Source organism: Bos taurus, chromosome 15 (assembly GCF_002263795.3).
Source record: "Bos taurus isolate L1 Dominette 01449 registration number 42190680 breed Hereford chromosome 15, ARS-UCD2.0, whole genome shotgun sequence".
Lineage (NCBI taxonomy): Eukaryota > Metazoa > Chordata > Mammalia > Artiodactyla > Bovidae > Bos > Bos taurus.
In genome coordinates, this window is record NC_037342.1 from 15,809,300 (window position 1) to 15,953,478 (window position 144,179).

Here is a 144,179-nt window from a genome sequence, read left to right on the forward strand (position 1 = left end):
AGATTCTTTTACCTCTGAGACATTAGGCAAGCCCATGTATATGTTTACCCCCTCTTTTTTTGGATTTCCCTCCTATTTAGGTCACCACAGAGCACTGAGTAGAGTTTCCTGTGCTATGCAGTAGATCCCTATTAGTTATCTTTTATATATGTTCCCATTGCTTTTTGAAAGCAAAAGCCTTCAACCAGTATTTAGGCACTTTGTGGTCTGGCCCCTGCCCACCTCCCCATCCTCATCTTACCCAACTCTTTCCTATTTCTGCCTTGCAGCCTCATTAGCATAATTTATGCTTTTATGAAGAAGCCAGACTATTCCCTCTGTCAGGAATCCTGTCCCCAGGGCCAATCTTCTCCTGGATAACATTTGCTGACTCTTGGATCTCAGCTTAAATATTATTACCTCCTGAGAAACCTTCCCAGATCTGCAAACTAGGCTAGGGAGCCCCCTAATAACCCTCACAGAACCTTATACATCTCCTCTGTGATCACATTTTAACTAATCATTTCCGTGGTTGTTTATTTGATGGCTCAGGACCACGCCTGTCCTTTTACAGATGACTTGAGCTTCCCAGGTGGCGCTAGTGGTAAAGAACCTGTTTGCCGATGCAGGAGATATAAGAAATGTGGGTTCCATCCCTGGGTCAGGAAGATCCCCTGGAGGAGGGTATGGCAACCCACTCCAGTACTCATGCCTGGAGAATCCCATAGATAGGGGAGCCTGGCGGGCTAGGGTCCATAGGGTCCATAGGGTCACAAAGAGTCTAACACAACTGAAATGACTCAGCACGCACTCACGCACAGTTGGGCTGGTTTCTAGAGGTTTCAACAGCCCCCAAACCAAATCTCAAACCTCTTAGGCTTCATGGTTTCTGGAAGTTCTGTATGGCCAGGATCCTGCTGGTGCCCATAACTTCTGAATTCAGACCAATGGGGTATAAAGAGGTGGGCAATGAACCATGGTTCTTCCTGAGAAAGCAGAATCTCTGCCCAGTTTCCCCAGAGAACTCTATGTCACAAAGAAACGAGGGAAAGCTCATCAGTAAGCCTCGGGGCTGAGTTTTGTGTCAGCGGAGCACCATGTTCTGTGGGTTTTTGTCCAGGGACCAGGCATTTCTAAAAATCTCCATCTCCTACTCTCTTCATTACTGCCAGGGGCAGAGCTGTTCTGTATGACAAGCCATCAGTTCTGGGGCAGCCAGAGCCAAGTAAGATCTTCATAAGATTTTGTTGAAGTAGAAGGCTTAAAAAAAAAAAAATTAGGAGCTAGGAATATAGCTAATCTGACCTTTTAGGGCCCATCTAGACAATTACAGGTCAGATATGAAATATAGTGCTGGTCATTATTTAAAAGAGAAAGTTGGGAGGAAAAGGAGACAAATATGAAAAAAAAAAAATAAACACAGCTGTTCATTCCCATTCTGTATTAGTTTTCTATTTCTGTGTGACAAATTATCACAAACCAACAGCTTAAAACTTAAAATACTTTCCCCAGTTTAGAAGTCCAGGCATGATGTAACTGGGTCCTCTGCCCAAGGTCTCACAAGCCTGGGGTCTCAACCAGACCTGGGGTCTCAGCTGAGGCTTGAGGTTCTCTTCCAAGCTCATGTGGTTGTGGTTGGTAGTTTCAGGGAGGAAAAAACTTTCCTCTATCTTTCTAGGCTTTTGTGGCTGGTTGAAGAATTAAAAAAATGAGGCACTCACCAAAATGGCTGAAAGCCTCACCTTAAATACTACTTTCAGTTAAAGACCAAAGAGAATCTTGAAGGTGGTGTTTTGGGACTTCACAGGGCAGGAAAGAGACTCACATGAAGATGGAAAAGCAAATGTTTGGCAAATAAATGTTTGCTGGATAGGCAGAGGCAATGGGACACAGAATGGACTCTGATCTCTACACCCTGCCTAGAATTTCCCCCGCTAGCACAGAGTCGGACACGACTGAAGCGACTTAGCAGCAGCAGCAGCAGCCCTGACCCATATTCTTTGCGGATATCTGTGGTGATAACTCTATTCTGGGAGCAAACCCTCTAAATCCTTTAGGCAGTTAAGGGGGAAGGTCAAAGTTTCTTTCTGAGTCTTTTAGGCTTTGATTGTTTTCAATTCAAAATAACCCACGTGCCAAAGAGACATTGGAGGGTGGCCAGTTTTGTTTCCCTAAAGTTGAATTCAGTTTTTTTGTAGCTATAGAACTCATTCATTTTTTTAAGGCCAGCAAGGAACAGTGAGTCTCTGATTTGTAGACCCGCTTTCATGGACATGGGGAGAGGAGAGGAGAGGGTGAGACATATGGAAAGAGTAACGTGGAAACTTACATTACCATATGTAAAATAGATAGCCAACGGGAATTTGCTGTATGTCTCAGGGAACCCAAACAGGGGCTCTGTATCAACCTAGAGGGGTGGGATGGGGAGGAAGATGGGAGGGAGGTTCAAAAGGGAGGGGACATATGTCTACCTATGGCTGATTCATGTTGAGGTTTGACAGAAAACAAAATTCTGTAAAGCAATTATCCTTCAATAAAGAAATTAATTAAAAAGAAAAGAATCCACCTGCCAATGCAGGGACATGGGTTCAATCCCAGGAGATTCCCACATGCCAAGAGGTAACTAAGCTGCTGCACCCCACTTACTGAGTTCATGCCCTAGAGCCCACGCTTCACAACCACAGAAACCACTGCAAGAAGAAGCGCATGCACCCCAGCTAGAGGGTAGCCCCTACTCGCTGGAACCAGAGAAAGCCCATGCGCATTAGTGAAGACCCAGCACAGCCAAAAATAAATAAATGAAAGTGTGAAAACGTTAAAAAAAAAAAAAAGAAAAGAATTTACCTGGTTAGGTCAGACCCACCCAGAATAAGCTCTTATTTGATTAACTTAAAATCAGCTTATTAGGGACTGCAAAATTCCCTCATTCTGTGGTTTATGGGTTAGAACCAAGTTACAGCTTCCTGCTTCCCACAACTCAAGGGGAGGGGATTACGCAGACGTGTAGATACCAAGGACAGACATCAAAGGAGGTCATATTAAAGTTCTACCAAGCACATCTTTCATTCACTGAGCTTCTGTGGTGTGTGTGTGCACACACACGCATGCACACAGAAATCAACTTGCTCCAACTCACTTCAACAAACTCAGGGAAATTTGTCTTAAGGAAATGAGGATGCCTTGTGGACCAAGGGAAGTAACGCAGCTTGGCCTGGACAAAAACAGGGATTAGGCTGTGGAATGCTGTAAGGAAGGTTGTGTTTCTCTGTGCATTTGCTTCATCACTGTCATTCTCTGTGAACCAACTTTATCTGATCCCCACTTGACTCTGCAGTTCCAAGCCCATGCTGTCTCCGGTATCCGGTGGAATCCATCTCTCTCTCTCCCCCTCTCTCCCTGCTGCCCTCTAGTTCTAACGTCTGCTCACCTTTAGAGCAGTCATCTCTGACCACAGTGGGGACGTCACAATCATAGCCGCCACCCATGGTGACCATGTAGCGGGAGAAGAAGGGGTTAGTTTTCAAAGAGGCTGAGGCCCCACTGCATGGTGTAAGGAATTGTCAGTGGCCAGTCTGCATATTCCCCCATCTTCCTGTACATGATTTAGTAGCAAGGCTCCTCAGGTAGCAGTGGAGGAGGCAGGAGAGGTTATGTTTAATTGCTAATGTGTTTAAAACGATGCTCCCAAGACCACAGCACTTAGAGGAAAAGTCATCCCACTAGAAGAACACGGCAGCAGCAGAGGATGTAGGTGCAGGCTCGGAGGGCCCAAGTTAGGGACAGAGCCACAGTCATGTCTGACAAAACCTTTCCTAGAATGGCTGAGAAAGCGCATGCTTTGAGTAAGTGCACAGAGCAAAAAAGATCTGAGCAACAAAAGCCCTGGAGGAGGAAGGGGATGTTCCAGCACAGACTGTACAGCTCAAGTTCTTCTAAGAACAAAGTGAGACTCAGAGAGGGTAATCCAGATGGGGCCCATCGTTTAAACCCAGCCGTGCTGCTTGAGAGCTCGCGTCAACTCTTACTTGTGAGGAATCAGTATCAGAATCTCTGTGTGTCTTGCAGCTGGCTTATACTCAGGTACACAGTGATGTGTAAACTGGGGGTGGTCCTTATCTTCGGTGTGGGTGCATTACCATCGAATCCTCTGTGATCTTCCTATAGTTCCAAGTTAAAGGATCATTTCCAATGTTGTCATACTTGTGTAAATGAGCATTTGATGATCACAGTTGATGATCACAATCAAGATTCTGAGGCTCAGAGTGGGCCCAACAATTAAATATTCTCCAGTCCCATGCTATTGAAGACCTTAGTTTCACTGAGGTTTATTTATATCCGAGTGTTCTTCCCAGGTGGTACTAGTAGTAAAGAACCCACTTGCCAATGCAAGAAGACGTAAGAGAAGTGGGTCCAATCTCTGGGTCAGGAAGATCCCCTGCAGAAGGGCACGGCAACCCACTCCAGTATTCTTGCCTGGAGAATCCCTTGGATAGAGGAGCCTGGCAGGCTACAGTCCATAGGGTCGCGAAGAGTTGGACATGACTGAGGCGACTTAGCATGCACACACTGTTCTACATGTTACAAAAAGATTCCCAAAGTCAGAGACTGAACCTGGCTAGTATTTAAGTTCTACGAGGTGACAGAGGCCAAAACCAAATTATCTGTCTTGTGGTGCCAGCACAAATCAATCACATCCTCAAGAAATGTTGGGTTTAAAAAAAAAATTATTGTAGTTGATTGACAATATTGTGTTAATTTTTCATGTACAACAAAGTGACTCAGTTATACATATGTATCTCTATATATTCTTGTTCATATTCTTTTCCATTCTGGTTTATCAGGATATTGAATACAGTTCCCTGTGCTATGCAGCAGGACCTTGTTGTTTATCTATCTTATATATAAAAGCTTGCATCTCCTAATCCCAAACTTCCAATCCTTCTCTCTCCCACCACCCTCCACCTTGGCAATAAATGTTTATTGAATGAAAAAAAAACAGATTATTCTGGATTTTGGTATCATATAATCATTATAATTATAACCTTCTCTTTGTTCTGGCAGACTGTGGTTTTTCAGAACTGCACAGTCTAGGATGGTCACCATGAGCCACACACAGAATTTTAAATTTAAATTAAATACAGATTTAAAATTCAGTTTCTTCATTGTAATAGCCACATTTCAATACTTAGTAAGCGCATGTGGCAAGTGGTTCCAAATAGTACTTTCCCATCAGTACAGAGTTTTATTGGCCAGCACTGCTCTTGAAGGTGGAGACTTCCTCAGTTTTCCTCACAGAATCTGTATCAGGGTGCGTACATAGTGTTCAACCATCATTTCTTGAACTAATGACCATTAGACTCTCCTGGTAATCACAGCCTAGCCTTCATTTCTGCACAAAGACCCCACTGAGTTCCATGCTGTGCTCCCCTGAGACTGAGACAAATCCCTAGCTTGTCAGATTCTGACTCTGACCTCACACAGTACACAAAAATCGACTCCAAATGGATTAAAGAGTTAACCTGCAAAAGTAAAAGTTCTGAAAGAAAACACTAGGGAAAATCTCCATGCCATTGATACTGGCAATGATTTCATGAATATGACTCCAAAAGCACAGGCCACAAAACCAAAAATAAACAAGTGAGATTATATCAAGCTAAAGCTTCTGCATGGCAAAGGAACCATCAGCCAACCATCGGCAGTGAAAAGGCAACGTATGGAATTGGAGGAAATATTTGCAAATCATATGCATGGTTTGCAACTATATCTAATATGATATGGGGTTAATCTCCAAAATATACAAGGAATTCTTACAGTTCAACAGCAAAGAAAAAAAAAACAAACTCTAATAACCCCAATAAGAACTCAAACAGATGTTTCTCCAAAGAAGACATACAAATGCCCAAAAGGTGCATGAAAAATGCTATAAGTCACCAATTATCAGGGAAATGCACATCAAAATCAAGGTGAGATATCACTTCACACTTGTCAGAATGCTATAATTGAGAAAACAAAAGATAATGAGTGTTGTCAAGGATGTGAAGAATTGGAACAAAGCACACCTTTTTATGGGAATGTAAAATGGTACACAGCTGTGTAAAACATTATGGAAATCCTTCAAAAAAATAAAAATAGAACTATCATACTATCCAATAATCCCACTTGTGTGTATTTATCCGAAGTAACTGAGATCAGATTCTTGAAGAGCTATTAGTCTCCTATGTTCACTGCAGCCCTTTTCACAGCAATTAAGATGTGGAAGCAACCTAACTGTCCACCAACAAGTGAATAAATATGATATATACTTACAATGGAAATAATGCTTGGTTTTAAAAAGAGGAAAAGTCTGCATAGGCAGCCATATGGACGAGCCTTGAGGATATTATGCTAATTGAAATAGGCCAATCACAGATAGACAAATATTGCACAATTCCACTTACATGAGGTACCTAAAATAGTCACATTTACAGAATAAAAGAGTAGAATGGTGCTCACTAGGCTGGAGAGAAGGGAAAGTGGGGAATTACTAATCAATGGACATCGTTTCAGTTAAGCAAATGACCTGCTGTTCAACATTGTGCCTATCATCAAAAATTATTTATTGTACACTTAAACATTTGTTGAGGGTACATTAACAAATGTGTTCTTGCCACAATAAAATAAAATAACAAGTTTCTGCTTCCTAGAAAAATAGCCCATCCTTTGCAGCCCTGTCCAGATTCCGGGCTGTAAAGCCCTTGAGAGGTGGGCTGGCACTAATGATTGCACTTTCAGCCTTTGGCTCAATGGTTGACAGAGCAGAGACACTCAGGCAAGTTTATCAAAGAAAATTGAGTAGGGAGCATAAATTGATGGCTTCAAGCAACGTCTTTGTTATTTGTCAAGTTGATGACAGGGTGGAGGTGAGTGCTGCAGGCTGCATCTCTACAGGAGGATGGGACGGCTGTGAGAGGAGAAGCAGGGAACACATTCATATATAATACCAGTGTGAAGGTCATCATTTACCAAACGCCTAGATCTCCAAAGCATCCCAGTTTCTTGAGAAGATTTTCCTACTTTTTTGACTTCTTCCCTCTCAACTCCTTCAGTTCAGTTCAGTTCAGTCGCTCAGTCATGTCTGACTCTTTGCAACCCTATGAATTGCAGCACACCAGGCCTTCCAGTCCATCACCAACTCCCGGAGTTCACTCAGACTCACGTCCATCGAGTCAGTGATGCCATCCAGCCATCTCATCCTCTGTCATCCCCTTCTCCTCCTGCCCCCAATCCCTCCCAGCATCAGAGTCTTTTCCAATGAGTCAACTCTTCGCATGAGGTGGCCAAAGTACTGGAGTTTCAGCTTAAAGCTGAACATCATTCCTTCCAAAGGAATCCCAGGGCTGATCTCCTTTAGAATGGACTGGTTGGATCTCCTTGCAGTCCAAGGGACTCTCAAGAGTCTTCTCCAACACCACAGTTCAAAAGCATCAATTCTTCGGCGCTCAGCCTTCTTCATGGTCCAACTCTCACATCCATACATGACCACAGGAAAAACCATAGCCTTGATTAGACGGACCTTTGTTGGCAAAGTAATGTCTCTGCTTTTGAATATGCTATCTAGGTCGGACATAACTTTCCTTCCAAGGAGTAAGCGTCTTTTAATTTCATGGCTGCAGTCACCATCTGCAGTGATTTGGGAGCCCCAAAAAAGAAAGTCAGCCACTGTTTCCACTGTTTCCCCATCTATTTCCCATGAAGTGATGGGACCGGATGCCATGATCTTCGTTTTCTGAATGTTGAGCTTTAAGCCAACTTTTTCACTCTCCACTTTTACTTTCATCAAGAGGCTTTTGAGTTCCTCTTCACTTTCTGCCATAAGGGTGGTATCATCTGCATATCTGAGGTTATTGATATTTCTCCCAGCAATCTTGATTCCAGCTTGTGTTTCTTACAGCCCAGCATTTCTCATGATGTACTCTGCGTAGAAGTTAAATAAGCAGGGTGACAATATACAGCCGTGATGTACCCCTTTTCCTATTTGGAAGCAGTCTGTTGTTCCATGTCCAGTTCTAACTGTTGCTTCCTGACCTGCATACAGATTTCTCAAGAGGAAGGTCAGGTGGTCTGATATTCCCATCTCTTTCAGAATTTTCCAGTTTATTGTGACCCACACAGTCAAAGGCTTTGATGTAGTCAATAAGGCAGAAATAGATGTTTTTCTGGAACTCTCTTGCTTTTTTGATGATCCAGCGGATGTTGGCAATTTGATCTCTGGTTCCTCTGCCTTTTCTAAAACCAGCTTGAACATCAGGAAGTTCACGGTTCACATATTGCTGAAGCCTGGCTTGGAGAATTTTGAGCATTACTTTACTAGCATGTGAGATGAGTGCAATTGTGTGGTAGTTTGAGCATTCTTTGGCATTGCCTTTCTTTGGGATTGAAATGAAAACTGACCTTTTCCAGTCCTGTGGCCACTGCTGAGTTTTCCACATTTGCTGGCATATTGAGTGCAGCACTTTCACAGCATCATCTTTCAGGATTTGAAATAGCTCAACGGGAATTCCATCACCTCCACTAGCTTTGTTCATAGTGATGCTTTCTAAGGCCCATTTGACTTCATATTCCAGGAAGGTCTAGGTCAGTGATCACACCATCGTATCTCTAATATTTCTTTTTTCCTGTTTGCTTAGGTTTAAAAATACAAAGATTGCAGAAAAATAGGAAACACTTTATATACCTATATTAAGAAGGGTCCTGATAGGAAATACATGGCAAAGGAGTGAGTGAGGTGTAAAAAACCACAAGAGATGCTGCTGTACCCCAAGCATTCAGGAAACCTTAACATCTTAAAGGCACAAGATGGGGTGTTGTTACCAGAGCCTGACAAGCGAAGGCTTCCTAATAGGAGCTTTCATTTCTGCAGAGAGGGACGGCATAGAGGAATGAATACTCAGACTCCCTCCCTCCCATCTCTGCCCCTGTTCCCAGCAGGATGAACTCAGCGGGAGCCAGAGGGCTGGGAAGTCAAGCAGAGGGACCAGCCTCCTGGGTCATCAGGGTGGAGAAGGGTAAAGTGTGGATCCAGAGGGCGACAGGGAATAACCCCACACCCCTCCATCTGGAAGTAACAAGTGGGAGCAGTTTGTTATTTTTGATCCTCATTTCAAAAAAAGAACTTCACAAGATAGAGTTAGGCCTCTTACTTGTTCACCTCAGTATTCCATTCTCCCCCCTCATCAGAGACAATTTTGTGAATTTGGTGTATCTCCCCCCTCATCAGAGACAATTTTGTGAATTTGGTGTAAGCCCTTTGTGTATATTTTTAACCTTTTTTTACCTAAATATAAATAAGTACCGAATAGCATTATTTTGGCTTTTTGAGATTTTTAGATATGTTTTCATGTTTTTCATATAATTCTGTGACTTACTTTTTTCATTCAAACATGTATGTGCTTCAGAGAGATTTATACATTAGTATATATGAGTATGGGCTTCCCAGTTGGCTCGATGGTAAGGAATCTACCTGCCACGCAGGAGGCACAGATTTGATCCCTGGCTCAGGAAGACACCCTGGAGAAGCAAATGGCAACCCACTCCAGTTTTCTTGCCTGGGCTATCCCGTGGACAAGGAGCCTGGCAGGCTTCAGTCCATGCAGTCCCAAAGAGACACAATTTAGTGACTAAACAACAACATATATCAATATATTTCATTCATCTTAATTGTTGAATAGTATTTCACTCTATCTATCTACTCTTCTACTGATGGATATGTACCTTGTTTACAATATTCACTCTTCAAATAGTATGGTACCAGGGCTCATAGAATCTGAACATGCTCAACTTTAACAGAAATTGCCAAATTATTCTCCAGAATAGTTGTGTTAATTTATATTCTCTTCATATGTGAAGGCTCCTGTTTCCCCACATTCTCACTAACTCTCTGTACTTCAGATTTTAATTTTTGCCTGCATAATGGCATGAAATGGTATCCCACTGTTGCTTTAATTGGCATTTTCCTGATCATTAGTGAAGGTGAGCAACTTTTTCAGATATTTACTAGCCATCTGCATTTCCTCTTCTGTTAATTGCCTGCCTCTCTCCTTTGCCTACATTTTACTAAACTATAAAACTTTTACAACTTTCTTTGTGAGTTGGAAGCCTTGAAGTCTATCTTGGATGTTACTTCTTTGTGTGAAATGTGATGTGCAACCCAAGACACTTCTAATTAGCTCAGGATGAGGTTTTATAAAAATTGGAATCAAGAGCTTAACAGGTGGAAACATTCTCAAGGGGTAAAAGAAAGGCAAGGTGGTATTTACTCACATTGCTTCAGGAATTTTTCCCCAACATACTGGACAGTAACAAAGTCTCTAAAAGTCAAAGGGAATGACTGCATTAAATTAAGGCTTGATTATCTATTCTTCACGGAGTTGCTATCTCCATGTTCCCTGGCTCCAGATGTATGGCATCAAGGGGGGAAATGAAATTGTGACTGTTTTCAGAGTGGGCTGTTCTGACTTGACGATGTATTTCATGATGAATCAATGCTGCAAGGGAGACATAACTTAATCCACTAAGGTATGTGAACTAAATCCTCCAATTCATCTCGCAGGAATAGCTGCTCAAGGACAGGGCTCTCTCTGAAGACTCTGGTGACAAATTTAATTCAACAGATTCCTGCACCTTGTTCTAGAAGCTGTTTCTTCAGCCAGCAAAATAACTCACATCAGGATGCATCAAGCGGCACTTCTGTTTGAGAGAGGACTGTGCACAGCATTGTGGGGCCATAGAGGAGTCAGCTCCTTCTAGACTCACGTTGGGAACCTTCTTACCACATTCCTGTACCTCCCCTCGTTCACTTCCCACATTATACTGGCACTGTCTGCTCGTGGGTCCCTCTCCCCAGCAAGGCTTTGAGCCAGGGTTTCTCAACTTCAATACTATTGATATTTGGGGCCAGATAAATGTTTGACTGGGGGAGGGGCCATCCTGTTCTTTGCAGAATGTTCAGCAGGATCCCTGACTCCTACTCACTCCATGCCACTATCTCTCTCTCTCACACACAGAGTCTCACACACATTGAATGTGTGTGTGCTCAGTCATGTCTGACTCTTTGTAACCCCCTGGACTGTAGCCCATTGGGCTTCTCCTTCCATGGAATTTTCCAGTCAAGAATACTGGAGGGCGTTGCTATTTAGTACTCCAGGAAATCTTCCCGACCCAGGGATTGAACTTGTGTCTCTTGAGCCTCCTGCCAAATGTCCTCTGGCAGCCAAATTGCCCCAGTTGAGAACCCTTCTGTCAGCTCTAGCAGAGCAGCAGCCACATTTTCTTTCCCTCTCTGATTCTCAGTGCCCTGGACATGCCTGGCACTGTGATCCACACAGAACTTTGCTTGGAGGGTTGAGAAAAGGCTTTGTGTTAGACAAGTACTGGATTTTGATTTTGAAGAATGGAGAGGAATAATATGTATCAGTACTCTCCTGCACAACTTTCTGTGATCATGGAGCTACTCTATATACTTTGTAGAGGACCAACCCTGGGTCCAAGAATCGTGGTTGCACGGGCACAGGAGGGCCTAGTGGAGCTATCTCACGTTGAAGGTCAGGAAGGGAGGCGGTGAGGAGATACCCCCACGCCCAAGGTAAGAGAAACACAAGTAAGATGGTAGGTGTTGCAAGAGGGCATCAGAGGGCAGACACATTGAAACCATACTCACAGAAAACTAGTCAATCTAATCACATTAGGACCACAGCCTTGTCTAACTCAATGAAACTAAGCCATGCCCGTGGGGCAACCCAAGATGGGCGGGTCATGGTGGAGAGATCTGACAGAATGTGGTCCACTGGAGAAGGGAATGGCAAACCACTTCAGTATTCTTGCCTTGAGAACCCCATGAACAGTACAAAAAGGCAAAATGATAGGATACTGAAAGAGGAACTCCCCAGGTCAGTAGGTGCCGAATATGCTACTGGAGATCAGTGGAGAAATAACTCCAGAAAGAATGAAGGGATGGAGCCAAAGCAAAAACAATACAGAGTTGTGGATGTGACTGGTGATAGAAGCAAGGTCCAATGCTGTAAAGAGCAATATTGCCTAGGAACCTGGAATGTCAGGTCCATGAATCAAGGCAAATTGGAAGTGGTCAAACAAGAGATGGCAAGAGTGAATGTCGACATTCTAGGAATCAGCAAACTGAAATGGACTGGAATGGGTGAATTTAACTCAGATGACCATTATATCTATTACTGCGGGCAGGAATCCCTCAGAAGAAATGGAGTAGCCATCATGGTCAACAAAAGAGTCCGAAATGCAGTACTTGGATGCAATCTCAAAAACGACAGAATGATCTCTGTTCGTTTCCAAGGCAAACCACTCAATATCACAGTAATCCAAGTCTATGCCCCAACCAGTAATGCTGAAGAAGCTGAAGTTGAATGGTGCTATGAAGACTTACAAGACCTTTTAGAACTAACACCCAAAAAAGATGTCCTTTTCATTATAGGGGACTGGAATGCAAGAGTAGGAAGTCAAGAAACACCTGGAGTAATAGGCAAATTTGGCCTTGGAATATGGAATGAAGCAGGGCAAAGACTAATAGAGTTTTGCCAAGAAAATGCACTGATCATAACAAACACCCTCTTCCAACAACACAAGAGAAGACTCTACACATGGACATCACCACTTGGTCAACACCAAAATCAGATTGATTATATTCTTTGCAGCCAGAGATGGAGAAGCTCTATACAGTCAGCAAAAACAAGACCAGGAGCTGACTGTGGCTCAGACCATGAACTCCTTATTGCCAAATTCAGACTTAAATTGAAGAAAGTAGGGAAAACCACTAGACCATACAGGTATGACCTAAATCAAATCCCTTATGATAATACAGTGGAAGTGAGAAATAGATTTAAGGGCCTAGATCTGATAGATAGAGTGCCTGATGAACTATGGAATGAGGTTTGTGACATTGTACAGGAGACAGGGATCAAGACCATCTCCATGGAAAAGAAATGCAAAAAAGTAAAATGGCTGTCTGGGAAGGCCTTACAAATAGCTGTGAAAAGAAGAGAAGCAAAAAGCAAAGGAGCAAAGGAAAGATATAAGCATCTGAATGCAGAGTTCCAAAGAACAGCAAGAAGAGATAAGAAAGCCTTCCTCAGCGATCAATGCAAAGAAATAGAGGAAAACAACAGAATGGGAAAGACTAGAGATCTCTTCAAGAAAATTAGAGACACCAAGGGAACATTTCGTGCAAAGATGGGCTCGATAAAGGACAGAAATGGTATGGACCCAACAGAAGCAGAAGATATTAAGAAGAGGTGGCAAGAATACACAGAAGAACTGTACAAAAAAGATTGTCATGACCCAGATAATCACGATGGTGTGATCACTGACCTAGAGCCAGACACCCTCGAATGTGAAGTCAAGTGGGACTTAGAAAGCATCACTACAAACAAAGCTAGTGGAGGTGATGGAATTCCAGTTGAGCTATTTCAAATCCTGAAAGATGATGCTGTGAAAGTGCTGCACTCAATATGCCAGCAAATTTGGAAAACTCAGCAGTGGCCACAGGACTGGAAAAGGTCAGTTTTCATTTCAATCCCAAAGAAAGGCAATGCCAAAGAATGCTCAAACTACCGCACAATTGCAGTCATCTCACACGCTAGTAAAGTAATGCTCAAAATTTCTCCAAGCCAGGCTTCAGCAATATGTGAACCGTGAAATTCCTGATGTTCAAGCTGGTTTTAGAAAAGGCAGAGGAACCAGAGATCAAATTGCCAACATCCACTGGATCATGGAAAAAGCAAGAGAATTCCAGAAAAACATCTATTTCTGCTTTATTGACTACGCCAAAGCCTTTGACTGTGTGGATCACAATAAACTGTGGAAAATTCTGAAAGAGATGGGAATACCAGACCACCTGATCTGCCTCTTGAGAAATGTGTATGCAGGTCAGGAAGCAATAGTTAGAACTGGACATGGAACAACAGACTGGTTCCAAATAGGAAAAGGAGTACTTCAAGGCTGTATATTGTCACCCTGCTTATTTAACTTATATGCAGAGTACATCATGAGAAACGCTGGACTGGAAGAAACACAAGCTGGAATCAAGATTGCTGGGAGAAATATCAATAACCTCAGATATGCAGATGACACCACCCTTATGGCAGAAAGTGAAGAGGAACTCAAAAGCCTCTTGATGAAAGTGAAAGTGGAGAGTGAAAAAGTTGGCTTAAAGCTCAACATTCAGAAAATGAAGATCATGGCGTCTGGTCCTATCACTTCAAGGGAATTAGATGGGGAAACAGTGGAAACAGTGTCAGACTTTATTTTGGGGGGCTCCCAAATCACTGCAGATGGTGACTGCAGCCCTGAAATTAAAAGACACTTACTCCTTGGAAGGAAAGTTATGACCAACCTAGATAGCATATTCAAAAGCAGAGACATTACTTTGCCAACAAAGGTCCGTCTAGTCAAGGCTATGGTTTTTCCTGTGGTCATGTATGGATGTGAGAGTTGGACTGTGAAGAAGGCTGAGCACCGAAGAAATGATGTTTTTGAACTGTGGTGTTCGAGAAGACTCTAGAGAGTCCCTTGGACTGCAGGGAGATCCAACCAGTCCATTCTGAAGGAGATCAGCCCTGGGATTTCTTTGGAAGGAATGATGCTAAAGCTGAAACTCCAGTACTTTGGCCACCTCATGCGAAGAGTTGACTCATTGGAAAAGACTCTGATGCTGGGAGGGATTGGGGGCAAGAGGAGAAGGGGACAACATTCGATGAGATGGCTGGATGGCATCACTGACTCATTGGACATGAGTCTGGGTAAACTCCAGGAGTTGGTAATGGACAGGGAGGCCTGGGGTGCTGATTCATGGAGCCGCAAAGAGTCGGACATGACTGAGCGACTGAACTGAATTGAACTGAAACACTACCACATGTGGCCTTTGAGCACTTGAAATGTGCGACCAAGAAACTGACTTTTAAATTTTAGTTTTAATTATTTTAAATTTCCAAGGCTACATTTGACTAGAAGCTTTCATACTGAACATTGGGTGGCTTCCCCAGTGGCTCAGACAGTAAAGAATCAGTGTGTGATGCAGCAGACCAGGTTCGATCCCTGAGTTGGAAAGATCCCTGGAGAAGGGAATGGCTACCCACTCCAATATTCTTGTCTGGGAAACCCCATGGACAGAGGAGCCTGGCTACAGTTCATGGAGTTGCAGAGAGTTGGATGTGACTGAGCGACTAACATGCACACATACAAGCCCCACTGTAAGCACAATTCACCAAATATGAGTTCGGGCTTCGACACTTCCCCAGATATTCAGTACCATATTTACACTTCGTTTCTCTGACCATTATCCAAGCCTACATCAATAGGGTTAGCCAAAATGTTTGTTCCAGTTTTCTGTAATGGCTTGTGAAACTCACTTTTTCGCCAGTTCAATAGTTTGGAATAAAATAAATATTATCATGCTTCACTCTACAGAGGTGATAAAAGAGCTCACCCCACCCATCACAAAGAAACCAGGGACACCATTCTTGACGGTTTTGAGGACTGATGCTGGTGGAATTCTCAGAATCACCCCATTAATGTAAAAGAATGAAAGAGAAAATGAAAGGCCATACCTAAGCCCACCATCTAGACCTAATCACTGTCTGATACTTCTGATAAATATTTCGCTTGTCTTTTTCTTTTTTACACACAAAATTGGAATAATACTGTACCTATCCTTCTTTTAAAAATGTTGACAGGATGGTACAAAAAGTTCCCATATACTCCCCCCACACACACACTAGTACATGAATCGTGACAAATCTTACATCAGTATCATGCATTTGTCATGATTCATGTACTAGTGTGTAGGTGTGTGTGTGTGCGCGCATGTGCGCGTGCACTCAGTCGTGTCGACTCTTTGTGACCCCATGGGCTGTAGCCTGCCAGCCTCCTCTGTCCATGAAATTCTCCAGGCAAGCATATTGGAATGGGTTATCACTTCCTTCTCATGGGGATCTTCCCAAATGTACCAGTCTTGATACATTCAGTTCAGTTCAGTCGCTCAGTTGTGTCCAACTCTTTGCGAACCCATGAACCGTAGCACACCAGGCCTCCCTGTGCATCACCAACTCCCGGAGTTCACCCAAACCCATGTCCATTAAGTCGGTGATGCCATACAACTATCTCGTCCTCTGTCATCCCCCTCTCTTCCTGCCCTCAATGTTTCCCAGCATCAGGGTCTTTTCAAATGAGTCAGCTCTTCGCATCAGGTGGCCAAAGTATTGCAGTTTCAGCTTCAAAATCAGTCTTACCAATGAACCCAGGACTGATCTCCTTTAGGATGGACTGGTTGGATCTCCTTGCAGTCCTTGTTGGAGAAGACCCTTAAGAGTCTTCTCCAACACCACAGTTCAAAAGCATCAATTCTTCAGCACTCAGTTTTGTTATAGTCCAACTCTCACGTCCATACATGATCACTGGAAAAACCATAGCCTTGACTCGATGGACCTTTGTTGACAAAGTAATGTCTCTGCTTTTTAATATGCTGTCTAGGTTGGTCATAACTTTCCTTCCAAGGAGTAAGCATCTTTTAATTTCATGGCTACAATCACCATCTGCAGTGATTTTGGAGCCCCCCAAAATAAAGTCAGCCACTGTTTCCATTGTTTCCCCATCTATTTCCCATGAAGTGATGGGACTGGATGCCATGATCTTCGTTTTCTGAATGTTGAGCTTTAAGCCAACTTTTTCACTCTCCACTTTCACTTTCATCAAGAGGCTTTTTAGTTCTTCTTCACTTTCTGCCATAAGGGTGGTGTCATCTGCATATCTGAGGTTATTGATATTTCTCCCAGCAATCTTGATTCCAGCTTGTGCTTCTTCCAGCCCAGTGTTTCTCATGATGTACTCTGCATAGAAGTTAAATAAGCAGGGTAACATTATACAGCCTTGATGTACTCCTTTTCCTATTTGGAACCAGTCTGTTGTTCCATATCCAGTTCCAGCTGTTGCTTCCTGACCTTCATACAGGTTTCTCAAGAGGCAGGTCAAGTGGTCTGGTATTCCCATCTCTTTAAGAATTTCCCACAGTTTGTTGTGATCTACACAGTCAAAGGCTTTGACATAGTCAATAAAGCAGAAATAGATGTTTTTCTGGAACTCTCTTGCTTTTTCGATGATTCAGCAGATGTCAGCAATTTGATCTCTGGTTCCTCTGCCTTTTCTAAAACCAGCTTGAACATCAGGAATTTCACAGTTCACATATTGCTGAAGCCTGGCTTGGAGAATTTTGATCATTACTCTACTAGTGTGTGAGATGAGTGCAATTGTGCAGTAGTTTGAGCATTCTTTGGCATTGCCTTTCTTTGGGATTGGAATGCAAACTGACCTTTATCGTTAACAAAAATCCATACTTCTTTCAAATTTTCCCTGTTATTTCCTAATGTCCTTGTGTTGTACATGATCAGATCTAAGATACCATATTATACTTGGTTATTAGACTCCCTCAGGCTCCTCTTGACTACTACAGTATCTCAGACTTTTCTTGTTTTTGATGACCTTGACAGTTTTGAGGAGTACTGTCAGACATTTTTTAGAATTTCCTTCAATTGGTATTTATCTGATATTTTTCTCATTATCAACCTGGGATCTACATACACAGGTATCCTCAACCTGGAATTGACAGCCATTAGTTACCATTTTGTGATACTTGATTCATTTTTAAGAAACAAATAGAATGGAAATTAGATTTTCTTCACTCAATACCATTTGCAGCAATTTGGATGGATCTAGAGATTATCATACTAAGTGAAGTAAGTCAGATAGAGACAGACAAATACCATATGATATCCCTTATATATGGAACCTACAATACAACACAAAAGAACTTACTTACAAAGGAGAGATAGACTCACAGACATGGAAAACAAGCTTATGGTTACCAAAAAGGAAAGAAGTTGGGGAGAGAAAAATTAGAAGTTAGGGATGAAAATATACACACTACTATCCATAAAATATAAAATAGACAACCAACAAAGACCTACTGTACAGCACAGGAAACTATATTCAATATCTTGTAAAAACCCATAATGGAGAAGAATCTAAAAAAAGATACAACCCCATCACTTTTATCTACACCTGAAACTAACTCAACACTGTAAATCAACTATATTTCAATAAAAATATTTTTTAAAGATGATTCCCTTCATTCAACATGCACAGCTTCAGTCTCACAATCCTCCCAGCCTCAGAGATGTCTCCAGTTTAATGTGTAATCTCCCATCTCCACTTTTCCCTTTTATATGTGTGTATGCTCACACCTATACAACCAGGAAAATATATGGCATTTCACTATATTTAAAATATTTTCCAAGAGTGGCATCATATACACATCATTCTATGTCTTGATTTCTTTTGCTTTCTCTCAAAAAATATCATATATGATTTCATCCCAAAACAATGAATTTCACCTTTTTCTCAAGCGCACATGGAACCTTCTCCAGGATAGATCACATCCTGGGCCATAAATCTAGCCTTGGTAAATTCAAAAAAATAGAAATCATTCCAAGCATATTTTCTGACCACAATGCAGTAAGATTAGATCTCAATTACAGGAGAAAAACTATTAAAAATTCCAACATATGGAGGATGAACAACACCCTGCTGAATAACCAACAAATCACAGAAGAAATCAAAAAAGAAATCAAAATTTGCATAGAAACTAATGAAAATGAAAACACAACAACTCAAAACCTGTGGGACACTTTAAAAGCAGTCCTAAGGGGAAAGTTCATAGCAATACAGGCATACCTAAAGAAACAAGAAAAAAGTCAAATAAATAACCTAACCCTACACCTAAAGCAACTAGAAAAGGAAGAAATGAAGAACCCCAGGGTTAGTAGAAGGAAAGAAATCTTAAAAATTAGGGCAGAAATAAATGCAAAAGAAACAAAAGAGATCATAGCAAAAATCAACAAAGCCAAAAGCTGATTCTTTGAAAAGATAAATAAGATTGACAAACCATTAGCCAGACTCATCAAGAAACAAAGGGAGAAAAATCAAATCAATAAAATTAGAAATGAAAATGGAGAGATCACAACAGACAACACAGAAATACAAAGGATCATAAGAGACTACTATCAGCAATTATATGCCAATAAAATGGACAACGTGGAAGAAATGGACAAATTCTTAGAAAAGTACAACTTTCCAAAACTGAACCAGGAAGAAAGAGAAAATCTTAATAGACCCATCACAAGCACGGAAATTGGAACTGTAATAAAAAATCTTCCAGCAAACAAAAGCCCAGGTCCAGACGGCTTCACAGCTGAATTCTACCAAAAATTTAGAGAAGAGCTAACACCTATCCTGCTCAAACTCTTCCAGAAAATTGCAGAGGAAGGTAAACTTCCAAACTCATTCTATGAGGCCACCATCACCCTAATACCAAAACCTGACAAAGATGCCACAAAAAAAGAAAACTACAGGCCAATATCACTGATGAACATAGATGCAAAAATCCTTAACAAAATTCTAGCAATCAGAATCCAACAACACATTAAAAAGATCATACACCATGACCAAGTGGGCTTTATCCCAGGGATGCAAGGATTCTTCAATATCCGCAAATCAATCAATGTTACACACCACATTAACAAATTGAAAAATAAAAACCATATGATTATCTCAATAGATGCAGAGAAAGCCTTTGACAAAATTCAACATCCATTTATGATAAGAACTCTCCAGAAAGCAGGAATAGAAGGAACATACCTCAACATAATAAAAGCTATATATGACAAACCCACAGCAAACATTATCCTCAATGGTGAAAAATTGAAAGCATTTCCTCTAAAGTCAGGAACAAGACAAGGGTGCCCACTTTCACCATTACTATTCAACATAGTTTTGGAAGTTTTGGCCACAGAAATCAGAGCAGAAAAAGAAATAAAAGGAATCCAAATTGGAAAAGAAGAAGTAAAACTCTCACTGTTTGCAGATGACATGATCCTTTACATAGAAAACCCTAAAGACTCCACCAGAAAATTACTAGAACTAATCAATGATTATAGTAAAGTTGCAGGATATAAAATCAACACACAGAAATCCCTTGCATTCCTATACACTAATAATGAGAAAACTGAAAGAGAAATTAAGGAAACAATTCCATTCACCATTGCAACGGAAAGAATAAAATACTTAGGAATATATCTACCTAAAGAAACTAAAGACCTATATATAGAAAACTATAAAACACTGGTGAAAGAAATCAAAGGGGACACTAATAGATGGAGAAATATACCATGTTCATGGACTGGAAGAATCAATATAGTGAAAATGAGTATACTACCCAAAGCAATTTACAGATTCAATGCAATCCCTATCAAGCTACCAACGGTATTCTTCACAGAGCTAGAACAAATAATTTCACAATTTGTATGGAAATACAAAAAACCTCAAATAGCCAAAGCTATCCTGAGAAAGAAGAATGGAACTGGAAGAATCAACCTACCTGACTTCAGGCTCTATTACAAAGCCACAGTTATCAAGACAGTATGGTACTGGCACAAAGACAGAAATATTGATCAATGGAACAAAATAGAAAGCCCAGAGATAAATCCACGCACATATGGACACCTTATCTTTGACAAAGGAGGCAAGAATATACAATGGATTAAAGACAATCTCTTTAACAAGTGGTGCTGGGAAATCTGGTCAACCACTTGTAAAAGAATGAAACTAGAACACTTTCTAACACCTTACACAAAAATAAACTCAAAATGGATTAAAGATCTAAACGTAAGACCAGAAACTATAAAACTCCTAGAGGAGAACATAGGCAAAACACTCTCTGACATACATCACAGCAGGATCCTCTATGACCCACCTCCCAGAATATTGGAAATATAAGCAAAAATAAACAAATGGGACCTAATTAAACTTAAAAGCTTCTGCACAACAAAGGAAACTATTAGCAAGGTGAAAAGGCAGCCTTCAGAATGGGAGAAAATAATAGCAAATGAAGCAACGGACAAACAACTAATCTCAAAAATATACAAGCAACTCCTATAGCTCAACTCCAGAAAAATAAATGACCCAATCAAAAAATGGGCCAAAGAACTAAATAGACATTTCTCCAAAGAAGACATACAGATGGCTAACAAACACATGAAAAGATGCTCAACATCATTCATTATCAGAGAAATGCAAATCAAAACCACTATGAGGTACCATTTCACGCCAGTCAGAATGGCTGTGATCCAAAAGTCTACAAGCAATAAATGCTGGAGAGGGTGTGGAGAAAAGGGAACTCTCTTACACTGTTGGTGGGAATGCAAACTAGTACAGCCACTATGGAGAACAGTGTGGAGATTCCTTAAAAAACTGGAAATAGAACTGCCTTATGATCCAACAATCCCACTGCTGGGCATACACACTGAGGAAACCAGAAGGGAAAGAGACACGTGTACCCCAATGTTCATCCCAGCACTGTTTATAATAGCCAGGACATGGAAGCAACCTAGATGCCCATCATCAGATGAATGGATAAGAAAGCAGTGGTACATATACACAATGGAGTATTACTCAGCCATTAAAAAGAATACATTTGAATCAGTTCTAATGAGATGGATGAAACTGGAACCTATTATACAGAGTGAAGTAAGCCAGAAAGAAAAACGCCAATACAGTATACTAACGCATATATATGGAATTTAGAAAGATGGTAACAATAACCCTGTGTACGAGACAACAAAAGAGACACCGATGTATAGATCAGTCTTATGGACTCTGTGGGAGAGGGAGAGGGTGGGGAGATTTGGGAGAATCGCATTGAAACATGTATATGTTTCATTGAAATCATGTATGAAACGAGTCGCCAGTCCAGGTTCGATGCACGGTACTGGATGCTTGGGGCTGGTGCACTGGGACGACCCAGAGGGAGGGTATGGGGAGGGAGGAGGGAGGAGGGTTCAGGATGGGGAACGCGGGTATACCTGTGGCGGATTCATTCTGATATTTGGCAAAACTAATACAATATTGTAAAGTTTAAAAATAAAAGAAAATTAAAAAAATATATATATCATATATGAAACGAATCGCCAGTCCAGGTTCGATGCAGGATACAGGATGCTTGGGGCTGGTGCACTCGGATGACCCAGAGGGATGGTACGGGGAGGGAGGTGGGAAGGGGGTTCAGGATGGGGAACACGTGTATACCCGTGGCGGATTCCCGTTGATGTATGGCAAAACCAATACAATATTGTAAAGTAATTAGCCTCCAATTAAAATAAATAAATTTAAATTAAAAAAAAAAACATTGTTTTTGAGAAAAGATAAGCATTTGAGGTGATGAAAGTGATACTTAATTACATGGTGAGAATCCCTTCACAATGTATACACTTAAGAAACCACCTCAGTGTACATTTTAAGTATCTTACAATTGTATTTGTCAGTTATACTTCAATGAAGGTGAAAAAAAAAACCCAAATTATTTTGAGAACGATTTATGTAGGTTTACATAGACTTAGCTATTGCCTTTAACTGCTGCATGGTATTCTATGGTATGATTGAAGTATATTTTATACATTCTCTTCCTTTAAGGAGACTCTCAAATAAAATTACTGGTTTGTAGGGTATAGGTCTTCCAATATGGTTGTATGATTTTACACTGTAAAATAAAAACAATTTTTGTTTCCTTACATTCTCGACAGCAGTTAGTATTAGCAGACTTTTGAATTTTTCCAAACGTATAAAAGTGAAATTAAACCTCATTAACATTTTATTTCAAATTTTCCTGATTACTGGTGAGCTTGAGCATCATCTCATATGTTCATTAGTCATTTGGCTCCTTTTACCATCAATTTCTTGTTCACATTTTTTCTCATTTTTCTATTGAATGCTTTTTTCTTTTTTTAAATTAGCTAGATAGCCTTTTGTTTTTTACATGTTTTGAGTAGTAATCTTTTTCTTATGAGTATTTTACTAATATATTGTTTTAGTCTGCTGCTTTTCTTTTTAAATTAGCATCTCATTTGTCATTAGGAATACATTTTGACATGCTAGAAGCTATAAATTTTTTCAATCTATGCTATTTTATATAATGCTTAAGAATGTATAAAATATATTTCCCTACGCTGTTCAGTCACTCAGTCATGTCCAACTCTTTGTGACCCCATGGACTGCAGCATGCCAGGCTTCCCTGTTCTTCACCATCTCCCAGAGCTTGTTCAACTCATGTGCATTGAGTTGGTGATGCCATCCATCTCGTCCTTTGTCATCCCCTTCTCCTCCTGCCTTCAATCTTTCCCAGCATCAGGGTATTTTCCATGAGTTGACTCTTTGCATCAGGTGGCCAAAGATTTGAAGCTTCAGCATCAGTCCTTCCAATGAATATTCAGGATTGACTTCCTTTAGGTTTGACTGCTTTGATCTCCTTGCAGTCCAAACAACTCTCAAGAGTCTTCTCCAGCACTACAGTTTGAAAGCATCAATTCTTTGGTGCTCAGACTTATTTATGACCCAACTCTCACATCCAGATATGACGACTGGAAAAAACCATAGCTTTGACTAGACAGACCTTTGTCAGCAAAGTAATGTCTCTGCTTTTTAATATGCTGTCTAGGTTGGTCATAGCTTTTCTTCCAAGGAGCAAGTGTCTTTTAATTTCATGGCTGCAGTCACCATCTGCAGTGATTTTGGAGCCCAAGAAAATAAGGTCTGTCACTGTTTCCCTTGTTTCCCCATCTATTTACCATGAAGTGCCAACAAAGGTTTGTCTAGTCAAGGCTATGGTTTTTCCTGTGGTCATGTATGGATGTGAGAGTTGGACTGTGAAGAAGGCTGAGTGCTGAAGAATTGATGCTTTTGAACTGTGGTGTTGGAGAAGACTCTTGAGAGTCCCTTGGACTGCAAGGAGATACAACCAGTCCATTCTGAAGGAGATCAACCCTGGGATTTCTTTGGAAGGAATGATGCTAAAGCTGAAACTCCAGTACTTTAGCCACCTCATGCGAAGAGTTGACTGATTGGAAAAGACTCTGATGCTGGGAGGGATTGGGGGCAGGAGGAGAAGGGGACGACAGAGGATGAGATGGCTGGATGGCATCACTGACTCGATGGACGTGAGTCTGGGTGAACTCCGGGAGTTGGTGATGGACAGGGAGGCCTGGCATGCTGCGGTTCATGGGGTCGCAAAGAGTCGGACATGACTGAGCGACTGATCTGATCTGATCTGATCTGATGGGATCGGATGCCATGATCTTTGTTTTTTGAATGTTCAGTTTTAAGCCAGCTTTTTCATGCTCCTCTTTCACCTTCCTCAAGAGGTTCTTTAGTTCCTCCTCACTTTCTGTCATAAAGGTGGTGTATTCTGCATATCTGAGGTTATTGATATTCCCTCTCCCAGCCCCACAATCTTGATTTCAACTTTGGCCTCATCCAGCCTGGCATTTCATGTGATGTACACTGCTTTGAAGTTAAATAAGCAGGGTGACAATAAACAGCCTAGATGTAATGCTTTCCCAATTTTGAACCAGTCCATTGTTCCATGTCTGGTTCTAACTGTTGCTTCTTGACATACAGATTTCTCAGGAGGCAGTTCAGGTGGTTTGGTTTTCCCATCTCTTTAAGAATTTTCCAGTTTGTTGTGATCCACACAGTCAAAGGCTTTAGTCAATGAAGCAGAAATGGACGTTTTTCTGGAATTCTCTTGCTTTTTCTCTGATCCAACAGATATTGGCATTTTGATCTCTGGTTCCTCTGCCTTTCCTAAAACCAGCTTGAACATCTGGAAGTTCACGGTTCACATACTGTTCAAGCCTGGCTTGGAGGATTTTGAGCACTACTTTCTTAGTATGTGCAATGAGTGCAATTGTGCGGTAGTTTAAAGGTTCTTTGGCATTGCCTTTCTTTGGGACTGGAATGAAAACAGACCTTCTCCAGTCCTGTGGCCACTGCTGAGTTTTCCAAATTTGCTGGCATATTGAGTGCAGCACTTTCACAGCATCATCTTTTTAGAATTTGAAATTGCTCAGCTGGAATTCCATCACCTCCACTAGCTTTGTTCGTAGTGTTGCTTCCTAAGGCCCATTTCACATTCCAGAATGTCTGGCTCTAGGTGAGTGATCACACCATCGTAGTTATCCAGGTCATTAAGTTCCTCTTTATACACTTCTGTGTATTCTTGTTACCCCTTTTTAATATCTTCTGCTTCTGTTAGGTCCATACCATTTCTGTCCTTTATTGTGGCCATTTTGGCATGAAATGTTACCTTGCTATCTCTAAATTTCTTGAAGAGATCTCTAGTCTTTCACATCCTATTGTTTTTCTCTATTTCTTTGCATTGTTCACTTAAACAGGATTAAAAAAAAAAAAATCTCTCCTTGCTATTCTTTGGAACTCTGTGTTCAGATGGGTATATCTTTCCTTTTTTCCTCTGCCTTTCACTTCTCTTCCTTTCTCAGCTATTTGTAAAGCCTCCTCAGACAGCCATTTCGCCTTTTTGCATTTCTTTTCTTGGGGATGATCTTGATCATTGCCTCTTGTATGTTACAGACCTCCGTCCATAGCTCTTCAGGCCCTCTGTCTATCAGATCTAATCCCATAAATCTACTTGTCACTTTCACTGTATAATCATAAGGGATTTGATTTAGGTCATACCTGAATGGCCTAGCAGTTTTCCCTATTTTCTTTAAGTCTGAATTTTGCAATAATGAATTCATGATCTGAGCCACAGTCAGCTCCTGGTCTTCTTTTTGCTGACTGTTAGAGTTTCTCCATCTTTGGCTGAAAAGAATATAATCAGTCTTATTTTTGTATTGATCACCTGGTAATGTCCGTGTGTAACCTCTTCTCTTGTGTTGTTGAAAGAGGGTGCTTGCTATGACCAGTGTGTTCTCCTGGCAAAATTCTGTTAGCTTTTGCCCTGCTTCATTTCATACTCCAAGGCCAAACTTGCCTGTTACTTCAAGTATCACTTGACTTCTACTTTTGCATTCCAGTCCCCTATGATGAAAAGGACATCTTTTTTCGGTGTTAGATCTAGAAGATCTTGTAGGTCTTCATGGATCCACTCAACTTCAGCTTCCTCAGCATTAATGAATGGGGGATAGACTTGGGTTACTGTGATATTGAATGGTTTGCCTTGGAAACGAACTGAGACCATTCTGTCGATTTTGAGATTGTACCCAAGTACTGCATTTTGGACTCTTTTGTTGACTATGAGGGCTATTCCATTTCTTCTAAGGGAAGAAATTTCCCTACCCTAATATCTTAAAGGGCTTCCCTCATAGCTCTGTTGGTAAAGAATCCATCTACAGTGAGGGAGACCTGGGTTTGATCCCTGGGTTGGAAAGATCCCCTGGAGAAGGGAAAGGCTACCCACTCCAGTATTCTGGCCTGGAGAGTTGGACACGACTGAGCAACTTTCACTTTGGATTTCTCTGGTGGCTCGGTAAAGCATCTGCCTAGTATGTGGGAGACCGGAGTTCGATCACTGGGTGGGGAGGATCCTTTGGAGAAGGAAATGCCAACCCACTCCAGTACTCTTGCCTGGAAAATCCCATGGATGGAGGAGCCTGGCAGGCTACAGTCCATGGGGTTGCAAAGAGTCAGACACGATTGAGCAACTTCACTTCACTTCAATATCTTAAAAATATTCACTATGTTTTCTTCTGGTTGTTATAATTTTTGTTTTTAATTGTTAGATTTTTAATCTACTTGAAATTTTGTTTTTCATATAAGATGAAAATCCACTTTTCTTAGTGTCAGAAGCCCATCCACCTGGTTCCTTTGATTGAGTCCTTAATCCTTTCCTTTCAGACCTGTAATGCCAGCTCCATTAAATAAATGTCCATATATGTAGTGACTTGCTCTGGAATTTCTCATTTGCACAACTGACCTTTATCTATGACTCAACCAAAGCCATTCTGTTTTACTCATTTAGCTTCAAAATAAACTCTGATACAGGGTGGAATAAGCATTCCTTTCTTGTCATTCTTTTTTGGAACTGAATTGGATATATGGGGGCTTTTATTTTGTCACACAAATTTTGAGATAACTTTACAAGTTTTATGGAAAACTACATTAGGATTTTTACTAGAATTCTATTAAAATTTTATATGTATTTGGAAAACAGTTGCCATCTTTATCATACTGAATCTTCTTAATCACGAGTACTGTTTATCTGTCTACTTTTTAAAATCTTGTTATATTTTTTTCAATAGCATTCTTGAAATTTTCTCAGCAAAAAATTATACAAAGTTTTTATTTTTTCTTAGACATCAAATCACTTTATTGTTAAACCAGAATTTTTTCAGTTTCTTTGTGTAATGCTAGCCTGTGAAAATGCTATTTGTTTTTGAAAGTAGTTTTATATGACTTATCCTGTTGAATAATTTTATCAGTTCTGTAGAATTTCTTAGGTTTTCTAAATAGACAGTCATACCAAGCACAAATAACAATAGCTTTGTCTCTTTTAGATCCATGTATTTCCATTGCTTTATTGGCTAGAAACTTTAATGCAGTACTGCTAAATGCTATATTATTATTACATATTATATAACATATATTCTGTTGTATATATATGTATCTGTTATATATACATATATATATGTTGGAAAAGACCCTGACACTGGGAGAGACTGAGGGCAGGGGGACAAGGGGCTGACAGAGGATAAAATGGCTGGACGATATCGCTGACTCAATGGACATGAGTTTGAGCAAATTCAGGGAGATAGTGAAGGATAGGGAAGCCTGGAGTGCTGCAGTCCATAGGGTCCTAAAAAGTCAGACATGACTTAGCAACTGAACAACAACAAGATATATTATATAATAAATAATAGAAGGCAATGGCACCCCACTCCAGTACTCTTGCCTGGAAAATCCCATGGACGGAGGAGCCTGGTAGGCTGCAGTTCATGGGGTCGCGAAGAGTCGGACGCGACTGAGCGACTTCACTTTCACTTTTCACTTTCATGCATTGGAGAAGGAAATGGCAACCCACTCCAGTGTTCTTGCCTGGAGAATCCCAGGGACGGCAGAGCGTGGTGGGCTGCCATCTATGGGGTCGCACAGAGTCAGACACGACTGAAATGACTTAGCAGCATATATTGTATTTACATATTATATTAGGTGTAATATATAACACAGTATTGATGATGTGGTAGTGGATATCTTTGTCTTGTTTTTGACTCTAATAGAAAAGCTTCTAAGCACTTATTTTATATGATAAAATTTATTATGATATTATATATGTTTTTGTTAGATGCCTTTTTCCAAACCAAAGATGTTCAAGTATTCTTCTGTCTATACTTCATTAAGAATGTCTTTTTAAATCACAAATTAGTTCTAAATTTTCTTAAAAGCTTAGTGTGCATCTTTTCAGTGATCATGTCAGTTGTCTCTTTTAGCTTGTTAATGTGGTAAATGACATGATAGATTTTCTTAAGGTAAAACTTCTGTACATTCTGGGATAAATCATGCTGGGTTATATTTTTTAAGTGTATTCTACTCTGCTAACCTGGATCTGTTAATATTTTACTTAGACTTTTTACATCGATGTTTATAGTGAGTTTGGTATGTAGTCTGCTTTTTTATACTGTGACCCACTTGGGAATGAAATTATATTGTCTCATAAAATAAACTGAATGGCTTTGTCTCTTTGTGTACCCTCTGGAACAGTTTGTATAAGAGGAATTATCTGTTCCTTGACTATAGCAAAATTCAGCTGTAAATCTTTCTGGCTCTGTTTCCTTTTTAGGGAGGACAGTGTTGGCTATTAATAGTGAGCTCTTGTTATTTTGTTACTACCATATTAGCAGTAGGTGGTACTTATGCTGGAGAAGGAAATGACAGACCACTCCATCATTCTTGCCTGGGAAATCCCATGGACAAAGGAGCCTGGCAGGCTACAGTTCATGGGGTCACAAAGAGTTGGATATGACTTAGCTACTAAACAACAACAAATACTTACGTGGTGCCAGGCCCTTGTTCTAATCTAAGCATTTCAATAACAAATTTAATTGACACAACAGTCTTATGACCTAAGTACAGTCTTTGGGCTTTGGCAGGGAAGAGGTGGAGGGAAGGGGTTGGCTGTGTACCTTGGCTTGTGGGATCTTAGTTCCCTGACTAGGGAACCCAGGCCCTCAGCAGTGAGAGGGCCTACCTATCTCTAGTCCTAACTCTCTATCTCTGGAGTCCTAACCACTGGACCACCAGGGAAGTCCTGATCTAGTGTAGTTATTATTCCCATTTACATGTGAGGAAACTTAGGCAAAAAGAGATTAGGTTATCTTGCTGAAGCTTACACAGTAACGGCAGAGCCAAAATCAAGCTCAAGCAGTCTGACTGCAAGATCTATGCTCTTAACCACCATACTATATTAAATTTTTCTATTTCTTTGAAGTAAATTGTCTTACTTTTCATAGTCCTAGAAAATTACACCTTTCTTTCAAATTTTCAAAAGTATTGGCATAAAGGTATTAAAATATTCATGATATTTAAAAATATCTATTGTGATTTTTTATCCCTAATATTGCTTTATTTCTGTCTTCTCTTTTTGTTTATGAGTCTAAAACTTTTGTTTATGATTAAAACTTCTTTCTACCAGTCTTTCCAGGCAAAGAGCCAGATTTTAATTGTAAGATGTCATGATTTGCTTTAAAATATACAGTAAGTCGTGTAAGAGTGACTCGGTATATTTGAAACAAGATTGAGAGTAGCATGATAATTGTTGAAGTTTGAGCAATGAAGGCTCTTTATACCATTCTCTACTTTTATCCATTTCTGGAAATTTCTACAATTAAAAATAAGATAAGTTAAAGAATTAGATTTTGTTTTTCTCTAAAGAATTAGATTTGGTTTTTCTCATAAACCATTGAACTTTTAAATTTGTGCTATTTTTCATCAATATGTACTTTTATCTTTATTTCCTAATTCATTCTTTGGGTTTTCTCTGTTCTTTAGCTTTCTCCAGTTATATGTCTACTTAAGTAATTTTTAGTCTTGTTTCCTAGCATGCACATTTAAGCCATACATTTCCTTATAAATATCAATTTGACTTTATCCTTCAGGTCTTTTATTATGTAGTACTCTTTTCTAATTAAAAATATAATTCCAGTATGATTTCCTTTAAATTCCAAACTGTTTAGAACAGTGTCCATAAATGATATCAGCTGTTTGGAATTTGTACAGATTTGCTTTGTGCCTATTGTTAAATCATATGTGTCAATTTTTTTCAGTTAACCTATAAAATTTCTAATGATTTTGTCTTTTTGATCAGTTTTTGAAAGACACATGTTAGAGTCTCTTCATGTAGCTGGATAAAGAAATTGGTAAATGTCTTTCTGTAATTCATTTATTTTTATATTTCAAAGTTATACTAATCCATGGCTACTCATTCATGATAATATCCCCTTGGATATTTTATTTTGCTTTTATAAATATGTAACATCCCTACCTTTAACTTCAAATTCTGCTTTGTTTGATACCAATAGCTTTATTTTGGCTATTTAAAGTTGTCTTTATTTTTTCACTTTCAAACTTTCTATGTTGTTTCATTTTAGATGTACCTCTTATATATAATATATTGCTAGACTTTTTAGATCCAATCTCACCTTCCCCAGTAATAAATAATTTTAATATATAGTATATTAAATTTATTTTTGAGTGTATATGTACCATATTTAGTGCTTCTGTACCGTATTCTTTTTTCTTTACTCTTCCTCTTTTCTTGTCCCCTAGTGAACTGAAGTATCCTCTTTTCTTCCCTTCTACTGATTCAAAGTAATGAACAGTATTTTTCCCCCCTTTGGCCATGCCACACAGTATGGGACTATGGGATCCCCATCCCATAGTGTCACATAGCAGCCATATGTGTTTGGCTGCACCAGATCTTAGTTTCTGCAAGAAATTTCTGCGACACACAGAAATCTTTAGTTGCAGCATTCAGTATCTACTTCCCTGACCAGAGATAAAACTTGGGCCTCCTTCATGGGAGCATGGAGTCTTAACCACTAGACCACCAGGGAAGTTCCTTTGGATGGTATTTTTATTCTTTTAGAAGAAATCTACATACATTTTAATGTTATTTTCTAATCATGTGTAAAGCTATTATCTCTCTAAAGAAGGAAAGAAGAAACTGAAGTCACTCAGTCGTGTCCGACTCTTTGCGACCCTGTGGACTGTAGCCTACCAGGCTTCTCCGTCCATGGGATTCTCCAGGCAAGAATACTGGAGTGGGTTACCATTTCCTTCTCCAGGGGATCTTCCCGACCCAGGGATGGAACCCGGGTCTCCTGCATTGGAGGCAGACCTGTCTGCCTTCAATTATCTCTAATCTCCTTCCTAATAAGATAAGGACTTGAGTAAAACCTAAGTGAAGTCGCTCAGTCGTGTCCAACTCTTTGCGACCCCGTGGACTGTAGCCTACCAGACTCCTCCATCCATGGGATTCTCCAGGCAAGAATACTGGAGTGGGTTGCCATGAGTAAAACCTAACTTCCTCCTAAATGTTTTCATCTCACTTGGGTTCTTGTTGCCTATAATGGATTCCAACTTTTATTCACAGGAAATAAAAAATGTGTTTTCATAGACAGCCAATATTAACTTAAATTTACAACATGTTTTACTAATATTCTTTACTCATCTTTGCTTTGCTCGATGGGTTTATTTTCTGTCATGCTGAGGTACATTCTTTAGTAGTTCTTTCAGCAAGGGTCTGTGGATCTATGAATTTTTTAATTCATCATTCATTCTTCAATGATCATGTAGCTGCACATAGAGTTCTAGCTTCATTAATTTTCTCTCTCAAGACTTTAAAGACACTGTTCAATTTTTTCTCATCTATTCTTTCTTTTAATTAATTAATTTATTTTAATTGGAGGATAATTGGTTTACAATATTGTTATGATTTTTGCCATACTCATCTATTCTTAAAATGTGAAGTCTACAGGAGGTGTCAGTCCTTCTTTGCAGGCAATTTGCAAGTGTATACTTCTTCTCAGGAATGGTTTTAAGATTTTCTCTTTATAGTTGATGTTCTACAATTTTATCCCACTGTATAAGGTAAGAAGATTTGTGATTTTTTTTTTCACTTTAAGAATGTATATTTAGATTTTGGAACATCTAAAGGCATTATCTCCTGAAAATTGCCTCCACCTTCTACCTCATACTTCGTATTTCCTGTCTCTGGAACTTCTACCAAATGTGTGGTGAAGTATCTCATTTTACATTCCACATCTATCTCTCTGTACTGCATTTGAAGTGATTTCCTAAAGTCTGCTTTCCAATTTCTTCATCCTCTGTTCATGTATTTTTAGTCTACTGCTTAACAAGTCTATTGATATTTTTGTTTCAATGCTTCTATTTTTCATTTTTAGGATTTCTATTTGGTTCTCTTTTAATCCATCAATTCTTTTCCAGATTTGGGCAAAAAACAGTTTAGAGCCTCACTTTACACTAAAATAATCTAAATGGCTTTACAGCATTACAGAAAAAGAAATTAAAACAAAAAAAGTCATATTCGTCAAATCTCTAGATAGAGATAGATTTTCTAGGTTTCAAATCCCACTGTGCTTTCATAGTCTTAAAAGAAAACAGTGGTAATTTGAATACATAAACCTTAAATCTCCGAAGCTAAAAAAATGCATAAACAAAATTTAAAAGCACATAATAAATTAGGGGCATAGTTACAAAAGTATGCTGCTGCTGCTGCTGCTAAGTTGCTTCAGTCGTGTCCGACTCTGTGGGACCCCATAGACGGCAGCCCACCAGGCTCCGCCATCCCTGGGATTCTCTAGGCAAGAACACTGGAGTGGGTTGCCATTTCCTTTTCCAATGCATGAAAGTGAAAAGTGAAAGTGAAGTCGCTCAGTCATGTCTGACTCTTCGCACCCCATGGTCTGCAGCCTACCAGGGTCTGCAGCCTACCATGGTCTGCAGCCTACCATCCATGGGATTTTCCAGGCAAGAATACTGGAGTGGGTTGCCATTGCCTTCTCTGACAAAAGTATGACAAAGTATTAATATCTTTAAAATATAAAAGCCTTATAGACATTAAGAAAGACACAAATGAAAAATATAAAAGGCTAATAATAAACCTTTTCAAATTGCTTACCTATACCAATAATCAAATAAATATTAAAAAACAAAACAAAACAAAACTATCTGGCATCTACCATACTAACAAAGTATTAATATTTTGCCTCTAATAAGAATATATCAAGCTTATGAGCTACATGAGTGTAAGATATGACATTTGGAGGAAAAATTGCAACATAAATCAAGCACCTTGAAACTATTCTAACTTTGAATTTATGAATTTTGGCTTTTAGTAATCTAACCCAAGGAAGCAACCCAAAATCCTATGAATAAAAACTATGCTATCTTTTTATGGCAAAGAAAAATTGGAAACAACCTATCACTATAATAAAGAGAACTATACATAAGTTTTGCATCTGGGGTGAGCAGATGCAAACTATTATATATAGACTGGATAAACAGCAAGGTCCTAGTATATAGCACAGGGAGCTATGTTCAATGTCCTGAAAAGAATATGAAAAAGAATGTGTGTATATATAAATCACTTGTTGTTGTTGAAGTAAATTTTTAAAAAGAGAGGGGAACAAGTAAATTGTTACATCTGTAAAATATTATTCAATCATTAAAACTTACGCTTACAAAATTTTTAACTGAATAGGAAAAAACTCATGTTATAATCTTTTGTAAAAATGAAGTATATAAAACTATACATATGGCATAGCTAAAGACTAGATGAAAAGCATATATCAAAGTGTTGACAGAATACACTTCTGAGTAGTAGCTGTATTGAAGATTTTTTCCACAACATTGTATTTTTTCCACCACAAATATTCCATAAAGAACATCTATTATTTTTTATAATTTTAAAATTAATTAAGGATTAAAAAAAAATCTTTCTCAAGGAACTTGATTTCATCTTTTGTTCTTCAGTCGTCCTCACTCTCTCCTTCAAAAGGAGTCCTTTTCTCATCATTCTTGTCGGGACTGTAGGATTTTCTTGGCTTGAGGCAGTGGGTCAAATTGAAGTGAGAAGTACACGTTAATCCTAGCAACAAAACTCAGGCCTTTGACAGCACTTCTCAAAAGAACTTTCTATATCATGTCTGAGATGCTGAAGTTTTTAGGAAGATTTAAGAGTAAACTGCCATGGAAAATCGCTAACTTGAAATCCAATATTTTTAAAATATGACATCTCAAGGTACATAGTTTTCTTTTAAATTTCAGGTTGTAGCCAGTGGATTCCTAACATTAAGAATCAGCTTACTTTTATTAAAAACTTAAAAATGACATAATGTTCATGGAAGTTGTGTCAGTTTGTGTCCTTCAAGAGACAGACACCAGGGCAGAGTTAGACTTCAGAGATTTGTTGTGAGAAATCAGGAAAGGACTACGTCAATGCTGTATATTGTCACCCTGCTTATTTAACTTATCTGCAGAGTGCATCATGCGAAATGAGGGATGGATAAAGTACAAGCTGGAATCAAGACTGCCAGGAGAAATATCAACAACTTCAGACATGCAGATGACACCACTCTTATGGCAGAAAGCAAAGTGGAACTGAAGAGCCTTTTGATGAAGGTGAAAGAGGAGAGTGAAAAAGCTGGCTTAAAACTCAACATTCAAAAAATGAAGATCATGGCATCTGGTCCCATCACTTCATGGCATATAGATGGGGAAACAATGGAAACAGTGACAGACTTTATTTTCTTGGGCTCCAAAATCAGGAGGATGGTGATTTTATGGATGGTAGATGTGGACCGTGGATGGTGACTGCAGCTATGAAATTAAACGACGCTTGCACCTCAGGAGAAAAGCTATGATCAACCTAGACAGCATATTAAAAAGAGTTATCACTTTGCCGACAAAAGTCTGAGTAGTAAAAACTATGTTTTTTCCAGTAGTCATGTATGGATGTGAGAGTTGGACCATAAAGAAGGCTGAGCACTGAAGAATTGATGCTTTTGAACTGTGGTGTTGGAGAAGACTCTTGAAAGTCCCTTGGACTGCAAGGACATCAAACCAGTCAATCCTAAAGGAAATCAACCTTGAGTATTCATTGGGAGGACTGATAGAAGCTGAATCTCCAATACTTTGGCCACCTGATGGAAAGATCTGACTCACTGGAAAAGATCCTGATCCTGGGAAAGATTGAGGGCAGGAGAAGAAGGGGATGACAGAGGATGAGATGGTTGGATGGCATCACCGCCTTGATGGACATGAGTTTGAGCAAGCTCCAGGAGACAGTAAAGGGCAGGGAAGCCTGATGTGCTGCAGTCCATGGAGTCACAGAGTTGGACACAACTTGTGAATAAACAGCAACAATTGTGAGAAAAGCCCATGAAGGACAAAGGTGAGAGGAAGTAGGACAAGTAAGGAGAGCATACAGACCAAGATGCCAATCGGGCTCAATGACAGGAGACAGGGAGGAGAAGGGGATGGGCAGGAAGAGCTCCAGACTACAGGGCAGTTCTGAGAAAGCCTTGGTCAAAAATTTCCATTGTTTACCCATCTATTTACCGAGAAGTGATGTGACTGGATGCCACGATCTTTGTTTTCTGCATGTTGAGTTTTAAGCCAGCTTTTTCACTCTCCTCTTTTATCTTCATCAAGAGGCTGTTAAGTTCTTCTTCACTTTCTGTCATTAGGGTGGTATCAACTGCTGTGAGAGCAGTCAAAGAGGACTGCTCAACAGTAGAGTCCCACGTTGGGCAGAAAAGACCCAAATCTAGCGCCTCTGTTGTGCCCAGTCAGTGGCAAGAAGCAGCCTGGGGAGAGCCCTCTCAAAGTCAGCACTGTGGTAGACCCTGAGTGTAGCAGCTGGAGGTCGTCAGTCAGCTGTGGGAGGTGTGGTTCCTGTACTTCGTGGCTGCCGTAGAAATGTATTTAAAGTGTGCTGTCTTCCAGAGTCTCCTTTCCACTTCCCAAATAAAAGCAAAACCAGAAAGCCTTCTCCCTAAAACAGCAACTGGTAGATTGATTGTGTCTAGAGAAAACGTTAACATATCCTTAAGCAAGATTTCAGAATTCAGAACTACAGCATCTGGCACATTACGTGGACCTGTGAGTACTTGTTGCCTAGATTGGGTCACTTGATCCTTTTCTCCTCATGATGTGTAATAACATGGCATTCTTGATTAAACCCAGATGCCCTAGATTGGACATTTCTAATCCTTACCACAACCCGACAACATGGACACTGTTAGATGTCTTTACAGGTAGATATGCTGAGGCTCAGAGAGGTTAAGTAACTTGCCCAAAGTTGTAGAGCTAGTAAATAGTGCTTCTGGAATTCAGACCCAGTGCCCTAGACCCAGTCTTCTTCAACTCTGGGCAATCATCAGGATCCCACCTGACGAAGATCAGGCTTCATCTCAGACCAATAAAATCACTATGTCTAGAGGTGGGCCCAGGTGTCTGCTTTTTAAAATAAAGTCTTAAAATATAGGAAGTTCTGATGTTTCTGAGGTTTAGCACCACTGATTTAATCCAACCTCTTCTCATATTGCAGATTGGGTAACTGAGGTTTTTTTTGTTTTTTTTTTTTTTGTTTTTTATTTTATTTTTAACTGAGTTTTAAAGAGGTAAAGTTATTTTATCCCTCAGCTGAAAGAGTTGGAACCACAGTTCAAATGCAGAGTTTCCTAATTCATGTTGCCCTCGGAGCTCACTTGAGGTTGGCTATTCTCAGAAGGCTGAGCACTGAAGAACTGATGCTTTCAAACTGTGGCACTAGAGAAGACTCTTGAGAGTCCCTTGGACAGCAAGAAGATCAAACCAGCCAATCCTAAGGGAAATCAACCCTGAATATTCATTGGAAGGACTGAAGCTGAAGCGGAAGCTCCATTACTTTGGCCACCTGATGTGAGGGGCCAACACATTGGAAAAGATCCTGATGCTGGGAAAGACTGAGGGCAGGGGGAGAAGGGGACGACAGAGGATGAGGTGGTTGGATGGCATCACCCACTCAATGGACATGAGTCTGCGCAAACTCTGGAAGATAGTAGACAGGGAAGTCTGGCATGCTGCATTTCATGGAGTCGCAGAGTCAGAAACTACTGAGCAACAGGGCAAAAATCAGCTCATACAACAGTCCTCGTGTGCCCCCTGGTGGCTTAAAATGGTAAAGAGCCACTACCTTGGCCACTATTTAACTGGGTAAAAGAATGAGGAGTTCTATACACCTTAGCATTGCCTCATCAACATGCTACATGTAGGTTTATACATGTTGGCTGTTAGTTAGTGGCACTTTACATCATCGTTGTACTTAGAAGGAAGAAAACCACATTATCAACACAAAAACACAACCACTCTGGATTTGTACAGTGCCTTCCCCCTGATTGCAGCCATGAAATTAAAAGACGCTTACTCTTTGAAAGGAAAGTTATGACCAACCTAGATAGCATACTGAAAAGCATAGATATTACTTTGCCAACAAAGGTCCGTCTAGTCAAGGGTATGGTTTTTCCAGTGGTCATGTATGGATGTGAGAGTTGGACTGTGAAGAAAGCTGAGCGCCGAAGAATTGATGGTTTTGAACTGTGGTGTTGGAGAAGACTCTTGCGAGTCCCTTGGACTGCAAGGAGATCCAACCAGTCCATCCTAAAGGAGACCAGTCCTGGGTGTTCATTGGAAGGACTGATGCTGAGGCTGAATCTCCAGTACTTTGGCCACCTCATGCGAAGAGTTGACTCATTGCAAAAGACTCTGATGCTGGGAGGGATTGGGGGCAGGAGGAGAAGGGGACGACAGAGGATGAGATGGCTGGATGGCATCACTGACTCGATGGACATGAATCTGGGTGAACTCCGGGAGTTGGTGATGGACAGGGAGGCCTGGCGTGCTGTGATTCATGGGGTCGCAAAAAGTTGAACACGACTGAGCGACTGAACTGAACTGAACTTCCCTCTGAAGACTTGCAATATACAATGTCAGCTTTAAAGTGTATAAGGTACTCCCTCATCTAAGAACTCTGGGAGAAGTTTTTTAATCTTTTAGTACCTATTATTAAGGTGGTAGAGTCTTATGGTTCATCTCTCAGGCTTTGGAGTCAAATACACCTGAGGAAAATTCTCCCTTCACAATTACTAATTTTATAAATTTTGGTGAGCCACATGGTATCTTTCATCTTCAGTTTTACCATCTGTAGAATGGTCATTTTAATGCTTAATTCATACAGTTGTCATGAAGATTAAATATGTATGTAAGGTCTTGGTACTGTGTCTGCAATGCATTAGCTACCGCCTACCTCTTACACTCCAGCAAAGGTTTTCGTTACTAGAAAAGATCCCATGTAGGGTGCATTTGGGCCCAGTCTGGATAAACGCTCTCAATTAGGAAAAGCCTGTGTTTGGTGCCCTCTCATATGATCTGCATTAGTGTCTGCTCTCCCCTCCCTGCTTCTGCAGCCTTCTACACACTCTCTCTCCTGGGAGAAGAATTTGGACTCCAGTCTTTCCTGCATCAAAATATTTTTGCATGCCACCATATTCTCACCCCTGGGGCATTCACACAAGAAAAGGATAGAAGATGAGGGAAAAGCAGCAAAGGAAACGGAATGAGTGTTGGACGCAGCAGGAGAGAAACCAGGAGAGTGTTACCCTAAAGGCCACGTGGAGTGACGCAAGATGGAGGGAATGACCAACTGGGTCAAATACGGTGACAGGTCAGCGAAGATGAGGACAGAGAACTGACCATCAGATTTGATAAATGAAGTCACTGCCTCTTTGACCAAAGTGATTTTTGCTGTAATGGTTGTGCTGAAATTCTGAGTGGCATATGAAATTGGATGCATCAGTCATGGACGACTCTTGAGAAGCTGAGAATTGGATTATTTCCTGTCATATCAATAAACAAGGATGCTACAGTCATCCGGATTCCAGCCCTCCAGGGCACTCAGGAAGGAGAAGAGTCCCTGCCATCAGAAGCCATCAGACTGCAGCCACTCCCTACAGGGAGCCCTGAGGAACTCAGGATACTGGCCCCAGAGAGCTGAGATGCATATGAAAGGAATGACTTCAGTGACTTCAGACTCTTGCATCTTTCCATACATAGAAAAGCACCAAAAACCTTGAGATACCTTATTTCTTGAATTCTTAAAAAATAGTTTTGATATTCAGACTACCTGCCCTTTGTTGCAAACCGATACAACCTGACTCCTCCAACCCTCTCCTCAGAGCAATTCTCTCGGGGTCACTTGAGATGCCGTCTCCCAGGCGTGAAGTCCTAAAAATTCCCACTGGATAAAACATACCTCCCAACTTTAGGATTGTGACTATTTTTTAAGTTGATAAAGTTTCTCTGTAGAGAGGAGCAAAGAAACGAGGTAGGAGCTTGAGGACAAATGTTTCTTTTTTAATATGGAAGAAATAAGAATGTATTTTTCTAATGCTGATGAGTGGGAAGAATCCAGTGTGAGAGGGAAATTGATGATACAGAAGGGAGAGGGAGGAATGGTTAGAGAAGCATCCTGGATAGACCAGAGGGAACAAGAGTTAGTACATGGGCGGAGGGGTTCCACAGGAGCACAGTTTGCTTACAGTAAGGCGGGGAGGGGCAGGGTCTATGCGCACATATGCCCTCAGGTGGGCAGATGGATGGGAGCCTGTGTAAGTTCTCTTCTGATGGCACCTGTTGTTTAGGAAGTAATAGGAGACAAGATCACAACGAGAGAAGCTGCTACCAAGTGAAATAAAGTTCCATGAGAGAATAAGTAAAATCTGAAAAAGAATACGTCTATTTGTGTGTATATATGGGCTTCCAGGTGGTACTAGTGGTAAAGAACCCGCCTGCCAATGCAGGAGACTGAGAGACGTGGGTTCGATCTCTGTATTGGAAAGATCCCCTGGAGGAGGGCATGGCAACCTACTCCACTGTTCTTGCCTGGGGAATCCCATGGACAGAGGAGCCTGGCAGGCTATAGTCCACAGGATTGCAAAGAAAGAGTCAGGCATGACTGAAGTGGCTTAGCACGCATGCATATATGTGTAAATATACATGTATCACTGAATCACTTTGCTGTACACTTGAAACTAACACAACGTTGTAAATTAACAATACTTCAATTTAAAAAAAGGAAGAATAAGTGAAATGTTCACTTTTGGAAATATAACTCAAAGAGTGATGGTGAGGTGGTTTAGGGGCTAAGAGTTTTTGCTGAAAGCCCTTAGATAATGCAGTTCATATGAAATGTCAACTAAAATTCAAATAACAATAAACACGCATGTGATGCTCTCAATTTTCTTTATTTTCTAACAACTACTTAAACCACTCAACAAAACACTCTACAACATAATTTTAAGAAAACTTCTGCAAATTTTAGGGTGGAAATTAGACCCTACCATTAAAATATCACACAAGCACTTATTTAACTTTTTGGTATTCCTTACAGGTGATGGTACATTTTAACTCTATACACCACAGAATTCACCCTGAGCACAAAGCTCTTTAAAATAAAACAACACATGTGTATACCATGTGGCTGATTCATGTTGATGAAACGCAGAGATAAGCACAATATTGTGGAGCAATCATCCTTCAATAAAAAATTTTTTTTAAATAAAAATAAAAATAAAACATCATTTCTTCTGAACCATTTCGGATTCAGTTGCTGTGGCTTTTTTTTTTTTTTTTTCCCCTCAGAAGTTAAAACTACACTCAATCTGCTTCCCAGAGCCACAGCCTTGAGCTTATAGCAGATTTGTACAGAGTACATCAAGGGCTCCTCAGAATCCTCCACCAGCGATGCCCTCCATTCATGTTATCACAGGTAGAAGAGAGAATTGGCTAATTCCAAACTTGGTTCTTTATGAAGGCTTTGTGCCACCAGGAAGGTCAGCTTGCGTGCATACTGACAGGGAGCTGGAATACTGATTAGGCCCTAAGGAGGAAAATGTATTGATAGTAATTAAGAGGAAAACTTACTCTTCAAAGCAGTATTCTTTCCTGAGGTTTTTTTCATCCACTATTTATACATATGTTAGAATGTGTGTAAATCAGTAAGAACTCACCAACAAAGGGCAACCTCACTCACTGAGAACTTAAATTCGCTGGGCAGGATGGGGAGCCAAGAGGTTTCATGACGCCCGGACCTGTGAGCCGCACACTGAGGGCTGACCTACGTTTCCTACAACTTGATGCTCGGAGGGGCTGCACGCAAATCTTGGCTTTGGACCTTGACAGCAGCTCTGGAATGGAGTCACGCCTATTGCTTTCCCACCAGACACAACATCTGAGTTGCCTTCAACTGTCTCATCTGTAACTTGGAAGTAACAATACCCTGATTTCCTCCCAGACCGGTATAAAATAATATATATAGTAAAGTCTTCGAGAAATTATCAATGCTAATGCATTCTAATAGTTACTGGTATTTTATGTCTATGATAGAGTGGGTTTCATGCAGTGTGGACTGAGAAATCATCCATCCATCCATCCATTCACTCATCCATCCTTTGTGGAAATTCAGGCATTGTGCCAAAGGTGAATCGGGGGACAACTTCCAGGTGGGCACCCCAAGTTCTGCTCTGCAACTAAGTACACGGCTGTCACTCACCATCCAGTTGTAGTACACGTGACACAGTTTGAATGTGAGTCTCTGCATGTGGTCGGGCTTCAGGCCATTGTCATCATAAATGACGTTATAGTAGGTGGGATTAACGGTTCCCCGACAGGCCATCTGGCTGATCAAGTAAAAGTCATACCTGAGGGGAAAGGAAGGATTGTGAGAAAGAAGGCATGCAGAACAGGGCCGAACCTGACCACACATGGTCAAAGCTTTGTTAAAAATAGATTTTCTAACAGACTTGCCATTCCGGCCGTGTTGCTTCCGAATCCACGACAGTGCCAAGTGGTGGGTTCTGCAGATTTCGGCCAGTTTCCACCAAGAATCGTGGCATGCCCTTCTTCCTGACCACAATCACTGACAGTTTGGGGCTTAAGACCAGAGAGGCAAAATAAAAAATAATAGTGATAATAAGAAGACGGAGAGAACTAAAACCAAGCCATGCAGCCTTTTCTATTTATTTATATATTTTTGGTAATTTTAAAATGAAATAAATTCATTCATTCACAAAATGCTGCAAAACAAAGAAAATTAAAATTACCCCTAGTCTCCCCTCCTCCCTGAAATATAAACAATCTTTAAATTAAGGATCATCTTCATTTGTTGCCAAAGTGTGGTATGTCCAATCACTTGACCAGTTTCCATCATTGAAAGGGGATGGGGAAGAATGGTTCATCAGTTCAGTTCAGTCGCTCAGTCGTACCTGACTCTTTGCAACCCCATGAATTGCAGCATGCCAGGCCTGCCTGTCCATCACCAATTCCCGGAGTTCACTCAAACTCACGTCCATCGAGTTGGTGATGCCATCCAGCCATCTCATCCTCTGTCATCCCCTTCTCCTCCTGCCCCCAATCCCTCCCAGCATCAGAGTCTTTTCCAATGAGTCAACCCTTCACATGAGGTGGCCAAAGTACTGGAGTTTCAGCTTTAGCATCATTCCTTCCAAAGACTACCCAGGGCTGATCTCCTTTAGAATGGACTGGCTGGATCTCCTTGCAGTCCAAGGGACCCTCAAGAATGGTTCATGGGACAATAAATTACAATTAGCACTTCTAAAGAAAGCATTTATAGAATTATACACAAAGACAAGATTCTTTTTTCCATTAGCAATCATCTCCCTGTTTCACCTTCACTCTTCTTCTCAATTTCTGAATAAAAAATGGAAAACTAGCAGCTCTCCTTACTCCTCCAGTCATTGCTTCTGAATCCTGCAAAACACATGCCTGGGAGGGTGGATGGACAGACCACATACACTTTGGGGCCAAATGCTGAATGACCAGGTGTTAAGTGTTAATAGATAAAATCCAAATATTCGCCCCTGGTAGCTCAGCGGTAAAGAATCCACCTGCAATGCAGGAAACTTAAGTTCAATCCCTGCACTGGGAAGATTTCCTGGAGAAGGAAATGGCAACCCACTGCAGTATTCTTGCCTGTGAAATCCCAGAGACAGAGAAGCCCGGTGAGCTACAGCCCATGGAGTCTCACAAGAGTTAGACATGACTGGGCAACTAAACAAAAACAAATATTTGCCATTATGGGAGAAACCTCCAGATCACTGAAAATTCACTTTAAGCACTTTATCTTAAAAATACTTTATTAATGTTTTCGATCTCAAAACTTTTAAAAAGTTGATGTCATAGTGCAGGAGAACTAACTCTTTAGCATTGTCAGCTGCTAAAATGTATCCTTCAATCCCCAAATTGCATGCTGGTGACTCTTGGATCGGTTAGATTGACCCAACGCAAACCACTTCAGTATTCTTGCCTTGAGAACCCCATGAACAGAATGGAAAGGCAAAAAGATAGGCACTGAAAGATGAACTCCCTAGGTTGGTAGGTGCCCAGTATGCTACTGGAGAAGAGTGGAGAAATAACTCCAGAAAGAATAAAGAGACGGAGCCAAAGAGAAAACAATGCCCAGTGGTGGATGTGTCTGGTGGTGAAAGTGAAGTCCGATGCTGTAAAGAACAACATTGCATAGGAACCTGGAATGTTAGGTCTATGAATCAAGGTAAATTAGAAGTGGTCAAACAGGAGATGGCAAGAGTGAACATTTACATTTTAGGAATCAGTGAACTAAAATGGACTGGGATGGTTGAATTTAATTCAGATGACCATTATATCTACTACTGTGGGCAAGAATCCCTTAGAAGAAATGCAGTAGCCCTCAGGGTCAACAAAAGAGTCTGAAATGCAGTACTTGAATGCAATCTCAAAAATGACAGAATGATCTCTGTTTTCAAGGCAAACTATTCAATATCACAGTAATCCAAGTCTATGCCGAAACACTAATGCCAAAGAAGTTGAAGCTGAATGGTTCTATGAAGACCTACAAGACCTTCTAGAACTAACCAAAAAAGTGACCAAAAAAAGATGTTCTTTTCATTATAGAGGACTGGAATGCAAACATAGGAAGTGAAGTAACAAGCAAGTTAGGCCTTGAAGTACAAAATGAAGCAGGGCAAAGGTTAACAGAGTTTTGCCAAGAGAACACACTGGTCATAGCAAACAGCCTCTTCCAACAACACAAGAGAGACTTACACGTGGACATCACCAGATGGTCAATACTGAGATCAGATTGATTATATTCTTTGCAGCCAAAGATGGAGAAGCACCAAAAACATGGCCAGGAGCTGACTGTTGCTCATATCATGAACTTCTCATTGCCAAATTCAGACTTAACTTGCAGAAAGTGGGGAAAACCACTAGACCATTCAGGTATGACCAAAACCAACTCCCTTACAATTACACAGTGGAAGAGACAAATAGATTCAAGGGATTAGATCTCATAGAGTGGCTGAAGAACTATGGATAGAGGTTCATGACATTGTACAAGAGGCAGTATCAAGACAATCCCCAAGAAAGCAAAAAGGCAAAATGGTTGTCTGAAGAGGCCTTACAAATAGCTGAGAAAAGAAGAGATGCTGAAGTCAAGGGAGAAAAGGAAAGATATATCAATCTGAATGCAGAGTTCCAAAGAATAGCGAGGAGAGATAAGAAAGCCTTCCTCAGTGATCAATGCAAAGAAATAGAGGAAAATAGTAGAATGGGAAAGACTAGAGATCTCTTCAAGAAAATTAGAGATACCAAGAGAACATTTCATGCAAAGATGGGTACAGTAAAGGACAGAAAGAGTATGGACCTCACAGAAACAGAAGATATTAAAAGGTGGCAAGAATACACAGAAGAACTATACAAAAAAGTATCTTAATGACCCAGATAACCATGATGGTGTGATCACTCACATAGAGTCAGACATCCTGGAATCCGAAATTAAGTGGCCTGAGGAAGCATGACTACGCACAAAGCCAGTGGAGGTGATGGAATCCCAGTTGAGCTATTTCAAATTCTAAAAGATGATGCTGTGTAAGTGCTGCACTCAACATGCCTGCAAATCTGGAAAACTCAGCAGTGGCCACAGGACTGGAAAAGATCAGTTTTCATTCCAATCCCAAAAAAAGGCAATGCCAAAGAATGTTCAAACTACCACACAATTACACTCATTTCACATACCAGGAAAGTAATGTTCAAAATTCCCCAAGTCAAGCTTCAACAGTACATGAACCAAGAAATTCCAGATGTTCAAGTTGGTTTTAGAAAAGGCAGAGGAACCAGAGATCAAATTGCCAACATCCGCTGGATCATCAAAAAAGCAAGAGAGTTCCAGAAAAACATCTACTTCTGCTTCATTGATTATGTTAAAGCCTTTGACGGTGTGGATCACAACAAACTGTGGAAAATTCTTCAAGAGATAGGAATACCAGACCAGCTGACCTGCCTCCTGAGAAATTTGTATGCAGGTCAAGAAGCAACCGTTAGAACCAGACATGGACCAATGGACTGGTTCCAAATTGGGAAAGGAGTACGTCAAGGCTGTATATTGCCACCCTGTTTATTTAACTTCTATGCAGAGTACATCATGTGAAATGCCGGGCTGGATGAAGCACAAGCTGGAATCAAGATTGCCAGGAGAAATAACAATAACCTCAGATATGCAGATGATACCACTCTCATGGCAGAAAGCAAAGTGGAACTGAAAAGCCTCTTGATGAAAGTGAAAGAGGAGAGTGAAAAAGTTGGCTTAAAACTCAACATTCAGAAAATTAAGATCATGGCATCTGGTCCCATCACTTCATGGCAAATGGACAGGGAAACAATGGAAATAGTGACAGACTTTATTTTCTTGAGCTCCAAAATCACTGCAGATGGTGACTGCAACCATGATATTAAAAAATGCTTGCTCCTTGGAAGAAAAGCTATGATCAACCTAGACAGCATATTAAAAAGCAGAGGTATCACTTTGCCAACAAAGGTCTGTCAAAGCTATGGTTTTTTTCCAGTAGTCATGTATGGATGTGAGAGTTGAACCACAGGAAGGCTGAGCATTGAAGAATTGATGCTTTTGAACTGTGGTGTTGGAGAAGACTCTTTGAGAGTCCCTTGGACTGCAAGGAGATCCAACCAGTCAATCCTAAAGGAAATCAGTCCTGAATACTCATTGGAAGGACTGATGCTGAAGCTGAAGCTCCAATACTTTGGCCACCTGATGTGAAGAACTGACTCATCAGGAAAAGACCCTGATGCTGGGAAAGACTGTAGGCAAGAGGAGAGGGGGACGACAGAGAGTGAGATGGTTGGATGGCATCATGGGTTCGATGGACATGAGTTTGGGCAAGCTCTGGGAGTTGGTGATGGACAGGAAGGCCTGGCGTGCTCCAGACCATGGGGTCACAAAGAGTCGCACACGACTGAGCAACTGAACTGAAATGAAGTGACCCAAGGTCAGTGGGGAATGAGAAAGTTTGGCTCTGATAGTTTGAATGCAGCTAAAGGTGGTTTTGCCACTGAGCTATGATGCTCTCCCTCCTTTCTGATGGTCACGGATGAGGTCAAGGTTTGGCTCCTTTTGAGCCTCAACAGTTGTATGATGGTATAACCCTACAGAGGAGAGGGAGTGCTATGCACAACTTGGAAGATAAGGCTTGCTGAGGATTTTAAGAAGCCATCTTAAGATCATAATCCTCCTCCATTTTTCTGATTCTAACATTTTTCTTGCACTTACCACTGGATATAATCATGGAGGAAAATGAAGCAAGGCATCGAATCTAGAAATCTGACAGTAGAGAAAGGTTCTTGGTGTTTAGCATGGTCTGATTTCCAAATGCAGCCTTGATTTCACAGCACCCACACCACACTCAGCATCTTCTACACACCTGAGCTGCAGATCAGTGCCTCCACGTCAGAGCCTTTCACCCTTGTGTTGATCTGGGCCTCGAATTTGAAACCAGAGCTTGTTTTTTTTCCCCTAGCATGTTAATATGTACGAAGCATCTTTAGTTGCCAGCAGCCCTGCAAGCTTCCTGCTGAATCTCAGTGTCAGCTGCTCTGGAGATTCCTGCCTTCTTCTGGTACCCCTACCCAGGGCCCCCAAAAGCTCACAGCACCCAGACAATTTACATAAGACTATCCCAACCACCCTCCAATCTAGGGGTGGTTGTACTTGCATAAAGCAGAAATGGGGCAAAACTTAACCACACAAAAAATAAAAGAGACAGATGCACATAATAATTTTAATAGTTGCGATGAATGTGTCAGAATTGGAAGTGGGAAAAGAATACTCATTTGATACCTGGTATTTGAACTTGCTTCAATCACACTGCTCAGCAGTTGTGGGACTTCATAGTCAACGAGTGTCTGGAGCTGACCATCGCCGACACCGTCACGGTACACGATTATCCGTGCTGGCAAACCCTGGTTATGCCTATACCACCTGTTCAGCGCCCCTGCAGGATTTGATGTTAGTAAGAGAAGGATGACTTGTCCGATGCCAACAAAGAATAACATTCCCATATATTTCAGTGTTTAAATAGCTTGCTATTTCAGACCACAGTGAGATAGGGTAATACCTAATTTGGGTTATACCTAATATAAAATTGGATAACTTTCTGGAACATTGCTGCATTTCTGCTATTTAAGGAATCATAATAGCTTCTGTGGCATAATATATCCTCAAACTCAGCATATCTCTTTAGTAAAATTTTAATATCTAAGCAATAAATTAAAATTTAATTTATGCCATAGACATACAAATTCCCCCAAACCAAATTAATACTAATTTAGTTTCTTTCAATCCTCTCAAAGACTGGATAATATTATGTAATTTTCTTCTCTAATGAGCATAATGAAAACACAAGGAAAAGACTTGGCTGCTCCTGTAAAAAACATCTCTTCACACTGACTCACCCATAAGTCTCGCTGACAGTGTGAACTCTGAAAAATTTCCACTCACTTTAAGAAACTGCCTAAAGAGCAGAGACTCCTACCCAACAGAAACTTTTCATAACTACTGCTAAAAAAATGACTAGGTTTTGAAGTGAAGGGAAAGTAATATGATAAAATTCCTGCATCTATGGCACCACCGTATTAGGAGAGTTTATGGTCCCGGAGATTGGTTTTAGTTTGATAGAAGACGACCATATGTATAAGTCTACTACCAAGACATATCACCAAGTGCACTTTTTTGGGAAACAAATATTTACAACCCCTCAGAGTTTACAGTTGTGATGATGCAGATTGGGGGCGGGGGGAGTTGTACAGGTCACATTGCTAGGCAGGGGCCAAGCGAGTTTCGGACCTGGGTTAGAAAAGACATGGGAACCCCAGACCCCTCTTTCCACTGCATTCCTCTGTGAGGAGGGCACCCTCCCCATCTGCTGTCTTCCCCATTTTCTCCTCTGATGCCACACCTGACCTGCCAGCACCCCCACCCCCAGCCCCCCAGGCTTCTCTCCTGTTTGTAGACCTGGTCTGTCACAATTCTTGTTCCTCCAGGCTAAGTTTCTTTTGGCCTTCAAACTGCTTGCCAGAATCACCAGCAGCTACAAACTTTTCTTTCCTCCTGGCTTTCAGTTTTTCACACAGAGACACAAACGTAAATTCCACAGAGCCTATCTGTCAGCCTGAGTCAGGCCACAGCTTTGGGGTCTCCAACTAGGTGCCAACTGACTGAGGGAGACTTAAAGAGTCTGTTTCCACCTGTCTGATCTGCTAGAAGCTTATGGACTTTGGGTCTGAAGGAGCAGTCCTTGGAGCCCACCCCCACTGCTATGAGTTTAGTACCGATCATGAACACTTTTAAGCAGTCTGCAACATGAGCTGTTGTTCTCTGAAGGATACAGCGGGAAAACCACCTAAAGTAAGAAAAGAACCAAAGTAAAGTTCACCTTTGAAAGTTCTGCTATCAACATGCATAAGTATTAAATTAAGAAGTAGACATTATAACTAAATCAATGTTCATAACTTTTTATACACTATATGATTACTATTATATTAAAATGCTCTCCCTCACCCCCTCCCACTCAATAAAATTGACTGATAACTAGAAACTAAAGCACAGTGCTAGCATCATATGTCTCTGGGTTCAAGTCTTGGCTGGTAAATTCACCAACTGTGTGCCTCAGTTTCCTCATTTGTGCCAAGGAAATTTACAAAATAGTAATGTAGTTAGTGGCTCCCCAGGTAGCTCAGTGGTAAAGAATCTGCCTGCCAATGCTGGAGCCATGGAAAACTTGGGTTCAATCCCTAAATCAGAAGATCCCTGGAGGAGAAAATGGCAACCCACTCCAATACTCCTACCTGGACAATCCCATGAACAGAGGAGCCTGGTGGGCTATAGTCCATGCGGTTGCAAAGAGTCAGATGCAACTGAAGTGACTTAGCATGCAAAGTAGTTAGTATTTCATAGGGTTGTTGTAAAAATTACATAAAATATGCAAAGTACTTGGTTCAGCACTTGGTACATAATAAGCACTGATAAATACAGGCCACTACATTATTAAGGAAATGTATTAGTTTAGCAGTAGACCTTCTACTTTCAAATTTCAAAGATTTCTCAAGGATAAACTTCATTTCTATAGGTAAGCTTTGGGGAATTGAAATCTTAACATGATTAACTTAATCTAGACTTCAGAAGCAAGTTCATTTACTAAAATTATTAATTAAAAGCACTTGTAAAATGAAGATAATGACTTAGTGATATACAATATCTCCATGTCTCTACTTCTCTAAAAATGTGCAATAATCATGACGCAATTAGAAATGTTGCTAAGAAGCCAGAAGTCCCTTGCTGCTAAGTCGCTTCAGTCGTGTCTGACTCTGTGCGACCCCAGAGACAGCAGCCCACCAGGCTTCCCCGTCCCTGGGATTCTCCAGGCAAGAACACTGGAGTGGGTTGCCATTTCCTTCTCCAATGCATGAAAGTGAAAAGTGAAAGTGAAGTCGATCAGTCTTTCCCGACTCTTAGCGACCCAATGGACTGCAGCCTACCCGGCTCCTCTGTCCATGGATTTTCCAGGCAAGAGTACTGGAGTGGGGTGCCATTGCCTTCCTTAGGTGTTTGATTAAGGAAGTGACACACAGAACAGGGATCTCATACAACCTGGAATGAAGTTGGAGGCATGCAAACTGTTGCTTTGTCTGTTTCCCACAATCCCAAATATATACCTGATCACAAATTAATGGAGTAAATCAAAGAGCTTAATTCTAGGAAGCAAACCTGTTGTGAACAGCCTCAAAACACATTGTATAGTTATAAATATTGAAACAATTCTAAGAACTACAATTTAATATGTACTGTGAGTCAATGTTTAATGTGTTATTCCTCATCCTGCCTATGTTTGCTTTGTTCTAAAGATGATGTATTTTATTTCTTATTTATTTATTTTTGGATGTGTGTCTCAGCAGATGGGATCTTAGTCCCCCAACAAGGGATCAAATGTCCCCTGCAGTGAAAGAGCAGAGTCTCAACCACTGGACCACCAGGGAAGTCCCCTGCCTATGTTTTTAAAAGCTGTGTAAATAAACAACCACCATATCAAGTTTCTGTGACTATTAAAAATATTAACAAGCATGTCTTGAACATTTACACAGGATAGGTAAGCTGCAGATCAGGATATAAATCCAGGCAACCTGATTCTCAACTGCTTGACATCATGAATGTAAACTTTCTAGTACAGAGCATATAAGAAATAGCCTGTCCTAATGTACATATAAAAATATTTTTATTGAAGCTAAATTTTACTCCAATATTACCCATCACATTTATATATTTATATATGTGAATATAATTTGTGACCACAAGTGTTCATATTTTAAAAATGAGTGAAGAATACAAACTATTCCTTGCTGTATAGCCTTTAGTTAAATCAGAAGTCCAAACAGTTGAAGATTATGTTAGGGTAATTTTAAAAGTACCTGGTGATTCTGGGGTTAATACTGGCCACAAATCCAACCACCATCGTTCCCTGGCTGAATGCATCTTTACAGACATTGATACCAACCACCATCAGGGACTTTAACTGTAAAATTAGATTTTTCATAATTTAATGGAACTAGGTATTATTTTCCCAAGCAATGACTTAATATGCAGTTTTTAAAAGACTCTCTGTGGTTATAAAATTATTTAAACTCAGCCAGGGACATCAAGGTCCAGATGAGGCAGATTATTAAACCAGAAACCAGAGAAACTTAAAGACAGGGGAAGAATATAGTACATACTTTGATTAAGAGACACACTGTACTCCAAAATGGCCACCAACCACTGTTGGGGGAGGCAAGGGCCATCAATGGCTTAAGGGTTCCGGTAAAGCGGTCCATCATTTATCCCTTGCCTCAGAGCTGAAGGAATCTGAAGGGAAATTCCATTCCCCATTCTTTAGCTCTCCAAGGAATCCTCACTTGTATGCATGCCTCCAGGAGGAGCAGCTGAGGGTAACCTTGTATATCCTGATTAAGGGAACAGGCAACGGGCTCTCATTCCTCCGTCTCCTCACTTCATCCACAGTGCCCATAGTTCAGGAAAGAGAACAGGATTTTTTCAGTTCCCAACACAAACTGGAGGTTTACATCACAGGCTCTGCTATTTCCTTAAGCCCTCGGAGTGTGGAGCGGGGCCGTTGCGGGGGGGGGGGGTGGGGGGGAGCGCGGGGAGGTGTTCCACCCAGGGTGCAAGGGTCCTCTGCAAGGTAGTGGCAGGGAAAGGCAGGGGCCACAGAACCCAGAGTTTAAATGATGGCTCCAAATCAAGTCCCTCCAAGTCGATGCCAGACTAGATTCTCTTCCGTGAAATATTCTGTTACCAGCTTGACTCAAGCGCCACGAGGACAGGGGCCACAACTCACCCTCCAGACCTTCCCAGTGGCTGGTGTATAACGGAACCCAGAGCAGACAAACAGATAAACAACAACCCGACCCAATAAACAAACAGTGCAAATATTTCTAGAATCACATGAAAATATCTCCTACTTTGATTCACTTTTTAAAATTCATAACTGATTGGTGACTAAAAGGAAAAGAGAGGCAGTTCCTCACCGGGATCTCCACCGCCCAGAGCTCACCCCCGAGTTTACAGATCATTTGCATGGCAATCTTGGTGGCGACACTCAGCATCATCCCCTGCTTATTCAACGTCTGAGCAAGCACACACTGGCTGGGGACTGGGCAGTCGGAGCTCAAATATTTTTTAATGGAATCATAATAGCTGGTCTGAATAGAAGGCAGAATACACATCACCTAAAAACAAAACAGACAGCAGCAACAACAAAAAGAAGAAAGTCAATTTACTTATGTTGAGAGGATGCTTTAAAAAACAATGAATTTCCATAACATCTTTCACCGTTACACTCCCAGGAGGCGAACAGCACACCTACAATTCTTCTCTTAAATGGTCTTTAAAGAGAAGACAATGAATCTAAGCCTTTTGAAATGCCTTCTCATCAGCCATCTGCTCTGCAAAGCCCCCCTCCAATCCTACCACCTCCTTGGGCTCTTCCTTCCTCTCTGTTTCTCTCCTGATTTGATTCAGTTTCCTCAAATTCCCTTCCAACCTAGCTTTTCCTCCCATTACCTCTCTTCTTTGCAGTGACCCTTCCCTGTGGCTCTCCAGCTCCCCACTCCCCAACTGCATCCAGAGACAAGCAAAGTGGAGAATTCGCTTAAATCGTAGTCTTTTCCCCATTAGGCACTGGACATCCAAAATTAAAAAACAACAGTTTTTGTTTTTGTTTGTTTACTCGGACTTGAATGTAGGGTATGATGGGAGGGAAAATAAGGAGAAAGAAGCTTCAGGTGCCCTGGTAAATTCCAGTCTTCTCTGTTACTGCTTACACTTACCATCAGGTATTTCCCTCACAAAAGGAGCTCTCCTGGCCTAACTCCACCTCCTTCCTATCTTTTATTCTCTACTTTCAACCACCCCCATCCCCCAAATTATAGAAAAGACAGGCACTGTCATAATCAACAGAAAACAAATATAGTGACTTTTTTCACCTATAGAATTGTTCCAAATCATAACATCAAAAGCGAAAATTATTTACACTTAATCATATAAAGCAGAAGAAAATATTTTTAAAGTACCGGAAAAATTATCTCAGGGGTCTTCCTGCCTTGCATCCTGTGAATCTGGGGCTAAGGAGGAGTGGCCCAATGGGAACCAGGACTATAAGAAGGTCAGAGCCAAGTGAGACTGGTTACACACCAGGGCTGGAGAAGTAAGCAAGTATGTGGAGAATGAAAAGGGCCATGTTTCTCACTCTCAGAGATAAGGGGTACAGATATGGAAAGGGAGTACCATCTCCTGCGGCACTGGGTTGCAACTGGGGACCTGAACACGTTTCATATTTAAAATTTTGATAAAATATTTTAATATATACATAGATACATACAGCAATAAAATAGATGCAAGTGTGCATGTATATATATGAACACCCAAGCAGCGGTGGTAGTTCAGTCGCTAAGTCATGTCCAACTCTTGTGACCCCACAGACTAGCCCACCAGGTTCCTCTGTCCACTGGATTTCCCAGGCAAGAATACTGGAGTGGGTTGCCATTTCCTTCTTCAGGAGATCTTCCTGAAGCAGGGATTGAACCTGTGTATCCTACTGGCAAAACCAAGGACAATTTGGACATAGGGGCTCAAAGACTCAGACACGACTGAGCAACTGAGTGCATGCACATAGGCTGTAGGAATGGATTAAGACAAGAATTATCAATGGATTCTAACACTAGTGGGTGAAGTTTGATGAAGAACAGGATATTTACATAGTCTCAAAGTATGTCCCTACCAAAAAAATCTTAATTACCAAAAAGTGTAACTTTATAAAGAAGAAGCTTGACAGAAACCATCCTAGTAATGGAGTACCCCGGGTAAGAACACAGAATCATTCCTGTGATACTGCTGCCCAAAGTGCATAAACTGAATTTAATGATAAAGAAACAGTAGACGAACCCAAAGTGAGAGACACTGTATTAAATAACTGGTCTACTATACTCTTAAAAACTGGAAGGTCATCCAAGTCAACGGAAACTACGGAACTGTCACAAACTGAAGGAGAGATTAAAGAGAAAAGGCAACTAAACGCAATATATTAGATCTATTCATTAGAGAAAACCTTCTGGGGACAAATGGAGAAATGTGAATGGAGTGGTAGAGTAGCTGGTTATACTGCTCCCTGATTTTGATGGTTGTTCTGTGGTTCCGTAGGAGAGTGACCCTGTTTGTAGGAAATGTGCATAACTGCATTAAAAGGGTAATGTGCATCATGCCTGTAACTTACTCTCAAATGTTCAGGAAAAAATAAATAAATAAGATAGGGAGGGAGGAAGGGAAAGAGGGAGGGAGAGAAGGAGGAGAGGAAATGACAGAAAATGATAGTAAACATGATCAAATGCCAACAATCGGGGAATCTGAGTGAATGGTGTATTAGAGTTCTTTATGGCACCCCACTCCAGTACTCTTGCCTGGAAAATCCCATGGGTGGAGGAGCCTGGTGGGCTGCAGTCCATGGGGTTGCGAAGAGTCGGACACGACTGAGCGACTTGACTTTCACTTTTCACTTTCATGCATTGGAGAAGGAAATGGCAACCCACTCCAGTGTTCTTGCCTGGAGAATCCCAGGGATGGGGGAGCCTGGTTGGCTGCCATCTATGGGGTCGCACAGAGTCGGACACGACTGAAGCGACTTAGCAGCAGCAGCAGCAGCAGCAGTACTATTCTTGCAACTTTTCTGCAAGTTCAATTTTACATTTTAAAGTGAAAAATAAATGCTCTTAGAGTGAGAATTTCTTTGGTTAATAACATCCTTATGGGCAAATTTTTGTGGAAAGAGCTAACTAAACTGCTTTGTGTGAGATATGAATAGCAAGGCTGGGAGCTGGGATGAATGAGCCAGGGGAGTAAGAAAGGAGCTGGGGCAGAGAAGCACTGCAGTGCAGTGAGAGGCTAAGCGAGCATTTCCAAGACACGGGAAGGGTTGAGCGATCCTTTACGAAAATGTAAATCAATTTTAACTTGTCTGGAATGGTGGTATGTGATGTAATCGTGCCTTGGCCCCAAACCCTCAGCAAAGTCAGCTATACAACACACACACATACATACACTCACCACACACACACTCACTACACACACACACTCACTACACACACACCACACCACAAACACACATACACTCACAACACACACACACATACACACACTCACCACACACATGCACTCACTACACATACACCACACCACAAACACACATACACTCACAACACACACACACATGCACACACTCACCACACACATGCATTCACTACACACACACATACACATACACACACTACACACACATGCTAACTACACACACACACACCACACACAGACACTCACGACACACATACACACACTCACCACACACACTCACCACACACACACCACACACACACACACCACACCACACACACACATACATTCATGACACACACACACACACACACACACACACATTTACCACACACACAGGCACACACTACCCACATACCCCACATACATATACACACACCACACACATGCACTCACTACACACACACCACACCACACACACACATACACACACTCACCACACACAACATGCATACACACACACACGATACTTTGGGAAATGCAGCAATTGTGGGTATCCCCCAGGATGTTATAAAGCAGAAGGAAAGGGCACCCGTGAAGGGGGACAAGAATTCAGGGGGAGAGGGACATGGGACCATAGGTGACCTTCCAAGAACCCCTGAAACATGAGAACAAAACTGGGCGCCCCAACACGTATGGGATGAGAGTCAATTTATCTTAAACCTTAAGTAAAAGATGACCCCCACCCACAAGCTGAAAATATGCAGATATCCAACAAGTTGATAAAGGGGTGGGCGCTCAGCCGTGTCCACATCTTTTCGGTTCCCATGGACTGTAGCCCACCAGGTTCCTCGGTCCATGGGATTCTCCAGGCAAGAATACGGGAGTGGGTTGCCATTCCCTTCTCCAGGGGATCTTCCCAACCCAGGGATCGAACCCACATCTCTTGTGTCTCCTGCATTCGCAGGCAGATTCTTTACCACTAGCGCCACCTGGGTTAAAAATTAATATTAGAAATATGAAAGGAAAAGAAAATATCTGGTTAAAATATCAAGATTAATACTTTTTGGGTATTTGGGGAAATGCACAGCAATTTGAAAACATGTGGGAGAATATGTTCAAATTCCTGCTTTCAAGACTATTAGATAAGAAGAAAAATAAAAATTATACCTCAAAACACGAAAAACTATCCTATACTTACCAACTGAACCTCATATTTAACATGCTTCTGTATAGCGTGAATAAACGCAGCTGGATTTTCTTGTACTTTTATGCTACATAAAAAGATTAATTTTGAAAATGTATAAATTTTAGTAGCACATAATCATATAGCGTTAAAAATAATAGCAGTCAATATTTATAACAGACTATAATTTGAGGGAAAAAAATCATTAAACTGAAACCTTTTGTGTCTAAAATTGCTTCTCTCAAACAAGATATGCCAGAAACATTTAATTACTATTTTTATTAACATAAAAAACAGATTAGTGAAAACTGAAATTTTCTCCATTGTATAGAGTCCCCACAGATTCTATCTAAACAACAATTCTGTTGTTCAAAATGGAATTGAAGGCATACTTTTGAAACTACAAGTCTCATTATCAAACACTGAAACAGAGTTCAAGTTAAATTGGGACTAAAAATTCTGTAATCTGAATCTCCATGGGAACTCTAAAATAAAAATCATTAGATTACTGAGATCAAGATATCCAGTTAATCTGTATGATTCAAACTAAAAGATTTTTTTTTTCCTTAGTGGCACCTTGCATGGAGCCTGGAATATCTAACCTTAATTAATCAATCAATCAGTGGACAAGTACTTATCAATTATCTGTTCTGTGGCTACAGTATATTAGGGGCCAGAGGTTACAGAAAATGATTCCACTCAGAGGAATTTATAGATCTATTTTCTTGACATGGGTTCAACCTCTCCTATGTATACATGGTTGGAACGGTCCCAATGCCCAGGGGCCTTTGAAAGCTTGCCCACCAGGTGGCAGGACCAACATCTGCCTCGCGCAGGTTACAACAGGAGTGACCAGCAGTGCTGTTTCAGATGGGAGAAGCTACGCATATAAATCTAATAAGTAAATAGATACGTCACAGGAGAGAAAAAGGATGGAATAAAATATGAGCTTTCAAACAAAACAGGCCAAGAACAGAACAAGAGCACAGACTTGTTGGAATTCGGGTGAAAAAGAGCCTGTGATGCCAGTCCAGGTCTGAGACTGTAGCTTCTTTCTTTAATCTTTTCCTGTCTTCTTACCTCATGGGTTGAGAGAAATTAGAGCAGGTGAAACTCAAACCAGGCGACTTGTTAACAGATTTGATAAGAAGAGAACTCTAGACGACAGTGTAAAATGAGACTCTGGGAACAGCTACGGTTTACAACAATTCCCGAGCTGATGATGTAACTAATTAGTAACCACGTATTTAAAGAATAACTCCCCATCCTGGCAATTAGGACATTTGCACCTCCACTACAACAAAGAGAAAGAAGTATCTGTTGTTCTTTTTTTAAGCAATGAAGTAAGGCATGACCAACTTTGTGGCTTTTCTAAATTAAAACAGTATTCAGCTTTGAGTGTGATTGTATATCAATGGATTCCTTACTAAATTGAAAGTGTCATATTTCTCTCATCCCATGCAAATAGCATAGCATTTACTATGTAATAGTAGATACTCAATAAACATTCAAAGGCTAAATGAATGACCTGGTTCTATCAGCAAACTATCTAGATGACTAATCTTATGCCACAGGAACAGAAGAAGAAAACTTGTTTCAGATTTATTTTTACATTAAATTTTAAACCATAAAATCTATCAAATAAGTCAGGAAATGCAACTTTTGTTAATATCCTGACTGCTGTTAAGTTTTATAAACAAGTGATATGGAGGAATTAAGAAAAAAGCTGAGAAGGCAATATATGGATTTATTAAGAATTCATATCTCAACTAGTACTGGAAAAACATTGAGGTAATGAGACTACTGCCTAGTAAGAATTATGAAAATAAAGTTTTACAAAGACCAACATAAAATACATCTTGACTGGATAAAATTTTAATCATTGCCAACTCTACGTATAACTATTTTCTTGGGACTCTATAGTAGGAAATTTTACCGACATAAAGAAACATTTGTAGCTCTTTCAGCCATTAACTCCTATTACCTTTCTAATCAAACCATATTAACTTATGAAAAAAATGAGGAGAAATTTCAGCATCTTCTCACATTTTGGGGCGATCCACATTAAATCCCATGGGACCTCCAACTCTTCTCAAGCAGTTCAGAAAGTTCTCTGTCACACTTTCAGCTCTGTTGCTACATATAACCAGCCATTTATTCAAAGACTGTGCACTTAAAACCTTGCAAGTTCGTATATCCTTAGACCAGTCAGCTGCAGATGCAGGTTGACACTGAGAAAAATAACAGAGAATAATTAAATAAAAAAGACAACGTGGAGATATTTCGTATTTGTCATAACAGAACAATTCAGTACAGTTTGCTACTCACAGACTTAAAACACACATATAAGTACTTCACATCTGAACACAACACACACTTCTTGGGAGTGGAGGCAACTGAATGACATCCCAGGTCCACCCTTCCTTGCCTGGAGATCCTTGGCAAGTCCCTTCACCTCATGGGGCTCTGCCATGGCAAAGGCTAGTGTCCGGTTCAAATCCCTAGGTTCCCAGGAATTCCCTAGCGGTCCAGCGGTTAGGACTCCAAGCTTTGACTGCTGAGGGCATAGGTTCAATCCCTGGTGGGGGAACTAAGACCCCATACGCTGCACAGTGTGACCAAGAGAAAAAAAAACAACCCCAAAAGCAAACCCCACACAAATCTCTAGGTTCCCTTCCAGCTCTACAAGCCTAAGATCTTTACTACAAAAGCTCACATGAATGACTGTCCAGTTTGGTCTCTTTGCTTTAGGCTTCTAGAAGTCGTAAGTGGGAAATGCTGATGACTGATCTTCCAGGTCACTATACTGAGATGAAAAGAGCCTACCATTAAGACTACACATTATACTAGGAGTAGCTATATCCAGAAGCAAAGATGAAGCCAAGACACAGGCTCCTATCTTATTCTTGGACGGTTCCCCAGGTGACCAGGAAGAACAAGCTCCCGACATTGAAGAGGGCAGACTTCAGACTAGTCCTCAGCTTTCTGAAATCAAATCAAAAGTCCCTGGTGTGTGAGCCAGGAAGAACCACTGGTAGAATTTAAAAGGACACTATAAGCCAATCCCTTGCTACTCAGAGTGTCGTCTTGTAGCAGCGCTGTCTCCAGAAAGCTCGTTAGAAATGCAGTCCTGGGCCCCATCCCAGACCCACTGAACCAGACTCTGCATGTTAACGAGTTCCCCAGTGATTCGTCCGCATAGTACTGTTTAAGAAGCATTGCAATCCCCTTATTTTACAGACTGAAAAGTGATGGCTGAAAGTGGTTATGGAGCCAGCTGGTGGCATGGACTTGACTTTGCAGTCAGGGCATTTTCCACCAAGCACTCTGACTACCAGGCCCCAGCCATCCTCCCAGTGCCAGGTCACAGAAGGCCAGGCAGGGGCTCAGCTTCAGGGGACAACCTTCACCTAAGAACCAAGGGGCAGGGTTCGGCCTCCCGAAGGGCTCTGTCTCAAGCCAGGATTCATTCTTTCCCGTTACAGCCAGTGTGAGGAGAACCACAGCCCTCTCACCTACACTCCCACCTTTACCAGCTGGCAGGTGACCCAGGACACACACCCAAGGCCACTCTGAGGCCTGTGAACTTTTTCTGTACTCAGTTTCTCAAAGTGAAAGTCACTCAGTCATGTTCGACTTTTTGCAACCATCATAGTCAACAAAATAGTCCAAAATGCAGTACTTGGATGCAATATCAAAAACGATAAAATGATCTCTGTTCATTTCCAAGGCAAACCATTCAATATCACAGAAATCCAAGTCTACACCCCCATCAGTAATTGTAAAGAAGCTAAAGTCGAATGGTTCCATGAAGACCTACAAAACCTTTTAAAACTAACACTAAAAAAAGATGTCCTCATCATTATAGGGGACTGGAATGCAAATGTAGGGACTCAAGAGCTACCTGGAGTAACAGGCAAATTTGGCCTTGGAGTACAAAATGAATCAGGGCAAAGGTTAATGGAGTTTTGCCAAGAGAATGCACTGGTCATAGCAAACACCCTCTTCCAATAACACAAGAGAAGACTCTACACATGGACATCAGCAGATGGTCAATACTGAAATAAGATTGATTATATTCTTTGCAGCCAAAGATGGAGAGGCTCTATAAAGTCAGGAAAAACAAGACCGGGAGCTGACTCTGGCTCAGATCATCAACTCCTTATTGACAAATTCAGACTTAAAATGAAGAAAGTAGGGAAAACCACTAGACCATTCAGGTATGACCTAAATCAAATCCCTTACGATTATAGAGTGGAAGTGAGAAATAGATTCAAGGGATTAGATCTGATAGACAGAGTGCCTGAAGAACTATGGACGGAGGTTCATGACATTGTGCAAGAGGCGGTAATTAAGACAATCCCCAAGAAAAAGAAATGCAAAAAGGCAAACGGTTGTCTGACGAGGGCTTACAAATAGCTGAGCAAAGAAGAGAAGCTAAAGGCAAAGCAGAAAAGGAAAGATACACCCATTTGAATGCAGAGTTCCAAAGAACAGCAGGGAGAGATAAGAAAGCCTTCCTCAATGATCAGTGCAAAGAAATAGAGGAAAACAATAGAATGGGAAAGGCTTGAGATCTCTTCAAGAAAATTAGGGATACCAAGGGAACATTTCATGCAAAGATGAGCACAATAAAGGACAGAAATGGTATGGATCTAACAACAGCAGAAGATAATAAGAAGAGGTGGCAAGAATCACAGAAGAACTATACAAAACAGATCTTTATGACCCAGATAACCATGATGGTGTGATCACCCACCTAGAGCCAGACATCCTGAAAGGTGAAGTCAAGTGGGCTTTAGGAAGCATCACTACAAACAAAGCTAGTGGAGGTGATGGAATTCCAGCTGAGCTATTTCAAATTCTGAAAGATGATGCTATGAAAGTGCTGCACTCAATATGCCAGCAAATCTGGAAAACTCAGCAGTGGCCACAGGACTGGAAAAGGTCAGTTTTCATTCCAATCCCAAAGAAAGGCAATGCCAAAGAATGGTCAAATGACCACACAACTGCACTCAACTCACATGCTAGCAAAGTAATGCTCAAGATTCTCCAAGCCAGGGTTCAACAGTATGTGAACCATGGACTTCCAGATGTTCAAGCTGGTTTTAGAGAAGGTAGAGGAACCAGAGATCAAATTGCCAACATCCGCTGGATCATCAAAAAAGCAAGAGAGTTCCAGAAAAACATCTATTTCTGCTGTACTGACTATGCCAAAGCCTTTGACTGTGTGGATCACAACAAACCGGAAAATTCTTCAAGAGATGGGAATACCAGACCACCTGACCTGCCTTCTGAGAAATCTGTATGCAGGTCAGGAAACAACAGTTAGAACTGGACATGGAACAACAGACTGGTTCCAAACTGGGAAAGGAGAACGTCAAGGCTGTATATTGTCACCCTGCTTATTTAACTTATATGCAGAGAACATCATGTGAAATGCCAGGCTGGATGAAGTACAAGCTGGAATCAAGATTTCTGAGAGAAATATCAATAACCTCAGATATGCAGATGATACCACTCTCATGGCAAAAAGTGAAGTGGAACTGAAGAGCCTCTTGATGGAAGTGAAAGAGGAGAGTGAAAAAGTTGGCTTAAAATTCAACATTCAGAAAATTAAGATCATGGCATCTGGTCCCATCACTTCAAATAGATGGGGAAACAACAGAAACAGTGACATACTTTATTTTGGGGGCTCCAAAATCACTGCAGATGGTGACTGCAGCCATGAAATTAAAAGACACTTGCTCCCTGGAAGAAAAGCTATGACCAAACTAGACAGCATATTAAAAAGCAGAGATATTACTTTGCCAACAAAGGTCCATCTAGTCAAAGCTATGGTTTTTCCAGTAGTCATGTATGGATGTGAGAGTTGGATCATAAAGAAAGCTGAGCACTGAAGAACTGATGCTTTTGAACTGTGGTGTTGGAGAAGACTCTTGAGAGTCCCTTGGACTGCAAGGAGAACCAACCAGTCTATCCTAAAGGAAATCAGTCTTGAATATTCATTGGAAGGACTGATGCTGAAGCTGAAACTCCAGTACTTTGGCCACCTGATACGAAGAACTGACTCAGTTTAAAAGACCCTGATGCTGGGAAAGATGGAAGGCGGGAGGAGAAGGTGACAACAGAGGATGAGATGGTTGGATGGCATCACTGACTCGATGGATATGAGTTTGAACAAGCTCTGGGAGTTGGTGATGGACAGGGAAGACTGGTGTGTCTAGTCCATGGGGTCACAAAGAGTCAGACAAGACTGAGTGGCTGAACTGAACTGAACTATACTGTCCATGGAATTCTCCAGGCCAGAATACTGGAGTGGGTAGCCTTTCCCTTCTCCAGGGGATCTTCCCAACCCAGGGATCGAACCCAGGTCTCCTGCATTTCGGGCACATTCTTTACCAGCTGAGCCACAAGGGAAGCCCAAGAATATTGGAGTGGGTAGTCTATCCCTTCTCCAGGGGATCTTTGTGACCCAGGAATTGAACCGGGGTCTCCTGCATTACAGGCAGATTCTTTACCAACTGAGCTATCAGGGAAGCTTCAGTTTCTCAAATCCAGTTTTAAAAAAGCAGGATCAGCTGAGAAGTCACTGACACAGACAATTCTAACCTACCCAATACCACCTCTAGGGGGTGGGTTCTCCACTTTAGTGCCCCTTCTATGAAGAGGGGATTCCCAGGTGATGCTGCTGTTGCTGTTAAGTCACTTCAGTTGTGTCCGACTCTGTGCAACCCCACAGACAGCAGCCCACCAGGCTCCTCCGTCCCTGGGATTCTCCAGGCAAGAACACTGGAGTGGGTTGCCATTTCCCTCTCCAATGCATGAAAGTGAAAATTGAAAGTGAAGTCACTCAGTTGTGTCCAACTCTTAGCGACCCCAGGGACTGCAGCCCACCAGGCTCCTCCGCCCATGGGATTTTCCAGGCAAGAGTACTGGTAAAGAATCCACCTGTCAATGCAAGAGATGGAAGAGATGTGGGTTCGATCTTTGGAGTAAGAGGATCTCTGGAGTAGGAAACGGCAGCCCCCTCCAACATTGTTGCCTGGGAAATCCCACGGACAGAGGAGCCAGGGAGGCTAAAGTCCATGGGGCTGCAAAGAGTTGGACATGACTGAGCACACAGTACTCCTGTGGAGATCTGATTCTGGGCCAAAATATGCAAACAAAACTCTAACAAGTATGATTACCTACAGATGATGAAACAGACCATTTAAAATATTTCACATCTCACTTCACATGTAGAACTAAAACTGAGCTTCTTTTTACTGACTCCTGACCAAGATCTTAATGGGGGTGTACATTTTAGGACTTGACAATATTTTGTGTTTAGTTTTTCCTTAGCTTCTCCAACAAGGATTTTGGTTATTTGAATAGATTATCAAAAAGCAATAATGAAAAAAAAGAAACCCCATCTTACCAAAAAAAAAAAAAAAAAACATTCACTGCTCAATCATTAATTTCAACATGCTGACTTACCTGCATCAAATAAGGGCAAGAAGAACACCTTTAAAAATAAAATGTAACTCACTTTAAAAATGGGCAAAACAGAGGGGCAAAGTAGAGAATGTACAATTTTTGCGTAAAATTGGTTCATTTTTTTTTCCAGTGGAAACCCCAGAGAGGCAATGATTTGTCTCTCCAGGTTTCTGAATGCCTCTCTGCCTAACTGCTATGGCTAGGTGAGCTCTGGGAGAATTTCTTCATGTTTATGCCAACTGAGGAGCATTCTATTTTGGGGAAGAGAAAGAACTCTGGTATCAGGAAACACAGTCTACTGGAATTAACCTCCACCAGTTAAAACATTTTCAGGAACCACAAATTTTTTAAGCGATATAAGAGTACACCACCACCCAATAATAGGTTACATGTTTTGATTGCAATGGCGTGAAGTACCATTTTGTAATGCATCTTTTATTTATTTATATTTGGCTGCACTGGGTCATCGCTGCTGTGTGCGGATATTCTCTTGTGGTGGCAAGCCGGGTCTACTCTTCATTGCAGTGCGGGGCTTCTCATTGAGGCAGCTTCTCTTGTTGCAGAGAACTGGCTCTACAGCACGTGGGATTCAGTGATTGCAGTATGTGGCCTTAGCTGCTTCATAGCATGTGGAATCTCCCTGGACCAGCGATCGAACCTGTGTCCCCTGCCTTGGCAGGTGGATTCTTAACCAAAGGACAACCAGGGAAGTCTTCTAATGCATCTGTAAATGTGACATCATATCACACTAACCTAAATCTGCTGGGTGCCACTAAATCCTTGTACACTCCGATTAAAAAGGAAAACAGAGGGTCCTTGGGGTTCAGGACAAAGGGAGGGTGGCGAAATATACTGTGCTAAGTCAGTTCAGTTGTGTCCAATGCTTTGCGACCCTATGGACTATAGCCCGCCAGGCTCTTCTGCCCATGGGATTCTCCAGGTAAGAATACTGGAGGGGGTTTCCATGCCCTCGTCCAGGGGATCTTCCCAGCCCAGGGATGGAACCCACATCTCTTAACATCTCCTGCATTGGCAGGTGGGTTCTTTACTACTAGTACCACCTGGGAAGAGGCCACAGAGAAAGCAAATGAACATTATATTATAATCCTACTCTGACTTATGATCAAACTGACATACATTCAAGAAAATACTTTTAAATGAAAATAAAATTACAGAACTTACTATGTGGTCTTGCATTATTATTTTTTCTGCAGGTGCAATGCGGCCGGTCAGAGACATCTGGCATCCAAAATGCAGCCCCCAGGTCTCCAGCTCAAAACGAGCATCCTTGTTTCTGTTACAGAGTTGAGTCTTAAGTCATTAAAAATGCTTACTATCTAAAAATTGGAATCATTAGAGATAAAATTATGTTAATTATTCAGAGACTGATTTTTCAGGGTTCCTGACTTCTATTTCTATTCACCATTTTTTCTCTGCTCCAAGGAATTATAGGAGGACTGCACCCATGGGGGACTCCAAGGGATGGAAAGGCTCCCAGTGTGGCCCTCTGGTAAACAAAATGGGCCATTGAGCCAAGCGTCTGCATGTGTACTCAGTCACTTCAGTCATGTCCGACTCTTTGTGACCCTATTGACTATAGCCTGCCAGGCTCCTCTGTCCATAGGATTCTCCAGGCAAGAATACTGGGTTGCCATGCCCTCCTCCAGGGGATCTTCCCGACCCAGGGATTGAACCTGAGTCTCCTGCATCTCCTGCATTGCAGGTGGATTCTTTACTACTGACTCACTGAAGCAGCCCCTGAGCCAAATAGGTCAGGCTTCAAATACAAATTCTGACACAGAATAACATGGACCTTGAGCAAACTCTGAAATCTTTTAAAGCCATGGTTTCCTGATTGACAAAATGTAGGACTAACTTAGCTATTTCATAGGGGTAATGAAAAGGTTAAATATGGCAATCCACAGACAGTGCCACCACACTGCCTGGCACATGCTAGGTGCTCAGTATAGGTGAGATATTATTCTTGATAACAAACATCAGTAAAGAGACTTTGTGGAGCATCTGGATGTGGAGATGTTCCCATACCTCTGGAAGTCATCCGCAAGCCTGGCCAGGTGCTGCTGCCTTACCAAAGGATCGAGACGAGTTTCTTTAGCCACAGCCTTCATCAGCTGGAAATCAGAAGTCGCCTGGCCAGGCATCCCTATACATTGTGAATGAAAACAAAGTGAAACATGAACAGTCCTCAATGTAATCCAGCCCATCTTAGGCACAGAGTAATAAAACTCTGAACTTAAACTGAATCAGATTCACCATCTGACAGCAATGCAAGCCTTTTCATTTAAAATGTTTTCTAGTAGTCACATTTAAAAAGAGCCAGAAAGAAACAGATGCAATTATTCTAACAGTAACTCAGAATATCCAAAATATTATCATTTAAACACATATCCAATATAAAAAGTGAGTTAATGAGATAGTTTCTCTTTTCTTTCACACTGCATCTTAGACGTCTATTCTATATCTTTACACTTACAGCACTGCTCCATCCAATCCCTCAGTTGCACTAGTCATGCGTCAAATACTCAGTGACCAATCTGGCTAGAGACCACCAAGAGGACCACACAGATGTGAAATGCCAGAGTATCACTAAGAACATTCATCCCTCTCTGCAAAGATGGTATCCTTATTAACTTCTCTAATTGCAGAATAAACACATGCACATCAAACTCATTCGAGCATCATAAGTGTAAAATGTAGAAAGTCCTCCCGTCTTAGTCTCACCCTGGTAATCAGATGAGCATGATTAAAAGAATCTTACATAGTCTTTTTTTTTTTTTTGATTCTAGTGTAGAGTGAAGATTACCTTCTGGAGCTCATGCAAAAAGAAAACAAAGAGTATTTTGGCACCTCTCAAACAATACACCAGAAGAAAATTAAATCACACGATTTCCTAGCCTGCATGTGTGCTAAGTCGCTTTAGTCATGTTCAACTCTTTGCGACCCCAGGGACTGAAGCCCTCCAGGCTCCTCTGTCCATGAGACTCTCCAAGCATGAATACTGGAGTGGGCTGCTATGCCCTCCTCCAGAGGATCTTCCTAACCCGGGGACTGAACTTGGGTGTCTTACATCTGCACTGGCAACACCTAGCCTAGTGAAGTTCAAAAACAGGGGGAAAATATCTTGGTTTTAGTAAAACATCTGGCAACCAATTTAACATCAAAGTAACAAATGGAATACACGAGATAAGGGAAGTAAGATAACCTTCACGGTGCTGACCAATTTCCAAAGGGCACTCTACCCTCCCCCTTCTTCTGTGATCAAGTAGATTACCTAAGACTCATCCTCCCTGGGCTAAATTAGAGCTCTGGCACTTATCTAACTTAAGGAGGTTTTGCCCACTGCAAAGTGTCATAAGTCTGTGATCAAGAACTTGAGAGAGAATAAAGTACAAACATTACCTGTTAGAAAGCAGAGCTCAGGAATCAGGTGGGCCATCTGAGCCTCAGAGTTGTCATTTTTCTTGTTTTTCAACAGACTAACAAGAACTGGCTGGTTCAGGTCAGATAAGGTAATATCATATTGCTACAGAATGCAAGATCAATGAGGGAAAAGTTAATATGGAAACACTATACAATGAGCACCCTTGCTTAAAAGCAACAAATGAATGGATAAGAAACTCTTCAACAGAAGGGGAAAAAAAGTCCCTACTAATCCCCACAGTAACCTACTCATTTCTACTTCCTTCCTGGGACCTATCTCTTACATCTCAGGGGCAGCTTCAAGATTTTAATTATTACCTCTTATAATTCAATACCATTTTTTTCCCCCAAACATTTTCTTGCTCTCTTCTGAGTTTCATCCAGAGCCGTAAGCTGGATGAAATCCATAGAACCATGACCCCGGCTGCAGCACTACCAGTGGAGACTGAGGCCAACTGGCCCATGTGCTCTGGCACCTGTGTGCATTAGGACAATATCACACACAAGTTGGACACAATGGTCATACTGAGTCAACCTCAGACTTCCCCAAAGAGCACAACTGTCCTTATTTTCCAAGACAGTATGACGTTACAGGGAAGTAGTTTTGAACTCTGACAAATGTAAATCTGGTCCACAGATAGTCTATCTACTTGGACCATGACACTGGGGAAGGGGCTTACCTTTCCTCTTCTATGAAACGAGGACAACAAGAGCCCAGAGGCGTCTCATGTAAACCACTAGCACGGTGTCTGGTTTATAATAAGTCCTCGGCAATCATTAGCTCCTTCCCCACCCCCTTTCCCTTCATAAACTTGAATTTCCACATTCTCACCTTGCCATGAGTTCATTTACCTTCCAAAGGCAAAGTTTCCATTAACACCAGTATAGCTTACTCAACACTGATGACAGAACAGGAATTATAATTTACAAAATGCCTGGGGACCACGTGATGCTGACATCAATAATTATAATGCAGGAAGCCAGCAGTGAGGGCTTCTGTCTTCAATAAAGACTTTAAGTCATTAAAATAAAAACCAATTCAGGAAACAGCAATTTAAAGTGGTGATTACAACAACGCTATGGCTGAAAAGCGTGGAGAAGCACTGGTAGAAAGAGTTTTTATACACGACCTCGTTCATTCATATCTTGTGTTTGCTATATTCCAGGGACTGAAGGGAATACAAATAAAAAAGAGGCACAGTCCCTGCCTTTACACATAACTACATTATCTACAAAGCAAGGTAGACCAGAAGCACAAATAATACATGTACGCTAAGCATTTATTTTTTTCCTCATTTAGTCTTTTTTTTAATGGATGAGTACTGTGTTTTTTTAAATTAAACTATAATTGATTTACAAGGTCCTGTTGTTGTACAGCAAAGTGATGGAGTTTTAGTTAGATATTCTTTCCAGATTCTTTTGCCTTATAGGTTATTTAGTATAGTTTTTTAATACTAAATATAAAAATATTTAGTATACTTCCCTGTGCTATACAGTAGGTCCTTGTTGGATACCTACTACATATATATTAATAGTAGTAGCGTATATGTTAATCCCAAGCTCCTGTTTTATCCCCCACTTCTCCTTTCATAACCATAAGTTTGTTTTCTGTTTGTGAGTCTATTTCTCTTTGGTAAATAAGACCCTTTCCTCACTTACTCTTAACAACAGAGTGTGATTGTTGTGTGCTCTGTTGTGTCTGACTCTGCAACTCTGTGGACTTCACCTGCCAGGCTCCTCTGTCCATGGGATTATCCAGGCAAGAATACCTGAGTGGGTTGCCATGCCCTCTCCAGAGGATCTTCCTGACCCAGGGATCAAGCCTGCGACTCCTGCATTGGCAGGCAGATTTTTTTACCACTTAGCCATCTGGGAAGCTTTTAACAACGGGATTGTGAGTCAAATATTATTATCATCTTCTTCACTGATGAGGAAACATCATTAGAAATTAAATAACTTCCCAAGGTCCTGTAACTGAAAATTAGCACAACCAGGATTTATCACTTAAGACTTGGGAGCCTCTGCTTGTTACACCACTCGGGGCTGGTTCCCTCACAAGGAATAGGGAGCAAGGTAGTGAAAATAATTTATGGCTGGTAAATTAAGGAAGGCTTCACGAAGGAGGCAGAATCCAAGACAGCACCTTGAAGAAAATGCAGGAGTATTATAAGTTCTGGGAACAGCTCAACCAAAACTGGGATATATTCCAAGAAGAGGGTATTCTACTATTTACCTAGAGCATGGTCAAGAATTCTACCCACTAAGCTGTGTAATCAGGTGAACTTTATTGTCTCCCAATTTTCTTAGCATTTGGCAACAGTTTTTATGATAAGATAAAATAGAGAAATATAAAGGTCAATATCAAGATGTCTTCCAGTAAAGTTACCTGGATATAAAATCAATACACAGACATCACTTGCATTCCTATACACTGAAAATGAAAAACCAGAAAGAGACATTAAGGAAACAATCCCATTCACCACTGCAACAACAGCAACAACAAAAATACCCATGAATAAACCGACCTCGGGAGACAAAAAACCCGCAGAAAACTATAAGACACTGATGAAAGAGTCAAAGGCAACACAAACAGATGGAGAGATATACTATGCTCTTGGATTAGAAGAATCAGTATTGTGCAAATGACCATACAACCCAAGGTAATCTATAGGTTCAATGCAATCCCTATGAAACTACCGATGGCATTTTTCACAGAACTAGAACAAAAAATTTCACAGTTTGTATGGAAACACAAAAGACCCCAAATAGCCAAAGCAATCTTGAGAAAGAAAAATGGAACTGGAGGAATCAACCTTTCCGACTTAACACTACATGCAAAGCTCCAGTCATCAAGACAGTATGGTACTGGCACAGAAACAGAAATACAGACCAGTGAAACAAGGTAGAAAACCCAGAGATAAACCTATGCACCCATGGGCATCTTATCTTTGACAAAGGAGGCAAGAATATATCATGGAGAAAAGACAGCCTCTTCAATCAGTGGTGCTGGGAAAGCTGGAAAGCTACATGTAAAAGAATGTAACTAACTTCCTAACACCGTATACAAAAATAAAATGGATTAAGGACTTAACTGTAAAGCCAGAAAACTCTTGGAGGAAAATATAGGCAGTACACTCTTTGACATACATCACAGCAAGATCCTCTTTGACCCACCTCCTAGAGCAATGGAAATAAAAACTAACAAATAGGACCTAATTAAACTTAAAAACCTTTGAACAGCAAGGAAAACAATAAACAAGGTTAAAAGACAACCCTCAGAATGGGAGAAATAATTGCAAATGATACAACTGACAAAGGAGTAATCTCCAAAATATATAAGCAGCTCATACAGCTCTATATCAAGAAAACAAACAGCCCAATCAAAAATGAGCAGAAGACCTAAACAGACATTTCTCCAAAGAATACATACAGATGGCAAATAAACACATAAAACGATACTCAACATCACTAATTATTAGAGAAATGCAAATCAAAACTACAATGAGGTTATCACCTCACACCAGTCAGAATAGTCATCAAATAATCTACAAACAAATGCTGGCAAAAACCAACACAAAAAAAATTAAAACACAAAAAATAATAGAAAAAAAGAAAAAATCAAAACATGGCTGAAGTGAAAAAAAGGATGTCTTCTACTTTGAGAGTAGACTATATAGTAATTTATCATCCCTTTCCTGGGACAAAGAGGAAAGCATTCTAGAAACTGGTACCATTTTCTTTCTTTTTCTCCCTAATTACAATAGATATGCAGGGAATCACAACTCATTACAAAGAAAGTGAGTGGGATTTTTATCATGATTCCCTTTTCAGAATGTCACAGGTCCTCAAACACATCAAAGAAAAATGAATTTAACCATGCAGGAAAAACCCCAAACATTTAACAAACTCTGTGTTTAATAAACACTAATGGAGAACATTTTTTGCACAAAATGCTTTGCCAAATGCCAAAAGCTATATGTGTTCTGTAAGGACAACTCAATGAGGCGGAGAGGGCGAAGAAGAAGGATACAAAATGATTTCCTGAGACGCAGAATTCCCAAGGAGAGACAGGCATGGGAAAGACAATGAATTCAGTTTGAATTTTGTTCGTTTGAGATGCCTGCAGGATATTCATGCAAATGCAGCCTGAAAATGGAGAGGAGGATGTAATTTAGGAAGAAGGGCAAGACAAAAATACTATATTGGAAGCAATCTCAGAATATGAAGAAAAGATCCTCTGCAAAGGGGCCGTGGTGAGTTATAGCATTTCATGTTTGGGAGAAGTGAAGGAGGGAAATGTTGAAGGAGGCTGAGAAAGAACCACCTGAAACCACATAAAACGATACTCAAAACTCAAACTCAAACGATACTGAAACCCAGGGTGGGGAACCACCCAGGGATGTGCCGTGGGGTCAAGGAAGAGGAGTTCAGCTCACCAGGAGCAGTTTCTAGCATCCAGAGCCACCAAAAGCCCTTTAGAATAAGGTCAGTAGCTGACTTTGACCTTGGAGACCTAGTTCCATAGCAGCAGAACCGGATACCAGATTGTTGAGGCTTCCTGAAGAACAATGGAAGAGGTGCTTGGAGCTAGTTTAGAGGACCTTTTAAAGAAATTAGCTAAGGAGGAAAAGGAGATCATTTTTCTTGAAAGTGTAGAAAGGTCAACACATTTGCTTTCTCTTTTCGTTTGTAAAACAGTGGTGAGATTTTGGAGACAGAAATATGACTGAATATGCAATAAAGAGAAGGCGCCTCTGAAAGGAACTGAAGTTGGACAGTGGGGATGGGGAAATTCTCATCACTGTGAATCCAGCTCCCAGAGTCAACACGAGATTTCATCAATAAGTGTTTGAGCATCTACTAGATGCTAGCCCTGGGTGTCCAGAAATCAAGAGTTCAAAGTTGAAGAGGGAGAGTCAGACCATTCATATCCTGCCTGTGATAACTGCAAGAAGTTAAGTACAGAGAGGGGACCTGGAGGAGAAAGTCCTAGGGCTCCCTTGACTGCTAGGGGAATTTCCCTGGCAGTCCAGTGGTTAAGACTTCACCTGCCAAAGCAGGGAGTGCAGGTTGGATCCCTGGTCAGGGAGGTAAGATCCCACATGCTTCAGAACCAAAAACTCAAAACACAGAACAGAAGCGACAGTGTAACGAATTCAATAAAGACTTTAAAAATGGTCCACATAAAAAAATCTTATTAAAAAAAAGAGTTGACTGCTGAGCTGAGTCCTGAAGGGTGTTCGGTAATTGGCCGACTGTGAATGGTGTCAAGGACGAGGAAGCGGGGTGTGAGAAAATGCATAGGGGAGTGATTGACTTGAGGAACTATGAACCGTGAGCACAGTAGAACCTTCCAAGGAAACAGGAGGGTACAGATGCGGCTCAAGAGGCGGGCAGGAGTCAGACCATAGCCCTTCCCCAAGCTAGGCGGGAGGGAGATGAGGCTGAAAGGAGAAACAAGAGCTACCTGCTTGTAGTAATCCACGTAGGTGATCTCAGCGCCGTCCCGCTTCCGGAAGGTGTGTGTAGGCTTCACCGACCAGTCAATGTCATCAATTCGATAGGTTTTATTATTGTATCTGGCAAATGCAAGAAATCTTGTAAGTTCCTCTCTGAAATCCTACAAGGTAAGTGGCTAGTTCACTACACCTTAATTCAAAGTATTATCCTCCAGAATTTCAGATATTATGAAAGATAATAACTCAAGAATAGTCACTTAAAAAGATAGCTCTTATCTGAGAAGAGCATTGATGAACTCTTCTGTTCATGAGAGGACCCCACATTCCACAAAACCAAAGGAATAATTGCTGGCCCACCATCTGCTTTTCTCACTGAGAGACACTGTCTATGTGTGTATGTGTGTGCACACGTGTACGTGTGTGCGTGCACTCAGTCCTGACTCTTGGTGACCCCATGAACTGCAGCCCGCCAGGCTCCTCTGTCCATGGGATTTTCCAGGCAAGAATACTGGAGTGGGTTGCCATTTTCTTCTACAGGGGATCTTCTCAACCCAGGGACCGAACTGGCATCTCCTGTATCTCTTACGTTGGCAGGCAGGTTTTTTTTACCAGCTGAGCCACTGAGGCATGCCCGGGAGATACTGTAGCTTCAGGTAAATCATGCTTAAATGTTCAAAGGCTGAAGTATGACTCCAAACCTTCCTGTCAGCTTCTGTTTTCAACTCAGAATTTTTGAACTCCCAGCTAGTTTTTCTCATTAAAAAAAAAAAAAAAAAACATCCTAGGGAGGCTGATGAACCATGCCATTCTGGCAGCCTGCCTCATCTTCTATCTAAGGCTGGCCCTGAGCAAAACTGCAAAGCAGGTCAGCTAAGATCTTTGTAAGCTCTTTCTCCCCTTCATCAGGTACCATGTGGCCTGGAACACTCTCTCATGCCAACCCAGCCGTGGGACGGAAACCTCCTCGTCACTTTTCTCCTGGGCTCTCGGTACCTTGCCAGCTGTCTTGGAAATAGTGTGGTAAGCTAATTCATGGAGCTCATGACAAGAGGATAAAGGGGCAGTGTGGAATTCAACCAGTGCCACCTCTCTGCTCTACAACCCAGAAAAACAACTTCAAGTGGAAGTTCCAACCTAGACTAGGAGAAGGCGAGCGGGTCTTCTGTAAGAAGTGTCCATGGACTGGCAGCAGCATACAGTGGGCTTTTGTTCCTCAGGAAGTCACCTAACTGTCCACGTTTCATTCGGTTCAGTATGCACTGAGGGCAAATTATACAGACACAGCGAGAGGCTTGAAAGTCCTCAGCCATAAGGACCTCGTAACTTTATAGTGAAGATGAGACGCGGACCTGATGCTCTGTCTTGTTGCTACTGAACCAAAGTTGGGTCGGCTTGCCCAGCACAGTAAAGCCAATCTGCTGACAGCAGGCTGTGGTGAAGGAAAGTGCATCAGACACTGCTATGTGGGTACTTCAGAGACGAGCTAAAGCAGAGGATATGGGGCAGGGGTCTTCCCGGGAAGGCCCCACTGTGATGTAATAAAATGAAATAAAAGGGCCCTAAAGAGGTGACGATAAGCACTGGGCTTCCAGAACAGCATAGAGCAGAGAAATGAATAATTCCAACTGAGTGGACCTTCGAGTGGACTTTGTGTGAGCAGAAATCTAAAAGGCAGAAATAGAGGCGGGGAAACCAGGCAGAGGGGCTGGAGCAGCAAAGTGCAGACCACTGGGGGTGAGGGGAGGGTAAGGAAGGACCAGGAGAGACGGCGGGGGCCCAGCACACCCCTCCAGGGAGCCTCAGCTCTAGACAACTGACAGCAGGGAGCAGACTCATCAGATCTGGGCTCCGGCCAGTGCCCAGAGCTCTTCCCCTTCCTACGTGGCATACATAATGCATTCTCTAGAGGAAAGTCTATTTAAAGGCAGGATTTTACCTTGTCAGGACAATGAGCCCAACCAGCTGTTTCTCACACGTCTGGGTAAAGCAGGACTCGCTAGTTTTGCGGCAGAGATCCGTCATGAACTCCAGAACTGTCTCGTTCCGGAGTATTTTGTAACTCACATTAGCACTCAACAGGAGTTTGCTTTCAAAATGTGATACAGAAATGGCGAACCCAGGCCAAAGAGACAATCTTCAAAAAATAAAAAATTTTTAAATAAATATTTTAAATGTTATATCAGGATAACAATAAATATTTTAAAATGGTGACTTTATATTCTAATTCTCTCAATTTTATGAAACAATTTTTCTTTAAATCTGATTTCTTTCAGCAGCTGACTTAATGCTGCAGCTATTTCCAGCTGGAGTGTCTTTAAACATATGAAGTGAAGTGACGTGAAAGTCACTCAGTCGTGTCTGACTCTTTGCAACCCCATGTGGAATTCTCCAGGCCAGAATACTGGAGTGGGTAGCTTATCCCTTCTCCAAGGGATCTTCCCAACCCAGGGATCAAACCCAGGCCTCCCGCATTGCAGGCGGATTCTTAACCGGCTGAGACACAAGGGAAGCAAATAAGGGGAAAATTTAAACATATATTAGAATAAAATACATTTCTTTAGAGCTTCGTTTCTTAACCTTGGCACTACTGACATTTTGACTGGATAATTCTTTGCTAGGGGCTGTTCTGTGCACTGCAGAGTGTGTGACTGTGTGTGTGTGTGTGTGTGTGTGTGTGTGTGGTGTGCTCAGTCATGTCCGACTCTTTGTTACTCCATGGACTCTAGCTGACCAGGCTCCTCTATCCATGGGATTCTCCAGGCAAGAATACTAGAGTGAGTTGCCATTTCCTCCCCTACAGGATCTTCCTGACCTAGGATCCCTGGGTTTGATCCAAACCTGCATCTCTTTCATCTCCTGCTTCACAGGCAGATTCTTTACCACTGAGCCACCGGGTAAGCCTGGGCATTGCAGAATGTGTAGCATACCCCTGGCCTCTACCCACTAGATGCCAGCCGCAACTCCCACGCTGTGACAACCAAAAATATCTCCAGACATTTTCAAATGTCCCCTGAGGAGCAAAATTGCCCATGGCTGAGAGCATAGCTGTTAAGACTGAAGTGTTTACAGAGGGATCTGTCCCAGCATGCAAACATCTAGGTTCAAAATAGCACACTAACTCAATGGCGAAGACAGTGACGAGACTTCACAATGAGACAGAAATAATCTAAGTGATGTCACATATGGACACACAAGAGAAACTGCAGCAGTGGCTGCATCTCCTTTCCACATTTATGAATATCATAGTCTGAAGTCTTGAATAAGAAAAAGTTACAGGAGCTGTCAAGAAAGAACAATTTTTTTTTAATCATTTCAGTTGATATTTTTGTGGACTTCATTGACTGTGATACTAATGCAAGAGTACTGGAGTGAATAACCATTCCCTTCTCCAGGGGATATCCCCAACCCAGGGATCAATCCCCAGTCTCCTGCATTGCAGGCAGATTCTTTACCATCTGAACCACCAGGGAAGCCCCAAATATCAGCTTCAGGACCAGCATATGCACTAGCACTGAGAGAGGCTGGGAACTGGGGCCTTTTGCCACAATACTGACACCTGGACAAACATCTCCTCCAGCAACAAACTGCAGCGAAACTATCAAGGACTAAAAGTAACTGGGGCATGCACAGTTGAGACAAATTATGGACAATAAGATACAAAAATATACCAAAAAGCCAACTGCCTCTTCTGAAGAGCTGGGAGCAAAAGCAGGGTACTGTGCATGCCCGCTACACCCAACACCACTGAAGGGATGGGCAAACCACCTACGCTAACCCTCTGGCCAGACCTCTGGACATATCCCTACCTTCACCCCACATAAGCAATCAGCTGCTCCCCTCAGGGAGGAAGCAAGCAAGGGAACCTATCATTTGTTCTTGTTCCTCCCTGTTGCAGCAGGGTCCCTGATAAAGCCTTTCCTGAATTTCCTGTCTGGTCTCTGATCAATTTCTATTGATTAAGGAGACGAAGAATGCTGGTTGGTAACAGCACCAACACCAGCTCATCACAAGACTGGACCCACGAGAATTTGTAATCCAGGTAGAGATATAAGTGACAGGGTGAATGATTAGGTGCTTTATACAGAACAGTCTGACACCACTCAACCAGCACACAGACACCCTGCCTTTTCCTCCACCTGGCAGAAACCAAACACCCTGCATCCATTTTCTATCTTTTATGTACAGACCTTCCTCAACTGACAATGGGTTTTTATCTTCACAAACCCATCGTAAGTTGAAATATCCTCAGTTGAAAATGCATTTAATACACCCAACCTTTTCTTCAGTAACCTACTGAACATCAGAGCATCGCCAACCTTGTGTGCTCAGAACACTTACATTAGCCAATAGCTGGACAAAATTATCTAACACAAGGCCTATTTTACAATCAGGTGTTGAATATCTTGCGTCATTTACTGAATACTGTACTAAAAGTGAAAAACAGAATGGTTGTATGGGTTCAGAAGGGTTGTGAGCGTATCAGTCATTTACCCTCGTGGCTAAATGGGGTGGCTGCCTGGGTGCTGTGGCTGTGAGAGCTAACCATCATCTTCAGATAGTACCATACTCCGTACCGCTAGCCCTAGAAAAGGTCAAAATCCGCAATTCCAAGTGTGGTTTCTGTTGATGGTGTATCGCTTTCACACCATTGTAAGGCCAAAATGTCATTAAATCAAAACATCTTAAGTCAGGGAGCATCTGTATTTCTCCCTTTGGGTCACTGGTTGCCTCTATTTTTGGCTCAACCACATGTTTTGGAAAGCTCAAGACCACCTTCGCTGCAGTCTCTACTTCCTAGTTTAGGATGAAGTGTTCCTAGTGGTTCTATCATTCTGCAAGTGTTGCTAATGGTTCTATCATTCACTAGGGCAGCTTAGTTGGCTTGGGTATCTGACATCTTCTTACCCAATAATTTCCTACCTACCACCCTGGCTGTGTTAACTTTGTGTCAGCCAGAAAACAGAGCCCAAGTTATGAGGTATAACATAACAGAGCTTATTCTGCTCTCATGATTACTTGTCACACACACGAAGTTCAGTTTCTGAATTCTAGGATTTATGATAATTATCTAGCTCACTAATATAAGAAAACAGACTGCTACCTTTTGACATTCACCATTCTATTAAAAAAACTTGAAAATTAAAAAATCCATTACTTTTCTTACCACGGAGTCTCTCAGAGGAGGCATAATGGTACCATATTGCATCATAAATGATATTGCTCACATTATAACAATTTCAGAGTAACAGAAAACATAAATAAACCTACTTGTGCTGGGGAATTTCCACTGGCTCTGAAGGCTTATAGAAGTTCCGTCCAATTTGGTACATGGATAACTTTTTTAAGATCCTGAAAGTATATATATTTTAAATCTGTGTTAAACATCTGTCTATAACAGTATACTTCTAAGTTTGTATACATGCTGAAATAAAAACGAGTAGAAAAGCCCAGAACTCTTATTGTTATAATGTTGAAAGTTTAGCTACTGTATATACCTATGAGGGTATATACAAGAACTATCACTCCACATTTGGGAATGACACAATTGAAAATAGTTCTATTCTTCCAGGTTTAACTGCAAAAGGAAGTGGTCCCTTAGCAGATATGACTGTGACGGTAACAACGTGGTTGCCGTGGCTGAGGTGAGAAAAGCCATGTCCACAGGCTCTTCTGGCCCCGTTCTTATCTTGAAATGAGGAGGCCGTTTCCTTTCTTTTTTCTTTCTTTCTTTTTGTATAAGTAATTTACAGTGTTGTATTGGTTTTAGGGTACAACAAAGTGATTCAGTTATATATGTATATTCTTTTTTGGATACTTTCCCCTTATTGGTTATTACAAGATATTGAATATAGTTCCCTGTGCTATTCAGTAGGTCCTAGTTGCTTATTTTATATATGGTATTGTGTATATGTTAATCCCAAATTCCTAATTTACCTCTAACTCCCCATCCCCTTGGGTAACCATAAGTTTATTTTCTGTCTGTGAGCCTATTTCTATTTTGTAAATAAGTTCATTGATATCATTTTTTAAATTCCACATACAAGTGATATCATATGACATTTGTCTTTCTGGGGCTTACTTCAATGAGTATGATCATCTCTAGATCCATCCATATTGCTGCAAATGGCATTATTTCATTCTTTTTAAGACTGAATAGTATTCCATTGCATATATGTACCACTTCTTCCTTATCCATTCACCTGCTGATGGACATTTACGTTGCTTCCATGTCTTGGCTATTGTAAACAGTGCTGCTATGAACACTGAGGTGCACGTATCTTTTTGAATTAGAGTTCTTACTAGGTATATACCAGAAATGGGATTGCCGGATCATACAGTAGTTCTATTTTTAGTTTTTTAAGGAACCTCCATACTGTTCTCCACAGTATCTGCACCAATTTACATTCCTGAGGAGTTTGTTTCTAATGAGTCTATTCAGGCTCCTGACTGCTACTAAATGACAAGGTTGCCTCTTCAGCAACTAACTCTGGCTGCTTTTGGAATGTGACACATTACTATCTGAAGCTGCCCTGTGCATTGGGGAAACGGAAGAGTTTCAAGTCTGAAAACAGAGGTTCCAATTGTGTGCTTCTTGACTACCCAAAGTCATCTGAGCCTCAGTCTCCTTATCTGTAAAATGGGGAGTTTAATCATACCTGCCTCAGGGCAATTGAGTAAAGATCAAGGAAACTCTAGCACCAGAGAAAGAGCTCTGTTACTGCAAAGCACCTTCCAAATGTCAGCTGACTTAAAACAATCAGGGCGGTACATGCAAAAATGGATTCTGAAGAGCGTTTTTTGATCAAAAGACACCTGCCTAGACTTCTGACTAGAATTAGGAATCAGTGTATCTGTGTGATGGAAATTCCTCTATGTGTCCTACTCAGTAAACCCAAACTCCTCTCATCCTGTCCAGAGCAAAGGGCTAAAATCTTAGGTTTTTAACACATCACATTTCCACAGCATGGAAAACAGGGGTTCTCAAGCTTCTGAGATCCCATTTGGGAAGCTTGCCAAAAATGTGGATTTTTCAGGCCCCACTCACAAAATTCTGTTCACTAGGTCCAGTGAAGGGCTAGGGAACCTGCATTTTGTCAACTAACACCCAGGCTGACGCTGAAGCAAGTGATCCTCACATCAGTCTGAAGAACACTGAAAAGCTTAGTGACAACCTTCCTCTGTCCCCGGGGACAAGTGGGGAAAGGAAGGGGTCTGAAAGCACTGAAAGCAGATGGTGATGCCCTTTCACACCTAAAACAAATCAGCCAGGAGAAAAGCCACTCCTTCAGTTTACTGACCCAGTTCTTAAGTCTTGGGATGGAGGCTGGGAGTGGGTACAGGAAAAGGGCAAAGGCACCTGCCCTGGTCCCCGAGACATCACAACCCTTGAGGCCCTTGTCTCAACACAAATGATACTGAATCGTGACAGAGGTGCCCGTTCAAGGAAGTACCCAGAAAATTGCCCTAAAGAGGACATTGCTGCCGGCACACCGCCTACAAAACTGCAAATACTTTTAATACCCAGGCTCTACGCGGAAAGGCATCATTGGCCTACATTAAATTCACATTTGAGGCACTTTACTTTTTGAAGATGATATTGAAGACCTGGATGCACACAGGAGAACTTGCCGGCAGCTCTCTCGTCAGAGTGATAGTCATCTTTACAGTCTCGCCTCTTTGGGTTTCACTTGACAACTCCGTGACCTGGAAAAAAAAGCACTTAAAACAGACTCTATATCCTCCAATGCACAGAATGTGGCTGCTAAAGCCGTCAAAACTTCACAGGCTCTACCAAAAACAAAGCTGCAGCTGTTAGTGATGTGAGTGATAATCTAATCATTGGGTTACATTTGGGAGGTTTTTTTCCTCTGTATTTTGCTAATCCCAGAAAAGCAACACATCTCTCCGCTCTCAGATTTCTTAATTGAGAATCAAAACCAGACTCAGGGTTCAAAGATTCAATCCAAAGAGAATTCAGGAATAGGGTTCTTGACTTTTGGAGGGAAAGGGGAGGTAGAGGAAAACAGGTCACAACCTACTTTGAGAGTCTGATGAAAGTTACAGACATTCTCCCAAGAAAGTGTTACATATTTGAATACCACAACAAGGCATATAATGTACCCATTTACAGGAGTTCATGGATGCCCAAAAGCCTATTAATAAAGTGTCCTGCCCATCTTGGGGATTCCCCCATGACTCAGCAGTCAGGAATCTGCCTGCAATGCAGGAGATGCAGGAGACATGGGTTCAATCCCTGGGTCAGGAAGATCCCCTGGAGTAGGAAATGGCAACTCACTCAAGTATTCTTACCTGGAGAACACCATGGACAGAAGAGTCTGGAAGGCTACGGTCCATGTGGTCACAAAAAGTTGGACATGACTGAGGACGCATGCATGTTGCACGTTGCCCACCCTGAGTTCATGGATTTCAGAAAGAAGCCTCTCAAAAGTTCATTAAAAAAAAAAACAAAACAAAAAACAGAGGAGCAGAGGAGAAGAAAGCAAAGGATAGGGAACAGACCATAGGGAAAGTAAATGTGGAAAGAGAGAGAAGAAAATGTGACAGTTTAGACAGGAAGTCTGATTTCATTTTTTAAAGGCCTAGAGAAAGCCCTAGGGTTCTAATAATCTGGAACCACATGCTAACAGTATAGTTAATGCATGAATAGGTCTTTATACCAGGTGCCTAACTAAACCTAAAGCTCCTTAGATCAAGCAAGGCTCGGTAGAGATTTTTTGGAATAAAAGATTGAATAGATCAGCCAGTAGAATCAATGGTCAAGGATTTTTCACAAGGGTTAGGAATTAGAAGAGGTCAGTTCATTAGCAGGCATTAAGCTCGGCCGAGAGGAGCTACCCCACGTCCGAGGTCAGGGGCAGAAGCCAGGAGGACCCCATGCCTGAAGGGTGGCGGCCAAGAGGAGTTACCCCATGTCCGAGGTCAGGGGCAGTGGCCGAGAGTGCCAGGCTACGACGGTGCCGGAACGGCTGAGAAGAGTAACCCGGCGTCCGAGGTCAGGGCAACAAGCCAAGAGGAGCTACCCGGTGTCTGAGGTCAGGGGCAGCGGCCGAGAGGAGCTACCCCACGCCCCCACCCCCGAGGCCAGGGGCGGCGGCCGGGAGGAACAACCCCACGTCCAAGGAGCCGTGGCTGCGTGGGCGCAGGAGGGCCTAGAGGAGCTATCCCATGTTGAAGGTCAGGAAGGGCGGCGGTGAGGAGATACCCCTCGTCCAGGTAAGGAGCAAAGGCTGCACTTTGCTGGAGCAGCCATGAAGAGATACCCCACGCCCAAGGTAAGAGAAACCCAAGTAAGACGGTAGGTGTTGCAAGAGGGCATCAGAGGGCAGACACACTGAAACCATACTCACAGAAAACTAGTCAATCTAATCACACTAGGACCATAGCCTTGTCTAACTCAATGAAACTAAGCCATGCCCGTGGGGCAACCCAAGATGGGTGGGTCATGGTGGAGAGATCTGACAGAATGTGGTCCACTGGAGAAGGGAATGGCAAACCACTTCAGTATTCTTGCCTTGAGGACCCCATGAACAGTACGAAAAGGCAAAATGATAGGATACTGAAAGAGGAACTCCCCAGGTCAGTAGGTGCCCAATATGCTACTGGAGATCAGTGGAGAAATAACTCGAGAAAGAATGAAGGGATGGAGCCAAAGCAAAAACAATACCCAACTGTGGATGTGACTGGTGATAGAAGCAAGGTCCGATGCTGTAAAGAGCAATATTGCATAGGAACCTGGAATGTCAGGTCCATGAATCAAGGCAAATTGGAAGTGGTCAAACAAGAGATGGCAAGAGTGAATGTTGACATTCTAGGAATCAGCGAACTGAAATGGACTGGAATGGGTGAATTTAACTCAGATGACCATTATATCTACTACTGCGGGCAGGAATCCCTCAGAAGAAATGGAGTAGCCACCATGGTCAACAAGAGTCTGTAATGCAGTACTTGGATGCAATCTCAAAAACGACAGAATGATCTCTGTTCGTTTCCAGGCAAACCATTCAATATCACAGTAATCCAAGCTATGCCCCAACCAGTAATGTTGAAGAAGCTGAAGTTGAACAGTTCTCTGAAGACCTACAAGACCTTTTAGAACTAACACCCAAAAAAGATGTCCTTTTCATTATAGGTGACTGGAATGCAAAAGTAGGAAGTCAAGAAACACCTGGAGTAACAGGCAAATTTGGCCTTGGAATACGGAATGAAGCAGGGCAAAGACTAATAGAGTTTTGCCAAGAAAATGCACTGGTCATAGCAAACACCCTCTTCCAACAACACAAGATAAGACTCTACACATGGACATCACCAGATGGTCAACACCAAAATCAGACTGATTATATTCTTTGCAGCAAGATGGAGAAGCTCTATACAGTCAACAAAAAAGAGACCAGGAGCTGACTGTGGCTCAGACCATGAACTCCTTATTGCCAAATTCAGACTTAAATTGAAGAAAGTAGGGAAAACCACTAGACCATTCAGGTATGACCTAAATCAAATCCCTTATGATTATACAGTGGAACTGAGAAATAGATTTAAGGGCCTAGATCTGACAGATAGAGTGCCTGATGAACTATGGACTGAGGTTCATGACATTGTACAGGAGACAGGGATCAAGACCATCCCCATGGAAAAGACGCAAAAAAGCAAAATGGCTGTCTGGGGAGGCCTTACAAATAGCTGTGAAAAGAAGAGAAGCAAAAAGCAAAGGAGAAAAGGAAAGATATAAGCATCTGAATGCAGAGTTCCAAAGAATAGCAAGAAGAGATAAGAAAGCCCTCCTTGGCGATCAATGCAAAGAAATAGAGGAAAACAACAGAATGGGAAAGACTAGAGATCTCTTCAAGAAAATTAGAGATACCAAGGGAACATTTCATGCAAAGATGGCCTCAATAAAGGACAGAAATGGTAGGAATCTAAAAGAAGCAGAATATATTAAGAAGAGGTGGCAAGAATACACAGACAACTGTACAAAAAAGATCTTCACAACCCAGATAATCACGATGGTGTGATCACTGACCTAGAGCCAGACATCCTGGAATGTGAAGTCAAGTGGGCCTTAGAAAGCATCACTACAAACAAAGCTAGTGGAGGTGATGGAATTCCAGTTGAGCTATTCCAAATCCTGAGAGATGATGCTGTGAAAGTGCTGCACTCAATATGCCAGCAAATTTGGAAAACTCAGCAGTGGCCACAGGACTGGAAAAGGTCAGTTTTCATTCCAATCCCAAAGAAAGGCAATGCCAAAGAATGCTCAAACTACCACACAGTTGCACTCATCTCACATGCTAGTAAAGTAATGCTCAAGATTTCTCCAAGCCAGGCTTCAGCAATATGTGAACCATGAACTTCCTGATGTTCAAGCTGGTTTTAGAAAAGGCAGAGGAACCAGAGATCAAATTGCCAACATCTGCTGGATCATGGAAAAAGCAAGAGAGTTCCAGAAAAACATCTATTTCTGCTTTATTGATTTTACCAAAGCCTTTGACTGTGTGGATCACAATAAACTGTGGAAAATTCTGAAAGAGATGGGAATACCAGACCACCTGATCTGACTCTTGAGAAATCTGTATGCAGGTCAGGAAGCAACAGTTAGAACTGGACATGGAACAACAGACTGGTTCCAAATAGGAAAAGGAGTACGTCAAGGCTGTATATTGTCATCCTGCTTATTTAACTTATATGCAGAGTACATCATGAGAAACGTTGGGCTGGAAGAAACACAAGCTGGAATCAAGATTGCCAGGAGAAATATGAATAACCTCAAATATGCAGATGACACCACCCTTATGGCAGAAAGTGAAGAGGAACTCAAAAGCCTCTTGATGAAAGTGAAAGTGGAGAGTGAAAAGGTTGGCTTAAAGCTCAACATTCAGAAAATGAAGATCATGGCATCCGGTCCCATCACTTCATGGGAAATAGATGGGGAAACAGCAAGAGACTTTATTGTTTTGGGCTCCAAAATCACTGCAGATGGTGACTGCAGCCATGAAATTAAAAGACACTTACTCCTTGGAAGGAAAGTTATGACCAACCTAGATAGCATATTCAAAAGCAGAGACATTACTTTGCCAGCAAAGGTCCGTCTGGTCAAGGCTATGGTTTTTCCTGTGGTCATGTATGGATGTGAGAGTTGGACTGTGAAGAAGGTTGAGGGCCGAAGAATGGATTCTTTTGAACTGTGGTGTTGGAAAAGACTCTTGAGAGTCCCTTGGACTGCAAGGAGATCCAACCAGTCCATTTTGAAGGAGATCAGCCCTGGGATTTCTTTGGAAGGAATGATGCTAAAGCTGAAACTCCAGTACTTTGGCCACCTCATGTGAAGAGTTGACTCATTGGAAAAGACTCTGATGCTGGGAGGGATTGGGGCAGGCGGAGAAGGGGACGACAGAGAATGAGATGGCTGGATGGCATCACTGACTCGATGGATGTGAGTCTGAGTGAACTCTGGGAGTTGGTGATGGACAGGGCAGCCTGGCGTGCTGTGATTCATGGGGTCGCAAAGAGTCGGACACGACTGAGCGACTGAACTAAACTGATGTATTTTCTATAGTGAAAGTGTAATTTTAATGGCTTTCAGGATGAACCAAGAATGTAGGGGAGGGATGGAAATAAAGAGAAATGCATTCTTTCACAAGTGATGAGATATTTCACTTAAGTGTTTCTTGCCTCAGGTAAAACTGTACAAAAGTCTGGGACTTCCCTGGTGGTCCAGTGATTAAGAATCTGCCTGTATGTAGAAGGACAAGATGATCTTTAATGATAGTAAAACCCTCGAAATATGTCATTTAAGTATGAGAGACTATACTAGCATGCTATCAACATCTGGTCATGGGACAAAATATTGAGGGACCAATAAGGACTTAGGGTGAATAAAAATATTTCTAAATTTACAGATCCAGATTTTACATGTTCTTAAATCTAATCATATGGTATAATTTTAATATTCCATATTCAGATGAAATAAACACTCAGGTAGCTCCTATAAATCTTAGAATTTCATAAATGGATAAGGGCTTCAAGAGTGTTCAGAAAAGCACTTCTTGAGGAAATTCACAAAGGTTCACAGGGAATCTAGAAATTTCCATTTAGGCTGTAGCTGTCATCCTGTTTAAGATGCTGAACTAAAATGATTACACTTTCCAAGGGACAGAAGCATCAGGTTTTAATTCAATACTCTGCTTTAGTTTTCCATACAGAAACTGGTTCTTTTTCTTTGTAATAATTTTAATATTGCCTTAGAGCAAAGCATATGATAAAAACTTTGATATTGGTATTTTGATTTTAGGACTAAAAATGGGAAGGTGTAAAAAATGGATATGAATCATGCAATTGCCATATCCAAAGGTCATAACCATTCAAAAATATCCTTAAGATTGATATATGCATGTGTCCTCAGTTGCATCAGCCATGTCCAACCCATTGTGACCCCATGGACTATAGCCTGTCAGGCTCCTCTGTCCATGGGGTTATCTAAGCAAGAATACTAGAGTGGGTTGCCATGCCCTCCTCCAGGGGATCTTCCCAACCTAGGGATGGAACCTACATCTCCTGCACTGTAGGCAGATTCTTTTCTGCTGAGCTACCAGGGAAGCCCTAAGTTCGACATCAGTTCAGTTCAGCTCAGTTCAGTTCAGTCACTCAGTCTTGTCTCACTCTTTGCGACCCCACGAACTGCAGCACACCAGGCCTCCCTGTCCATCACCAACTCCCGGAGCTTGCTCAAACTCATGTCCATTGAGCCGGTGATACCATCCAACCATCTCATTCTCTGTCGTCCCTTTCTCCTCCTGCCTTCAATCTTTTCCAGCATCAGGGTCTTTTCCAATGAGTCAGTTCTTTGCATCAGGTGGCCAAAGTGTTGCAGTTTCAGCTTCAGCATCAGTCTTTCCAATGAATATTCAGGACTGATTTCCTTTAGGATTGAGTGGTTGGATCTCCTTGCTGTCCAAGGGACTCTCAAGAGTCTTCTCCAACACCACAGTTCAAAAGCATAATTCTTCAGCACTCAGCATTCTTTATAGTGCAAATCTCACATCCATACATGACTATTGGAAAAACCACAGCTTTGACCTTTGTTGGCAAAGTAATGTCTCTGCTTTTTAATATGCTGTCTAAGTTGATGATAGCTTTTCTTCCAAGGAGCAAGATTGATATAAGTAACTCCTATTTCATCTGATGGAACAAGTCATGAAAAATGACAGTTTTAGAATCAAGACTGATGTGAAGTCAATCCTTTGGACAGATGGACAGAATGCACAGGAGCAAAAAAAAGTAAATTTAAAGGTCTGAGACCACAGGTTAAATGCTGTTTCTTAAACTCTTGCCTATTTTGGGAAAAGTTTAAAAAGGATTCCTCTCTCAAGGACACTTTGCCTTGAAAAAAAAATTGTCAAAAAAGCAGTGTTTGTATTACAGCTCTTCTTTCTGAAATGCCTGACCAGCAGCTTCTTAATTAGGAAATCAATTGCTGATGAGGTCTTAATTAAGAAGTCTTTTGCTCTCGGGCATGGGAATAGTGACACACTTATTCCAGCTGTCATGAAAATCAGCTAACCTCTAAAATCTATATGGGGGAGTATAAACATATGCATATGTGTGTGTTTAAAAATTAATCACACTATACCTTTTCTTCTAGCTTTTGTGAGAGAAAAAGGATGACACCATCGAATGCTTTTGCTTTGTTGGAGAGTTCCCTGTGACTATAAAGCAGAGCAATTCTCAGCCTTCTAGACTCTATATCAGGACTATATGTCACATGATACTGGTATAGCTGCCAGTCCTGGGGCACGTCTAAATTAAAGAGATTTGTGACCAGCTTCACAGGTATTCCACTGGAACCTGAAGAAAACAAATAAAAAATATTTTTTAGTGAAAAAAATGCATCATGTTCATATTAATCACAGCATTCAAAAATTTATTTGCATATGCATAATTGCTGCTGGAAAGCAAGAACTTTTGTTCAGTGACACGAAGTAAGCTTGAGTAACCGGCAGCCTGATAACCTTACAAGCATGCATGATAAGTCACTTCAGTCGTGTCTGACTCTTTGGGATCCTATGGACTGTAGCCCACCAGACTCCTCTGTCCATGGGATTCTCCAGGCAAGAATACTGGAGTGGGTTGCCATGCCCTCCTCCAGGGGGCCTTCCCAACCCAGGGATCAAACCAAAGTCTCATGTCCCATGAATCAGCAGACAGATTCTTTACCACTAGCGCCACCTGGAAAGCAGAGTCCTACAAACAAAAGGATCACATTGGCAAAGCAGGCCTCATAAAAACCAAAGAGCAGGAACTGACCTTGTTTGGGGAAAAGAGAAACATCTGAATTCAAGTACCCTAGAACTCCTTCCAAAGACTGCCTTCCTGCTGATTCTGTGCAACTCAAATCATTCAAGTGAAAACTTTGTAACTGAGCAAGACCCCATGGGGCCTTCCTGGGACAGACCCTTCTTCCATATCGTCTGCTTTCTTTCCTCTCTAAGTACCTGCTGCTGCTGCTGTTGGTAAGTCGCTTCAGTCATGTCCGACTCTGTGCGACCCCATAGACGGCAGCCCACCAGGCTCCCCCGTCCCTGGGATTTTCCAGGCAAGAACACAGGAGTGGGTTGCCATTTCCTTCTCCAAAGCATGAAGGTGAAAAGTGAAAGTGAAGTCGGTCAGTCGTGTCCAACTCTCCGTGACCCCATGGACTACAGCCTACCAGGCTCCTCTGTCCATGGGATTTTCCAGGCAAGAGTACTGGAATGGGGTGCCATTGCCTTCTCCCTCTAAGTACCTAGATAATAGTATCTAGTGCACATTTCCTGAATTGTTTTACAGATGCTAAAACCCCCACCCAACAAAAGATGTTAACTACCTGATGACCATGATCATGTAGCTTCTAGACCTACTGGCACCTAAGGATTAATAGGGCTTCCCAGGTGGCTCAGTGGTAAAGAATCCGCCTGCCAACGCAGGGGACATGAGTTTAATCCCTGGGTCACAAAGATCCCCTGCTCCAGAATTCTTGCCTGGGAAAGCCCATGGACAGAGGAGCCTGACCGGCTATAGTCCATGGGGTTGCAAAGAGTCAGACACTGAGCGACTGAGCATACACACACACCAGGAAGTTTGGGCTTTTTGAGCATTAGCTGTCCTAGACTCCTTGTTCAGTGCATCATAACAAACACTGCACTTTCCCTAACTGCAACCTGGTGTGTCAGTAGACTGACTACTGCGCGTGGGTGAGGGGGCCCATTTGGTTTGGTAAGTTTCAGATGCTGCTCTGAAATTATGGAGCTCTCAGATTAGAAAGAAACTCTCCAGTTTTTACCATGAATAGAGCCCCCCCCCCATTCTCTTGGAAATACAGATAATAAAAAGTTCACCATATTTCAGAAAATATTGAAACACTACAGTCAGTGGTTAGATGGCTCTGTAAGCCCCAGAGAAGGAGCAGAAGAAGAAATTTCACATCTTCCCTGTGTGAGAACAGACAGGACTCTGGGCTTCTGTTTTTTGCAGGCACAGGAAGGCCATGTGAGCTTCCGGGAACTCCAGGCCCTATAGAACTTTTATTCACCTCCTCAAAATCTAGAGGACAGGGACTTCCCTAGGTCAGTGGCAGAGTCCAGGTCCCAGTGCAGGGTACCTGGGTTCCATCCCCGGTCAGGGAACCAGATCCCACACACTGCGACCAAGAGTTTGTAGGCCACAACCAAAGAGCCTGAATGCAGCAATGAAGACACCCGGCACAGCCGAATGAATAAATACACATTTTAAAAATTGTTTTAAAACACTCTACAGGACAAATTCAGAGATGGCCGTGACACAGCGGTCAGTGCCCAGGATCCTGTAAACTCCACCAGGACAGACTCTAAGAGGGCACAAAGGAAGCACTCTCACCTCTCCTCTGAAGGAATTATCCAGTGTTTGTCTTACAGGACAGAATTATCAAACAGCCACTGTTTCACATTTCTCATGGAGGAAGTCGAAACATGAGCCCTGAGGTCATGAGGATAAAAGAGTATCCTGTGTACCTTAGGAAATATTCCCTCAGTTTTGACACGTGCATTGACTGAAAAATAACGCACAACTTAAAAGATGAGAATTATGTTTTATTCAGTGGGCAAAACTGAGGGCTTAAGCTTGGGACACGGCATCTCAGATAACTCTGAGAGTCTGCCTGTAAGGAGGCAAGGGAAGAGCAGGACAGACAGGAGTTTTTGCAACAAAGACCAGGGAGTCGGAAGCTCTAAAGATGACTGTAATTAAAGAAAGCCAGACATCCTGTGTTAATGACTTTAGCACCTTGCTATGTATGAAAGAGACAGTGTTAGTCACTCAGTCATGTCCCGCTCTTTGAGAACCCCATGGACTATAAGCCACCCCAGGTCCGCTGTCCATGGAATTCTCCAGGTAAGAACACTGGAGTGGGTTGTTGCTGTTTCCTTCTCCAGGGGATCTTCCTGACCCAGGGATCAAACCTGGGTTGCCTGCATTGCAGATGGATTCTTTACTACTTGGGAGGATGCAAAAGTCAGTTCACTGAAATCATTCCTTTGCCATGCACCTCAGCTACAGGGGCCAGTATCCTATTTTTTCCCACCCCGAGTCTCCTTAGGGTACATTGTTGGAGAGTGGCTGCAGTAACTGAGGGCTTGGCAGTGGGCAGCCCTCATCCTTAATGTAAATTAACAACATCCTTAATTTACTGATACAGTAGGCAATGCTTTTTTTCATTGACATGTGTAAATACCCAGTAGGAACAAGGAATCATTGTGCTATTTTATTCAAAGGAAAGCTTTTTTGTCACTGTCCTCCCGAAGGCCATGCCAACATATTTTAGTTGTTCATATTAATGGATAAACAGAAGTCATGTAGAATGTCCGAGCAGGCAGGCAACCCTTTGAGATCACTTAACCAAGTGTGTTCAAACTGTAATCCTATCTCATTAGTGCTCCAGTTATGAAAATAAGTGAGGCGAACCATCACGTTTCATAGAAAGACTAGGATACAACAGGATGGATCCAAGAGCCCTGCCACTGGAAGGACAACACTGCCTCATGAAACTTTGTTTCTGTTGTGTTTGTGTAGTGTGTGTATTGGAGAAGGCAGTGGCACCCCACTCCAGTACTCTCGCCTGGAAAATCCCACAGGCGGAGGAGCCTGGTGGGCTGCAGTCCATGGGGTCGCTAAGAGTCTGATACGACTGAGCGACTTCACTTCCACTTTTCACTTTCGTGCATTGGAGAAGGAAATGGCAACCAACTCCAGTATTCTTGCCTGGAGAATCCCAGGGATGGGGGAGCCTGGTGGGCTGCAGTCCATGGGGTCGCTAAGAGTCTGACACGACTGAAGCGACTTAGTAGTAGTAGTAGTATGTGTATGATGGATAAGGATTTATCTACTTATTTTTGTTGCATGGTTTGAAAGAGTTTGAAAAAGACTGATCTGCAGGCTTTCTGCATCACCGAGTCTTAACTTTTGGAAGGAATTACAAAGTCTTTTGAGGATCCTATGAAAACGGTAGGCCTACTTTTCCAAAAATACACATAAAATTTTAGGTTGAAATTTCAAGGGTAAGCCTAGAATCATCGTAAAGAATTCCCTACACTTTTCTTTTTAGAGCTTAAGTCCAGAAAGCTTATTTTTCCCCATATAAGAAAAAGTTGAGAAAGAGACAAAGCATCTTTGCAGACCCCTACCTCAGAGGTAAGGAGAAAACGTTTTCAATGTATGAAATGTAGTTTTACAGAAAATGTTATTCTTCCTATTAATAAAAGAGAGAATTAAGGCTAAAACAACGAGTGTCTAGATAATGTTTTTGTTTGGTTGGTTTGGGTTTTTGCCTTTCTTTTTCTATATTTATTTTTAATTGATTGATGACTGCTTTCCAATATTGGTTTGATTTCTGTCATACATCAACATGAATTAACCATAGGTGTACATATGTCCCCTCCCTCCTAAACCTCCCTGCCACCCTTAGATAATGTTAAATATAGCAGATGTTCAATACATATCTTTGAAGTCAAGATATGAACTTATTTTAGATCTGGAAATTAAAATTCCTTAGGTAAGATTTGGTAATACTAAAAAGAAAAAAAGGAAAGGTAAGTAACATGAAGAGTGAGTACCTGTTTTGCAGTCTCTAACATGGGCCAGTTTCTCTCTGGTACAGACAGCCAAATCCATGATGTCTCGTCTGACTTTCCCACCTCTTTCCTTGAAGGTACATCCAGAATCACTCGGAGATATACCACCTGCATTTAAAATATGAAGAAAATACCATAATATCTCATATTTCATGCTAGTGATATTGCTTACAACTATTATATAAAAAATGCATCTAGAACCAAAACTCAGATTTTTGTGGCTTTTAATAAAACTGACCCACATTGCTGAAAACAATGGGGAATGTAAAGAAGTCTGCGGCCTGAAAACTGAAAATAGTGAAGGAAGCTTGGTATGTTTTCTTAAAAATAACAGACCCTGGGTTAGTCCCACCTCATATAACATTTGGGGCTGCTCTGATTCTCCTCTTGACTGAGGAGGAAGCCCTCTTTCCCTACATTGTGCTCCACACCCACTGATGGAGGGTTGGTCTCCTTCCTGTAGCTCTTGTGTAACAGCTGAAGAATTACAAATTAAGATTGTCCACATCAACTTCTGCACAGATTGAGGCTGAAAATCTCCCAACCTTCCCAACCACAGGAAGAAAAATGCCCAGAGGCTGTCATCAGTTTTTATGCTAGATCATTCCTCTGAGAATGAAAGTCAGCACTTTACTTTGGGGCATGTCAGTGTTTTAGGATCTAGAAAACATAAAATTGAAATCTATTTCCAGATGAATATTTTCTTTTTTAAACAAGTATAACGATACTGATTTTGGATATAACTTTGACACTTTGAAGATAGTGTCAAAATATCAATTTTACATTACAAAATTATTACTACAAAGTAACATGACTAATAGTATACAAATCTCTTTCCTTTGATACAGTCATGATATGCAACTACCCCAAATGGCACTACCCACTCACCCAAAACTGCTGTCCATACCCTTTTCAGTGGAGTCACAGTTTTTCAGGAAAATAACAAAATTTATTTCGTTTTTTAAAATTTGATTATTCTTGCTGATTATCCATATAACTTACTGTTCAAATAATGTCTGATGGTTTCTAAAAATTCAGTCTACCACAGATGCTGGGAAATATTGAAGGCAGGAGGAAATGGTTGGATGGCATCACCAACTCGATGGACATGAGTCTGAGCAAGCTCTGGGAGTTGGTGATGGACAGGGAAGCCTGGCATGCTGCAGTCCATGGGGTCGCAAAGAGTCGGACACGACTGAGCAACTGAACTGATAGAATAGTAGTTGCCAGAGTCTGGTGAAAATCGTTCAGTCGTATCCGACTCTTTGCGACCCTGTGAACTATACAGTCCCGGGAATTCTCCAGGCCAGAATACTGGAGTAGGTAGCCTTTTCCTTCTCCAGGGAATCTTCCCAACCCAGGGATCGAACCCAGGTCTTCTGAATTGCAGGCAGATTCTTTACCAACTGAGCTATCAGGGAAGACCACCAGGGGGAGGGGCAAATGGAGAGGTACTGTTAAATGCGTACCAAGTTTCAATTTTGCAAGAGCAGAAAGGTTCCAGAGATGGATAATGGCAATGGTTGCACAATGTGAATATTGTTAATGCCACTGGACTGTGCACCTCAACATTGTTAAAATGGTCAATTTTACATTCCACATATTTTACCATAATTTTTAAAAGTAAAAATATTCAGTCTACCCTCAGTGGATGAACAGTTTCCATCACTTGCTAGTCACAAGGATGTGCAGCAGATGTGCAAAGAAATTTTCAAAGAAAAGCTAGAATAACACTTGCATGATGACAAGAGGGCTGGAATTATGAGACCATACATTTACACTGTCTAAGTCACTTGGTCTGCAGTACTCTATCACAGCGGCCCTGGGAAACCAGCACATTGGGCACCCAACTCGCACTGTGTGCTATGGGCTATTTAGAGTAGCATGTCAACGAGTATCTTGAGGTCAAATCTGGATTTGCAAGGAAGAGGGCTACCATCAAATGGTGATGTCTACAACAGGTGGGAAAGGAAGACAGAATGGGAAACAGGCACGCCAGGTTTCTACCATCTCTGCAAGGCAATAGTACTGACATTTGTATGTCATAAAGACATTTTTAAAGATTTTTTTTTCAAATTTATTCAGTAAGAAACAGAAAGAAATCAGAAAAACTGGCTTCCTAACATCTGGGGGTTCCCAACTGCCGAACACTACCAGGAAATTCAGTGGCAGACTCTGTGTTTGGAGGTCTCAAAGAAACACAACAAACACAGAGGGATGCTTCAAGGAAAGGAAGGCAGGATGCTCAAGAAGTGAGTCTGCTGCTCAAAGGCCTGGTCGAGTCACTCCTATTTCATTCAGATGGGATGGAACTGAATGGAACAGACGGAGCTGCACTTACATTTCTGTGAAATCCTGCTTGTTCTCTCACAGTCACTGCTAGAAGATGCTTCATTATCAATAAGCGCAACAGATGGAGGCTGAAATGAGTAAAGATATTTGGTCAGAGTTAAGATATTAAGTCATAAACTAAAACCTTCTCACGAGATGAGAATGAGAATGGCATCATGTCCTATGTCATTAGAGTACCATGAGCTAGGAAAAGAAAATGTTAGCGGGTAAGACGCTTGAGAGAGGAGAAAAGATTGCCCATTTTAGAAAAGAAGATAAAGCAGAGCTACAGTTTTCCCCATTCATTAATCTTTGATTTCAACGCTAACTGTGAGCCAGATACAGCCTTTAGCTCCCAGAGGCAAAGGTGTGAGCCTTGCACCCCAAAGTGAAGTTGCTCAGTTGTGTCCGACTCTTTGAGACCCCATGGACTGTGTAGCCTACCAAGATCCTCTGTCCATGGGATTTTCCAGGCAGGAATATTGGAGTTGGTTGCATTTCCTTCTCTAAGAAGGTCATCAAATGGAAGGTGGTACAGGTGGTCATAAGCTTCCTGGTGACAGATGGTAAAGAATTTGCCTGCAATGCAGGAGATGCAGGTTCCATCCCTGGAGAAGGAACTGGTAACCCACTCCAGTGTTCTTGCCTGGAGAAATCCATGGACAGAGGAGCCTGTCGGGCTATAGTCCATGGGATCGCACAGGGCTGGACACGACAGAAGTGACTAATACACACACAGATGATCACAGACTTCACACTTCTGTAGCCCTCAGACATAGGGAGTCTGATGTGAACAAGTTTGTAGCAAGAAAATAAACTGAGCCGAGGATCTGGGCCACCAGTCTGATGATGACACTCCTGAAAAAACTGGTCCAAAATTAGTTCACAAAACAGATGAAGAGAACCATTAATATTTTCTCTTCACAGTAATTCTCTGTTGAAGAAGGTATAAATCTTAGCCTGCTTTAAAAAAATAAATGGGAAAAATCAACAACAGAAGACCTCTTTCTGAGAGTAAAGGCATAATAAGGACACACTACTCACGTAACACTTCTGGTCTAAGATGTTACTCCAAATACTAAGTTTTTGCTAAGTATTGCTCCAAATACTAAGTGTAACGTCCCTCAGAAATTGCAGATATGATTCTCAATTCAACCAAGCTGCCTAAGTTTAATAAGGAGCCCTATGCACAGTGGTTGATTCTAAATTTCATTTGTGTTTGAAATTATTCCTTTTTATATAAATTAGGGAGATGGGTCATATTAAATTACATACCAAATAATAGTACCTTTAAAGGTACCGTCTTTTTCACCAGGAGACTTGCAAACAAATGAAGTAATTAAAACTCAGAAAACAGAAAAGAGTGATCCACTCTCCTCCCACTTTCAGTCCTTTTCAGCGGCCAAAACATCTACATTAATATCTTACTCAGATAAGCTCCCCAATGGGAAATATATATATATATATGCATATGAGAAACCCTGGAAAGACTCAAAGTTGAAAGAGAAGAGAAGAGAAGTCGCTGCTTTCTAGCAGAGAGGGAGAGAGATGTGCAGAGAAAGGCAGTGTCCACAGAGGAGCAGTAGGAGGGAGACAGCTCAGCTGGAGGCCCCCGGGCACGCCCCACCTCCGCGGCGCCGAGGCTGCGGGCCATTCCCCGCGCCCTCACGCGGGCGCGGCCGCTCTTGTCCCCGCGGAGCCCAGAGGCAGCCAAGTCTCCGTGAGGGCGCTTCTTCGCCGGCATCTGGACGGCACAGCACCAACACGGGCGGAGCGGGTGGATCTACGCAGAATCGCGGCCGGGGCTCCCGGGTGGGTGGAGCCGGGCGCCCAGAGGGGGCGGGGGGAGCGCGTGGGCCGGAGGGGGTGGGAGACTGCAGCCAGACTTTTCTTTGCATCTGCCCACCCCCCCCAAATGTATCCAGCTTTCTAGTTTTTGTCTATCAGATGTGTATATAAGGTTGCATCATGCTTTTTTGTCTGTGTTATCTGCTCACTTCTGCTCCTGGCTTCTGGATGTCTTTGAATATGTCATGTCAGTGTTTTTTCTGAGAAATATCTGATTAACCTACTGGGGCATTGGGAGAATTCATTTAGAATTAAATTAATAGAAAAATGTGAAGGAATGCTTTAAAAAAAAAAAAGGGTAGCCATCTCTTCATCTATGTGATAGATGTGAGGGTTTTTCTGTTATTGTTCTGTGAATTGTCTGTTATATCCTTGGCTGTTTTAAATTGTACTTCTCATGTTTTTCTTGTCATTTCAAAGACTTTTTTTCATAACATAGCAAATATCTACTCTTGATTTATCACCTGTTAATTTTAACTTTAAAGTTCTTTATCTAATCAAGTCTTAATTTCGATGTAGTCAAATCTACTAATGTTTTATTTTATTGTTTGTGCTTTTCAGGTTTTCTTTTTATTATTATTATTTTTTTATTTTATTTTTTAACTTTACAATATTGTATTGGTTTTGCCATATATCAACATGAATCCGCCACAGGTATACACGTGTTCCCCATCCTGAACCCTCCTCCCTCCTCTCTCCCCGTACCATCCCTCTGGATGGTCCCAGTGCACCAGCCCCAAGCATTCAGGTTTTCTTGAAAGAAAATTTTCCCTGCCCTGAATTTACAAGGACTTCATAGGACATTGTGTTTGCCTGGTAGCTCAGATGGTACAGGATCTGCCTGCAATGCAAGAGACCTTGATTTGATCCCTGGGTTAGGAATATACCCTGGAGAAGGGAATGGCAATCCACTCCACTATTCTTGCCTGGAAAATTCCATGGACAGTCCATGGGGTTGCAAAGAGTCGGACATGACTGAAGGACTAACACTTTCACTTCTTTCATATGAAATTTATTAATTTTATGTTTTCTAGTCACATAAGCTACCTTGTATCCTTTAAGAATTTATTTATATTTATACCTATAAATATATATTTATATGATATGCATGATGTGAGGTAGGGATCTAACTTTATCTCACTGTGGCAAGCTGTTTACCCCTAACATCATGTATTAAATTTATGTAATGGTTTCTGGAGGCACCATCAAGAAATAGCAAATTTCCATATGTATCTGGATCTGATTTTGTGTCTTCCATTTCTATTCTACTTATTTATATCTGCTCAGAATCAATACTTAACCCCTTTAAAAGAATTTTAATGACTTTAGCATTTACTTATTTTTATTTTTTGGCCACACTGCATGGCATGTGGGATCTTAGTACCCCAAGGAGGGATCAACCTGCAGCCCCTGCAGTGGAAGCACAGAATCTTAACCACCGGACCACCAGGGAAGTCCCAGTACTTTACCTCTTTTAATTATTGTTTCTTTACATTACTCCTAAAATCTGGTGGGGCTAGTCTTTATTCTTTGATTTTTTTGATTCTCTGATTTATTTTTTGCAAACTATATTCTTCCATATAAGTTTTAAAATAAGTTTGTCAAGCTTCTTTAAAATTCCTGATTAATTTCCAATGGGCATTGTATGGAATATATAAATTAGTTTGAGAAGAACTGTCTGCAGTCCATGGGGTCGCTAAGAGTCGGACACGACTGAATGACTTCACTTTCACTCTTCGCTTTCATGCGTTGGAGAAGGAAATGGCAACCCACTCCAGTGTTCTTGCCTGGAGAGTCCCAGGGACGGGGGAACCTGGTGGGCTGCCATCTATGGGGTCGCACAGAATCAGACACGACTGAAGTGACTTAGCAGTAGTCACTCTTATAGTGCTATATTTCTTCATTTATTCAAATGTCTCTTTATATCCTTTAATAGAATTTAACTTTTTTCATAAAAGCCTTATATATTATTTAATTTATGGAAACATAGTTTTATTAGTAGTTTGAAGCATATCTTTTTTCATTATGTTTTCTAATTGGTTATTATTAATATAGATTCAGGATATTGATTTTTATAAGTTGATATTGTTTCTCAGATTTGCTGAACTCCTTAGTTCATATAGCTTGTCCTTTGATTTCATTAAGCTCTCATTTAGATGATCATATCATCTACAAATAATAGTAATTTTATCTCATCCCTTCTTATTCTTATCTCTTTTATTTGTCTTATCATGTTGGTCAAGTTTTCCTGTATTGTTTTGAAAGTGACTGTGATAGCTGATATTGTTTTCTTTCTGACTTTAAGGAGACTATCTCTGAAATGTTTCCATTCTGAGTTTGCCATAAATATCAGGTTTATAATCTTTCACATTTTAAGGAAGCTCTTCTCTAATCCTAATTTTCAAAGGTTACTTTAAACATGAATATGTATAGAATTTTATTAAATACATCTATGCAAGAAGATCCAACCAGTCCATTCTAAAAGGAGATCAGCCCTGGGTGTTCGTTGGAAGGACTGATGCTAAAGCTGAAACTCCAGTACTTTGGCCACCTCATGCGAAGAGTTGACTCATTGGAAAAGACTCTGATGCTGGGAGGGATTGGGGGCAGGAGGAGAAGGGGACGACAGAGGATGAGATGGCTGGATGGCATCACTGACTCGATGGACGTGAGTCTGAGTGAACTCTGGGAGTTGGTGATGGACAGGGAGGCCTGGCGTGCTGTGATTCATGGGGTCGCAAAGAGTCGGACACGACTGAGCGACTGAACTGAATTGAACTGAACTGATGAATGTATTGAAAGCTGGGGCAGAGGTTATAGACTGCTTATTGTATAGATGGTTTATTGAAGTTATTTATTTATATCTTTTACATCAGAATATTCTTTTATTAAGTTGTCTTGGGAAATCATTAGCCCTGAGGGCTGGCAGTGCAAGAGGTATAGTAGTCTTGGACAGAGATGGCCAGTCTGGTCTTGGCTCAGTGAAGCCACTGTAATAAATATGTTTCTTTGAAAAGACATGAGTCTGAAAGTTGCGAATGCTCATGAACTGCATGTTAAAAAATAGGGCAGGTGGAGAACAGAATCTGGACAAGGAATCTACTTTTGAAAAATCTGAGCTTTGTTGTGAATATAAGAATAATCTTTATGGAATGTTTTCCAAATTGACCACCTCAAATAAATTTGACTTGTATTGATGTGAGAACACTAACAGTGACAAGAAATGCTGAGAATACCACAGACAACTTCAAACAGTCAAATCCTTTCAATTTTCCAAATAGTAACTCATTATGAAATCAGAAATATCGATTATTTCCAATCATTATCTGCATTTTCAACTCTCTACTATAATTATTATAACAACTGAAATACAAATTCACACTGTGACCTCCACATATGATTTTTTAAAGGCACTTGCGTATTCCCTGTAACAGAGAATTCACAGCATGGTTACAAGCACACATGAGCTTTAGAGTCCTAAAGATTAGGATTTATATCTTAACTCCATCAACCCACTAGCTTTCTGTCTCAAGAACATGAACTTAATCTCATTTAGCCTCGGTTTCTTCAGCTGTAAAATGGAGATAAAGGTATGCCAGGATTTCTCAACCCTGGCACTATTCACATTTTGGCTCAGATAACGCATTATCTGGGGGGAGGGGGACCTGTCCTATACATTATAGGATGTTTAGTAGTAATCTTGGCCTCTAGACACCAGTATCTCTTGTCATTGTGAGAATCAAAAGTGTCCGTAGACGCTGACAAATGTCTTCTGCAGGGTAAATTGCCCTAGATTAAGAACCACTGAGGAACTTCCCTGGTGGCCCAGTGGTTATGAGTCAACTTGCCAATGCAGGGGACATGGATTTGATTCCTAGTCCAGGAAGATCCCATATGCCGCGGGGCAACTTAGCCCATGTGCCACAACTACTGAGCTGCCTCTCTAGAGCTGAAGTTCTGGAACAAGAGAAGCCACCGAAGTAAGAGTTCCGAGCCCTGCAATCAGAGAGTAGTGTCCACTTATCACAGCTAGAGAAAAGCCCATGCACAGCAATGAAGACCCAAAGCAACCAAGAAAAAAAAAAAAAAAAAGACTTTGCCTTCCAGCACACAGGGTGTGGGTTCAATCCCTGGTCAGAGAACTAATGTTTCACATACCTTACAGCTGAAAAACGAAAACTTAAAACAGAAGCATTACTGTAAAAAATTCAGTAAAGACTTTAAAAATGGTCCACATCAAAAAAAAATCTTACAAAAAAAAAACGAAGACCCACCAAAATATGGCTACATCTCAAGGTTGTTTTGAGGATTAAATGAAATAATAATAATGACACAGTGTAGTGTGTGGCATGTAATAAAAATTGGAGTTCCAGTGCTTTGGCCACCAGATGCAGCATCAACTCATTGGAGAAGACCCTGATGCTGGGACAGATTGAAGGCAAGAGGAGAAGGGAACAACAGAAGATGAGATGGTTGGATGGCATCACTGACTTGATGGACAGGAGTTTGAGCAAACTCCAGGAGATGGTAAAGGACAGGGAAGTCTGGCATGCTGCAGTCTGGGTCACAAAGAGTGGGACACGACTGACCAACTGAACAACAATAACAAATTGTATAATTAGTTATTATTGATACCAGAGAGTAGGTTCTTGTCTCATGGCATAGAGAATTCAAAGATAAGAGAAGGAGGTCAAGAAAGCAGAATGAGGGTTTATATAGGTGATATGCTTTTAGGGGAAAGCAGGCAGACTTAGGTGAGTGGCTGTCCTGAGCTTCTTCGGCAGGTTGGTTATGTGGAGTGTAGAAATGAAGAAGTAGAATATTCACTGGGGAGGGAAGGTTTGGGGAGTCATATTCCCTGATTTTCATCCCAGCTCCACCTTCCTGAGAGGTGCAGGAATTTTTGTTCTTATTTAGTCTTGATTGGAATTGTCATGGTGTCTAGAGATTCCTGCCCTTCCTTGTCCGCCCAAGGATCCCCATTGACCCCCATTGTTTGCAAGGCATGTGGGTTCTTGCCATTCAGCCCATGTCCTCTTTCTCTGCTCATGTCTAGCTAACTGCCTTCTTTGACATTAGTATCATAAGAATGTGTGATGAACACATTTTACAAAAGTTTACTTAATATAATTTTTGCCATGTTTCATATTTGTGTCAAGTCCATTCATGTGCACATACTGGCTCATAATGTTGCTAGTGCTGGACAACTCTTATCTTGTGCCACTCCTCACATTCTCTTCTGCCCACCTTTTAGCTCCAGCCCTTGCTGTGGTGATCAGCTGCACACGGTGTAACCTCAGCTGCACCATACCTCTCTCTCCCCAGCTTCTATCCTGGGGCTTCTCTGCTACTGCAGGTTACCCACAGGAACTCGCTCAGCCAATCCAACAGAGGAGCAAACCTGGAAGTGTGAAAAAGTTCACATCTCATGTCATACTTGGCCAGTGTGACATGGGAAATGATGGGTAAATACTCCCTTCTTGACATACAGATGGCTAACAAACACATGAAAAGATGCTCAACATCACTCATTATCAGAGAAATGCAAATCAAAACCACTATGAGGTACCATTTCACACCAGTCAGAATGGCTGCGATCCAAAAGTCTACAAATAATAAATGCTGGAGAGGGTGTGGAGAAAAGGGAACCCTCTTACACTGTTGGTGGGAATGCAAACTAGTACAGCCACTATGGAGAACAGTGTGGAGATTCCTTAAAAAACTGGAAATAGAACTGCCTTATGATCCAGCAATCCCACTGCTGGGCATACACACTGAGGAAACCAGAAGGGAAAGAGACACATGTACCCCAATGTTCATCGCAGCACTGTTTATAATAGCCAGGACATGGAAGCAACCTAGATGTCCATCAGCAGATGAATGGATAAGAAAGCAGTGGTACATATACACAATGGAGTATTACTCAGCCATTAAAAAGAATGCATTTGAATCAGTTCTAATGAGGTGGATGAAACTGGAGCCTATTATACAGAGTGAAGTAAGCCAGAAGGAAAAACATCAATACAGTATACTAACGCATATATATGGAATTTAGAAAGATGGTAACGATAACCCTGTATACGAGACAGCAAAAGAGACACTGATGTATAGAACAGTCTTATGGACTCTGTGGGAGAGGGAGAGGGTGGGAAGATTTGGGAGAATGGCATTGAAACATGTGAAACGTCATGTATGAAATGAGATGCCAGTCCAGGTTCAATGCACGATGCTGGATGCTTGGGGCTGGTGCACTGGGATGACCCAGAGGGATGGTGTGGGGAGGGAGGAGGGAGGAGGGTTCAGGATGGGGAACACATGTATACTAATTAAATAATTTTCTATTAAAGAAAAAAAAAAGAAAAAAAAAATACTCCCTTCTCCATCCATTGGGCAGACTGTTTAGTGGTGCATTCTATGGCTTCACAGAGGGTTCGAGTGGGGTCAAGTATCAAATGTCACACTGGTGGCCACCTAATGCACTCTTTTTTTTTAAATATAATTTTATTTATTTTAATTGGAGGTTAATTATTTTACAATATTGTATTGGTTTTGCCATACATCAACATGAATCTGCCACAGGTATACACGTGTTCCCCATCCTGAACCCCCCCTCCCACCTCCCTCCCCGTACCCTCCCTCTGGGTCATCCCAGTGCATCAGCCCCAAGCATCCTGTATCATGCATCGAACCTGGACTGGTGATTCATTTCATATATGATATTATACATGTTTCAATGCCATTCTCCTAAATCATCCCACCCTCTCCCTCTCCCACAGAGTCCATAAGACTGTTCTATACATCTGTGTCTCTTTTGCTGTCTCGCATACAGGGTTATCATTACCATCCTTCTAAATTCCATGTATATGCGTTAGTAGACTGTATTGGTGTTTTTCCTTCTGGCCTACTTCACTCTGTATAATAGGCTCCAGTTTCATCCACCTCATTAGAACTGATTCAAATGTATTCTTTTTAATGGCTGAGTAATACTCCATTGCGTACATGTACCAAGCTTTCTTATCCATTCATCTGCTGATGGACATCTAGGTTGCTTCCATGTCCTAGCTATTGTAAATAGTGCTGCGATGAACATTGGGGTACACGTGTCTCTTTCAATTCTGGTTTCCTTGGTGTGTATGCCCAGCAGTGGGATTGCTGGGTCATATGACAGTTCTATTTCCAGTTTTTTAAGGAATCTCCACACTGTTCTCCATAGTGGCTGTACTAGTTTGCATTCCCACCAACAGTGTAAGAGGGTTCCCTTTTCTCCACACCCTCTCCAGCATTTATTGCTTATAGACTTTTGGATCGCAGCCATTCTGACTGGCGTGAAATGATACCTCATGGTGGTTTTGATTTGCATTTCTCTGATAGTGAGTGATGTTGAGCATTTTTTCATGTGTTTGTTAGCCATCTGTATGTCTTCTTCGGAGAAATGTCTGTTTAGTTCTTTGGCCCATTTTTTGATTGGGTCCTTTATTTTTCTGGTAATGCACTCTTATGTGGACTCCATCCTCCCTTGTTTCACTCTTCCTTCTCCTTCCCTACTGTGTCTTGCAATCACTTCCCTAAATAGACTGCTTGCATGCAAACCCTTATCTCAGGTTCTATTTTGGAGGGAACCTAGTGTCAACTGAAACAAAAAAAGTACAATTTAACAGCTGAGAATTTGTTTTATCTAGCGGTCTTTCTGCAGACTTCAGGCCTGGGAGGCAGTCTCTCAGCTGAGGGACTGCTCCTAAGAGAAGAGGTATCAAGAGTCTGTTCAGTTCAGTTCAGTCGCTCCGTCGTCTCTGACTCTTTGTGACCCCATGGACTGCAGCAAGCCAGTCTTCCCTGTCCATTACCAACTCTCGGAGCTTGCTCAAACTCATGTCTGAGTCGGTGATGCCATCCAACCATCTCATCCTCTGTCGTCACCTTCTCCTTCTCCTTCAATATTTCCCAGCATCAGGGTCTTTTCCAATGAGTCAGTTCTTCACATCAGGTGGCTCAAGTATTGGAATTTCAGCATCAGTCCTTCCAATGAATATTCAGGACTCATTTCCTTTAGGATTGACTGGTTTGATCTCTTTGCAAGCAAGGGATTCTCAAGAGTCTTCTCCAATACCACAGCTCAAAAGCATCAATTCTTTGGTGCTCAGCTTTCTTTATGGTCCAACTCTCACATCCATACCTGACTACTGGAAAAACCATAGCTTTGACTATATGGACCTTTGTTGGCAAAGTAATGTCTCTGCTTTTTAATGTGCCGTCTATGTTCATAGCTTTTCTTCCAAGGAGCAAATGTCTTTTAATTTCATGGCTGCAGTCACCATCTGCAGTGATTTTGGAGCCCAAAACAATAAAGTCTCTTGCTGTTTCCATTATTTCCCCATCCGTTTGCCATGAAGTGATGGGACCAGATGCCACGATCTTAGTCTTTTGAATGTTGAATTTTAAGCCAGCTTTTTCACTCTCCCTCTTTCACTTTCATCAAGAGTCTCTTCAGTTCCAATTTGCTTTCTGCCATAAGGATTGTGTCATCTACATATCTGAGATTATGGTATTTCTCCCAGCAATCTTGATTCCAGCTTGTGCTTCATCCAGCCCAGCATTTCGCATGATGTACTCTGCATATAAATTAAATAAGCAGGTTGAGAATATAAGACTTGATGTACTCCTTTCCCAATTTGGAACCAGTCTGTTCTATGTCCAGTGCTAACTGCTGCTTCTTGAACTGCCTACAGAATTCTCAGGAGGCAGGTAAGGTGGTCTGGTATTCTCATCTCTTGAAGAATTTTCCAGTTTGTTGTGAGCCACATAGACAAAGGTGTTGGCATAGTCAATAAAGCAATAAAGCAAAAGTAGATATTTTTCTGGAACCTTCTTGCTTTATCTATGAGCTTTTTCAAGAGTCTGTGTTCACTGAAACGATTCTTTTGATATGCACCTTAACTATTTAGGGCTACTATCCTGTTCTTTGGGCCTCACTGGTGGCTCAGACAGTACTGAATCCACTTGGGATGCAGGAGACCCAGATTCCCTCCCTGGGTTGAGAAGATCCCCTGGAGAAGGGAATGGCTCTGCACTCCAGTATCCTTGACTGGAAAATCCCCTGGACAGAGGAGCCTGGCGGACTCCATGGGATTGCAAAGAGTTGGACATGACTGAGCAAGGAACACACATACTGACTTCATGGCTGTAACATTCTTTGTTTATTGATATATCAGGCAACATTTTCTCTCTTTCTCTTTTTTTAGGCAACATTTTTCATTCAAACTAGGCTAGCCTCGTTCAGAAAGCAAATGTCGTATTTACTCATTTAAAACATGTTTCATGAGCACTCTGGACACCAGCACTGGTATCTGAATTTTATCCTGCATGTCAGTTGTAAAGATTTTCAGTTATTTTTCAGTTATTTATTCCAGTAGTTGTAGCTTAAATTTTTGAAATGATTTTTATTAGGAAAACCCTGCAAACAATGACAGTCTACTAGTGCAGATATGTGGTTGAATACCTGTGAAATTAGTGTATTACTTTATTTCAACACTTTAAAATTAACACAGGACTAATTTCAAACAGTCTCATTTTTTAACTTTTTATTTTTAAATGTATTGCATTTACAGAAAAGTTGCAAGACTAGCACAAAGAACATTTTACCAAGATTCACCAGTTAACATTTTGATGTATTTGTTTTATTCTTTTCTTTTTGTGTTGAAGCTAAATCTGGCCTCTGTGTCCCAAGGTCAAATTAAATCTTGGAGGCAGAGTTTTAGTTGAAGTTCAAAACTGAAAGAATAGCTTTAGTGCTTGGGCAGGCAAAGGGGGTCACAGTGAGCTAATGCCCTCAAAACTGTGAGTCCCCCCAACTTGGAGGGGATAGTGAGAAATTTCACAGTAAAGGCTCGGTTGGTGAGCTGATCATTCACAGCATGATCAGTTGGTGGACATTCTTCTGATTGATTGGTGGTGAGCTAGTGGGAATCAACATCATTAACCTTCTGATTCCAACCAGTCTGGGGTCTACGGCATACCATCCACAGCCATTAATTTTTTCCACCTAGTAGGAGTTTCAGTATCTGCAAGACAGCTCAAAAGATCTTGTGTGAATCCCTTGTTGGAGAACCGGGACCTTGTCCCAAGGCTGCAATATTGTTTCTCTTGACTTTGTTTCTCCTTTGTCTCACATCCCTTCTTCTTCCCTAATTTACAACTTCTTCTGTCTACCCATTGGAACTCAGGAAAGTTCATGCTGAATGAAGACTATTTCCTGTAATCAAAGAAATGGGGGAATGTAGAAAAGCTTTGTGCCCAGGAGCCCCATAGGGCCCTGCTCATTATCAGTGTGTGTGTGTGTGTGTGTGTGTGTGTGTGTGTTGCTGACCCATTTACAAAGTAGCTGTAGACATTATACCCTTTGACCCCTTAATATTAGTGTGCATTTGTTAAGAATAACAATATCTTCCAATTTTCTTGTATAACTACCAATCCAATCCCAAAATGTAACATGGATAAAATACTGTTGTCCAAGTATCATCAGTACTTAATTTAGACAACGTTCCCCAAATGTCCTTTAAAACTTTTTTTTTTCCTTCTCCAGAGTACAGTTATGTCAGGGTAACACGATGCATTTGGTTGTTATGCCTCAGTCTTTTCCTTTTATTGTCATTTTTTAACCACCCCATGTGGCGTGTGGGATCTTAGTTCCCCAACCAGGGATTGAACCTACCCTTGTCTCTTGTATTGAAAACATGGAGTCTTAGCCACTGGACCACCAGGGAAGTCCCTGTCTCAGTCTTTTATTTGTGACGGGAACCACCTCTCTCTCTCTCCCTCTCTCAGCAAATTGTAAAAAATACACTATTTTCATTACTAAAATATCCAGAGAAAGAAGAATTCCCACTGTGTATGTTAACTGCTTAGCCACTGTGATGGGCATCTTTCTAAAACATTGCATCTGCCTCTTGGTTTACGGTGAATGCTCTAAGGCCAATGAACTCCTTCTAGAGACACAAACTGACTCGCACTGAGTGTTCCATGCTGCAGAGGTATTTTTATCTCTGTGTGCCCTGTTGTGCTCCAGGAAGGATTTAATATTACTTATACATGCACAAGATAAAGAAAAAAAAGGAAAATGTTTACAGTGGAGAGCGTCTCTATTCCCTAGTTCCTACCCTAGTTCTCTAGCCATAAGCTTTACATTCCCTTCACCTAAAGCACTCTTTGGTTGAGAAAATCCATCCGACAAGAAACTCCACCCCAGTGATTTCAGAGCACCATTTTGACTTTCCTTGTCTATAAGCACCTTCACCTTGGTGGGCTCCTTTTTCACTTGAAAGATATTTAAAATTATATCTTAAAACTTAGATGATATAAAGATGAATATATCAACATTATATATTAGAACATTTTCTTGGAACTCAAATTTTTCCTTTTCCAATTTAAAAGAAATGAAACATTTTCAAGCGCTCCCCCCACCAAAACCACTGTGGGCCTTAGACACTAAGCTTCCTGCCTCTAATGCATGAGGCAGCCCAACTCTCAAATCCATATGCATTTGCCAAATTGAGTGATTTCCTGTGGAGGCATACTCAGGTCCTACACCAGGAGAGTTAGGGATGGCCCCTGACTCCCACCGGAAGTTCACAGAAGATGGGTGAGGGTGGATCCCAGGCCAAAGATTAATAGTCAAGGGCAGATGTGGGTCCTCCAGGTCAGATTTCCTTTACAGCAGTCCCCTCGGTGTGAGCTGTATGTCCGCTTATTTTCTTTAATTATGTCAACTCTTTAGTTCTGTTGATTTTCTCTGTTGATTTCTGGCTTTTGATTTCATTGATTTCTGCTCTAATTTCTTCTGCTTCTTTTGGATATAATTTGCTATTTGTTTTCTAGTTTCCTAAGGGGGAAATTTAAATGATTGATTTAAGATCTTTTTTCCTTTCTAATATATGTGTTTAATGCCATAAATTTCTCTCCAGCACTGTTTTCACTGCATCCTACAAATTTTTATAAGTTATATTTTAATTTTTACTTAGTTCAAAACATTTTTCAATTTCTCTTGAGATTTGTTCCTTTACCCATGTATTATTTAGAAGTGTGTTGTTTAATCTACATGTATTTGAAGATTTTCCAGTTATCTTTCTGCTACTGGTTTCTTCTTTATTCCCATTGTGGTTGGAGAGCAGACATGGTATGACTTCTATTGTTTTTAATGTGTTAAGTGTGTTTCATGGCCAAGAATGTGGTCCATCTTGGCGAATGTTCCATGTGAGCTTGAAAAGAATGTGTATTTTTCTATTATTGGATGAAGTAGCCTATAGATGTCAATTATGTCCAGTTGATTGATAATGCTATTAAGTTCAGCTATAGCCTTATAATTTTCTCCCTACAGTCTGCCATTTCTGAGAGATGGATGTTGAAATCTCCCACCGTGAAAATGGATTCATTTATTTCTCTTTGCAGTTCTGTCAGTTTTTGCCTCATGTAATTTAATGGTCTGTTGTTAGGTGCACACACGTTAAGGATTGTTGTGTCTTCTTCTAGAATTGACCCTTTTATCATTATGTAATGTGCTCCTTTGACACATTCCTTATGGCAGAAAGTGAAGAGGAACTAAAAAGCCTCTTGATGAAAGTGAAAGAGGAGAGTGAAAAAGTTGGCTTAAAGCTCAACATTCAGAAAATGAGGATCATGGCATCTGATCCCATCACTTCATGGGAAATAGATGGGGAAACAGTGGAAACAGTCAGACTTTATTGTTTTGGGCTCCAACATCACTGCAGATGGTGATTGCAGCCATGAAATTAAAAGATGCTTACTCCTTGGAAGCAAAGTTATGACCAACCTAGATAGCATATTCAAAAGTAGAGACATTACTTTCCCAATAAAGGTCTGTCTAGTCAAGGCTATGGTTTTTCCAGTGGTCATGTATGGATGTGAAAGTTGGACTGTGAAGAAAGCTGAGCACCAAAGAGTTTATGCTTTTGAACTGTGGTGTTGCAGAAGACTCTTGAGAGTTCCTTGGGCTGCAAGAAGATCCAACCAGTCCATTCTAAAGGAGATCAGTCCTGGGTGTTCTTTGGAAGGATTGATGCTAAAGCTGAAACTCCAATACTTTGGCCACCTCATGTGAAGAGTTGACTCATTGGAAAAGACTCTGATGCTGTGAGGGATTGGGGGCAGGAGGAGAAGTGGACGACAGAGGATGAGATGGCTGGATGGCATCACCAACTCAATGGACAAGAGTTTGGGTGAACTCTGGGAGTTAGTGATGGACAGGGAGGCCTGGCGAGCTGTAATTCATGGGGTCACAAAAAGTTGGACACGACTGAGCGACTGAACTGAACTGAACTGAATGTGCTCCTTTATTCCTGATAACTGTCCTTGCTTTGAAGTCTGCTCTGTCTGAAGGAAAAGTCTACCCACTCCAGTCTTCTGGCCTGGAGAATTCCATGGACTGTATAGTCCATAGGGTTGCAGAAAGTCAGACATGACTGAGCGACTTTCACTTCACTTCACTGTCTGAAATTAATACAGTTACTCTTGCTTTTTGAAATTAATGTTAGCAAGGTACAATTTCCTCCATCCATTTAACATTTAATCTATATGTGTCTTTATATTTAAAGTGGGATTCTTGTAGACAACATATAGATAGTTGGATCTCATTTTTTAAAATCTTTTCAGACAAAGTCTTTTTAATTGATGCATTTAGACTATTGATGTTCAAAGTAATTATTGGCATAGTTGGATCAATATCTACCATGTTACATCTACTGTTTTCTTTTCATTGCATTCATTCTTTGTTCCTATCTTTGTCTTGTACACTTTCTCTGTTTTTTTTTTTTTGTGTGTGGTTTTAACATATTTTTATTGAAATATATTTGACATGCAACACTGTGTATATGTAAGTCTTCCCAGATGGCTCAGTGGCAAAGAATTCACCTGTCAGTTCAGGAGATGAAAGAGATGTAGGTTCTATTCCTGGGTGTGGAAGACCCCTGGAGGAGGAAATAGCAATCCATTCCAGTATTCTTGCCTAGAAAATTCCATGGACAGAGAAGCCTGGCAGGCTACAGTCCATGGGGTCTCAAAGAGTCAGACATGACTGAGCAAATAACACTACTACTATTGCACATACACTACATCTTTTGAATCTATACACTCATTGATTGGCTAGTAGATTTTTTCCATATCTTAGCTATTGTGAATAATATTGCAATAAACGTAGGAATGCATATATATCTTTGATATCTTGTTTTTTTTTTAAATTTCCTTTGTGTATATACCCAGAAATGGAATTGCTGAATTATGTGGTAGGTCTCAAAATTGACAGAATGATCTCTGTTTGTTTCCAAGGCAAACCATTGAATATCACAGTAATCCAAGTCTATGCCCCTACCAGTAATGCTGAAGAAGCTGAAATTGAACGGTTCTATGAAGACCTACAAGACCTTCTAGAGCTAACACCCCCAAAAGATGTCCTTTTCATTATAGGGGACTGGAATGCAAACGTTGGAAGTCAACAAACACCTGGAGTAACAGGCAAATTTGGCCTTGGAATATGGAATGAAGCAGAGTAAAGTCTAACTGAGTTCTGCCAAGAAAACGCACTGGTCATAGCAAACACCCTCTGCCAACAACACAAGAGAAGACTCTACATATGGACATCACCAGATGGTCAATACCAAAATCAGATTGATATATTCTTTGCAGCCAAAGATGGAGAAGCTCTAGACAGTCAGCAAAAACCAGACTGGGAGCTGACTGTGGCTCAGATCATGAACTCCTTATTGCCAAATTCAGACTGAAATTGAAGAAAGTAGGGAAAACCACTAGACCATTCAGGTATGACCTAAATCGAATCCCTTATGACTGTACAGTGGAAGTGAGAAATAGATTTAAGGGACTAGATCTGATAGACAGAGTGCCTGATGAATTATGGATAGAGGTTCATGACATTGTACAGGAGACAGGGATCAAGACCATCCCCAAGAAAAAGAAATGCAAAAAAGCAAAATGGCTGTCTGAGGAGGCCTTACAAATAGCTATGAAAAGAAGAGAAGTGAAAAGCAAAGGAGAAAAGGAAAGATGTACCCATTGGAATGCAGAATTCCAAAGAATAGCAAGGAGAGATAAGAAAGCCTTCCTTAGCAATCGATGGAAAGAAATAGAGAAAAACAATAGAATGGGAAAGACTAGAGAACTCTTCAAGAAAATTAGAGATACTAAGGGAACATTTCATGCAAAGATGGGCTCAATAAAGGACAGAAATGGTAGGGACCTGACAGAAGCAGAAGATATTAAGAAGAGGTGGCAAGAATACACAGAAGAACTCTACAAAAAAGATCTTCATGACCCAGATAATAACGATGGTGTGATCACTCATCTAGAGCCAGACATCCTGGAATGTGAAGTCAGGTGGGCCTTAGGAGGCATCACTACAAACAAAGCTAGTGGAGGTGATGGAATTCCAGTTGAGCTATTTCAAATCCTAAAACATGATGCTGTGAAAGTGCTGCACTCAATATGTCAGCAAATTTGGAGAACTCAGCAGTGGCCACAGGACTGGAAAAGGTCAGTTTTCATTCCAATCCCAAAGAAAGGCAATGCCAAAGAATGCTCAAACTACCGCACAATTGCACTCATCTCACACGCTAGTAAAGTAATGCTCAAAATTCTCCAAGCCAGGCTTCAGCAATATGTGAACCGTGAACTTCCAGATGTTCAAGCTGGTTTTAGTAAAGGCAGAGGAACAAGAGATCAAATCACAACATCCACTGGATCATCGAAAAAGCAAGAGAGTTCCAGAAAAACATCTATTTCTGCTGTACTGACTATGCCAAAGCCTTTGACTGTGTGGATCACAACAAACTGTGGAAAATTCTTCAAAAGATGGGAATACCGGACCACCTGACCTGCCTCTTGAGAAACTTGGATGCAGATTAGGAAGCAACAGTTAGAACTGTAGATGGAACAACAGACTGGTTCCAAATAGGAAAAGGAGTATGTCAAGGCTTTATATTGTCACCGTGCTTATTCAACTTATATGTAAAATACCTCATGAGAAACACTGGGCTGGATGAAGCACAAGCTGGACTCAAGATACCAGGAGAAATATCAATAACCTCAGATATGCAGATGACACCACCCTTATGGCAGAAAGTGAAGAAGAACTAAGGGCCTCTTGATAAAAGTGAAAGAGGAGAGTAAAAATCTTGGCTTAAAGCTCAACATTCAGAAAACTAAGATCATGGCATCTGGTCCCATCACTTCATGGCAGATAGGTGGGGAAAGAGCGGCTGACTTTATTTTTCTGGGCTCCCAAATCACTGCAGATGGTGATTGCAGCCATGAAATTAAAATACTCTTACTCCTTGGAAGAAAAGTTATGACCAACCTAGACAGCATATTAAAAAGCAGAGACATCACTTTGTCAACAAAGGTCCATCTAGTCAAGGCTATGGTTTTTCCAGTGGTCATGTATGGATGTGAGAGTTAGACTATAAAGAAAGCTGAGCACCAAAGAATTGATGCTTTTGAACTGTGGTGTTGGAGAAGACTCTTGAGAGTCCCTTGGACTGCAAGGAGATCCAACCAGTCCATCCTAAAGGAGATCAGTCCTGGGTGTTCATTGGAAGGATTGATGCTGAAGCTGAAACTCCAATACTTTGGCCACCTGCTGCAAAGAGCTGACTCATTTGAAAAGACCCCAATGCTGGGAAAGATTGAGGGCAGAAGGAGAAGGGGACGACAGAGGATGAGATGGTTGGATGGCATCATTGATCCAATGGACATGGGTTTGAATGGACTCTGGGAGTTGGTGACGGACAGGGATGCCTGGCGTGCTGCAATTCATGGGGTCGCAAAGAGTTGGACATGACCGAGCGACTGAACTGAACTGTGATAGGTTATTTTCAATTTTTTGAGGAACCTCAACATTGCTTTGCATAGTGACTGAACCAATTTACGTTTACACCAACAACGTGCAAGCATTTCTTTTTCTCCATACCTTCACCAGCATTTGTTGTCTCTTATCTTCTTGATGATAGCCATTTTAACAGGTGTGAAGTGATATCTCCTTGTGGTTTTGATTTGCATTTCCCTGATGATTTATGGTGCTGAGCATTTTTTTTTTTATGTACCCATTGACTATTTGGGTGTCTTGTTTGGAAAAATGTCTTCTGCCCATTTTGAAATCAGATTGTTTGCTTTTTTTAAATTATCAAATTGTATGAGTTTTTAATATATTTGAATGTTGACTCCTTATCTGAATACGCTTTGCAAAAAAATCTTCTCTCATGGATGCCTTTTAAATTTGTTAATTATTTCTTTTGCTATGCAAATTGTTTTAAGCTTGATGTAGTCGCATATGCTTTTGGACCAGTATCATACAGTTTTTATTACTATGGCTTGATAATTTTGTTTGAAATCAGAAAGTGTGATACCTCTGGTTTTCTTTCCACCAGAGTGCTTTAGTTATTCAAGGTCTTTTGTAGTTCCATACAAATTTTAGGATTGCTTTTTCTGTCTCTCTGATAAATACCATTGGTGTTTTGATGGAGATTGTGTTGAATGTATAGATGTGCTGTTAAATCACCTCAGTTGTGTCCAACTCTTTGTGACCCTCTGGACTGTAGCCCACAGGCTACATGTCCATGAGATTCTTCAGGCAAGAATATCAGAGTGGGGTGCCATTTCCTACTCCAGAATCTATAGATAGCTCTGAGAAATATGGACATTTTAACAGTTCTAATTCCTCTGATCCATGAACACAGAATGTTTTCTATCTGTGTCTTCTTCAGTTTTTTCAACAAAGTCTTATCAGTTCATTTAGACACTCAGTCATGTCCAGCTCTTTGTGACCCCAAGGACTGCAGCACACCAGGCTTCCCTGTCCATCACCAATTCCTGGAGCTTGCTCAAACTTATGTGCATCAAGTTAGTGATGCCGTCCAACCATCTCATCCTCTGTTGTCCCCTTCTCCTTCAATCATTCATAGCATCAGGGTCTTTTCCAAGGAGTCAGTTCTTTGCATCAGGTGGCTGAAATGTTGGAGTTTCAGCTTCAGTATCAGTCCTTCCATGAATATTCAGGATTGATTTCCTTTAGGATTGACTGGTTGGATCTCCTTGCAGTCCAAGGGACTCCCAAGAGTCTTCTCCAATACCACAGTTCAAAAACATCAGTTCTTCAGTGCTCAGCTTTCTTTATAGTCTAACTCTCACATCCATACATGACCACTGGTAAAACTATAGCTTTGACTAAACAAAACTTTGTCAGCAAAGTAATGTCTTTGCTTTTTAATATGCTGCCTAGGTTGGTCATAACTTTTCTTCAAAGAAGCAAGCATCTTTTAATTTCATGGCTGCAGTCACCATCTGCAGTGATTTTGGAGGGCCCCCACCCCAAATAAAAGTCTGGCACTGTTTCCACTGTTTCCCCATCTATTTTCCATGAAGTGATGGGACTAGATGCCATGATCTTCTTTCTTTGAATGTTGAGTTTTAAGCCAACATTTTCACTCTCCTCTTTCACTTTTATCAAGAGGCTCTTTAATTATTCTTTGCTTTCTGCCATAAGGGTGATGTCATCTGCATATCTGAGGTTATTGATATTTCTCCCAGCAATCTTGATTCCAGCTTGTGTTCATCCAGCCTGGCATTCTGCATGATGTACTCTAAGCAGGGTGACGATATACAGCCTTGACATACTCCTCTTTCTACTTGGTACCCATCTGTTTTTCCATGTCCAGTTCTAAGTATTGCTTTCTGACCTGCATACAGATTTCTCAAGAGGCAGGTCAGGTGGTCTAGTATTCCATCTCTTTCAGATTTTTCCACAGTTTGTGGTGATTCACACAGTCAAAGGCTTTGGCATAGTCAATAAAGCAGAAATAGATGTTTTTCTGGAACTCTCTTGGTTTTTCAAAGATCCAGCAAATGTTGGCAATTTGATCTCTGGTTCCTCTGCCTTTTCTAAAACCAACTTGAACATCTGGAAGTTCATAATTCACATTTTGTTGAAGCCTGGTTTGGAGAATTTTGAGCATTACTTTACCAGTATGTGAGATGAGTGCAATTGTGCGGTAGTTTGAGCATTCTTGGCATTGCCTTTCTTTGGGATTGGAAATAAAACTGACTTTTCCAGTCCTGTGGCCACTGCTGAGTTTTCCAAATTTTCTGGCATATGGAATGCAGCGTTTTCACAGCATCATCTTTTAGGATTTGAAGTAGCTCAACTGGAATTCCCTCACCTCCACTAGCTTTGTTCATAGTGATGCTTCCTAAGGCCCACTTTGCATTCCAGGATGTCTGGTTCTAGGTGCGTGATCACACCATCGTGATCATCTGGTTTATGAACATATCCCCTCCCTTCTGAACCTCCCTCGCATCTCCCTCCCCATCCCACCCTTCTCATTTGATACAGAGCCCATGTTTGAGTTTCCTGAGCCACACAGCAAATTCCTGTTGGCTATCTGTTTTACATATATATAGTAATGTAAGTTTCCATGTTACTCTTTCCATACATCTCACCCTCTCCTCCCGCTCCCCATGTCCATATGTCTATTCTCTATGTCTGTTTTTGCATTGTTGCCCTGTAAATAAATTCTTCAGTACCATTTTTCTAGATTCTGCATATATGCATTAAAATACGGTATTTACCTTTCTCTTTCTAAGTTCACTCTGTATAAAAGGTTCTAGGTTCATCCACCTCCTGAGAATTGACTCAAATGCATTCCTTTTCACGGCTGAGTAATATATGTACTGAAACTTCTTTATCCATTCATCTGTCGATGGATATCTAGGTTGCTTCCATGTTCTAGCTATTGTAAACAGTGCTGCAATGAACAATGGGATACATGTGTCTTTTTCAATTTTGGTTTCCTCAGGGTATATGTCTAGGAATGGGTTTGCTGGGTCATCAGTTCAGTTCAGTCACTCAGTCATGTCTGATTCTTTGTAACTCCATGGACTGCAGCATGCCAGGCCTCCCTGTCCATCACCAACTCCTGGAGTTTACTCAAACTCATGTCCATTCAGTCAGTGATATCATCCAACCATCTCATCCTCTGTTGAACCCTTCTCCTCCTCCCTTCAGTCTTTCCCAGCATCAGGGTCTTTTCAAATGAATCAGCTCTTCTCATCAGGTGGCCAAAGTATTGGAGTTTCAGCTTCAACATCAGTCCTTCCAATGAATATTCAGGACTGATTTCCTTTAGGATGGACTGGTTGGATCTCTTTGCAGTCCAAGGAACTCTCAAGAGTCTTCTCCAACACCACAGTTCAAAAGCATCAATTCTTCAGTTCTCAGCTTTCTTTATAGTCCAACTCTCACATCCATACACGTCTACTGGAAAAACCATAGCCTTGACTAGATGGACCTTTGTTGGCAAAGCAACGTCACTGCTTTTTAATATGCTGTCTAGGTTGATCATAACTTTTCTTCCAAGGAGCAAGGGTCTTTTAATTTCATGGCTGCAGTCACCATCTTCAGTGATTTTGGAGCCCAGAAAAATTAAGTCTGCCACTGTTTCCATTGTTTCTTCATCTATTTGCCATGAAGTGATGGGACTGGATGCCGTGATCTTAGTTTTCTGAATGTTGAGCTTTAAACCAACATTTTCACTCTCCTCTTTCATTTTCATCAAGAGGCTCTTTAGGTCTTCTTCACTTTCTTCCATCAGGGTGGCATCATCTGCATATCTAAGGTTATTGATATTTCTCTGGCAATCTTGATTCCAGCTTGTGCTTCATCCAGCCCAGTGTTTCTCATGATGTGCTCTGCATATAAGTTAAATAAGCAGGGTGACAATATACAAACTTGACATATTCCTTTTCCTATTTGGAACCCATCTATTTTTCCATGTCCAGTACTAACTGTTGCTTTCTGACCTGCATATAGATTTCTCAAGAGCAGGTCAGGTAGTCTGGTATTCCCATCTTGTTCATTATTTTCCACAGTTTATTGTGATCCACACAGTCAAAGGCTTTCACATAATCAATAAAGCAGAAATAGATGTTTTTCTGGAACTCTCCTGCTTTTCAATGATCCAACAGATGGCAATTTGATCTCTGGTTCCTCTGCCTTTTCTAAATCCAGCTTGAACATCTAGAAGTTTATGGTTCATGTATTGTTGAAGCCTGGTTTGGAGAATTTTGAGCATTACTTTACTAGTGTGTGAGATGAGTGCAACTGTGCGGTAATTTGAACATTCTTTGGCATTGCCTTTCTTAGGGATTGGAATGAAAACTGACTTTTTCCAGTCCTGCTGGGTCATATGGTGGTTTTATTCCTAGTTTTTTAAGGAATCTCCATACCATCTTCCATAGTGGCTGTATCAACTTACATTCCCACCAACAGCACAAGACCGTTCCTTTTTCTCCACACCCTCTCCAGCTTTTATTGTTTGTAGACTTTTTGATGATGGCCATTCTGACCAGTGTGAGGTGACATCTCATTGTAGTTTTGATTTGCATTTCTCTAGATTTGCATTTCTCTAATAATGAGTGATGTTGAACATCTTTCCATGTATTTGTTAGCCATCTGTATGTCTTCTTTGGAGAAATGTCTGTTTAGGTCTTTTCCCCACTTTTTGATTGGGTCGTTTGTTTTTCTGGTATTGAGTTGTATGAACTGCTTGTATATTTTGGAAATTAATCCTTTGTCAGTTGTTTCATTTGCTATTATTTTCTCCCATTCTGAGGATCATCTTTTCACCTTGCATATAGTTTCCTTTGCTGTGCAAAAGCTTATAAGTTTAATTAGGTCCCACTTATTTACTTTTGTTTTTAACTTCATTACTCTAGAAAGTGGGTCATAGAGGATCTTGCTTTGATTTATGTCATCAAGTGTTCTGCCTATGTTTTCCTCTAAGAGTTTTATAGTTTCTGGTCTTACATTTATGTTTTTAATCCATTTTGAGTTTATCTTTTTTTTTAAATTTTATTTTATTTCTAAACTTTACAATATTGTGTTAGTTTTGCCAAATATAAAAATGAATCCACCACAGGTATACATGTGTTCCCCATCCTGAACCCTCTTCCCTCCTCCCTCCCCATACTATCCCTCTGGGTCATCCCAGTGCACCAGCCCCCAGCATCCAGTACCGTGCATCGAACCTGGACTGGCAACTCATTTCATATATGATATTATACATATTTCAATGCCATTCTCCCATATCATACCACCCTCTCCCTCTCCCACAGAGTCCAAAAGACTGTTCTACACATCAGTGTCTCTTTTGCTGTCTCTTATACAGGGTTATTGTTACCAGTTGTTTCATTTGCTATTATTTTCTCCCATTCTGAGGATCATCTTTTCACCTTGCATATAGTTTCCTTTGCTGTGCAAAAGCTTATAAGTTTAATCAGGTCCCACTTATTTACTTTTGTTTTTAACTTCACTACTCTAGGAAGTGGGTCATAGAGGATCTTGCTTTGATTTATGTCATCAAGTGTTCTGCCTATGTTTTCCTCTAAGAGTATTATAGTTTCTGGTCTTACATTTATGTTTTTAATCCATTTTGAGTTTATCTTTATGTATGGTGTTAGGAAGTGTTCTAATTTCATTCTTCTACATGTAGCTGTCCAGTTTTCCCAACACCATGTATTGAAGAGTCTGTCTTTGCCCCATTGTATTCTTGCCTCCTTTGTCAAAAATAAGGTACATGGGTGCATGGGTTTATTTCTGGGCTTTCTATGTTGTTCCACTGATCTATATTTCTGGGGGTTTTTTTTTGCCAGTACCATACTGTCTTGATGACTGTAGCTTTGTAGTATAATCTGAAGTCAGGGAGATTGATTTCTCCACCTCTATTCTTCTTACTCAAGACTGCTTTGGGGGGAGGAGCCAAGATGGCGGAGGAGTAGGATGGGGAGAACACTTTCTCCCCCACAAATTCATCAAAAGAGCATTTAAACGTCGAGTAAATTCCACAAAACAACTTCTGAATGCCGGCAGAGGACATCAGGCACCCAGAAAAGCAATCCAACTCTTCGAAAGGAGGTAGGAAAAAATATAAAAGACAAAAAAAGAGACAAAAGAGGGAGGGATGGAGTTCCGTCCCGGGAAGGGAGTCTTAAAAAGAGAGAAGTTTCCAAACACCAGGAAACCTTCTCACTGCCGAATCTGTGCCGAGCTTTGGAAGCACAGAGGGCAACATAACAGGGAGAAAAAATAAATAAACAATTAAAACTCGAAGATTGCGAGTCCTACAGTAACTCCCCCAGCGGAGAAGCAGCGCAGACGCCTGCATGCGCCATTAGCAAGCAGGGGCTGGGCAGGGAGGCGCAGCGCAGGCTGCATCGCTTAGAGTAAGAATCTGGCCTGAATACCCTGAGCACTATCTGAGCGAAATAATTTGGGCTAGCAAACCAGACTGTGGGATATCTACCACGTGAAAAGCCAGCCCCAACCTAAGACACCGCCAGGCCCGCGCACGGAACAAAGAATTGAACAGAGATAGCCGGCTGCAGACCTTCCCCCTCCGGTGACAGGCAGCCAGAGCTGGAAGGGGGCAATCGCAGCCCCAGAGAGACATTATCTATAAAACTGTAAGGAGGCTTCTTTGCTAACTAAAACTTTTTGGGGGTCTGGACGGTTAACATCTGCCTGAGAAGGTGCGCCGGTTTTACACCCAGATAACCGAGTGGTGGGGAGGCGATAAGTCGCAGCATTGGCGCTCGCCAAACACCTCATCACTTGAGCTGCTCGGACCTGGGAAGAGCACAAAACTCAGGCCCAACTGAGTCTGCGCCTCTGAGGACTACCCGAGTGCCTGAACCTGAGCAGCTTGGACCTGGGAGGTACATGCAACCCAGGGCCAGCCTCGGATTGTTCCCGGCAGAACAACCTAGAGCCCGAGCAGTGTGGGCAGGGAGGCTACACGCGCCGTGAGCGGGGGCAGACCCAGTGTGGCTGAGGCACTGCGAGCGCACGCCAGTGTTATTTGTTTGCAGCATCCCTCCCCCTCTCCCCACAGCGCGACTGAACAAAGAGAAGAAATACAGCTCCACCCATCAGAACACCGACACAAGCTTCCCTAACCAGGAAACCTGACAAGCCACATGTACAAATCCACACACAGCGAGGAAAAGCCACAATAAAGAGAACTCCACAAACTGCCAGAATACAGAAAGGACACCCCAAACTCAGCAATTTAAACAAGATGAAGAGACAGAGGAATAGCCAGCAGATAAAGGAACAGGATAAATGCCCACCAAACCAAACAAAAGAGGAAGAGATAGGGAATCTACCTGATAAAGAATTCCAAATAATGATAGTGAAATTGATCCAAAATCTTGAAATTAAAATGGAATCACAGATAAATAGCTTGGAGACAAGGATTGAGAAGATGCAAGAAAGGTTTAACAAGGACCTAGAAGAAATAAAAAAGAGTCAATATATAATGAATAATGCAATAAATAAAATTAAAAACACTCTGGAGGCAACAAATAGTAGAATAACAGAGGCAGAAGATAGGATTAGTGAATTAGAAGATAGAATGGTAGAAATAAATGAATCAGAGAGAATAAAAGAAAAACGAATTAAAAGAAATGAGGACAATCTCAGAGACCTCCAGGACAATATTAAACGCTACAACATTCGAATCATAGGGGTTCCAGAAGAAGAAGACAAAAAGAAAGACCATGAGAAAATACTTGAAGAGATAATAGTTGAAAACTTCCCTAAACTGGGGAAGGAAATAATCACCCAAGTCCAAGAAACCCAGAGAGTCCCAAACAGGATAAACCCAAGGCGAAACACCCCAAGACACATATTCATCAAATTAACAAAGATCAAACACAAAGAACAAATATTAAAAGCAGCAAGGGAAAAACAACAAATAACACACAAGGGAATTCCCATAAGGATAACAGCTGATCTTTCAATAGGAACTCTTCAAGCCAGGAGGGAATGGCAAGACATACTTAAAATGATGAAAGAAAATAACTTACAGCCCAGATTATTGTACCCAGCAAGGATTTCATTCAAGTATGAAGGAGAAATCAAAAGCTTCTCAGACAAGCAAAAGCTGAGAGAATTCTGCACCACCAAACCAGCTCTCCAACAAATACTAAAGGATATTCTCTAGACAGGAAACACAAAAATGGTGTATAAATTCAAACCCCAAACAATAAAGTAAATGGCAACGGGATCATACTTATCAGTAATTACCTTAAACATAAATGGGTTGAATGCCCCAACCAAAAGACAAAGACTGGCTGAATGGATACAAAAACAAGACCCCTACATATGTTGTCTACAGGAGACCCACCTCAAAACAGGGGACACATACAGACTGAAAGTGAAGGGCTGGAAAAAGATTTTCCATGCAAATAGGGACCAAAAGAAAGCAGGAGTAGCAATACTCATATCAGATAAAATAGACTTTAAAACAAAGGCTGTGAAAAGAGACAAGGTCACTACATAATGATCAAAGGATCAATCCAAGAAGAAGATATAACAATTATAAATATATATGCACCCAACACGGGAGCACCACAGTATGTAAGACAAATGCTAACAAGTATGAAAGGAGAAATTAACAATAACACAATAATAGTGGGAGACTTTAATACTCCACTCACACCTATGGATAGATCAACTAAACAGAAAATTAACAAGGAAACACAAACTTTAAACGATACAATAGACCAGTTAGACCTAATTGATATCTATAGGACATTTCATCCCAAAACAATGAATTTCACCTTTTTCTCAAGCGCACATGGAACCTTCTCCAGGATAGATCACGTCCTAGGCCATAAAGCTAGCTTTGGTAAATTCAAAAAAATAGAGATCATTCCAAGCATCTTTTCTGACCACAATGCAGTAAGATTAGATCTCAATTACAGGAGAAAAACTATTAAAAATTCCAACATATGGAGGATGAACAACACCCTGCTGAATAACCAACAAATCACAGAAGAAATCAAAAAAGAAATCAAAATTTGCATAGAAACTAATGAAAATGAAAACACAACAACCTAAAACCTGTGGGACACAGTAAAAGCAGTCCTAAGGGGAAAGTTCATAGCAATACAGGCACACCTCAAGAAATAAGAAAAAAGTCAAATAAATAACCTAACTCTACACCTAAAGCAACTAGAAAAGGAAGAAATGAAGAACCCCAGGGTTAGTAGAAGGAAAGAAATCTTAAAAATTAGAGCAGAAATGAATGCAAAATTAAAAAAAAAAAAAAAGACTGCTTTGGCTATTCAGGGTCTTTTGTGTTTCCATATGAATTGTGGAATTTTTTATTCTAGTTCTGTGAAAAACGCCATCAGTAATTTGATAGGGATCACATTAAATCTGTAGATTGCATTTGGTAGTATGGTCATTTTCAAACTGTTGATTCTTCCTGCCCAGGAACATGGACTATCTATCCATCTGTTTATATTGTCTTTGATTTCTTTCATTAGTGTCTTATAATTTTCTGTGTACAGTTCTTTTATCTCCTTAGGTAGGTTTATTCCTAGATATTTAATTCTTTTATGTTGCAATGGTGAAAGGGATTGATTCCTTAATTTCTCTTTCTGATTTTTCATTGTTAGTATATAGAAATGCAAGTGATTTCTGTGTATTGATTTTGTATCCTGTTACTTGCTAAATACAGTGATTAGCTCTAGTAATTTTCTGATACTATCTTTAGGGTTTCTATGTCCAGTATCATGTCATCTGCAAACAGTGAGAGCTTTACTGTTTGGCCTCTTTGGCCAGTCTTTTTCTGTAGCTCCGCCCATTCAGGCACTTAGAGGGCTACTTTGCCTGGGATCTTTCTCTGTTGTTCGGTGCATCAGGCACATAGAGGGGCCCCTGGCTGGGATCCTGCTCTGTAGTTAAGTGTGTCAGGCATTTGATGGGCCAGCCTCTCTGTTGTTCAGCTGCTGATGCTGGTGTGTGGGGAGAGAGGGGCTATGGTGATGGCTCCACCCTCTACGTGTGACAGCAGTATCACCTTGCTTCCATGGCTGCCTGGCTTTCCTCCACTGGCATTTCCCACCACAGTCTCCTCCCTCACATCCCCTCAATCCATCTCTCCACAGTCATCAGCAGCCCTTGCCCTGGGATTCCTCTACAATCCCTAAACTCCAGCTCCTAGCCACTGCGCCTTCCAGGGGACCTGCGTCCCTGTCTGGGGTGTGTATGGCTGCAACAAGGACTGTCTGATTCTCATCCCATTTATGCCACTGCAGATCAGCTGTTTCACTCTCAGCCTTAAATGTTTCTCCTCTGACTCAGACGATTGCCCTGATGTGGGGATCGGACCCCTGCTTCAGTTCCCCCGCCCACTGAGGGCAGGTCCAGTCCTACTAACACTCCTGCTTTCCCCCTTGTTCCTTTGTCCTACCGAGTTCCGCGTGGTTCTGTATATTCTTTGCCACTCTCAGCTGGTGTTCTGCATGCACTTCTGTGTCTGAAGGTGTGTTCCTGAAGTATCTTTGGAGAGAGATATACTCCACATCCACCTACTCCTCCACCATCTTGTTCTCCCTTTCTCTCCTTGCTATTTTTTGGAACTCTGCATTCTGATGGGTATATCTTTCCTTTTCTCCTTTGCCTTTAGCTTCTCTACTTTTCTCAGCTATTTGTTAAGGCCTCTTCAGACAACCATTTTCCTTTTTGCATTTCTTTTTCTTGGGAATGGTCTTGATCACTGTCTCTTGTACACTGTCACAAACTTCCATTCCATAGTTTTTTAGGCACTCTGTCTATCAGATCTAATCCCTGGAGTCTATTTGTCCCTTCCACTGTGTAATCGCAAAGGATTTGATTTAGGTCATACCTGAATGGTCTAGTGGTTTTCCCTAGTTTATGCAATTTAAGTCTGAATTTTGCAATAAAGAGTCATGAACTGAGCAACAGTCAGCTCCCAGTCTTGTTTTTGCTGACTGTATAGAGCTTCTCCATCTTTGGCTTTAAAGAGTATAATCAATCTGATTTCAGTATTGACTATCTGGTGATGTCCATGTGTAGAGTCTTGTCTTGTGCTGTTTGAAGAGGGTGTTCACTATGACCAGTGTGTTCTCTTGGTAAAACTCTGTTAGTCTTTGCCCTGCTTCATTTTGTACTCCAAGGCCAAATTTACCTGTTACTCCAGGTTTCTCTTGACTTCTTACTTTTGCATTCCAGTCCCCTGTGATGGAAAGGGCATCTTTTCAGGGTGTTAGTTCTAGAAGGTCTTGTAGGTTTTCATAGAACCATTCAACTTCAGCTTCTTCAACATTACTAGTTGGGGCATACGCTTGGATTACTGTGATATTGAATGGTTTGCCTTGGAATTTTGTTGTATACCTCTTTCGCTTCCTTGGTTAAATTTATTTCTAAGTATTTTATTGTTTTTGATTGTAATTATAAATGGGATAGATTTTTGTATTTCTTTTTCAGATGTTTTGTCATTTGTGTATGGAAATGCAACTGATTTCTGTACGTTGATTTTGTATTCTCCACCTTTACAGAAATTGTTGGTTAGCTCCAATCATTTTTTGGTTGAGTCTTGAAGATTTTCTCTATAAAAAATTATGTTGTCTGCAAATAGTAATAATTTTACTTCTTCTTTTCTAATGTGGATATCTTTTATTTCTTTGTCTTGCCTATTAGACCTATTTTGGACTTTCAGTACTTTTCTGAGTAAGAGTGGTGAGAATGGGAATCCTTGTCTTATTCCTGTTCTTGGAGGAAAGGCTTTCCATTTTTCTTCATTGAGCATACTGTTAGCTGTGCATTTGTCATATATGACAGATATATCTTTACTATATTGATGCATGTTCCTTCTAGGAGAAGGAAATGGCAACCCACTCCAGTATTTTTGCCTGGAGAATTCCCTGGATGGACAGAGGAGCCCAGCTGGCTAAGATCCACATGGTTGCAAAGAGTCTGACTCTTTGCAATATATATTTATTTTAATATAATATCCTTTCACTACTAAGCACAGCACAGCAGGTATTCCTTCTATACCCAATTTGTTAAGGTTTCTGTAGTGAAAGGATATTATATTTTCTCCAATGTTTTCCTGTGTCTATTGAGATGATCATGTGATTTTTATCTTCCTTTTATTAATGTGATGTGTTGCTTTATCAATTTGCATATGTTATACCGTTCCAGGGATAAATTCCTCTTGGTCATGGCATATAACCTTTTAATATGTCTTGAATTTGGTTTGCTAATACTTTGTTGAGAATTTTTGCATTCATATTTGATCAGAGATATTGGTCTATAGATTTTTTTTTCTTGTGGTTTCCTTATCTGGCTTTGGTATCAGGGTAGTGCTGACCTCAAAATATGTGTTTGGGAGTCTCCCTTTCTTCTCAATTTTATGAAAGAATTTGAGAAGGATTGATGTTAATTCTTCTTTAAATATTTGGTCAAATCTTCCAGGGAGCCCTCTGGTCCCGGTTTTTTGTGGTGGGACACAGTGATTATTGATTGAATCTGGTTATTAAATATTGTTATATTCAGATTCTCTTTTTTGTCTTGATTCAGTCTTAGTAGGTTGTATATTTCTAGAACTTAACCCATTTCTTCTAGGTTATACAATTTGTTGGCTAATATTTGCTATTAGTAGTCTTTTATTTCTGTATTAGTATTTCTATTAGTAGTCTATGTATTTCTGTAGTGTTAATTTAATGTCCCTTCTTTAATTTCTAATTTTATTTGTATTTTCTCTCTCTTTTTCTTAGTTTAGCTAAAGCTTGGCCAATTTTGTTTATCTTTTTAAGAAAGCTCTTACTTTGTTGGTCCTATTGTCTTTCTGTCCTCTATTTCATTTATCTTTACTCTGATCTTTATCTTTTCCTTCCTCTGCTAAATTTGAACTTAATTTATTCTTTTTTTCTAGTTTCTTGCCATATAAAGTTAGGTTGTTTATTTGAGGTATTTCTAATTTCTTTTTAAATTTATTTGTTTTTAATTGGAGAATAACTGCTTTATAATATTGTGTTGGTTTCTACCATACATCAGCATGAATCAGCCATAGGTATGCATATGTCCCCTCCCTCCTGAACCTCCCACTCCATCCCACCCATCTAGGTTGTAACAGAGCAGGAGATTTGAGCTCCTTGCATCACACCACAAATTCCCATTGGCTGTCTACATATGGCAAACAATGTATATGCTTCAATGCTACTTTCTCAACTCGTCCCACCCTCTCCTTCCCCCACTGTATTCACAAGTCTCTTTTTGTCTCTGTCTCCATTGCTGCCCTGCAAATAGGTGCATCAGTACCATCTTTCTAGATTCCACATATTTGCATTTATATATGATAATTTGTTTTTCTCTTTCTGACTTACTTTATTCTTTACTCTGTGTAATATGCTCTAGGTTCATCCACCTAATTAGAACTAACTGAATCAAATGTGTTCCTTTTTAAGGGAACACAAATGTGTGTTAAGTCACTTTAGTTGTGTCTGACTCTGTGGACTGTAACCCACCAGGCTCCTCTGTCCATGGGATTCTCCAGGCAAGCATACTGGAGTGGATTGCCATACCATCCATTAGGGGATCTTCTTGACCCAGGGATCAAACCCACATCTCTTATGTCTCCTGCATTGGCAGGCAGATTCTTTACCAATAGCATTACCTGGGAAATCCTTTATATGGCTGAGCTCAACATTCAGAAAACGAAGATCATGGCATCTGGTCCCATCACTTCATGGGAAATAGATGGGGAAACAGTGGAAACAGTGTCAGACTTTATTTTTTGGGGCTCCAAAATCACTGCAGATGGTGACTGCAGCCATGAAATTAAAAGACGCTTACTCCTTGGAAGGAAAGTTATGACCAACCTAGATAGCATATTCAAAAGCAGAGACATTACTTTGCCAACAAAGGTCCGTCTAGTCAAGGCTATGGTTTTTCCTGTGGTCATGTATGGATGTGAGAGTTGGATAGTGAAGAAGGCTGAGCACCGAAGAATTGATGCTTTTGAACTGTGGTGTTGGAGAAGACTCTTTTTTTTTTTTTTTTTGACAATTACATTTATTTTATTTATTTATTTTTTCTCTTTTTTTATTTTTAAACTTTACAAAATTGTATTAGTTTTGCCAAATATCAAAATGAATCCACCACAGGTATACATGTGTTCCCCATCCTGAACCCTCCTCCGTCCTCCCTCCCCATACCATCCCTCTGGGTCATCCCAGTGCACTAGCCCCAAGCATCCAGTATCATGCATTGAACCTGGACTGGCAACTCGTTTCATACATGATATTTTACATGTTTCAATGCCATTCTCCCAAATCTTTCCACCCTCACCCTCTCCCACAGAGTCCAAAAGACTGTTCTATACATCTGTGTCTCTTTTGCTGTCTCGTACACAGGGTTATTGTTACCATCTTTCTAAATTCCATATATATGTGTTAGTATACTGTATTGGTGTTTTTCTTTCTGGCCTACTTCACTCTGTATAATAGGCTCCAGTTTCATCCACCTCATTAGAACTGCTTCAAATGTATTCTTTTTAATGGCTGAGTAATACTCCATTGTGTATATGTACCAAGCTTTCTTATCCATTCATCTGCTGATGGACATCTAGGTTGCTTCCATGTCCTGGGTATTATAAACAGTGCTGCAATGAACATTGGGGTACACGTGTCTCTTTCCCTTCTGGTTTCCTCAGTGTGTATGCCCAGCAGTGGGATTGTTGGATCATAAGGCAGTTCTATTTCCAGTTTTTTAAGGAATCTCCACACTGTTCTCCATAGTGGCTGTACTAGTTTGCATTGCCACCAACAGTGTAAGAGGGTTCCCTTTTGGAGAAGACGCTTGAGAGTCCCTTGGACTGCAAGGAGATCCAACCAGTCCATTCTGAAGGAGATCAGCCCTGGGATTTCTTTGGAATGAATGATGTTAAAGCTGAAACTCCAGTACTTTGGTCACCTCATGCGAAGAGTTGACTCATTGGAAAAGACTCTGATGCTGGGAGGGATTGGGGGCAGGAGGAGAAGGGGATGACAGAGGATGAGATGGCTGAATGGCATCACTGACTCGATGGTCGTGAGTCTGGGTGAACTCTGGGAGTTGGTGATGGACCCGGAGGCCTGGCGTGCTGCGATTCATGGGGTCACAAAGAGTCGGACACGACTGAGCGACTGAACTGAACTGAACTGAATATAAAAATATCAAATGCTTCATAAATTTGAAAAGCATCCCATGTTCATTGATTAGAAGACTTAATGCTAAGCTAAGATGGAAGTACCTCCCAAATTGATCAATAGGTTGCGTGTAATCCCTATCACAATTCAGCCGGCTTTTTGGTCAGAAATTGTAGACATTTTAAACCATTTTTTAAATGTAAAGCATATGTTTGATCCAAAGGAATGGACTCAAATGATTTAATTTGGAAAAAGTAAATTGCTTACAAACCTACAGGGTACCAGATACTATTTGAAGTTCTGGAGATTAAACAATGACTAGGACAAAATCTCTGCCTTTCTGGTGATTTATAGTCTGGCTATATCATTTTTAATGTATAGTTTTACTCCTTGTGGTTATAAAATCTGTATTTTGTTACATTTAACAAAAAGCAAATATTTAGCATAATTTTTTCCTTTTCATATTTCAAAGTTCTTCAACATTTAGTTCTGAAATTTATTTTCACGCACAAAAAAATACTTTTTACCAGTCTCCTTTATCTTATATTCCATTCTTCAGTCTATTCTAGTTTTTGTTTGTTTATTTCACTGTGCCAAGACTACAGTTCCCTGACTTGCGCCCCCTGCAGTGTAAGTGCAGGGTCTTAACCAGTGGAGCAACAGGGACGTCTCTGCAATGTTTTACTTTTAATGGGTTTATAATTTGCTTTAATATCTATCTATTAGGGAATTTCTTACTATAATGAAGTGGTTAAAATACCCATCGACGACAGAGGATGAGATGGCTGGATGGCATCACTAACTCGATGGACGTGAGTCTGAGTGAACTCCGGGAGTTGGTGATGGACAGGGAGGTCTGGCGTGCTGCGATTCATGGGGTCACATAGAGTCGGACACGACTGAGCGACTGAACTGAACTGAACTGAACTGAATATAGTTACAATTTTCTAACTTTGACTTTTTTTCACCTATACCAGAATGTTGTGTACTTTCCTATGTTTTTTTCACTCGCATCTTTTCATTTCAAACTAAACAACTCCATTCAGCAGATCTAGTGGTGGTGAGCTCCCTCAGCTTTTGTCTTTAATAAAAGCCTTTATTTCTTCTTCATGCATAAAGGATAACTATGCCAGATATAGTATTCTTGGTTGGCAACTTTTCTCTTTCGACACTGTGAATATGTTATTCCACTGTCTCCTGGCCTCAGCAGAATTTCTTCTGAGAAATTCACTGCTCCTCTAATGTGATCCTTTGTAGGTAATTTTCTTTATCACTACTTTTTGACAATTTCACTGTAATGAATCTTGGAAAAGGTCTTTTTGCATTGAGAAAACAGGCATTTTATTAACTTTATGGATGTCCAATTCTTTCCCCAGGCTTGGAAATTTCTCATTTTCAAATAAACTTTCTGGGTCCTTCTCCCTTTCTTCTTATGGTAAACCATCTATACTTTTATCTATATTTCCAATCAAATTTGATAAATCTTGTAGAGTTTCTTCACTTTTTAGAAATCTAATCCTCTCCCAACTGAATCATCACTTATTCTTTCTTCCATCTGATCTGCCCTGTTACCTGTGCTCTCCAATACATTCTTTATTTCATTCATTGAATTCATTAGTTCCAGAATCTTTGTTTGGTTCTTTTTTATAATTCCGATTTCTTTGGTAAAGAATTCCTGTTCAATAATTTTATTCTTGAGTTCGTTAAATTGCCTGAGTTTTCTTGTAGCTGGTTAAATGTTTTCATAACAGCTATTTTGAATTCCCTGTCTCTTAGGTACCAATATTCAGTGTCTTTAAGTTTGGTTACTAGAGAAGTATCATTTTATTTTTGTAAGGAAAATTATCATATTTCCTTTATTCTTCATAGTGTTTGATAGTATGAGTTTCTGCTTTCATACTGTTTACATTGGTTCTTACTTTCAACAGCCTGACAATTAGAAACCTTCCCTGGTGGCTCAGACAGTAAAGAATCTGCCTGCAATGTGGAAGACGTGGGTTTGATCCCTGGGTTGGGAAGATCCCCTGGAGAAGGGAAAGGCTACCCACTCCAGTGTTCTTGCCTGGAGAATCCCATGGACAGAGGAACCTGGTGGGTCCATGGCATCATAGTCAGACAGGACTAAACAACTAACACTTTCCAATTTTCAAGCTTTGCATTCCAGAAGGTGGCGCAATTGCTCATTTAAAAAAATTTCTATTGAGTGGGTTCTAGGAGCTGCACTCAAGGGCACACACAAGGAACCCTCAGCAGAGTGGGGAGAGGTGTGGGTTTCGCATCTGGGACTTTGGGGGTGCCCACAGGCCTCACAGGGGACTTCCAGAATTCAGAGGTGGACATCCTGCTGAAGGCCCTGAGCATACAGCAAGAGATGTGTTCTTTCAAGGCCCTTTGATATTCTTATCTGACTGCTCCTCACCTTTCTTCTCTCACTCCAGTCACAGAAGTCCATCCCTCTTCAGAAATCTGGGCACTGCTAGAGAGAAATGGGTCCCTCCAGCTACAAGGAGTGCAGTCAAGAAGTCCATCTCTCACAACTTTTGCTTTCCACCTCCTCTGCTGGAGAGGCAGCTACTGCAGGGGCTCAGTGCCATGTGCTGCAGTGTCACCCTAGGGAAGGGGATTGCCCTATCCTCCTTCTCCTCTGCTGCCAAACTCATCTCTGTCCTGGGCCAATGGCATGTCAGATTCTCCCAACAAGCAAGCTGGACCTCCACAAAATATCTCCTGTGGGTGTCAGCCCAGCTTTGCACTCTCCAGGCTTCCATTTTCCCAATTACAGTGAGTAGGGTAGGGCAGGCTTACTGACTCTTTGATTTGCAGCCCCCTCTGAGGTCCTGCTTGGGTGCTAAGTTGATTCATTCATGTCCAGCTCTGTGCAACTCCATGGACTGTAGCCCTCCAGGCTCCTCTGTCCACGGGGATTCTCCAAGCAAGAATATTGGAGTGGGTTGCCATGACCTCCTCCAGGGGATCTTCCCAACCCAGGGATCAACTTCTGTCTCTTATGTCTCCTGCATTGGCAGGCGAGTTCTTTAGCACTAGCACCAGCTGGGAAGCCTACGGCATTCCAATTTACTGCACAGAGACTCCTGTTCAGTTATCAATGTCCAATTAATTGTAAATCAAAGGGAAGAGAAAAAGGGAACAACTCAAACCACGTGATGCTGATGTTGCTATACTTCTTATGCTTTGATAGGATTTTAATAACTAGAAAGATGTCTCTATGTGATCATTTGTTTTCTTATTCTTTTTACCACAGATATTTTAAAGATAAGCATGAACTGGACAAGGTTCTATCATTTGCAATATTGAAAAATAAGTCCAGGCACCCATTGAGATCCTAAACTGAGCTAGCTGCCCTAAAGAAGTTGCTAAAACTCTGGCTAATTGGAACTAGCTGTTTGTCTTCCATTTTCTGACCATGACAGGCCCATCTGTCCACTGGAGAAATACTTACTCAAAACCTTGTGGCTAGAAATAAGATTTTAGATGGCAGTCCAACCCTGGCAGTCCAGTGGTTGAGACTTCGCCTTCCAATTGCAGGGGGTTCAGGTTCAATCTCTGGTTAGGAAGCTAAGATCCCACATGCCTCGTGGCCAAAAACCCAAAACATAGAACAAAAACAACATTATAACCAACAAAAACAAAATTATAACCAATTCTATAAAGACGAAGAAGGCAATGGCACCCCACTCCAGTATTCTTGCCTGGAAAATCCCATGGATGGAGGAGCCTGGAAGGCTGCGGTCCATGGGGTCGCTGAGGGTCAGACACGACTGAGTGACTTCACTTTCACTTTCTATAAAGACTTTAAAATTGGTCCACATCAAAAAAAGAGGCACATGACTACTCTAGAGGTAGTATTCCTCCTTCCCCTGAGTGAGCTCTCCCTGGCCAACTAAGAACAGGTACACAAAGCAAAGAGCCAAGAGTTATGACATATTCATACATATTCATATGCAGATCTGCCCACAAACAACAGCTCAAGGAAGAGGGCCTTACTCATCTGAGTCACTATGCCTCTATCCAACAGCCATAGCATCCTCTTCTAAAACAGTTTCTTCAAAGACTTTTGTAACTAGTTTCCCTGGCACGGGTTCTTGTCAACAACCACATCCTAGACTTTGTCAGGGTAGTTAGGGCTACTTGACCTGTCTCTCTTTTCCCTGGTCTCCTGGTGTCTAGGGCTGCTGTGTAGCAGTGGGTTCCTGAGCCAAGAAATTACAGTTCCAGTAGTAGCCCAGAGGAAGCTGGTGTCTTACTGGACTACTTCTGCATTATTCCATGAGTTATGCCAGAAAGATCTAGAATGTACTATTTCAGCAGGTCCAACATTCCTGAACTTAATCCCTTTCTAATTTAAATAAATAAATAGAAAAAAATACACACATGCACAAACATACAGAAGATAAATCTTTTCCTAATTAAAACCCTTATTGTTTTAAAACCCAATTCAAATGTCTCTTCTTTTTTGAAAGCTTGTTGCATCTTCAAGAAAACATTTTTCAATCTTTAACTTCTTTAACTTTTCGTGTCTTTCTTTTAGTGCTGACCACAATAGTTATTGGGCTTCCTAGGTGGTACTGGTGGTAAAGAACCCACTTGCCATTATAAGAGATGTGAGAGACCACAGTTTTGATCCCTGGGTCTGAAAGATCCCTTGGAAGAGGGCACCATCAACAGAGGAGCCTGGCAGGTTACAGTCCATGGGGTTGCAAAAGAGTTGGACATAACTGAAGCAACTTAGCATGCATTATCAATAGTTATTGGTAAGGCTGTCTTTTCAAAGTTATTTCAAAGTTAAAGAATCATGAGTTCCTTCAGCACAGGAACAAGTCTGGCCTTTAATACCATCCTAAATTTAGAATAGTTCCTTAAACACAGTAAACGATCAATAAACATTGGTTTAAATACTTGAATTGGAGTCTGGCTTTTAAAAGTGTAAAGATTTGCTACAGAAGAAAGCAGAAACTTAAAGAAGATACAGCCTACAAAAATGGCAATAGGTGAAAAAGCTTAATCGTTCAGTCATGTCTGATTTTTTGTGACCCCATGAACTGTAGCCCACCAGGCTTCCCCGTCCATGGAATTCTCCAGGCAAGAACACTGGAGTGGGTTGTCATTTCCTTCTCGGAAATTGAACCTGCATCTCGTGCATTGCAGGCAGATTCTTTATTGCCTGAGCCACCAGGGAAGCTCAAAAAAGGGCATAACAAACAGAAAAGGAAACACAACTTGCCCTCATGGAACACAAATAAGGAACACTGATTATCCTTCTCATCATCAACAACAAAAAGATTATCAAGACTATAGGTTCTGGTTCAACGACCACGTAGGTGGATCCTTCACACACCTCTGCCAGTGGACACATAAAATCTATATATCAGAGATCAGATCAGATCAGTCGCTCAGTCGTGTCCGACTGTTTGCAGCCCCATGAATCACAGCACGCCAGGCCTCCCTGTCCATCACTAACTCCTAGAGTTCACTCAAACTCACGTCCATCGAGTCGGTGATGCCATGCAGCCATCTCATCCTTTGTCGTTCTCTTCTCCTCTTCCCCCAATCCCTCCCAGCATCAGAGTCTTTTCCAATGAGTCAACTCTTCACATGAGGTGGCCAAAGAACTGGAGTTTCAGCTTTAGCATCATTCCTTCCAAAGAAATCCCAGGGCTGATCTCCTTCAGAATGGACTGGTTGGATCTCCTTGCAGTCCAAGGGACTCTCAAGAGTCTTCTCCAACACCACAGTTCAAAAGCATCAATTCTTTGGCGCTCAGCCTTCTTCACAGTCCAACTCTCACATCCATACATAACCACAGGAAAAACCATAGCCTTGACCAGACAGACCTTTGTTGGCAAAGTAATGTCTCTGCTTTTGAATATGCTATCTAGGTTGGTCATAACTTTCCTTCCAAGGAGTAAGTGTCTTTTAATTTCATGGCTGCAGTCACCATCTGCAGTGATTTTGGAGCCCAAACAAATAAAGTCTGACACTGTTTCCACTGTTTCCCCATCTATTTCCCATGAAGTGATGGGACCGGATGCCATGATCTTCGTTTTCTGAATGTTGAGCTTTAAGCCAACTTTTTCACTCTCCACTTTCACTTTCATCAAGAGGCTTTTTAGTTCCTCTTCACTTTCTGCCATAAGGGTGGTGTCATCTGCATATCTGAGGTTATTGAGATTTCTCCTGGCAATCTTGATTCCAGCTTGTGCTTCTTCCAGCCCAGCATTTCTCATGATGTACTCTGCATATAAGTTAAATAAGCAGGGTGACAATATACAGCCTTGACGTTCTCCTTTTCCTATTTGGAACCAGTCTGTTGTTCCAATATCCAGTTCTAACTGTTGCTTCCTGACCTGCATACAAATTTCTCAAGAGGCAGATCAGGTGGTCTGGTATTCCCATCTCTTTCGGAATTTTCCACAGTTTATTGTGATCCACACAGTCAAAGGCTTTGGCATAGTCAATAAAGCAGAAATAGATGTTTTTCTGGAACTCTCTATTGCTTTTTCCATGATCCAGCGGATGTTGGCAATTTGATCTCTGGTTCCTCTGCCTTTTCTAAAACCAGCTTGAACATCAGGAAGTTCACGGTTCACATATTGCTGAAGCCTGGCTTGGAGAATTTTGAGCATTACTTTACTAGCGTGTGAGATGAGTGCAATTATGCGGTGGTTTGAGCCTTCTTTGGCATTGCCTTTCTTTGGGATTGGAATGAAAACTGACCTTTTCCAGTCCTGTGGCCACTGCTGAGTTTTCCACATTTGCTGGCATATTGAGTGCAGCACTTTCACAGCATCATCTCTCAGGATTTGGAATAGCTCAACTGGAATTCCATCACCTCCACTAGCTTTGTTCGTAGTGATGCTTTCTAAGGCCCACTTGACTTCACATTCCAGGATGTCTGGCTCTAGGTCAGTGATCACACCATTGTGATTATCTGGGTCGTGAAGATCTTTTTTGTACAGTTCTGTATATTCTTGCCATCTCTTCTTAATATCTTCTGCTTCTGTTACATCCATACCATTTCTGTCCTTTATCAAGCCCATCTTTGCATGAAATGTTCCTTTGGTATCTCTGATTTTCTTGAAGAGATCTCTAGTCTTTCCCATTCTGTTGTTTTCCTCTATTTCTTTGCATTGATCGCTGAAGAAGGCTTTCTTATCTCTTCTTGCTACTCTTTGGAACTCTGCATTCAGATGTTTATATCTTTCCTTTTCTCCTTTGCTTTTCACTTCTCTTCTTTTCACAGCTATTTGTAAGGCCTCCCCAGACAGCCATTTTGCTTTTTTGCACTTCTTTTCCATGGGGATGGTCTTGATCCCTGTCTCTGTACAATGTCACGAACCTCAGTCCATAGTTCATCAGGCACTCTATCTATCAGATCTAGGCCCTTAAATCTATTTCTCACTTCCACTGTATAATCATAAGGGATTTGATTTAGGTCATACCTGAATGGTCTAGTGGTTTTCCCTACTTTCTTCAATTTAAGTCTGAATTTGGCAATAAGGAGTTCATGGTCTGAGCCAGAGTCAGCTCCTGGTCTTGTTTTTGCTGACTGTATAGAGCTTCTCCATCTTTGGCTGCAAAGAATATAATCAATCTGATTTTGGTGTTGACCAAGTGGTGATGTCCATGTGTAGAGTCTTCTCTTGTGTTGTTGGAAGAGGGTGTTTGTTATGACCAGTGCATTTTCTTGGCAAAACTCTATTAGTCTTTGCCCTGTTTCATTCCATATTCCAAGGCCAAATTTGCCTGTTACTCCAGGTTTATCTTGATTTCCTACTTTTGCATTCCAGTCACCTATAATGAAAAGGACATCTTTTTTGGGTGTTAGTTCTAAAAGGTCTTGTAGGTCTTCATAGTACCGTTCAACTTCAGCTTGTTCAGCATTGGTTGGAGCATAGACTTGGATTACTGTGATATTGAATGGTTTGCCTTGGAAACGAACAGAGATCATTCTGTCGTTTTTGAGATTGCATCCAAGTACTGCATTTGAACTCTTTTGTTGACCATGATGGCTACTCCATTTCTTCTGAGGGATTCCTGCCCACAGTAGTAGATATAATGGTCATCTGAGTTAAATTCACCCATTCCAGTCCATTTCAGTTCGCTGATTCCTTGAATGTCGACATTCACTCTTGCCATCTCTTGTTTGACCACTTCCAATTTGCCTTGATTCATGGACCTGACATTCCAGGTTCCTATGCAATATTGCTCTTTACAGCATCGGACCTTGCTTCTATCACCAGTCACATCCACAGTTGGGTATTGTTTTTGCTTTGGCTCCATCCCTTCATTCTTTCTGGAGTTATTTCTCCACTGATCTCCAGTAGCATATTGGGCACCTACTGACCTGGGGAGTTTCTCTTTCAGTATCCCATCATTTTGCCTTTTCATACTGTTCATGGGGTTCTCAAGGCAAGAATACTGAAGTGGTTTGCCATTCCCTTCTCCAGTGGACCACATTCTGTCAGATCTCTCCACCACTGAGTTAGACAAGGCTGTGGTCCTAGTGTGATTAGATTGACTAGTTTTCTGTGAGTATGGTTTCAATGTGTTTGCCCTCTGATGCCCTCTTGCATATATGGAATATATGGAATAATTGACACTGTAAAATAAAACCAGAAACTGAAAGTAGCTGAGTGACTTCTGTGCATTAGGCAAACTGGGAAATACCCACTTCGAAGCGGTCAGGAGAGGCTAAGACACAGTCCTGCCCACACATAAACCCCACCCCTGGCACAGTCACCGACAATCAGGAGTGAACTCTCACAAACCCAGGTTTCTCCCTGAGAAGTGAAGGGCTTGAAACCCACAATTGGCACTGCAATTTTTAAGAGTTACACCTGAGAGACAAGCCCCTAAAATATATAGCTTTGAAAGCCCTGAGACCTACAAGGACTAGAGAACTGAGAATCTGTTCTTAAAGGGCTTGCCCATGCAGATTCACCCATCCCAGGACCCAGCACAGAGCCGACTGAAAGGTGCCCAGACTTTCTGTGAAAGATGCTTGTTTGCTCAGCTTACACCATTAGCCTGAGGGACAGGCATCTACTTTAACATACATCTAGGGGCCTACTGAAATAGTCTCCAAAGACAGAGCTTGGTGCATGCCATTTTAGCTCTCTCTTTCTGCTCTGCTCTGTAGTAGCTTACTAGTTATTGTTTAGTCATAAGTTATGTCTGATTCTTTTCTGACCCCACGACTGTAGCTCACCAGGCTCTTCTGTCAATGGGATTTTTCCAGACAAGAATACTGGAGCAGATTGCCATTTCCTTCTTTGGGGGATCTCCCTCACCCAGGGATTGAACCTGTATGTTCTGCTTGGTAGGCAGATTCTTTACCTGAGCCACCAGGTACCATCTAGAAAGGAATTTGTACCCTTGCGTTGTGCCTGGGGTTTTATGGCTGGGGCTCAGCGTGTGATCTTTGATTACTTGGCTCTGGTGGCCAGCAAAGCTTTGAAAGGTTGTTGCTGAAAAAAAGACGCCAGGATTCTTGGCCTCCGGAGGAGAAGAATGCAATCCAGGGCCAGAGACGAGGCTTGATCACTCAGAGCTTTTGTGTAATAAAGTTTTATTAAAGTATAAAGGAGATAGAGAAAGCTTCTGACATAGGTATCAGAAGGAGACAGAAAGAGTACCCCCCTGCTCGTCTTCAGCTGAATGTTATATAGTCACTAACAGTCTGTTAATGAAAGAAAGGAATGTGTTAAAACTCAGAATGGCACCAGGGCCCTCACCCATAAGATGCATTTTGGGATAATCCTGGCACCAGAAGATTCATCCTGGGCCACAAAATGGTTAACTTGAATCTTGTAGAAGGACAGATTACCATACAAATAGTTTTGTTTACATAGATTAGGGAAACAATATCTGAGTATAACATACTGGTTTTCAAGTAGGTTCTGAGCCATTAGGTGGAACCGACTTGAAGACAGAGTCTGGGGTAAATGCGTAGCACATTAGCATAGCTTAAGACAAACATTTCCATAAGAGTAATGCCCTGGTTATCTCTAGGTTTGAGAATAGGTAACTTCAGGTGAAACCAGGTGTCATTATGGCAACACAGTATTTTAAGAGAAACCTTTTAAATTTGTATAGAGAAGAAAAAAATATCTAGTTTGTTCCTCCTGCCGCTTAAGAGAGAGAAAAATGTCTGACACTTGCAGGCTATTTCCTCCGTTTGGAGACCTCTAGCCTTTCCTGCCTGTTACCCTCTCAGCTTCAGATTGTGAGTCCCCTGGGGCTATTACAAACAAAGGGGCAGTTCTTAGCCATCTACCACCCGTGGGTGTAGCACAGGCCACTTATTGAAACACAGTCTCAGCCTTTCTATGAAAGAGGCCTATTTGCTCATCCTGGAGCTTTGGCCTGAGGGGCAGGCTTCTGGTTTGGCACACATTTAGAGGCTGCCGAAGTCTTCAGGGACTGGGGCTGCTGGGTGCTATCTTGGTGCTTTCCCTGGGTCTCACTCCGGGGCTTTCTTGGTGGTTCAGACAATAAAGAATCTGTCTGCAATGCAGGACACCTGGGCTTGATCCCTGGGTCAGGAAGAAAACCTGGAGAAGGGAATGGTTACTCCAGTATTCTTGGCTGGAGAATTCCATGGACAGAGGAGCCTGGTAGGTTACAGTCCTTGGGGGTTACAAAGAGTTGGATACGACTGAGAGACTTTTTTTTTTTTTTCCAATTTTTGAGTCTCACTCCATACTGCTGATATCTCCCAGAGAGGAGCTTGCACTGTCATCTGGAGTTCCACTTTAGTGGCTGCAGCCCAGCAGACACTTCTAGATGGCCTGGTTCTGGTGGTGAGTGGGGCATACGCTCATGGATACCACAAGACTGTAACCAATAGGGAAAGAGCTCTTCAACAGCTAACACCCACAGGACTCAGCACAGAGGCAGCAGACATGGGGAGGAACCCCGAGGCCTGTTAGCCTTTCTGCACAGCTGTGGCCTGAGGGCCAGGCTTCTAATGAAACACACATCTAAGGGCTGACTGTAAATCCATGCAGAGACCTCAAAGGGCAAGTCCTATGTCACAGTCTTCCTCCTCTGCCGAGTCCCAGCAGCTGGTACATGTATCTGGTGCGCAGTTGTGTGTGTGTGGTGGTGGTAGGGGGGGTGTACTTCCCTGGAAGATGCCCCTTGATTGCCTGGATCGGGTGGCCAGTAGAGCCTGTGTTCATGAACTCAGGGGGATGGTAGCAAAGAAAGAAAGTTTCAAACTGGCCATCACCCCATTGCTCGGCCCACAAGGAGAACACAGAAATGCCCGACTCCTGTTGCAAATTCATCAAGAAGGAGAACTGTTGAGGAGTGGCCAAGGTGGTGGAGTCAGAGGACTTGAGCTCATCTCCTCCCACAGGCACACCAAAATGACAGCTATTTACCGAGAAACTATTGATATGAAAAACCAGAAGATGGGCAGAAAGGGCATAAAGGATCTTCTACAACTAAAAATATAAAGAAGGAACCTCAACAAGACAGGTAGGTGGGGTAGAGTCATGATACAGTCATGTCCGACTCTTTGCAACCCCATGGACTGTAACCCGCCTGGCTCCTCTGTCCATGGAATTCTCCAAGCAAGAATCCTGGAATAGGTTGCCATCCCCTTCTCCAGGGATATTCCCCACCAAACCCAGGTCTCCTGCATTGCAGGCAATTTCTTTACCGTATGAGCCACCAGGGTGACCCACAAATGGGAGGATAATTACAACTTTAGAGATTCTTCCCAAGTGGCAAGGAGCCCAAGTGCCTCATTGGGCTCCCCAGCCTGGGGATCTTGCACCTGGAAGAAGAGACCTCAAGTGTTTGGCTTTTAAGGCCAGCAGGGCTTATTTAGGGCGATCCATAGGGCTGTGGGAAATAGACGATCTACTCCTAAAGAGCACACATCAAATCTCACAGCTCCAGGACCTAGTACAGAAGCAGGTATTTGAAATGAACCTGGGTCAGATGACCATAGGGCTTCCCAGGTGGCGCAGTGGTAGAGAATCCACCACTTCTCCTGCCAATGCAGGAGAAGCAAGAGACACAGTTTTGATCCCTGGGTCAGGAAGATCCCCTAGAGGAGGCAATGTCAACCCATTCCAGTATTCTTGTCTGGAAAATCCCATGCTCAGAGGAGCCTGGTGGGCTACAGTCCATGGTGTTGCTAAGAGTCGGACGGGGCTGAGCACACACACACTCACACACACAGATCGCCTGCTGACCTCAGGAAGCCTCCCAGAGAGGCAGGAAGCAACTGGAACTCATCCTGGGGACTCAGACACTAGCAACAGTCATTTTGGGGGTGCTTTTTCTACCACATGGATACTGGCGCTGGCAAGTGCCATTTTGGAATCCTTTCCCTAGCTTATTAGCATTGGGATCCACCCACAACCCTCACCAGCCTGCTGGCACCAGTACTAGGATGCCTCCAGCCAAGCAACTAGCCAGGTGGAAATATAGCCCTGCCCATCAGCAGACATGCTGCTTAAGAACCCCTGAGCCCACAGCTGCCCCAGACCTGGCCCTTTAAAACAAACTGGTTTGCTTATTGGAACAAGAGGGATATTAGGGTCAGGAAGAGTCATTTTCATTTTCATTTTCATTTGGCATCATTGACGCATGAATGTGAGCAAACTCTGGGAGACAGTGAAGGTCAGGGAAGCCTGGAGTACTGCAGTCCATGGACCTGCAAAGAGTCAGAAATGACTTAGTCACTTAAAGAGTCATTTTAGAGTTCAGTTACTTAAACCATAGAGCTTCAATTTCCATAATTGAAGGATGGAATATTACAATCTATCTTGTACAGTTATTGTGAGAATGAGAGATAATACACACAAAACTCCAATAAGATTATTTAATGTACAGTAGAAGCACACAAGAGGATTTTCTACAGAAGAGTCAAGATAGAAATGTGAGAGATGTGGTATATGACGTTGCCAGCCAGGCACACTTGCACCTAAAGCACGCTAGGTCCTTCCACAGAAGTGTTCCTGTGAAAGCATTTCCTGCTTTTCTTCAGACTGTTGCTCTGGAGCACTATTTACAGAAAATTCAACAAGTGGATTTTGATCTATTCCACCCATCTTTACAGCGGAAGAATACTTTGCCCCCATTATCTTTGTATATTCAGCCATGGAGAAAAAGATACTGAAATAATTTCATGGCACTGATAGCAGCAGCAAGGAAGTGTCCTTAGTTTAGGGTTCTTGTTTACACACAACAGGAACTACTTAAGGAGAAAACGAATTTATCGGGGGAGTGTGTAGGTCACAGAATGGATGAGAAGTTGCTGTGGGACCAGGGGGCCAGGATTCTGCCCCTGGCCCCGCTCTTGTTGGCAGCAGTGTAGACCTTCCTGGGGAGCGGAGCCTGTCCCAGCTGCACTGAGGCTGCAGGTCGTGCTTCTGCCACCAGAGGGCAGGGGAATGGAAGCTCCCCTCTCTCTCTCACCGTTGCAGAGGAACCGGGAAGGGGCTGAAGTTTGTATGCTGAGCAGCCAGACCCCAGGCATCCAGTATAGCTGGGAAATGTGTTTATTTAGGGATCACGAAGAGTGAAGTGAACATCAGTGTATGAGGCCTTTATATCGCTAACATTTATTCTTTCCCACCCTATGAAAATTTGTCCATGATGATAAAATAACTTCTTTCGGGTGGCAGGCTGTCAAGGGCTCCAGTCCTAATGTGATTTTAGGTCTGGCTGACTTGAAGGGTTTTACTTTTTTGTTTACCTTTTTGCTTCACTCTCTGTCATCGAGCATTATCATCATGAACAAAACTCTTAACAAAATGTATGTTAATGTAAATTAAATTAACAAAATTGTGTTTAAAAATTGATTAAGGGGATACTCCATTTTTAAAAACTAGTGAACTAGTTGAGCTTCCCAGTTAAAAAGCTTTGTGCCATGTACTTTGACCAGTGTTCTCATCTGATCTTCAAAACTGTGAAACAGGAAACATTTGGGATTAAAAGTTTTAATTATAAAATACATACTAATTGCAAAAAGCAGAATTATTTGCATCACTCATGGTTGGCAGATCTGGATTCTGAATGAGTCTCTAGCTCCCAGCACTGGAATTCCACCCTGGTTTCCTTTTCCTGTGTTTTTAGTGGTCTTGTTTCCTGCCCACTCCACCTCCGTTGTACCGTTTCTCTGTCCCATCTCAAGTCTTTGGTTTCAGCTATGAATAAGTGCCGTGGAGAAGGCAATGGCACCCCAATCCAGTACTCTTGCCTGGAAAATCCCATGGACGGAGGAGCCTGGTGGGCTGCAGTCCATGGGGTTGCTAAGAGTCGGACACAACTGAGCAACTGCACTTTTCACTTTCATGCATTGGAGAAGGAAATGGCAACCCACTCCAGTGTTCTTGCCTGGAGAATCCCAGAGACGGGGGAGCCTTGTGGGCTGCCGTCTCTGGGGTCGCACAGAGTCGGACATGACTGAAGTGACTTAGCAGCAGCAGCAGAAACACAAAAAATGTTTATCATTCTTTTATTTCAAAGCAAAAATGGCAAAATGATTTTTAACGACTGATTGTGGATTCCTGGTGCACTATCATGAGAACAGTATTAGTTTGTGATTTGACTCAAGATCCATGACCCAGGGTCAATGAGAAATCTCTGCCATGGGCACAGTGAGAGAAGCTACAATCTGAGTCGTATTTAACTGCACTCTTTCAGTTAGAACTCCTATTTGAAAGGAGGGAATGGTAAATAGAGAGAGTAAAAGTAAGTACAGTTCCATGAGCTTTCCTGAATCTATGAATCAATCACTGAATAAGTTCAAAGAATTGACAACTGTTCAGCTACAAAAAAAAATTATTTTACAAAAATCTGGAATAGTGTCTACTACTGCTGCTGCTAAGTCGCTTCAGTCGTGTCCGACTCTGTGCGACCCCAGAGACGGCAGTCCACTAGGCTTCTTTGTCCTTGGGATTCTCCAGGCAAGAACACTGGAGTGGGTTGCCATTTCCTTCTCCAATGCATGAAAGTGAAAAATGAAAGTGAAGTCGCTCATTCGTGTCCGACCCTTAGTGACCCCATGAACTGCAGCCTACCAGGCTCCTCCGTCCATGGGATTCTCCAGGCAAGAGTGCTGGAGTGGGGTGCTATTGTCTTCTCCGATAGTGTCTACTACCCACAGGCAAAGTCAGAAGGCAACTAGCTATGGAGAGGAGATGAAAATCTTAAGGAAATAGGGGGTTATTGCAAAAAAGAGAGAGGGAAATCAGTGTCAAAGTACTAGAGATGAATATTTACTGACGGTTTTATAACTGGTTCCCCCTGTACTACCTGGGACATGTTTAAAGTAGAAAAGTATTTGCAAAATACCACTTTTTGGATCAACAGGACAGCAAATATCAAAGTAGACAGCTGACACCAGAAGCCTAATTGCCATACCTTTGCTTTTCCTTCAGAATATATTTATTGTAAATACTCTCTACTCTTTTTGCCTGGCATTCATAAGGGAGAAGCATAAACAATAGCTCACCCAAATCATTACAATTACACCATCAGTTATATCACAAAAGGCAGTTAAGTTAAATGCAATTGCTATTATTATTACTTTTGGCTGTGCTGGATCTTCTTTGCAGCTCCTAGGCTCTTCATTGCTGCCCGCAGAGTTTCTCTGGGTGTGGCAAACAAGGGCTACTCTTTAGTTGTGGTACACAGGCATCTTGTTCTGATGGGTTTTCTTGTTATAAAGCATGGGCTCTCGGGCACCCAGGCTTCAGTAGTTGCAACACACATGCCTAGCTGCCCCATGGCATGTGGAATTTTAATTCCTGGACTAGAGATCAAACCCATATTCCCTGAATTGGCAGACAGATTCTTAACCACTGGACCACCAGGGAAGTCCCACTTTTTTTTTTTTTTTTTTTTTTTAACTACACCTTTATTTTATTCTGTGGCTTTGCCTTGCCGCTTGCGGGATCTTAGCTCCCCAACCAAGGATCCAACCCATGTCCTCTGTAATGGAAGCTAGGAATCTTAACCACTGGACCTCCAGGGAAGTCTCTGCAATTATGTTTTATTACAAATATTACAATAAAGAATAATCTATCAAAAAATGTAATGGGTTATTAATACCATTCTAAATAAATTGACAAAATTAAAAAAAAAAGTTTTATTCCTAGTATGGTAAATATTGCTTGATAAAACCTACATAAACAAAATTATCCTTAGGGTACTACCATATCATC

The 144,179-nt window shown here is 41.4% G+C and overlaps 1 protein-coding gene across 1 annotated transcript; it reads right to left on the reverse strand.

Moving 5' to 3' along the window:
- Nucleotides 1-40,209: 40,209 nt before the first annotated feature.
- On the reverse strand, nt 40,210-95,954 carry PIWIL4 (piwi like RNA-mediated gene silencing 4). The gene is made up of 20 exons (XM_059875071.1): nt 95,621-95,954; nt 94,058-94,136; nt 91,699-91,824; nt 87,207-87,421; nt 80,145-80,266; nt 77,831-77,911; nt 74,499-74,696; nt 72,571-72,682; nt 67,083-67,206; nt 65,709-65,826; nt 64,845-64,956; nt 58,230-58,414; nt 56,199-56,271; nt 51,925-52,125; nt 50,809-50,912; nt 48,676-48,746; nt 47,186-47,339; nt 41,803-41,928; nt 41,549-41,696; nt 40,210-40,876 (listed from the first exon to the last, which is right to left on the reverse strand). Exons 1-20 carry the CDS (start codon nt 95,789-95,791, stop codon nt 40,760-40,762), a joined length of 2,637 nt encoding a protein of 878 aa, XP_059731054.1. The 5' UTR covers nt 95,792-95,954; the 3' UTR covers nt 40,210-40,759.
- Between the last annotated feature and the right edge of the window lie 48,225 nt (nt 95,955-144,179).

Bases quoted from the DNA above. Each gene is read 5' to 3' on its own strand.
- PIWIL4 (XM_059875071.1), bottom strand. From the start codon at position 95,791: ATGCCGGCGAAGAAGCGCCCTCACGGAGACTTGGCTGCCTCTGGGCTC. The intron at 58,415-64,844 runs GTAAGTTCTGTA...TATTTTTCTCAG, and splicing joins TAATAATGCAAGACCACATA to TGTCAACCTGCATCTGCAGC. The intron at 41,697-41,802 runs GCAAGTCTGTTA...CTTTCCCCTCAG, and splicing joins GAAGCAACACGGCCGGAATG to GTATGACTTTTACTTGATCA.